General features: G+C 38.3%; 1 protein-coding gene across 3 annotated transcripts; it reads left to right on the plus strand.

Moving 5' to 3' along the window:
- The first annotated feature begins 19,270 nt into the window (after positions 1-19,270).
- On the plus strand, positions 19,271-118,728 carry UBE2E3 (ubiquitin conjugating enzyme E2 E3). Of its 3 annotated transcripts, none has more exons than XM_055120820.1 (6): positions 19,271-19,424; positions 20,557-20,775; positions 22,566-22,616; positions 108,751-108,883; positions 116,364-116,511; positions 118,092-118,728. In XM_055120820.1, exons 2-6 carry the CDS (start codon positions 20,582-20,584, stop codon positions 118,187-118,189), a joined length of 624 nt encoding a protein of 207 aa, XP_054976795.1. In that variant the 5' UTR covers positions 19,271-19,424; positions 20,557-20,581; the 3' UTR covers positions 118,190-118,728. The 3 variants fall into 3 exon arrangements, with proteins under 3 accessions (XP_054976795.1, XP_054976796.1, XP_054976798.1); XM_055120821.1 differs by lacking the exon at positions 19,271-19,424 and adding an exon at positions 19,713-19,848; XM_055120823.1 differs by lacking the exon at positions 19,271-19,424 and adding an exon at positions 20,033-20,278.
- Positions 118,729-144,179: the final 25,451 nt, after the last annotated feature.

Raw genomic sequence — 144,179 nt, forward strand, 5'->3', positions numbered from 1 at the left:
ACTATGTGCCAAGGCTCTGTCAACATTTCCCTATTTAATCACCCACAACTAACAGCCTCACACAAAAGATATAAAGTAACCCCTTTCATAGATGATGGGCCAGTCCTGAGTTATATGAATGTATTTCTAAAAACAGGGTTAAGAGTGGCTTAGTTAGGTTTTTAAGCCTGGCTTGACTGAATCTGATCACTGTACTATAATCTGTGCTCTGTTGATTATATTGATTATACCTAAACACATAAACTGAAGCTTCCAATTTACTGAAATAATTTTAAAGTTGGTGGAAATTTTCGAGTTCTACAATAATTCATCTTTAATTCTGATTAATGTTCATGCAGTGAACTGGAGCGATAGCACAGCGGGTAGGGCATTTGCCTTGCACGAGGCCAACCTAAGTTCGAATCCTCCATTCCTTTCGGAGAGCCCGGCAAGCTACCGAGAGTATCCCACCCACATGACAGAGCTACCCGTGGTGTTGTCAATATGCCAAAAACAATAACAACAAATCTCACAATGGAGACGTTACTCGTGCCAGCTCAAGCAAATCGATGAATAACAGGGACGACAGTGCTACAGACAGTGCTGATGTTCATGTAGCATCTCAGAGAAACATACTTTTAAAAATAAGCTTCAAAGAACAATAATGGGGGAAATAACAGTTTTTTCTAAACCTGAAAGGCTGGGGAACATTTCCCAGTGATATTTGTTGCTAGGACCAAAGATGTTATTCAGTGGTCAAGTATTTGCTTCTCATGTCGGAGGGTCTGGTATCAACCCTCAGCATCCCTACCTCCCTACACAGACAGACATACACACACACATACACATATACACACAAATTAACAAGGTCAGTGCTACTATGTCCAACTATCATTTGAAAGTTGTTCGTTCTGCATCACATATGCACAACTATATGTGCATTTAATATTTTTAATTAAAATATTTTGCTAAGTAGTCAAAAACACTTTAAAAAGAATTTTACAAATTAGAAATTATTATAGATTGAAATATAAGGGTGACATATCATTGGTGTCTTCAAATCTTAATAAATAGGTAAATACTAATATCAGAGAACCTGGCAAGGTACCGAGAGCATCCTGCCCTCATGACAGAGCCTGACAAGCTCTCTGTGGCATATTCGATATGCCAAATACAGTAACAATGATGGTCTCATTCCCCTTACCCTGAAAGAGCTTCCAATGCGGCACCACTGCGAAGAATGAGTAAAGAGAGGATGCTAAAATCTCAGGGATAGGACGAATGGAGATGTTACTGGCGCCTGCTCGAGCAAATCGATGATCAATGAGATGATAGTGATACAGTGATACTAATCTAGAAATGTAGTCTCTTATATCATCATCATCATCCAGTTGATCGTCGAATTTCTTGAGCGGTCTCAGTAACATCTCTATTCGTCCTAGCCCTGAGATTTTAGAAGCCTCTCTTTACTCATCCTTCACAATGAGGGAGGCTCTTTCAAGGACAGGGGAATGAGACTCACCTTTGTTGCTGTTTTTGGCATATGAATACACCGTGGGGAGTTTGTGAGGCTCTCCCATGTGAGCAGGAAACTCTTGGTAGTTTGCAAGATTCTCCCAAGGGAGAAGGCTATAAGATATCGAGTGGCCCCTTCTGGGAGCTTGGTTTTAAGTCTCTGGATGCTGGCCTTTGGTGGGAGTACACGGTGCCAGGGGCAGTCCCCTGGGTGTGATCGCCTAGCTACTGGAAAATGGGAAATTGGGTGGAAGAAGCCCAGTCCTGATCCAAGCAGGCTTAGAGGTATCAGTCTCATATATTAAATGTGTAACTAAATCTATGCTTTTCAAAGAAATAAAAATGCCTAATATTTTAACTTCATACATATATATATTTGTCTGTGGCGATTTGAATAATCACTGACATTTACTCTTAATTTAGTGAACAGATTTCTTTCTTATTATTTTTTCTAACTTACAGGTTTTCCCCTTCTCTACCTTAAATAAGCTCTCAATGTTCACTATATATTTAATATTAGGAAACAGTATTTTAAAACAACTAATTTCCCAATCTCTGAGTTTATGATGTATTTGATTGGGTCAGTTTAGCAGCTCCCCATATTCATCAGCATATCATTTTCATGTATGTCTAAAGTTAAGAAACATTAGACTGGAGTGATAGCACAGTATTTACCTTGTATGCGGCCGACCTGGGTTCATTTCCTCCATCCCTCTTGGAGAGCCCTGTAAACTACTGAGAGTATCCCGCACGGCAGAGCCTGGCAAGCTACCCCTGGCATATTCGATATGCCAAATACAGTAACAACAAGTCTCACAATGGAGACGTTACTGGTACCCACTCGAGCAAATTGATGAACAACGAGACGACAGTGCTACAGTGCTAATATAATGACTTAAATAATATAAAATATATCTATGAGTGTGAAAGATAAAAAAGGTTGATTCTAATGGTGTAAGAGTGATACTTTTGAATTATATACTGAATTAAATGTGTAATTATAACTCTTTCCGCATCCTAGATCATAGATTCTGATTGTTACCAAAAGCTCTACACATTTCAGGAATCTCTAGATATAACTAGTTCATTATCTCATTGTAACTCTTCTATTAAAGTTATCTTTTTTGTGTTCTGAAATTCTGTACAAATTTGTGTTTGGACCATAGCGACGAGAAATTCAATAGTATTACTGTCTTTGAAATAGGAAAATAGGACTGTGGGAGTAATATGGTTTAAAATTTATAAATTATCATCCTGGGCAGTAATCTTGGCCAAATTTCTAAAAAAAAAGGCAATTTGACACACTAATAAAATTTCTGCCAAAACAATCTTTTGCAGAGCCAAAGTAACTTTTAGCATGATAAACTGACCCCAATACATGAATTTTTGTAGCAAACAATGGTCACAGGCTATCTGTGTTTCTGATGTTGCTATTTTCTCTGTAATAAAGAAAGCAAGATTATGAGTAGCAAGCGGTAGAAATGTAGGTAGGCCCCAAATAATAATAATTTCTATACATGTGAGTTTTATAATTTTTGTAAAGATTTTCACAATCAAGTGCTTTACTTGGTTTCTATGGTGACTTAAAGTCACCTCACTTCTTGGTAATGTTCCCTTTTAAGTAAATGTTTTTAGAGCTAACTCAGTCTAGTAATAAGCTAATTTAAAAGAAAATTCATGATTGGTTGATAGGAAGCTATCATGGTGCTGTCAAGAAGAATAAGTAAGTCACTCTGATGCTTATATCTGGCATTATTGTTGCTTCTAATTAGCATATTTACCTCTGGTTCAGACTCTTCCTCATTATACATCAATACTCCATTTTATATTGCTCCTTAGTGTTGTGTCTTCTAAATAGACAATTGGCAACCGCAATAGTAAACACTCTGTAAGAGGAAAATATGACCTCTTAAGAGGAAAGTGTCATCTACTGAGACTTGATGTCAGAGAATGAATATTCATTCAAATAAACATCTGTTACATCTACAAGCCACCACAGTAAATCAGTTTTAAAAAGCGATACAGAGATGAATATCAGATCACTTTCCTTAACCCTAAACTAATCTTTTAAAAATGAGATCCCTTTTGTTATGTTTTCACACACCATAGTAAAACACATTGTTTTAAGCAATCCGGAGCCTATGCATATGTTCATGTCACTTCCTAATATTGGCTTTTAATTATTTCATATTTGCAGCGCTTATGTTCTATGGGTTCCCAAGTTATATGTTTGTGAATGTTGCAATATTGATCCTTGCTTTCGGTGTCTTTATCACATAATTTCTTATTTTAAAAATTGACTATGTATACATATGATACATACTGCAAAAGTATGTGCATAAGCTGTGTATATGTATATATATATATAACTAATTAGAGTAAGAAAACTCAGCTTAAATTATGAATTCATATGCTGTATCAACCAGCATGTATCATCTGGCAGTCCTTAAGAATTTTCTCTGGATAACTCCTATAAATGACTCACAATTATTTTTATATACTGAGTTAAAAGCACAAATATAGCTTCTTAGTGTTTTAGTGCTCTTTTCTGAAACCAGAAAAATGTCAACTTGTTTGCTTGTTTGGGGGTCTGAGTTGCACAGAGGCTACTCCCAGCAGTATGCTTGGGAGAACTATGCAGTGTTAGAGATCTGACTTGGGCTTCCATCATGCTACACAGGCATTCCTGCCCACTGAGCTATCTCCCAGACCTTAAATGTCAACATTTTATAGTTTTCCTTAACTGACATTAGGTACATGAGAATGTTTGTCTCTGTTATATAAAGGACAGTCTAATCAAGGTTAAAATATTCTGGTATCTAAATGTGTGGATCCATTTTAAGTGTAAAAGAAAATGTTAAATCTCAATTAGAAAAGATTTCTGTTTAAGATTGGGTAATCTTTCATAGTATTGGAGTAATGAGCTACCAAGATTTACTTTTAAATTTTCTTAACTTTTTTTTTTTTTTAAGAGTAGCCACCTCTGGTGAGCTCAGCCAGTGTTGCTTGGACAGAGTAGTACAAACCCAGTATTACATACTGGGATTGAATGCTAGTCTAAAACTTTATCTACTTGATCCATGATCTCTTACTTTTTTTTTAAGAATTGGATTAATTTGTGAGACTTTTCTTTTATGAACAGTTGCTGCCCTGCACGTCCCACTCCAAAAAGGCATACTTTGCAAATAATTGGAGTTGTTTCCTCTTTAATTCAAAGTAGAAAGAGTGGGGTAAATGTATGTTACATATACTTGATGTAGTAAATTCAGTCATTTAAAAATTAGGTCAACGTTAGAATAGGGTAAAGGGGATAGTCAAGGAAATGGACAAAGAAAGAAAATCACATAAAGAAGTGAATTAATTTCGAGTGATATTTGGTTGAAGGAGAAATCCTCAAAACGACCACAAATCTGATTTTCACAGGCACTTACAACTCTTTTTCACGGGCTGACTCTATTAACCTCAGCACCTACAGATTTGTCCAAAACAACCACATAGGGATACCGAAGGCATAGTGTTTTACCACACTTCATGGATTTTTTTTTTACCTTCTCCAGCTTGTCCCAAAGGTTCTAATTCTCTTCCTTCCGATTGTGGAGCTAGGGATGCCCTCTATCTCTCTCTCCCACCCCCCGCCCCCCTTTGGGATACCACTTATTTATTTAGAAGTTGCACTGTAGTCAGGAGTATGGGATTCCAGGCAGGAGTTCATTATTTACTAGTCTTGTGACCTTGGACAAGTTGGTTTAACTGTCTGTGTCTTAGTTTCCTCATCTGAAATACTAATATATGTTTACAATACCTGCCTCGTTAGGGCTTTTGACAGTGCTAAATTAGCCAATGTATATAAAATATAGTATAAAAGACAGTAAATGCTACAGAAGTGTTTGCTATATTTATTCAACAAAAGTATAACTTTCTATGGTGTAAAAATAATTTCAATTGCTGCTTTTTATACCATATAATTATCCTAAGATAGAATTTGTTTTCCATCTTCTCAACTGGTGCTTATTTCCTCAGAACCTGTTCTGTTCATGTGTATCCGCTAAAGGACATGCTATTTACCTTCAAAAATACAGTTTTCTCATTTGTTGAATAGGTGCTCAGTGTTTATTTGTTGAATAAGCATATAAATCTTTTACATCCTCTGGTTGCTGCTTTAATATGCTTGAAGGCAATAAAAGCTGATTCTAAGGAGCTGCTTTTTTTTTTTTATGGAAACCAGAAGGTGAACAAAATTCTGCCATTGTTGTCTAAGCAGAGAATTTTTGTTCTCATACTAGAAGACCCTCTCTCTTAGACTATAATCCTGCGAGATTATAGCACCGTTAGATCTGCAGTGCATTATTTGTATGCTTTTGTCACATTACTTCCAGAACTGTGCTTTGTCCTAATAAAAAAGATGTGATGCCTCTGTTAAATGAATAAATTAGGTCTCTGAAATGCAAGTAATTATTTCCTAAGGTCAATTTGGGAAGGTTTTGTGAATCTGTGTCAGAAATGGTACTGTGGAATTTTTTTTCTTCAATTTTATATTGAGACAATGACTTACAAAATTCTTAACAAGAGAGTTTCAGGCACGCTATATTCCAACAGTGTACCCATCACCAGAGTGTCAGTGGCCCTCCACCAATATCTCAGGGTTCTCTCCCATGGTGGGAGGAGACTCAGTTTTGTGCACCAGCTCTTGAGATCTTTTACCATGTTACAAATCTTTTAATAAATTTGTTTTAATTTGGTGGTCACACCTGGTAATACTTAGGCACTACTCTTTGTTCAGTACTTTCTCCTGACTTTATACTCAGCGATCACTTCTGGTGGGCTTGAAGGACGATATAGGGTGCTGGGGATTGAACCGAGAAGATAACTCTGTGCCATGACTCCAGCCCTCACTTTTCTTTCAAAATTTATATAATTTTTTATTTACTTAAGGAACTGTGATTTACAAAATTATCAATGATTGAATTCAAGGTGTATAATTTCACCACCAGTAATGAAACTTTTCTAAGGACAAGAAAATAAAACGTTTTGAATTAATTTAAACAAGAAACAGAACTCTCTGTATATATAAATATGCTTATTAATGATGGCTATGATTATTTTTATACAAATCCCAAACAATTTTAATTATTGGCATATTTTGCCCTTCTATCCCCATTTAAGCTGATAGCTTTTTTTTTGGATGTATCTATATTCATATAGCTAAAATAATGGGGGTCTGGATGTGGTGCGAATAGGGTGACTGATTATGTTAGCCTTTGTATAAGATAAATATTCAAAATTATTAAAAGCCAAATTAAAATTTAACAATTAATCAACTTAGTAGATATAGATGGCCGTAAATCACTGCTGGCGTAAGTCTTTCCATTAAGGACTGTTAGTAGTTTTTTTTTTAAAGCACTACCAGCCACGTTGGTTAATTTAGTTTGTTCAACAGCATTTACTTATGTGATAGCATAAATCAAAAGGATTCCAGAATTGAAAAGAACCTGCAGACTTTTTCATTCAGCTCCAGAGGAAATTGATATCCAGAAACTTGAAGCAATGTTATAAAAACTAGAAACTGAAGTGCTGAAATTCTCGGCCAATGACCACGATAATTCTAATTAAGAGCTAGAGAAAGGTAATAAAATTTAATAATTTTATTTTCCCATCAGTTCTTTTCAATACTTCTGTCAATTGGTCTGAGATTGGGTGAGATTGACTTTAATATTAATTTCGAGTTTTACAGAACACATAACTTGATCTCTTTCATGCAGTACTTTATTAAGCTGGTGAGGAAAATTTTACCTCCCTCCAGTATTTCCAGAAAAATATGTTACCACTATTAATTTTCTGATTATTATTCTTTAAGAAGTTTGATGAGAAAATGTGATCATAGTTCTCCTGACATCTGTTTCAGAGGTTAGGATGACATATCAAACACATTGAATTTATTTGACTGTGTAAACCACTTGTTCTTTAGAGAAATTAAATATTTTTGGATTCCTATATGCTTGGCCTATGCCACTATTTGTGAAAATAGTGATCATTTTTATATTAGCAACAGAAAATAAATTTCTTTTTTTTTTTTAATTTTATTGAATCACCATGTGGAGGGTTACATAGTTCTCAGGATTATGTCGGTTATACAATTCTCAAACACCCTTCCCTTCACCAGTGCCCATCTTACATCACCAACCCCCCCAGTATACCTGACGCCCCCTCCCACCTCCCCAGTCCCCACCCTTGTACTTGATAAGTTTCACTTCGTTTATGCCTTATCTCGATTACATTCCATGTTTCAACACACAACTCACTACCGTTGTTGGGGTTTCCCCCCAAAAAGAAAAGCAGTCCTATTGCCAAGGAGGCATTTGATAGTTCTCCACTACTAAGAATATAGAGATATTAAGTCCCGCTGTTTGTTACATAACTTTTCTTTTTCCCCCTTGCCCCGCGCCACCGAGTTCACGCCTGTTTAGTAATCGCCACGCTGCCTGACAAGGGAAAAAAAAAAACGAAAACAAAAAACGAAAAGGATGGTTATTTCCCGTCATCAGCAGACGTGGGGCTCTGGCTTAGTTGATAGACTAGTAGAGTGTCTGCAAGCAGTTTCTGGAACCGAAGGTCTTGCGCTGGTATCGGCTCCGGCTCGAGATTCCACCAGCGTCCTACTGTTCCATGTACATAATTTTTCCCCTTATATCCCATTCCCACGCCACCAGGTCTGTTTGCTTAATGGACATCACATTGTAGTTGACGACACGCCGCGTTTCTTCCCGAGAAAGAAGAAAATTTCTTCTCAGCTGGCGTGGGGATATAGCTTAGTTTAGTCTAGAGAGATGGCTACCGTTTTGATTGCCTTCAATATTTCAGCAACAGACTTACTATTCTTGTTAGGATCTCCCACAAAAGTCCGACCCATTAAAAGCGAACCATTACATATTGCTGATGCTAAGATGACATTAGGTCATCTAAGCTGCTGTGGCTGCGCGGTTTTGGGTTTCTGTATAAAGTCCAGGGAAAGTACAACCAGAAATAACATCACTACAAACTTTTACCCTTTTATGGTGCTCATAAGATGGAGAAGTCCTGCGCTGTGCTCAGGAGGGAGGAGTTGAGAGAGAGAGACAGGTTAAAAGAATTGGGGGATGCCCGGTTCCCACTGTTTCAGCGCACCGTGGGGTCTCTGGTCCCATGCCGGAATTAGTTCAGTGGGCTGCCTGGAGTCCAAGGGCGCTCCCTTGGGCTCTTCCATCATGCTCGCTCCGCAGCCGGATCCAAAGGGAGAAAATAAATTTCTTATTATTTATTTTATTGTATAACTTTCCCTACAATTGACTTTGAGTGTGAAGGTAACGTGGTAATTATTCATTTATTCATTAAAAATCATTATTTAGTAATATTATATAGCACTATAGCACTGTTGTCCCATTGTTCATCTATTTGCTCAAGTGGGCACCAGTAACATCTCCATTGTGAAACTTGTTACTGTTTTTGGCATTTTGAATACGCCATGGATAGCTTACCAGTTTCTGCCATGTGGATACTCTCAGTAGCTTGCCAGGTTCTCTGAGAGGGATGGAGGAATAGAACCCAGGTCGGCTGCTTGCAAGGCAAACACCCTACCTGCTGTCCTATTGCTCCAGCCCCTGTGCTACCGCTCCAGCCCAATATTATATATAATATATTATAATAATATAGTAATATAAAGTAAAATATAGTAATATAAAGTAAAAATATATACTAATATAACATTAATTATATATGCCAGTTACTGTATTAGGCACAAAAGCCTGATATGAGCCCAATCTTCATCTAGGATTACTAAATTTAAATCATCATCTTTAAATAAGACCTTTCTCATGCTCAGGAACAGAGGTGAGAAAAGATTAATACACCTATTAAACTTTCTGATGACATCTTTTGACAATTTCTACAGGAGCTGGCGACCTGGGAAACTGTGCTTGGTGTTTTGCTTAATACAACAAAGTATGATGGAAGGAGTCCAAATTCCAAAGTTTTCAAGTTCTGTCAAAATTATCTCTAATACTTTAAGAAAGTCATTTATGTCTCTAAGACTCAATTTCCTAGGTCAAAAGCATAGTATTTCAATTTTCCTTTTCTTGAATTGTAAGTACTGGGATTTGGTCCATCATTACATTATTTTATGAGTCCTAGTTGGGTATGTGCCAATCTCCCCTGGTAGAGTCTATATTCCTATTGAAAATGATTTATCACTGTTTTAACCTATTCATATCACTGATTTTTTATTATATATGAGTGATTCTGAGATATAATAATCCATAGAAGTTAAAATCATAGCACTCTGAAATTTTAATAGGCATGCCTTTGAGGTTTTTCATAAATCATGACAAACCTCCAGATTAATTACATATTAACTATGACCTAAAATAACTAAAACATAGCTCAACATATTTAGTATTACCATTTAATATAGTTTTACTTCTTAAGTTATAATAAGTGTAAGCTTATTTATATCACAAATGAAACTACTTTACTTATAGTCTCAAATTAAAACACATTGTTTCTTATAGAGTCTCTTTCAATTAGCTGTTTGTGCAATATTGAAAGAGTAGCCAGAATTATTAGTAAATAGGCCCTTACCTAAAAATGATTATGTTTGCATATTTCTTACAAATCTCTTTAAACATTTTTCATACAATCATATAGTGAATACAATTTTGTTTTCTGAAGCAGAAAGCATATACTTAATCTGATTTTACACATGAGCTATTGTAAAGCTCTCAAAACATAGGTACTAGAGGGACAAGCAAAACTATAAGCTAAAAGATTATGTACAAGGGCTAAAGTGCTTGTCTTGCATGTGGTCAGCCCAGTTGGATGCACTGTGTAGTCCCCCCCAAGCAATGCTCTTAAGTACCCAAGGTCTAGAGGCAGGTGGAGGAGGCCCCAGTGATAGTGGGCATGGTCCTTCAAGCCCAAATAATAATAATTTATTAATTTAAAAAATTATTTACAGCATCTTTCATTAGTCTTACTAACCAAGCAGACGCATTGTCAGTGAGCTGATCTCATTGAAAAGGATTTATCATAAGGAGGCATTGATGGTAGAAAGGATGTTTATAATACCATTGTGTATTTACATATATTCCAATGAGTGAATGGACCATAATTTACTAAAGCATAGTCTTTTTGTCAAACAGTGTGAGTGGTTTTCATTTTTATATAGTACAAATTACATGGGGATAAACATTGTCAGGCATATGGCATTTTTTAATATTTGGATTATTTCCTTAGGATAAATTCCCAGAAGTGGAATTACTAGGTTAAAGGCTATGAACATTTTTATGACTCTTAAAACACATTGCCAAATTACTTTCCAAAAATGGTCATATCAATTTACAATGGCACTAGAAATAAAGGCATGTACCCTTCTCATAACGTTCTCACAGGTATTTGGCATCGTACAGTTTTCAGGTCTGCACATTTTGTGAACAAGGATATAATACCTCATTTTAATATATATAATATTTAGACTTTTTTTTAAATTACACTCTGCAATGCTTTAGGGATTCTTTCAGTTCTGTGCTTAAAGATTACTCCAGGAACTGCTCCGAGGCCCATGTGGTGCAGGAGAGCCCAAACCTGGTGTGTGCAGAGCACCAGCTCAGCCCATTGAGCTATCTCTTCAGTTTCAATTATCCTAGATTTTTAAAGGAAAGAAAAAATTTAAAATCCTGATGATTTAAGGTATCTATAATGATTTGATATTTGCATAAGTCTACTCAAACTACATGTAATATATCACTGAATAACTGCATCCTGTTGTTCATCAATTTGCTCAAGCAGGCACCAGTAACATCTCCATTGTGAGACTTGTTACTGTTTCTGGCATATCGAATGCGCCACGAGTAGCTTGCCAGGCTCTGCCATGTGGGCGAAATACTCTCCGTAGCTTGCTGAGCTCTCTAAGAGGGGCAGAGGAATCAAACCTGGGTTGGCTGCATGCAAGGCAAACGCCACACCAATATATATTGCTATGTGATATATAGAAATCATTTTTCAAAAATCCTGTCTATTCTTGTCTATTTGTTGTTTCAGTTTGGTTTAAGTTTATGTGTGTCAGAAACTATATTGAGGATTCAAAACTTATATTTGGTCAGAAATTTTTTGTATGGCTTTTTAGTGAAGTACATTGTAACTCCTTTATACCTAAATTAAGCATTATTTTATTTTTAAATATTTTTAACACTATTTTTGTGAGACTTGTTGTTACTGTTTTTGGCATATCGAATATGCCACGGGTAGCTTGCCAGGCTCTGCCGTGCGGGCGAGATACTCTCGGTAGCTACAATGGAGACGCTACTGGTGCCCGCTCCAGCAAATCGATGAGCAACGAGTGATACAGTGAACATTATTTTAATTTTTCTAAGGAGTATAATTTATACTGATATATAATGTACTACCTGGTTATAAGTGGTCTCTTGCCTTATTGGTTACTAGTTATTTCAGTATTATTAATTGCTTAATGTTTTGATTTTTATGTTTTAGGGGATAATATCATTTATACAAAATGATACCAATTCTTGGTCACCTCTAGTGTCTTAGTTTTCTATCTGTACTCAGGCTAATATTATTGTTTTATTTTATGTAGATTCCCCTTTATCTGCTTTTCTAGGACTTTAAAAATGGTCCTGAGGTAAGGGATTAGCTCAGTGGTACAGCACTGAGCTGTGTGTGTGAAGTCCACATTGTATTCCCAGCACAGACATAAAGAGGTACTGCCTATTAATGCTGTTATCACATTTATAACTTTGACAAATTCTAAAACACTCTGCTCAAATTTTTATTCCTTTTATTTTTTGATAATTTTGTTTTAAAAAGTCTGCTAAAATAGTATTTTAAGGGTCAGAAAGATAGAGGATTTGGGGCACATGCTTTACATTTAGGATATCCAGATTCAGTCCTGGGCACCACAAAGTCACTAGGCACTGTCAGGAGTGATTACTCCCCACCCACTACCCCAGCACTAAACTGGGAGTATCTCCTGAGTGTGTCTCCCCAACAAAAATTGTACTTTGTACTTTGTTGTTACCAAATGTACATTTCTGTATTTATTGCCCTATTTTTCTCTGAATAAAAGTTGCATCTGTTTAATAAAAATTTAGAAATATAGCACCATTAACAATTCAAAGTATGTTCTTTTCAAGTATTTTTGTCTTCTAAAGATTTGGTGCATAATCATTTGCGGTGTTTATCGAATGCTTCTATTAGTGCCAAAATGTTTGCTAGGCTTTGGGTCTGACTCAATTGACAAAATAGACAATTCTTTCTCATAAACATTTTCATTGTATTTACTTTTCTATTATTGCATACTCTGCATGTGTATTATTTTAATAACTGCTAATTTTATTGCATAAGTAAATTAAGTTTGTGCAATATTTTCCAACATTTAGACCATTCCAATTTTTTTTTTGTTTGTTTTTTTGCTTTTTGGGTCACACCCAGCGATGCTCAGGGGTTACTCCTGGCTTTGCACTCAGGAATTACTCCTGGCAGTGCTTGGGGGACCATATGGGATGACGGGGATCGAACCCGGGTCGGCCGCGTGCAAGGCAAACGCCCTACCCGCTGTGCTATCGCTCCGGCCCCCCATTCCAATTTTTTAATGGTATTTTTTCCACATATAGAATATTTCCTTAAGATACATTTCTTGAAATGGAGAAATTTGGTCAAATATGAACATTTTAAGCTTTCAATTAAAACTTCCAAATTTTTTTCTGAAAGACAATTTTCTCAGACTAACACATGTCACCTTTTCATATAATTTTTTCAAAAGATAACTTCTCAAAAAAACTTTCACTGCCACTGGAATAAACAAGAAATTCTTTCCCTCCCTCCCTCCCTCCCTCCCTCCCTCCCTCCCTCCCTCCCTCCCTCTCCTTCCTTCCTTCCTTCCTTCCTTCCTTCCTTCCTTCCTTCCTTCCTTCCTTCCTTCCTTCCTTCCTTCCTTCCTTCCTTCCTTCCTCCCTCATTTTCTTTCTTTCCAGCTATCTAGCAGTGATTTCTATCACTAAAAATAGTTTTTATCATTTGGATAGATATTTTCTTCAATTTTACTGTTTTCTAGTTAGCAAGATTGGGTTTTCTTTTATAAGGTTAAATAAATATATTTTTCTTATTTTTTTCTGTTATGCCTTTTGTCCTGTCGATGTGCTCCTGTTTTCTTTTCATAAGTATGAACTGTTTATGGAGGAGTTCTTTTGGTATTTACCCTCCCTCAGAGTTATCTCAAAGGAGTTAAGCAGGAAATGCTTACTGAGTTTTGTGTACAGAGGTCCTTGAAGTCAAGAGGAGTCTCACACACTTTTCCATTCCCAGGACCCAGCCCAGGGTCTGGTAGCAACGGGGTTTCCACATGGGACACACAATTGTTAAGCAGTGCTTTGGACCTCCAGAGACGAAGGAGGGGTGCCAGAGCACCGGAGATTAATAGTTTCAGATATCATTTCTTACATTAAAGCTGTACCAAGAAATGATGTGCAAGTAAATCCTACTGTCATAGTTGGAAAATTTTATAGCCATAGAACAAGAGAATACAAGTAACTGGTTAACATCTGAAACAGTGCTACAAAAGATGAAGGGAAATCGAGAGGTTATTTACTAGAAGGAAACACATAAAAATAACCTGAAATCAATAAAAGAAATTAAGAAATATTTTAATATAGTGTGTGTGTGAGGTTTGTTGCTGCCAATGGTGGTGATTTAAAAATGATCAGTAACTTCACCATGGCTTGTAAAATCACTCAACTCAGAAACTTGTTAGGCAACTCAAGTGATGTATTACTACATGACTCTTTGTCATACACACATGTACTTACGTATATCTATAGCACAAAGGCCCTTGGGCAGGTAGTGAAAAAGCACGACCTAAACCAGGAAAGTTTGGCCTTGTTTATCTCTATAATGGTTGGTCCCTTCTGGTCACAACCTCTCAGGGGACCAGGAGGAGGTAATTGTGGCAATTTCTGCTGCAACTAGATTTAGCACCTTTCTTTTTTTTTTTTTTTGGAAGCAAACTCGTCTTATTTAGAGATATATGGAAAGAGAGAGAGAGAGAGAGAGAGAGAGAGAGAGAGAGAGAGAGAGAGAGAGAGAGAGAGAGAGAGAGAGAGAGAGAGAGAGAGAGGGACAGAGACAGAGACAGACAGAGAGAGACAGAGACAGAGACAGACAGAGAGAGACAGTGAGTTAGGGAGTTAGGTGCTCAGGAGAAATCCTGGGCCCGTCCAGAGAGGAGGGAACTGAGAACACACACTTCAGGTTGAGATGTGGGCAAATCCTCAAGATGAAGAATGTGCTGTATCTCTCCTCTTCCCACTCTGTCTGTCCGGGTTGAGAAGCTGGCAGGACCCCATACGAGTCAGTAGGAGATTAAGAGGAGATCAAGAGGGTACAAACTTGTGGTAGCTGCACAAAAGTGTATCTTTTATTCTTCTCTAGAGGATTCTTGAGAATTGTATGAAAGATTTTCACACAAAACTCAGAAGTTAGCTTAGGCTCATTCTTTAAGTCCATGGACAAATATCTTGCTGGCTTGTCTCTGTTCTTCTTTTTCCTTTTCCTTTTAAAAAAAAATTTTGGCTTTTTGGGTCATACCTAGGCATTCTCAGGGGTTATTTCAGGCTCTGCACTAAGAAATTATTCCTGGTGGTGCTCGGGGACCATATGGAATGCTAGTAATCAAATCTGGGTTTGGCCACGTGCAAGGCAAACAGCCTACCCTACCCGCTGTACTATCACTCTGGCCCCACTTGTCTCTATTTCTTTGCTGTCGACCTCAACTCTGGAGGAGCCTGTGTTCTCTCTTGAAACACACTTCTCCCTCACTCTCTCTCCTCACATCTTTCTAAATCTATCACTATCACTATCATCCCGTTGCTCATCTATTTGCTCAAGCGGGCACCGGTAATGTCTCCATTTTGAGACTTGTTACTGGAGCGATAGCACAGCGGTAGGGTGTTCACCTTACATGTGGCCGACCTGGGTTTGGACCCGGGTTCGATTCCTCCGCCCCTCTCGGAGAGCCCAGCAAGCTACCGGGAGTATCTCGCCCTCATGGCAGAGCCTGGCAAGCTACCCGTGGTGTATTCGATATGCCAAAAACAGTAACAAGTCTCTTTCTAAATAAGATACAATAAAAACTATCTTGGGGGAAAAAAAAAGAAGTCGAAGTTTATTATGCAGTTCAAAGAGATGGGTTCAGTTTCCTCATGTACAACATCAATCACCTTATCTCTCTCCCTGTCTGGTCCTGATTATTATGCTCTGGTCACCTCTAGTGTATGATGATTTGGTCTTAGCCTTTTCTTGTCTTCAGGTCTGGAATCTGTCTAGCTGAGAGCAATCCTGTCCCTAAATCTTGCTGGGGCTTGCTGCTACTGAAATTTCCAGCTATCCCTATTGTCCCAGCTTTCCATGGTGAGATTACTGGGCCATGTCTCTTGTTGCTGGGCACTACCCCAGTGTTTCCCTATTGTCCTAGCTTTCCCAGCCTAGGGCCACGGCCACATGCTCCTGGGTGAGAGATTCTGTGCTCTGTACTTTGTCCTTATGTGTAATTGTGCAATGGGCATCTTGCCTGATTCTTCTTTCTGTTTGAGCATAGGTGATAAAGGCAGAGACAAGTGAGACAGAGCGGGGGTGGGGGGCGGATGGGGGGTGGGAGACAGAGAGGGAGAGGGAGAGAGAGGGCGGGTGGGCCAGAGAAAGGGATTCTTTGGTTGTTCTTGTTGCTCCTGAGTGTTTTTCCTGACTGGGGCTTCTATTATCTGCTAACTTGCCACCCTAGTCATTCTGTCATCTGTTCTTGATTGAATACCTTTCCGGGTGGGTGAAATGAAAATGATTGGATTAGATTAGCTTTTGAGTAACTAGTTTATCTGGCACTCTACCCTTCCACTGACACTGACACACAAGTGTATCAGGACCACTTTAAGAAGGAATGTGAGCTAGAAGTAATCATCTGAAGAACATTTTTGTCAGGTGAACAAAGGTAGCTAGTCACCTAATATTGTGGGGACAGAAAACTAGCCTGAAGGAACCATTCATTCTCTTTATGATGACTTAATGATATGGCAAAGGACTATTCATTGAATATCTGTTAAGCCTCAGGTTCTTTGCCAAGAGCATTATCTACATAGTATCACCTATTGGACCCTACAGGCTCAGTTCATTGTTACCACTTTTGACCCCCCCCCACAACCCACAAGCCTAAACAAAGTTAATAATTTCATTACTAATTAAAAATGTTCTATTCATTCTCTTCACTCCTTCATCACAGTCCTCATCCTGTTGCATATACTCTGATTGCCAGTTAACTGGCTGAGCTCAGAGATCAGCCTCCGTGTTTCAATCTGATTCCTCAGCATTTGGTAGTTCTGAAGGATTTTGATTAATAAATGTTGAGTGGAACTCCATGACTTCAAATCCATGGAAGAACCATGGAATTTTTGACTAAGAGGATTTAGAACCTTTGATACAATCTTCTTTTACATATGGGAAAAATTAAGTTGGAACAAGTAACTTGCCTGAGGTCATATAAACTTGGTGGAATGAGATTAGAATCCAGTTCCCTGGGTTTTCAGCTGCCAATTATTTCCTTTAAAGAAGCAGCTACCAAACCCCATCAAAATGTCTTTATCTCTCAATCTCCTGACCCCACCCAAATTCGATCAGCATCTGGTCTTTGGGTCTTTGTGCTATTTCTATGCTATTACATTTCTTACAAGAATTCACTTTTATATATAGCTTTTGCTTCATAGCTCCCCATTCCAAAACAAAGTCAAAATTCCAAATTGACTTTTTCCCCCCTGCATAGTGTAAAGATGGGGGAACTGTCTGTCTATATTTTCACCATCAAACTTCCCACAAGTATGCTTTGGTCCAGTCTGCTCAAAATGCTGTCAACACTCACACCAGGCCTTCTTCACCATCTCTTTTGACATGCTGGTTCATTCTGACTAGAGTCCTTCAATCTGGTGTGCTTTCCTTATCTATTTCTCTTCTGTGCTAGGAGCCTCTGGCAGAAAATAGAGACCTAGAAAGAGCGGAAATATGGTTGTCCAGCACCTAGCAGCAAAGCCCTCCATCAAGTTGATTGGAATACTGTTTTGGGAAAATTACAGAAATGTAACTGCACTTTATGAAACACTGTGAGCAACGTTCCCCCCTAAAATTTCTCTATCGGGTGAGGTGAGATGGGAGAGTAAGAGGCTGTCACCGAGCCCCCCTCCCCTACCCTCATAACTCTAGTTCATCAGTTGTTGACTATTATTGTCTATGCTTGCCTTTGGACTTCACATTCTCCCAGGACTCTTGCCTCTGGGCACTTGTGGAAGAGAAATCCACAAATTCCTTGGGGGCACCACCTCTGCAGCAGCATCTCCCCTCAGCAGCTGCAGAAGCCTGCACTGCAAACAGGAATTTTTTTTTTTTGTGCTCCTTGGTGCCTGGGGCAAAACGTGCCAAGAACACCAGGTGACAGGGAGAACAGAACCTTCCCACTCTCCCGCAGAAGCTGCTGTGTGCGGCCTGCTGACCTGCTGTCACGCAGGTTCTCTTTTCAGCGTGGGCACTTGGCAAGCAGGGCACAAGAATCCATAGGAAAGTGGCAGGTGTGGATCCACTCCAGCCCCAGTCCGCTCGCTCTTTCACTTGAACAAAAAAAGTCATGAGCCCCAGGACATTAAGTTTCCAAAATATCCTGAGGGCTGTCCTCTTTGGCAGGTTGGAGGCCAAAGAAAAGCCAAAGGTCACTGTTAATCTTGAAATCCTTCCTGAAGTCGCTCATTGACCAGGATCCCTATCCCATCCCTTTGGGGGTCCAGGGGGCACGAGGCAGCATTCTACTGAGCCTGGCCTTGTCCCACCGGCCCCCTCCACCCAAGGTGTCCCGTCTCTCAGGCGCTGGGAGAAGGGGGGGTGCACACCACGCCGCTGGGGCCCCTCAGGCAGGAAAGGGGGACCCCTGGGGGTGCACAGCAGTCCAGATGCCGGCAGCGAGAAGGTGGCCAGCGTGCGGGATGTCCTGGAGCCGCGCGGCCCGGCCTCCCAGACCGGTCGTCTAATGGGCAGCTCGCCGGGAGGCAGGCACAGGCCGGAAGCCACCCCGCGGCCCAGCCGCCCCGCGAGACGGCGCCCGCGCCCCGGCCCTCTCCGGCACGGGCTCCCCGGCCCAGGGCGCCAGGGTCCAGGCCGCCCCCGGGTCCCCACCGCGCTCTTTGTCCGGGCCGCGCGCGGGCGGACGCGTGCGCCATCCCCCACCTTCCCCGCCTCCCCGGACCCCCGCCTCCCGCCCCCCCCAACCCCCTCCGCCCCGTCCCCCCTCCACAGGGTGACGGGAGGCACGGAGAGCGCGCGCGGACGCAGACGCGGACGCGGACGCGGGCACGCGCGCGCGCCGCTCGCCCCCGCGGGCCGCCCGCAGCGCGCGCCCCCAGCGCCAGGCACGCAGCGAGCGAGCACGCGCGCCGGCGCCGCGCCCGCCCCTCCCCCCGCGCTCGCCTCGGAACTTGCTGACTGCGCGGCCGGGAGGAGCCGAGCCGGGCGGCGGCGGCGGCGGCGGCGGCGGCGGCGGGAGGCCACAGCGCGTGGGGGTCTCCCGCGTCCCCTCCGCCTCGCCGGGAGCTCGCGCCCTCGCCCCGCCGAGTTCCCACCCCCCCTTTTTTTTTTTTTCCCGAAGGCGCTGGGCGGCGCCACCCTCCGGCCGGAGCCCGGCACTGCACCACCCCCTCCGACTTTCAATGTTCCACACTCCCCGGCCAGAGCCTCCTCGGCTTCTTTTTTTCCCTCCCCCCCCTTCCCCCCCCCCCAGCTGCCTCCATTTCCTTAAGGAAGGGGTTTTTGCTCTCGCCCTCCCCCACAGCGTAGCGGCGCGCGAGCGGGCCGGGCGGGCGGCCGAGGTAAGGCGGCGGGGCCGGGGGCCGCGTGGGGGGCGGCCGGGGCGGCGGCGGCGGTGGGGGAGGGGGCGGGGGCGGGCAGCTTTGTTCGCGCCGGGCGCCCGCGCCGGGGCCGCGGGGCTGCTCGCATCCCCCCCGGGCGCCCGGCGCGGCCCCGCACGGCCCCCGCACGGCCCTCCCCACAAAGGGCCGCGGAGCTGCGTGGTGGCCGCCGCCGCCGTCGCCGCCGCCGCCGCCGGCCGCCGCTCGCCTCCGCGGGGCGCGGAAATTTGTTGCACTTCTTGGGGGCTTTGTTTGTTTGTTTGTTTTCCCCCTCCGGGTCCCCCTCCCCTTACCCCCGCCACCCCCATTTATTTTGGACAAAATGTCGGTCCTTGATGTGAAAATTGAGCGAGGAACCTGGCCGGCGTCGGGAGCTTTGCAGAAGGTGCAGTTTGCGTCCTGCTCTCTTCCCCGGGTGGCAGCTCGGGCTTGGCCGGATGGATCTTCGCCGCCGGCCGTGCCAGGGGCCCCGGCAGCTGGTTCGGTTGATTTTTTTTTTTTTTAAATCCCCAAGTGTAGCCTGGAAGGGCTTTGCGTGCCCGCCGGAGGACCCGCCACCTTCCCTAAGCATAGGGGCGGGTAACTGGGCACGTTTTCCATGGTCTGGGAACCATGTCCTTCTGACCCGTGTCAGCATGTCAATATTTAGGCGTGATTAGCGACTTTTGAGCATTTTTTTTTTCCAGCGGGGTCTGTTATTTGCATCCAGTCGCCGGCTATTCGTGCTCGCCGCCCGACTTCCCTGGCCAATGTGTTGTTTCATGCCCTCCGAGAAAGTAGACAATTGATAGATTGTCCAAGGCATGGGAACAAATGTGAGCGGGTTTTCCAACTTGAGTTGGGTGAATCCCCGAACGCTGGCGTCGGGGGGCGCGGGGGGGGGTGGGGTGGGGGGGCACGGCACCGCCTCCTCTCCCTGCAACCCCGCCTGCCCTGCGATGAGATAAGCGTGAACACTGGGGAAGCTTTTCCATGAAAATAACGACTTTTAGATGGACCCGGAGAGAAAGAAGAAAATGCCATTGGCTTGGGCTTTTCTCTTTCCTTCCTTATGCCTGACATTGCCTGTCTTCTCCCCCTTTCTCCTGAAAAGTTTGCCCAGGAATAAGTCCAGCAAGATGTCCAGCGATCGGCAGAGGTCGGATGATGAGAGCCCCAGCACCAGCAGCGGCAGTTCGGACGCTGACCAGCGCGACCCCGCAGCCCCAGAGCCGGAGGAACAAGAAGAGAGGAAACCTTCTGCCACCCAGCAGAAGAAGAACACCAAACTCTCCAGCAAAACCACCGCGAAGCTCTCCACAAGCGCCAAAAGGTGAGGGGCGGCCAGGAGGATGCACACCTTGCCAGGGTGGGCTTCCAGAGGGACAAGCCTCCGCTGCTGCTGTCCCCCCTAAACCGGCCGTGTGTTCAGACACGCTGACCCAGCCGACCAGTTTTGTTTGTGCTGGAAGGAGTTGTCATGGTGCGGGTGGTATATATACAAGCAGCCCCCTTCCTGCAAATCCCACTTAGGGGCAAACTTTTAACTCTGTACCCGGGCAGCTTGTGCAAGCGTGTGTCCCTGGAGTGGAGATGGAACTGGCATTCTGACAGATTGTTGAAGGAGCTGGCAAGGGAAGATTTGGTGCACCCAAATGAGCTGGTGCATTGGAGGATGTTTCCCTTTTCTGAGTCACACTCTTCTTCATTGAAAGTGACACTTGTGGAGATTGGCAGTGCCTCTCCTTGGGAAACTTTATAATCAGAAATGATCGGGTTTGCTGGAAAACTGGTGCATCCAAGGCCTTGGCTATACGTGAAAATGTTTGAAATCGTGCTTCAAGTCTGCTCTCCGTCTTACAGATAATGTAATTGGAAATTGTGTGTCCCAAGTGTGACTTTTTTTTCCCTAGTGAAACTGTGGTTACCCAAATAAAACAGTTTAATTTTAGGTGGCCCATGATAATTGAAAACTTTCATTGTCCATGTGCCCCCTTCACTCTAAAACTTGTAGATACGCTTGATACATTATTACTCAACAGCAGGAGGGAGATATTTTGTTGGGTATAAGTGGAAGATCATTTGTTATCTCTTGATTTATATTATCTGTGATGGTGGGAAAAATATCTGTCAGTGGGAGTCCATCAGTTGTAGTATATTGGAATATTCGTGGTTTCTAGTAATTACACTGTATCTACAGCATTAGCTAATACTGACATTTTGTTGATTTTCATTGATCAAAACTAAGGCAAAAGAAAATTTAAAAACTGGTCAAATAGTGTTGTGTAGCAATTCAAAAGTATTCTGACCTAATAAAATTTTACCTCAGTTACATCTGTAAATCTTTACTAAATAGGTATCTTTGAAGTAATCCAAAATGCTTCTCAATTTATTGCAATCTTACTGAGGAATGAAAATAGAAAGACTTCCTAACTTTTAAAAGCTTTTAAGATGTGTCTTCAGAGAACTGCTTTGTACCACTTGTTCCCTTAACTGAAGGCTTTATACTATGTAGTGTTCTTCTCCCCTAACCCCCCCCACACCCACCCACACACATTTATTAAATTTTAGAGCTGTATTTAAAGACCAGGAAAAACAGACCTCTGACAGTGTTATTTGGAAGTTTTTCTCTAGTTAAGGTATTTGTGAATTCTAAACTTTTTCTGACAGTTAAAATATTGTCAGATCTGTTAATGTGCTCTTCTGTACCTGGTTAATTCTTACCTCGGTTCTATTGACTTGGAGTCATTGTCAAATATTCTAGTGCCTTCCCTCCTCCCTTCTGCCTCATTTGCATATAAGCTTGAAAAGAGAATTTCTTTGGTAAAAAGTATTTTAAAAAGGATTTTATATGCTTTACTGAGTACCAGTGGAAGACTAGTTCTCAAATCAGGTGTAAATGTTTCACTTATTTACAGTAGCAAGTGAGAAAAAAAGCTGCAAAGTTTCTGTTAAGGGATTTGGGTTATGCCTCTGAGAACAAAGAGGAAGCAGCCATGTTAGCATTACTGAAGGCAAAGCCAGCCTTGCATTTAACTGTATGGTGGTAGAGGGCAGTGTAATTCTCCGGTTATTCTGTAGACTATCGCAAATCCTTTTTGTCTGTTCTCATTTCACTCACAGAATTCAGAAGGAGCTAGCTGAAATAACCCTTGATCCTCCTCCTAACTGCAGGTAAGAAATAAATATTTTTTGATTTTGATTTCATATTGTAGAAACAGATCAAGAGATTAATGTCTTTTCCTGGATGTATGTGCTGCAGAAGAGGCAGAATTTGCTTCTCAGCTCTGTAAGTGGATTAAACAAAAATGATCTAAGGTGAATGAAATAAATTTTGGCAAAACATACTTCAGTATGTGTCATACCTTTTGAACTTGGGAGTATAGTGACTTTGTTGTTACTGAAATTAGTATGAATGGTGCTGATTCTTGTCCTATTGTATTTCAAAACAGTGTTTATTCAGAAGTGTATTGCGGAAACTTCTAAAATTTTGCTAAGCTTAAAAGTTACTGCTTAAGTGCAATGTGAACTGACTTCCAAATTTAGAAATTGCTGAATGTGGTGTTATAAAGTGTAAATGCAGTAAACAAGAGTATAGTTGTTTCTTTTTGATTTATTCAGTAACTTGCCTTAAGGATAAATTTTATGTGCTAAGCTAATGGGTTTAGTTGTTTTTTTAGGGAATGCATTGTGGGAATTATTTACACTTAAGTGTCCGTAAATTACTTGGGGAAATTCTTAGCAGTTTTGCTATTTGAAATACGTATATGAAAAACATCAAATGAGTTGGAATTCGTGGTGGCCAGAATGCATTTCACTGAAGCTCAAGTAGAATAAATTTTTTTTTGGAGGGGTAAGGTTAAATAAAAGTATGGTTGACACGTTTTCTCTGAAAAAAAAAATTGATTTATGTCACTTGATGCTGAAGACAGCATTGATCATACGAATTTCAAAATTAAAGTTTCACGGAAAATTTGCAGTTAGCTGCTAAAGGAATATGCTAGTGTTAGGCAGTGAAATGGTTGGTTTAAAAATGTTGCTGTGTATTTTTCTTTTTTCTATAAGCTGTGTTCACTTATGCTGTTTAAAGGCATCACCAAAGTCTACTCAAGATATATACTAAGCTGTAATCCCATTGTGTCTTATTTCAAATGCTCAGGTCGCATGGACTTGTCATGATTTAATGTCACGGATTGAAAGTTTGTCCATATTTGTAATCAGCCATCTCAGGTCAAAAAAGAAGCAAGAATGTCAAATAATTTTAAGCAAATAGTTGTATAGGGAGAGCTGCAGTGTGCAGTAGTGTTAGCCCCTGCTGAACCTTCTTAGTTGTTGCTATTTTGAATGAGATGTACTTTAAGTTTAAAATACACATCTTATTTTGGAAATTTGCTACTAAGAGACACCTCATTGTGTAAAACAGTGTAAATTTTATAATGAGTGTAAAGTATTACTTCATTAATTTTTGAGAATATTGTATTTTATATGATGCTTTTGGATTTATTAGATTGTGTATGTACATGGTGTTTTAAAATTAATGTCACTCTTATTTTTTTGTGTTGATGAGATTGTTAGGAAGCTTAAAATTATGTATGTGGTTTATGCTATATTTCCATTAATCGTGTTGCTTTAGGGATAAAATAAATCAAGGTATTTTTTTTTCCCTCAGCCTTCTAAATGGCATGTCAGATCTGTGGCCATTTAAGGGGGTCAAGTTAAATTTGCTCTTTTGGAAGAATCACTTAACGTTCAGTGTTTTCTGATTATTTGTTTGAAAGATGTAAAAATCTGTAAGTTTAAAACAAATATTTTTAAATTGCTTGTCAGGTGGAATTATTTTAAAGATTTCTGTTCATTTTTTTTTAATGACCCAAATTTCATTACATGCAAAAATCTAAAGCGCTCCATAGACATGTGCTGAGTGCTCTTAGAATAGTCGCTTAGTATTATCATTGCCGAAGAAATTGGTTTTATGTGTTTAACCCAGGAATGGTCCTACAAGGTCACTAAGGATTGTTTTAGAGCAAGAAGAATCTTTGAAAGAGATAAAAAGTTTAACTTTGTTTTTTTATACCAGATTTCATTTTACAGTTAGTTATTGGATTAGTAAAACAGGAAACCTTTAGGTTGCAACTTGGGATATCTGTAAAAGATTGCAAATGCTGTCTTTTCAGTTTAATTTTTTTGTAATGTATGTGTTTCTTTGCAATTAATGGAGAGAACAATAAATACGAGCCTTAGTAGGGAACTGCAAAAAGATTTTTCTTACTAATTCAGGAGCATTGTTTTTTCCATGTGCCCATCATATAAAATATCCAGATAATTTTGTGTATCTCACTGTGTCTTTATAATTTGGGGGACTAGCGGGTGGGTACTGAAGACCTGAAGACCTAGTCCTTGTCTCTTAGCATGAATTTGGAATATTGAGTATTTGGTCCAGGCATTTTATAATTTTAGGATTTAGACAAGACCCAGTTGTCACTGCATTTTACCATTATGTTAAATATGTGACAGATTGTATTGTTCTATAATTCACATGTACATCAGTGAGAATTTTAGTTATATGGTGGTAGTATAGTTTATGTTACAAAGATGGGGGTTCCATATTGATAAATTCTAAAATATGTGAATTTATATTACTTGAAGTCTATAAAACCTAATACTTTTCATGTGTAGCTAATCAGTATTAAAATATGATTCCTAATATGATTTTTCAAATATTATTTTTGAGTTAGCTTGTCAAAGTAGGTGACAGATTTAATTCTTCCTCAGGGAAGAAATACAATGTATATCTGTACCCATTGAGGAAAAGTTGAGTGAAATACAAGGTATTCAGAAAAACCAAATGTACTCAAACTAGGTTGATTTCTCTAGATTCCCTTTCTATATTTAATTAACATTTAAAATTTTTATATGGCCATCTCTATGTATATATGTATGTACACATATATAACGTACATACACATACCCACACCCAGGATGTAATAGGATTTGTGCTGCTTTAAACATGTCTGAATATACTTCCATGGTATTAAATTTCTTCAATTTTTTTGTTATAGTAGCAAAGTTTGGTAAAAAATTATTCCCAGTCAGCTGGTGCGGTTTCAGGTCTTAGGTATTGGAATGCTTTGGGGAGAAGTGTCTTAAACATACTTTGAAAACATTTATTTGGTGGCTTCAGTTTATATTCTTTACACACTTTAAATTAGTACACAATTGCTAATGAGAAATTGTGTTATAGGCATTTCACTATCTACTTTTAGAAGAAGTTACTTGGTAGAATTGTTGATTGAAGTGCTATTAAGACATTTACATTCTATTTATTTTTAGAATGTGTTTTTTCGTACTTGCTATTTGTATCAAAAATTTAGAAAACTACTTGATTTTAACTTCACATTTAATTCTCATGTATATATGGGAAAGTACAGTTATTTACTTATGTGTTTTTGTTTGTCCTGATTGAATAGTATATTGAGGTAGATGTTTTGAGTCATTTTTGAATAGGTTTTGAGTATAGGAAGGTCTTTTTGGAGAAAAGCGTTATAAAGTTATTTATATACTCTTTTATTTGTTTGTTTTGGGGCCACACCTGGACATATTCATGAGTTACTCCTGATTCTGCACTCAGGAATCACTCCTGGAATCATATGGAGTGCTTGGGATGGAACTTGGCCACATATATGGCAAACACCTCACTCATTGTGCTGTATCACTCGCCCCATGAGTTATAATATTATGTATTTTACTTCCAGACTCAGAAAATAGTATGATATAATGCATGCAATTTTTTTTAACCTTTCTTTTAGTGGAGGGTAGCTCCCAACTGGTGCTCAGGAAGATTGGGGACCCTACCTACAATTCTGAGCCAACCTGCATCGTCCTTTTGTTTATTTTTCTTTAGGGGCCACACCCTGTAGTTTTCAGGGGCCATACCAGACTCTGAGCTAAGGAGAAACTCCTGGTGGTGCTGTCGGGGGTGGGGCAGGGAAGGATCATAAGTCATGCCTGGGATGTGACCAGGCTCAGCGGCTCAGCTGTGACAAAAATGAATTAACACCTTTACTATCTTTTAGGCCGCATAATCTCCACCTGAAAATATATAAATATATATATATACATATTAATGAGAGATGTAATCAAGGTCTAAACTCAAAAGTTGGCAGCCTTCAATTTGCTTATATGTCTGTTAACTTTGGGTGAGCTGTATTTTCTTTTGAGGGTGGTAACCACTTTTCACTATTTTTCTAGAGTAGACTAGAACTTTGCTGCTCATAGGGTAATCTTTAGACTAGCAGTATCTGTGTTTCAGGTGAGGTTGTTAGACATGCAGTCTCTTGCTTCCTGCCAGCCTGTGCAGAAGTACTATTTCAGAATCTGGATTTCAGCAAGAGTTCTGGTGTATGTACATTAAGGTTTGAAAAGCACTGGTATTGACTCTAGACTATCTTCATATCTTTGCACTGCCACTTTTAAGCTATGTTACCTTATAGAAAATGGAATTTTTTTTTACAATTTCTTTAGCTGTCAGAGAGTAAAATAAAATGATAACCTGCCCTTTGTAGTTCTGTTGTGAGGATTAAATGAGTTTATGTGCTTTAAAGGTCTGTAACAGTGTAATTTGGGTCAGGAGAAACAGCTTAGCAGCATGCTATCACTCTTGCTGGCATTTTCTCCAGTGTATTTGGACCTATAGGAGTAATTTTATCTTAATTAGTACAGCACCTATTTATTTAGAGCACATCAAGCAACTGGTTTTTGATGTTAATAAAAGCATTTTCTTGAATCTTGAGTTAAAAGTAGCCTAAGAACATTGGACAAAGATGTTTAGTAGTACACAGTAGCATAAAATAGTATAAGAATGGTATATCTGGGCTGGAGAGATACAGTTGATATCATGCTTGCTTTGCAAAACCTTGCTTTGAATCTCTTTGTGCTGTGGTCTTTAACTGGTGCATTTGGGGGCACCTTCCAGCTCCATGTTGACCCAGTTTGATCCTTGATATCCCATGTGGTTCCCCCAAACCTCAGCAGGAGTCACTCTGAGCACCACCCTTTAAAGTACTCTATGAGGTTAATGGTAACTAGTTCAATAGTGAATGCTCTGACTTCAGTAATTCATAATGAAAACATTTAGAGTATTAGAATGGTTATGCTCTACTTCTAAACATAAAAATGTATAGTTTTACTGAGAATGAGATATCGATATTCTTTTTATTTTGAAGGAATTTTGCTTAGGGAGTGAGGAGAAAAGAGAACAGGGAAGGGGTGGGAGAGAGGAACTTGAATAAATGTTTCTGCGGGGGAAAGGAGAGCTTGCATCGATTTTTCTAAAATTTACAGCCTAAATTGATATTTTTATCATCTCAAAATAGATCCTTGTCTGCAATCTTGGAAATATTTAAGTTGTTTTTTCTAATTGGTGCATCAGGACTGCCAAAGATTGAAATAATTCGGTATCTGTATTGCTTTTCTGTTGCTTATATTGTAATTGATTTTTTAATTTCCATACATATACAGATATTTTTCTCTTATACTTGATTATTATTTATATTGCATATATATCTGATCTGAAAATACCTTATTTTATAAAATGAAGTTCTGCCTTAGTTATTAGGTCATTTTAATTATGACTATTTAAAATGAATTGTGGACTTGCTTATTTAGTTTGTGAATTTGCTTTTAGGCTTCTAGAGCAGTGCTCAGAAGGCCTGAGTACTTGGCCTGTGAGTACCTTAGCAATACTTGGCCTGGCATTGTGGGCCTTACTGTCTAGTGATGTGGCCCAGTGATGCCACAAGGGCCACCAGATTCAGATCCATGCAATACCTGCAGTGCTGGGAGTGAGGATGGCATTCATGCAGTGCTGGGGATTGAACTCAGGGCTTTGTCCATGCTGAGTATGCTGTCAGGGCCTCTGTCTCCCAACTTCAGACCTTTTTAAGTAATTTTAATTGTAAGATTTGTAAGCTCAGTTTTAAAAACATGAATATGGTACTAATCGTTTGAAGTTATTACCCATCTCCTCTTACTGTGGTCTTTTAACTAGTGAGTTGCTGGTTGCTTTTTCTGGCTTTTTTGCTTTTTGTTTTTGTTTTTTTTCTTTTTGGCTTTGGCTTACATACTGTGGTGAGTTAAGGGCTACTTCCAGCTCTGTGCTTGAAGGACAAAAGGTGCTGTGGTTGAATATGGGCCTTCCTTATGTTAAGTGTGCATTCAGCCTGTTTAGCTATCTCTCTGGCCCCTAACAAGTGGATAGTTATTATTAACTACTCTTGACATCACCAGCTTTCTCAAAAAATAAGAGACTTTCCTCAGAACTAGGGCATCATTGGTGATTTTAAAGGATGTTTTATTTTTCAGTAAACTAATAGTTCCTTCAGTGCCCCTTTAATACATAATGCTACAGTATGTTCATGCGGTGTATACTTTTACTACAAGTCTACCTCCTGCAAAAGTTAGTATTCCTTTATTCATTTTTGTACTCCAAGACTGATGCCAGTACTGACTTCTTAAGTTAATAAATTGAAGTCAGTCAACTTGACAGAAGTAAAGATTCTAGGCAAAATAGTGACTTAGAGAAATAGAGAAAAATCTGCTAAATATCCCATGTAATTTTTTCCTTTCTTCCAATATGACTGTTAAGTATGTAGCTAGAATTTTTATTGCAAGATAGAGTTGGTAATAATAGTAAGCCTAATCTGCTAGTGGAGCCGTGAATTAAGTGATATTGAGAGTAAAAACTTGTCCAGAGAATACCATGATTGACAGTATTCTCCATGAACGCCATACAGTTCATTGGGCTGAGTGCATATGTGGCATGTGGGGTGGAGGTAAGAGGCTCAGATTCAACACCTCATGTTCCCAACCTGAGCTGGGAGTAGCCCTGAACAATGCTGTATGTGACACAAAAACTCAGAAAACAACAACCCAAAACCAAGAAAAAAAATCACGCAGCTTTCTTCCTCTAAATACCACATTTTTATCAGGATGTCTATTATGTTCATTACTGATATATAGTAAGAAAGCGGGAGAAAATTTTGCATTTAAAAACTTCACAGCAGTATGCAATACTCCCAAATTGTTTTGTTCCTTTCTTTAGATAACCAGTTGGTGCCCTATTCCCTCCTTGAATGAGTTGCTGTAACAGCAGATGGATATGTTTAGTTATAAGAAAATCAACAAATCTTTCTTGCTTGAGTGCAAGGGCATTCACTTTGAGAATGGAGAATGTGATCTGCCATTCTGTCTTCCTAATAAAATGGAGATTAAAAACATACAACACCACTTGCATAGCTAGAGAAATGGAAATGATATTTTCTTTCCATACTTCTTTTGACAAGGAAGTGTATCTTATGTTGTATTAGAAGCTAGAAGAAGAAACATTTAAAATTTTAATCTTTTACCTTCAGACTAATGGTTCTCAAAGGTTGGAGAAACTTAGGAGGTTTTATAGGTTTAGGATAACAGTTTTTGCCTCTTACCCCCCTGCCCCCTGCCTCCCCGCCTAGGGTACTGTTGTCAATACCCTGCGAATATTTTTTGTTTATAATTTGTGGGAGAGGGGCTTTGATGACATTGAGTGAGTTGAAATCACGTTTGTGCTACATAATTCTACCTCATAGGACACACCTCCATAATGAATTTGGGGAACTAAAATGTTACTGGCATTTAAATTGACATTTTGCTATACACATATTGTTTTTGCAGCTTCCTTTTTGTCATTTACATTTGTTGTGATGCTTGCTTAATACTTTTACACCTCAGTTTCCCTACTGCACATTCATCCCATTCTTCTCATTCTGTAGTTTTATTTTATAGTGTAAATCAAGCATAAATCATTACTTTTTTATGTGAACCTTGCTGAAGCTAGAAATGCTTGACAGAAGTATTTTAATTTCTAATTTTTATTAAAAACACTGACTTACAAAGTTGTTCAGTTTATAGTTGTTTCAAACATTTAGTGTTCCAACACCACCAGTGTGACCTTCCTTCCATCAATATCCCAGTTTCCCGTCCGAATCCAAATCTCTGTCCTTTTGGGCACATAAAAAATCTACTTTATATTGCTTATTCCAACAAAACTTTTAAGATCTGGCAAACAAAATGACAGAAAGTAAATAAGGGCCAATTAGTGATTACTATATGATTTTGACCTATTTAAAGAAAATTAAAACCATTTAATACAATATAAAACTGCCTATTCTCATTTGCATATATGTTTTCAACTCTGATTGTAAAGTATATTACGTTGAATTTTATTTTATATTTGGATCTGATTATGGTAGTAATTATATCTTACCTGTCACTAATAACACCTTTAAAGTAATTTTATCTTAGTATATTTTGGAGTTTACATGGAATAGGTAAGGCCTACATATGTAAATTTTCCCCTTACACTTTATATAAACATTGCGGTTTACAGAGTTGTTCCTGATGATTTGTTACAGGCATTCAGTATTCTACACTAATCTCACCACTATTACATGTTCCCTCCACCATTGTCTCCAGTGTTCCCAACCACCTCTTAAACCTGCTCCGATATAGATCCTCAGTAATTTATTTTATATTGCTTTTAATCAAGAATTTGCTAACAGAATGAAAAAAGTATTTCCTTAGAAGAAATTTAGTGAAAATTGTATCTCATCATGGACCCTTGAAGCCATTAAGTCCTTGTATGAGAGATTATTAAGATGTTACAGGTTAAGCCATCTGTGTTTATGTTTGTTCATCAAAATTGGTTGTCTTCTATGTTACATCCCATTGATTCTGGTGGATTGCATCCCATCTATTACTGGTTTATCAGCATTGTAGAGTTTGAGATGTTGCTCTAGGAAGTCCAGAGTTTTTAACAGGTGATTCAGTTGGAATAAAATTTTTTACTGGGTGGAGACTTAGGGGCGAGTGTGTGACTGCTGGAGCTTCGGGAAGTACAGGGAGATGGGGAATAAAGCCCATCCCATTAATAAAGTGAATAAAGTCCACTCCATCGATGCCTGGAGATTTCAGTCACAAAACCCTCATACCTGAATTTTTGAGCAGATTAATTTTTTCTTCCGAGGCTTGTCCCAAGATAGTGGAGTAAGGTGATTGTGTAGTATGGGAGCTTTCAGCTGCCACATCTCTGTGTTGGCACTGGGCTGACCCGCCTCCTTGGAGGTGAAACTCTAGTTTGCTTTTTCTATGTTGGATTACTTTTCTAGTATTAAATAATATCTTTTAACTGTCACATTCATTGTGTCATTCATTGACACAATGAGGAAGGTACCCTTTAAGTAAACACAGGTCTTGCCATTTATATATATATATATATATATATATATATATATACATATATATTATTTTGCAGCAGTGAAATGTACTTCGGCTATAAAAATTACACACTAAGTTTTGCTAGCTGTTTTGCATTACCAACGAACCTAGAAGACTTATATAAATATAGGAAGGTTTGCTCATTTAAGTCTTTTTACGTCGTTGGGCTCTGCTGGATAGCAGAGTTGACTTGGATCTGTGCGGCTTGCATCTTGTAACTCTGCTATTTGAAACATGTGTCTATAGAAGAGAACTAGGGTTATATGCCAACTCTTAAATGCTTTGGTCTGAAGGTAAGGCATAAATTAATCATATGGCTTCATCCTAAGTGAAGATAACTGAGAAATGTTTTGGAGCAAATGGAATGAGTTTCCAGACTAACACTGTACTAGATTCCATAGAAGAGAATCTGTTTATACGGTATCTTATTTAATTTCCAGAACAGCCAGTAAAATAAGTCAGATTTCAAAACAGTCTTAAGTTTAGAGAATTATTAGTACACTGATTATTAATACATATATATATTAGTACATTGATTAGTACATATATATCTCAGATTCAGGGCAAAAATGTAGGTTTGCTTTTGACATGAAATAAGGACTTTTTAAGTAAAAAAAAAAAAAGCATTTTTATTTCTGTCCAATCCTGTTCAAGAAATCAGGTAAAAGCAATCAAAGTTGTTATGAGTCTATGGTTGCATGTTTTGTGTAAGTGTATCCCATTCATTTACTTACAGTTTCTTGAGAGTTCCAAAGTCCTTTCTCTAAGGTGTTTGAAACCTGTAAGTAGTGTCACCATGGCGAGCTGGAGGAAGAAGATCATTTCCTTCTTCAGCTCTGGGGTGCTAGCTCCTTTTCCTTTTGTAAAATACATCAGTTAGAAGCTTTTTTTTTTTTCTTTTCATTTTTCAAAAACATCAGTTAGAAGCTGTAACCCCCATCCCCCACCAAGTTAGCATTCCCCAAGTTGCCTTCTTTCTCTGTTCACTTTCCTTGTAAGGAAGAAGGTCAAGAATTGAATATGGTCATAACCAAAGCTGCAAATCTTGTTTTCTGCCTTGTAGTTCTTTGTGTGTGGCTTTCCTTGTGGACAAAGAAATAACTTTAAGCCTAACCCTACTTTTTTCTCTAGGGTATTGTGAAATCATCCCTGTTTAGGAATTGATTTTAAGTTAGAAAAGACTCCATAGATAAGAATTTATAGCTTATGAAGAAAAGATTCAAACAAATAATTCACGGAAATTTTAAGAATGATTTGGGTTTTTTTCAGCAACATGTGTACTGGTACTGGATCTGACTTTTTTCAGAAATTTATAGTAGAGCCATAATTTTTGTCTTGTTTAACATAGTTTCGTAATTGTATCTAGCGTGTTTTTTTCCCTTAAAGTTTTAAATCTAATAATAGTGATTTACATAGTATAGGAATTTTTTTCTTAATACTTTGCTTGTTGATTGATTGGGGCGGGGGTTGGGGTGCCTCGCAAGCAGTACTCAGGGAGCCTGTGGAGCATTCGGCCAATTGATATGGTAGGTCAGGATATGTTGCTGCTGGGACCACATGGTATTCTCTGTGCTCCAGTGCCTTCTGTACTACACCTCAAGATGCGTGGACATCAGGTGATGATGGAGATTGAATCTGGGTCTCATGCATGCAGGGCATAAACTAAACCTAAACTGGTCTTCAGCCACTGGCCCATGGTCTTCAGGTGTAGAAAGATTGAAAATCGGTGGTCTACTTTGGTGATTATTATACTGCTGATGATTGGGCGGTGTGTGCAGTTAGGTGCAGGTCTGCAGCTGTAAAAAGGATGAAGAATGTTGCTTTAAGCCCTGTAGTCTCTCCTGAACCACCAAGAGGTACAGAGTTATGAAGTTGTTCATAACTGGGTTTTAGCCATACAGTGTTCCAACACACTACATTTCCCATTACCAGTGTCCACAATTTCCCTCCTGCCACCCCACCCCCTATGGCAGATGCTTTTCATCTCTCTCTCTCTCTCTCTCTCTCTCCTCTCCTCTCCTCTCCCCCTCCCCTCTTCCTTCCCTCCTTTCCTTCCTCCCTCCTTCTCTCCTTCTCTCTCCTTTTAGGCATTGTGGTTTGCAGTACAAGTACTGAAAAGCTATCATGTACATCACATTGCCTCCTTTCACCATTCAATTCTTGTCCAGAAGATCATTTCCAACTATCATTGTCATAGTGGTCCCTTTTTCCTAACACCCCACTCCCCCCTCTTGTGGCAAACTTCCAACCATAGACCTCTTCTGGTCCTAGCCCTTGTTTCTGCTGTATTTGGGTATTAGTCATACTCTTAGTTTTTGTTTTTATAACCCGCAAATGAGAATAATAATCTGTTATGAGTCTTTCTTAAAGAGATGATGTTCCACTTAATAGTAATAGCACTCATGGTGTCATGGTGACCTGCCAGATGTGTATAATCTATCAGATAGATGAAATTGTGAGCTTCATGAATCAGGTATGTACCTTGCCTCTTCCCTGAACTCAGTATTAAAGTTAAATTCTAAAGGCTAAGAGCTGAAGGCCACTCACTCTTTCCAACTCTCCTGGGGCTTGGCTGTTTGGTTGAATGATGGAACGTGAGAATGCTGCTCCCCTCAGGTGCTGGTGCTTGGGGCTTCTGAGGCACAGCTGGGATGATGGGGAAATGAGGATGAGGAAGGAGCTGTATGGTGTTAGGAATTGAAATGGGTCCAATTCCTGCAAGGCATATGACCTAAACGCTGCTACATCCGTGGCCCTGGAATCTCCTTTGAGGGAAAAAATGTGTAGGTAAAATGAACAAAACGTGTCTATAGCACTTGTTTTGGATGTGATGTTCATTAGGAAAGTATTAGTAGTAAAAAGTAATACCAGTATGAAGGTCAAATTTTCCAGGATTATTAACTTTTTTTTAAAGTCCCATTTCCCCTTGACCTTTGATATATGAAATAATGTCTCTAATTTTTCTGGTTATTTGGAACAAAGCATTGAGGGAAAGTTCGTACTTCTCTAATGTATGTCAGTGTTCATTCATTTCTGAAGACAATTTGAAAGGATTTGGATTTGTTATACCATTCCTTTTTTTCGGAGGAGGGCTGCTTCATTGTCCCAGAGCAAATGTACTTTGTCATTTCACTCAACTCTCAAGTTGTCAGGGGAAAAGTAAAGACATCTTAGGTCAGAAATTGCTTTGGGGAGTGTAGCTCCACATGGTTTGGTCTGAATGGAAAGGCCTAGGGAAACATGAATTTTGTTAGCTTTTTATGTTATTTCCCTTTACTTATAAATCATCACGGTGATACTCTCCCTTTACATCATGTGTCTAACTTTGTTCAAACACTATTCATTTCCTTTCTGTGGCTGGATATTTGTAGTTCATTTTGCCATACACAGTCTTACAAGTCTTACAAATGGATCACTTTTTCACATTAAATTTTAGTGGGTTAGGAATTTATTCAGGATCCCCAAGAGAATCAATCTCAGAAGATTGTGGCTACGTATTTTTTTATGGCTTCCTATTGCTTTCCAGTAGTCTTCTCAATTTAAACAGTGGTAGCATCAAAATATAGAGGCTTTCACTTTATGGTTTTATTTTTGCTTCACACTTGTTCCTAAAGGTATTTGGCAATCTTTGTTGGATTTCTGATATATATTTTCAGAGTAGGTGTTACCTGCTATAATAATGTGGCATTTGAAGGGTTTGAAAACAAATTTGGATATAAGTCTGACTAAGAATTCAATGGAAGTTTTAATTTGGTGTACCTTTAGATTTTTTTTTTTATTTTACACCTCTGTATTTAAATTTTTAAGACATTTCTGGTTTATCTTCCCAAATGCTTAATAGCTTCATTAATGGACTATGCCAAGTATTCATTTTGTTCTTTAAAAAATTTTCATATTGCAAGTGGTGAGATTTTTTAATTTTTTAAAATTTACTGTTTGTTACGAAAATTTGAAACATTAAGGGATTAGTATAGTGAACACCTATGCAGCATTCTCTGCTTTCCAATTCGTGAACGGTCTTGTTTTAACTTATCCTGTTTCATCCTCTCATGTTATATCAAAACAAATAATTCCACTTGCAGTTTTAGACAACAAATATTTCAATGTTCATTTTTCAAAGATAACTTTTTTTTTTTAGCCACAATGAATTTAATGTGTTTTAATGGCATTTAGAACAGATTGACAAATGTCTCATGGATATTTTGATCATCCCACACCACCCCTGCCCCCAATTATTTACATCTATATTCAAATAAAGTAAATCCGTTAATGATAAATTGATAGGTTTTTTTTTATATTTCTTGTGATCTGAGTATCCTACATTTTGCGAATTCATTTTTGCAGTTAGTGTAAAAGCTGAAGTGTTTCTGAGCATCTAAATCTTGTCTATTGCATTCCTATGGTATAATTGAATATTTTTCTTTGCATTTAGTTTTCTTGAAAATTAAGTATTATTTATAATATTTTCTAACATAAAGTATGTTCCCTTTTTAGGATAAAACATAACAACTTTTGTACTTTGATAGGCCTATTCTGGATTTTTTTCCTTAAAATTTTCTTAATTCTCCTTTCCCCACTCTTACTAAATTGTATATTTGTAGTATTTATTTCATGTTAAATTAAAAATATATGTGTTAGTGTAGTTGTTCACTCTTATTTTTTTTTTAGATTTGTATATCTACAAAAAGAGAAAGATAGTTTTTGGAAAAATAAATTTAAGCTGATTATTGATTTGCAGTTTTTGTGGAATTTCAGGGGTTTCACTTTAACCATCAGAATTGAAAGTGTAGGCATCACCACCTCCACAATAAAATAAAAATTAAATTTCTCATGTGGAATATAAAGAATCATAATAAGAGAACAACAAAGGGCCAGTCATGGGAACTGGAGGTTTTGTCCGTAGAACTGAGCTTGCATGGGAGGGTGGCTGGCTGGGAGGGGCTGTTGGAACATTGGTGGAAACCTCAGGTGATGGCTGTGGTGTTGGGAGGAAGGGTGCATAAAAAGTGTATTTTATAGTACCGTAATTTACATTGTTGTACATCTCATATTCAAAACACCTTGAGGAATCTGGACGTTTGATTCAGGTTTCATTTTTTTGTTTTTTCTTCATAGATGGTGTACTTTTCTATTCTGTTGAGACACTTAAGATCTGAAACTTAAGCTCTTGATTTTCTCTTTGTGATATTGTCAGCCATTGAAATACAGAAAAATGTGCCTTCTTACTTGTTAACCAATCATTTAGGCAGTATGGTGATTGATTTTTAAATCCTTAAAGGCAGAGGTGAGAGGATAATGCAAAGGTACTTACCTTGCTGCTAAGACCCAGGCTCAATCTTGACCCCACTTACTTATTGTCTGTTTCTCCCACCTCCCTTGGCACCACCAGGAGTGATACCCGAACAGAGAACAAGGGGTAAGCCCAGAGGACAGTCAAGTATGACCAAAAAAAAAAAAAACCAAAGAAAGAAAGAAAGAAAAAACCCAAAAAGTAAAATAAAAGACAGTAAAGGTGATTAATTCTTCCTTGATTACCAGTTTCACTTTTGTTTTTCAGAATTGTGAGTTGGTTCCCTAGTATCTTTTAAGGAATCATTGTAAATTCATACTTGGTATATCAGTCCTTTGTGCCGTCTGTATATGCCTTATTTTCTTTATAGATTTTTTAAGTTTTAAGTAACTTAAATACAAATTGTTTTGCCTTAAGGAACTTGATGTGTAAAAATTGTTGGCATATTTGGTAATAAAATACTACAAACACACGCATTCAACTTAATCATTGCCTTAGGTATTTTAAAAACTGGATATTTATTGAAGCTGTTGTTTAAAACAGTATTCTCAGCCTCCTCTTCATCTTTTTGTCAAGGGGTAATTTGTCTTAGCATTAAGTTACTATATTCAAAATATCTATAGATTTTTTTTATATTTATTTAGTATATTTATCTGTTCTATAGATCAGTTTTTAAGTTTTTCTTTGGGGGTGAGAGGCTTTGTAGCAAGGCAGGTCCCCTACCTTCTGAGCTATCGCTTTGGCCCCCTAAGTTATGAAACCAAGACAATAGAGCTAGGTGGAATGCAGACTAATTTATCACGAGTTGAATTTAAGCATGAAATCTGTTAGAAAGCAAGCAGTTTTCTTTTAGTATTTCTCATCAGTGTTTTGAATTGGATTGTGCTTTTGCCTTAGAAATTGAAGTCCTTTGAGACCTTGAATTCTGCTGAGTAAATGCTAGTATGACTTCTCCCAGTACTGTGGCCACTTGAGCCTTCTCTCCCCACCTCTGCTTCACCCTTACTACCTAATATCCAAGTGTCCTGAGCGGAAGAGTTGTGATAAAGATTTTTTTGTATAGCCTTGCTTCAATTAATGCGTATACACCACATTGTGTCATAATTTGTGATAGATATCTTACATGATATAACATTAAAATCTAATATGACCAAATGTGTCATTTTTAATGCAAAACAAATATTTCATTTTAATTTTTATCCATTCCTTTAAAATCTCTCAGTAAATATAAACTTCGGGTGTGAATTGTACGTACATGGTTTCTTGCAAGTGTGTATCTTTGCAATTCCTTACTATTTTCATGAGCAAATGTGTGTCATTTTTAATGCAATACAAACCACAAATATTTTAGCTTTTTACTTTTTATGTATTCCCCTGACTCTAAAATCTCACAGTGAATATAAACTTTGTGCATGAATTGTACATATAAAATCTCTTGCAAGTATGTATCTTTGCATATTCCATGTCATTTATTATTCATGAATTTTATTAATGAGAAAAATCTGTTTTTAACAGGATTTTCCTGCTAATCCATTGCCACAAATTGAACTTATACTTTAAAAAAACCTCTGATCTCTAATTAACCTCTTCCTGTTTCTGAGGTTTTTTTGGCTTTTGCTTTTTAAGACCTTTAATTTTGTGCTCTTTTCTTTAATAGTCACTATCTAGCTTCCCATTTATCTTTGGTTTATAGAGCCATATGTATTGCCACTTCTCCACTTTTCTGTCCTCAGTTTTATCTTTTTGTAATTTGACTTTTGACTTTATTAAAAAAGGCATTTGGGAATTTTAGCTGTCAGTGTTTTTATTATGTGACACTTTCATGTCTCTGTCTCAATGTCTCTCTGTCTCTGTCTCTCTGTCTCTCTTTTCATTTTGGATACCACCTTGTGTCAGGTTCCTCTAAATTTTTTTGGACAATTTTGAAATTCTCTTTACGATTTATTTTGTCTTACAACTGATACCTATTTCCTCTTGTATGTGAATCACATTGTGTCACCGTTGCATTTTTTGTTGTTTTGGAATCAAACCTGGAGGTGCTCAGAACTTACTCCTAAGTCTGCACTCAGGGATCACTCCTGGTAAACCTGGATTACCATATGGGGTGCCAAGGATTGAAACTGGGTCAGCTGCCAGGCAAGTGCCCTACCTGCTATACAATCATTCTGGCACCAGCTCAACTGCTTTTTCGTTATGGAATTTGCATAGATATTAATAATGGCTCATCAATAATATTTTGCATTTGACTCATTTTTTTTTCTTTATGGAAAAGCTCTGGAGCGATAGCACAGTGGTAGGGCATTTGCCTTGCATGAGGCTGATCCATGTTCGATTCCTCCGCTCCTCTTGGAGAGTCCGGCAAGCTACCAAGAGTATCTCACCCGCATGGCAGAGCCTGGCAAGCTACCCGTGGTATATTCCATATGCCAAAAACAGTAACAACAAGTCTCACGATGGAGATGTTACTGGTGCCTGCTCCAGCAAATCGATGAGCAACGGGATGACAGTGACAGTGACATGGAAAAGCTCTAGTAATGGTGATTTGTTCACCAGACTCCATGGAGCAGGAGTTGTGGAGTCTGAGATAGGCACTTCTTGCTTACTTTCTTTTCTCTCATTAATTTGAATGTTTTTTATTCTCTTGACAGCAGGTATTCCTTAAGGTTCATTTGAAGCCCTAAATCTTCTTGTGAAACTATCTTGCATATCTGTCTCTTTTGAAAGGCTTATATGTTGTTTATTCTCTGCTACTTAATATTGTCATATTTCTTTCTTCCCAACTTGACTGATCATCAAGATCTTACATTCTATTTTCAGTTCTTCATATAATGACTTTGTGTTACTCTTGGAATAATAATTGTTTTGGAATAGGGGCAACGTTTGGCAGTATTCATGACTTCCTCCAGGCACTTTGCTTGGGGGTCACTCATGGAAGTGATGGTTGAAGTGTGGTATTAGGGATTGAAATGGGTCAGCTATTTGCAAAGCACGTGTCTTACCTGCTGTACTATCTCTTTGGCCCATTCTAGTAAATTTTTGAAAACTAATGCCCTGAGACTTAACATCTTAGTTAGGAAAAGGAGAGTAAAAAATGGGCAGGTGAGGTAATAAAATGCTATTTATTCTCTGATGAAAGAGAAAGATATTTAAGAATATGTTTCTTGGTAGTCTCGCTGTTATCTTCAGCACCGCTTACACTTTGATGGACTTTGGCATAACTGCTGTGTGAGGGGGGTGTGTGTGTGACTAATGGTTTAGTGAGGATGTAAAATCTTAGTGCACACTAAGTATAATTTAGTAAATTTAGTAAATTTCAGAATTCAGCAAAATGCTCTTTGAGGGAAGGTGATCTCACAGTATATGTTTTTGTTTGAAAAAAAATTGTCAGCAGTATTCTCTTACCAACATTACTGATAATGATGTTTCAAGTGTTGACTCTCATTTACTGTATCATATAGAAAAATATAGGAAATGACCTTAGATATGGTTTATGTTCTGTTTTTGTTTGGGGGTCACACCTGGACTGGTGCTCAGGGTTGTTACTGGAGGGGCTCAGAGGACCATATAGTGCTGGGGTTTCAATCTAGGCCTCCTACTTGTGTAATTATATCCTTTGGTTTTGTTTTGGGCCACACCCAGCTGTGATCAGTACTTACTTCACAACTGTGCTCAGGATCACTCCTGGTGTGTTTTGGGTGACCATTTGAGGTACCAGGGATTATACTTGGTCACCCTGTGCAAGCACTCTTTACCTGTTATACTATGTCACTGGTTCACATTTCAGCCCTTTAAGCTGTTTCCCAACCTTTAAACATATTTTGAGATGCTTAATCCCAAGTATAATAGCAATACTACTGAAGTTACAATTGTCTAATCTCTTCTGTGGATAAGAGTATTAAGATTGCAACAGTAAAATTTACTCATTAGAAGAAAATAACTCTCTGACAAAGGAAATTTCATTTTTAACAAGGCTGCCAAAAATGGTAGTTCCCAGTTCTCTAAAGATGAAAATCTACTTAACCTTTTTAGAAGTAGACAGTCAAAGGAAAGCTTTGTGCTGTAGTACTGTAGCACCATCATCCCGTTCTCCCATTGTTCATCGATTTGCTCTAGCGGGCACCAGTAACATCTCCATTGTGAGACTTGTTACTGTTTTTGGCGTATCTAATATACCATGGGTAGCTTGCCAGGTTCTGCCATGGGAGCGGGCTACTCTTGGTAGCTTGTCAGGCTCTCCGAGAGGGACAGAGGAATCAAACCTGGGTTGGCCGTGTGCAAGGCAAATGCCCTACCCGCTGTGCTGTCGCTTCAGTCCAAGGAAAGTATTAGTTATATTTATAATTTTATTATGAAACTTTGGGTTGTTTCTACTTTCTCAGTATTGTGAATAGTGCTTTTAGAAATATTGATGTATAAAGATTAATTTGAACACCTGGTTTAGGTTCTTTGGAGTACAGTTTTAGGTTCTTTGGAGTACAGTTTTAGGAGTAGAATTGCATTATAGTAATTCTTTTTAAACACTTTAAGAACTCTTTATCTGCTTTCACGAAGGTTGTATACTATTTTACTTTTCCACCAACAGTATAAGATGTTTCAATTTTTGCACATTCTCACTTCACTTTGTTTTTTAATTATTATAGCCTAATAGATGTGAAGTTGTATGTCTGTATTTTGAATTTGGATTTCCCTAACCAAGGGAAAGATGTTGAACACCACTTGTGATATTTTATCTGTCTCTCAGTTTAAACATAGGAGTAGAATTCTTCCTCAAAATAATAACAATATACGTCTCTTTAAAAAAAAAATCCAGTATATTGAAATTACTTGGAATACTTTCTTAACATTGTATGGCACCTTTTTAAAATTTCTGGAATTGGGGTAACCAGGAATTGTTCCCTTTGTAATTATATTATGGCCGTGACTATAATATAAACTATAAAAAAGGAAAATCATAAACATTCCCACTTACATAATAGTATAGGAAGTAAAATAGGGATGGCAGAGACAGATCTAAGTTTCTTTTTTTTTTTTTGATACCGGCCAAACTTTCTACACATCTAGGAAGTCCAAATGACTCAGATAAATGACTTTTGAGTTAAAGATGCAAGTTCAGATTCTAGCTCCACATTTTTAATTAGTTGTTTATTATCTGGATCTTTTTGAAATGTGGATAATAATTGTTCCTTCTTTTAAGTATATTATATGTGGACTATATTAATCCCTGGGTCTATAGAAATGTGGATAATTTAGTTTTTGTTCGTGGATTGGATATTACATATCTGCAGTACGTAAAAGCAATTGTTGCATGGAAAGACATTTTGAAAAGTTAGACACTTAAACCAGTTGAGTTATTTATGAAAAGGAAATTGTAAGGTTAAGACTTTTTTTTAACACTCTTGTGAGCCTCTTTCCCTGGCATGCATGATCCCCCAAGCACAGCTAAGAACTGCCAAGCACTGTAAAAATTCAAAGGATGATAATAATAATAAGCTGACCCCCAGTCAATCCCTGGTACCATACATATGAGGGTCCTTGGGAGTTTGTCTCAAAAAACAAAAGACACCTACACAAATGGCACTGATGAGTGGCAACACAGCGGGTAGGGCGTTCACTTTGCACGTGGCCGACCTGGGTTTGATTCTTCCGTCCCTCTCGGAGAGCCCAGCAAGCTACTGAGCGTATCCTACCCGCACGGCAGAGCCTGGCAAGCTACCTGTGGTGTATTTGATATGCCAGAAACAGTAATAACAAGTCTCACGATGGAGATGTTACTGGTGCCCGCTTGAGCAAATTGATGAACAACGGGACAACAGTGCTACAGTGCATCTATTAGTGATAATTAATTTTTCTCAGGACTGTGTTCAGCTCCTCTTTTTTTTTTTTTGGCATTTTTTGTTATTAGCATTTGGTCTAGTTTCTAAACACATCCTTTAAAAAAAGGATTTTTGTAGAATTGGACGTTTAGGTCAAGATTAAATACACTCAACCTAAACCAGGGCTTCAAACTTTTTCTACTTGTAGCTCCTTTTTACCCAAGACATTTTTATGTGATTCCAGGTATATAGGTATATAAAATAGGCATACAAAGCAAATACTTACTGATAATAAATTGAAGTGGTTCAACTTAATTTCCGTGGCAAAAATCCCACGGTCTGTTTCAGTTTGTGTCATAGAAATACTTTAACATTCTGAGAAATGCCTTTTACTTTCCAACCATTGTCCTCTTTTTTAACTGACTCTGTACCTATATTCCCCACCTGCATTTACTCACATCCCACTAAACTCACTCACTGCTAGTCCCTAGGGTTGCCAGTTAAAAAAAAAAAAAGCTGAATGCCTTTCCCCAGCCTTCCGACCTAAATACCCTCAGGGGAGCACTTAGAAAAGATTAAAAGCTCTCCAAAGCTATACTAGGGAGACCTTCCTCTTTCCTCTTTACTGGATGGTTTCCACTGTTTCTTTGACCACTGTACTCTTCCATAAATTCTTAACCTCTGCTCTTGCTGAACATCTCACTATTTATTAAATTCTCTTACTAGCCCACTGCTCAACTCCCTTGGGGTCCAGTTTTGAGTAACCCCCTTTGTAAGTCATACATTTGTTTATTTAAAACTTTTAAGTACAACTACCTGTTAATATATTCTTAAATAAATTTCTTTTTAAAGAAAATAAAAATAGCGACCAGAGAGGTGGTACAGTCAACCAAGAGCTTGCCTTATATACAGCAGACCTGGGTTTGATCCCTGGCATCCCATGTGGTCTCTGAGTGCTGCCTGGAGTAAGCCCTGGCTGCTGCTAAATGTGGTCCTAAAACAAAATTTAAATTAAAAAAAAAGTGAAAGTAATTTTAAAAAGCAAGTTTTAAGTGAAATAGGAGTAAATGAATAGTGGTATAAAAATAGCAAATCAAAGCTTGTACAGTATCCAGATAGATCACTGTTGATTATTGATTTGCCAGTGGGTGCCAGTAACATCTCCATTCGTCCTATTCCTGAGATTTTAGCAGCCTCTCTTTACTCGTTCCTCCCAGTAGTGCCGCATTGGAGGCTTTTTCAGGGTAAGGGGAATGAGACCCATTACTGTTACTGTATTTGGCATATCAAATGTGCCACGAAGAGCTTGCCAGGCTCTGCCGTGTGGGCAGGATGCACTCGGTACCTTGCCAGGTATGAAAATCTTAAGTATATTACAAAAAGTTGTTGGTCAAGTCTGGGAAATGGGCATACGTATTGTTAGTTGATCTCAAAAATCAACATAGCATGAATCCATGGCATGCTACTTATCTTGTACTCTGTGTTCACCACAGAGAATGTTGTACATTAAGGAGTTGTGCTGTATGGTGGTCATGATTAGACCCCAAGGAATACCATTAATTTTGCGTTCCTGAGTAAAGTCATAAAGGAGATGATTGAAATTCCAGTATGTAAGGTACGAACAAAGAGCTCTTGTGCTGTGGAAAGCAAGCAACAAGACTAAATAGACAAGGAAAATGTGTGATTCCACAAGGAGTGTGTATTACACAAAGAGTTGGCCTATATGAATAATAATGATTCCAAGATCATGATTAGATATAGGATATGAATTTTTAAAAATTGAAAAATAAAATAGAAAACTAGAAACATTGGAAGGATTGCTCTTAGGCTGTGTCAGAGACCTGTTGGAAGTTACGAACAAACTAATCTGAATAATGTGTATGTGTAAAAAAGATTTGCAGATAGCTAGATGAAAAATTTTGGCTTACACCTCAGTTCCTTCCAAGCTCTAGAAGTTTTTAAATAATTAGTAACATTAAAATTAATGAATTAAAATCACTTAATTAGGAAGATGTATAGGTAGGTAGATTATGTAGAAATACCTATATAACCTCCAGTAGGTTGGAAGTTTACTACTATGTTTTTATTCAATCATATAAGTTTTGTACTGTGAAAAGAGAAGGGAACAAGAGGTGGGAATAGTAGCAAAAGTGATTTGGAGAGGGGGGTTGGTAGACTGCTCTTAGATGAATAGATTTACTCAAGTACAGTGGAAGAAACAAAAGTGGAGAAGAAAGAAGTGGTTACCTCTGAGTGGCCTAATGAGATCTCTTAAAAACTACAGATAAGGATTCTGATATATAAGGGAAATGGGAAATCTCTGCAGGTTATTGAAAAGAGAGGAGTGGAGATTATATGTAACAGATTAACCTGTAATACAAATTGTGGATAAAGAGTCTGGGGTAGACATTCTGGAGGGAAATGATCTCTACTTTTAAAATATTTACTGTTTTTAAATATAAGTGGCCTCTTACATTTTATTTTTTAGTCTTTTAATAAGATGATGTTACTTTTAGTATTAACTATTTGGTGACTGAACAGAGTTTTTCTCTTTGTATTTTACTAATAATTTGCAAGGAACTCATACTTGACAGCAGTTTTAAATACGACACCTACTACAGTATCATAAAAGTCTTTGTACATGCAGACTCAGGAACTTAATTTAAGTAAAGAAACAGACAATATAGTATCATAAAAGCAGCTTGAGCATTAGATAGAAGTTACCTTCTTCACCTAGATGCAAAATGATATTCTAGAGACTAAGTTGACATTGGGACTGGAGCGATAGCACAGCGGTAAGACGTTTGCCTTTCACTCGGCCAACACAGGTTTGATTCCTCCACCCCTCTTGGAGAGCCTGGCAAGCTACCAAGAGTATCGTGCCCACACAGCAGAGCCTGGCAAGCTACCTGTGGCATATTGGATATGCCAAAAACAGTAGCAAGTAAGTCTCACAAAGAGAGACGTTACTGGTGCCTGCTCGAGCAAATTGATGAGCAATGGGATGACTGACAGTGATGGTGACAAGTTGACATTGTGGTTAACCTATCAACTGCTTTGTGGGATGGATTTGTTTTATTGAAGATGTTTATCAATTGTTGGCTACATGATTAAAAAAACTGAAAACATTAGACATAAGTTTGTTGTGTGATCTATTTTAAGTTATATATTGTTTAATAACACACTTATTTTTATTATTCATTGCTGTTAACAGGTATTCTATGATGTTGTGTGGAAATGTATAGAATAGAAATGGGAAATGCAGATACTTTTTATTATAGTGCATGTTTAGCCCACTACTTTTGTATAAAGACTAATGTAGAGTGAGAGTTACTTTCTCCCCACATCCTCGCCAGCACTGATTATTCTTTCTTTCTTTCTTTCTTTCTTTCTTTCTTTCTTTCTTTCTTTCTTTCTTTCTTTCTTTCTTTCTTTCTTTCTTTCTTTCTTCCTTCCTTCCTTCCTTCCTTCCTTCCTTCCTTCCTTCTTTCCTTCCTTCCTTCCTTCCTTCCTTCCTTCCTTCCTTTCTTCCTTTCTTGATATGTGCCAATCTCTGGTGTGAGATGACACCTCGTTGTTGTTTTGATTTGCATCTTCCTGATGATTAGTGATGTAGAGTATTTTTTTCATATGCCTTTTTGCCATTTATATCTTTTTTTGAGAAAGTTTTTGTTCATTTCATCTCCCCATTTTTTGATGGGGTTGGAGATTTTTTTCTTGTACAGTTCTATTAATGTCTTGTATATCCTGGACACTAACTCCTTATCTGATGTGTATTGGGTAAATAATTTTTCCTATTCAGTGGGCTCTCTGTATCTTGGTCACTGTTTCTTTTGTGGTGCAGAAACTTTTTAGAAGTTTAATGTAGTCCCATGTGTTTATGTTTGTTTCCACTTGCTTGGTCAGTGGTGTTTCATCTTTGAAGATGCCTTGAGCTTCAATGTCTTGGAGGATTCTGCCTTCATTTTCCTCCATGTACCTAGTGGATTCAGGTCTGATATTGAGATCTTGAATCCATTTTGATCTGACTTTTGTGTTAAAAAGACGTCTGAATTCATGTTTTTGCATGTAGCTGCCCAGTTTTCCCAGCACCACTTGTTGTAGAGGCTTCGCTTGCTCCACTTTATATTTCTTGCTCCTTTATCAAAAAATGAAGCGGTCATACCTACTTTTAGTGAAAATGCTGACTGGTCCAGCCTTTTTCTGAAAACTATATGAACATTCCTCAAAAAATTAGAAATTGAACTCTAATTTGACCCAGCAATACCACTTCTGGGAGTATATCTTGGAGATCGAAAAACAGACAGCAGAAACTCCCTCTGCACTTCTATCTTCTTTGTAGCATTATTCATTAAACAACTTGAGTGCCCAAGAACAGACAACTGCATAAAGACACAGTGCATAGCATGGAATATTATGCAGCCAGTAGGAGAAATAAAGTCATGAAATTTGCTTATAAATGGATGGAAATGGAGAATATCATGCTGAGTGAAGTGAATAAAAGAAGAGGGACAGACAGAAGGACTGCACTCATTTGTGTGATATTAAAAAAAACATAGTATGAGACTAATTTCAAGGACAGAAAAAAACCGTATGGCCCACAGTTAGAAGCTTGCTACATATATGTTGTGGGTTGGGATAGAGAAGGGATCATGATGACAAGAGTTGGAAGTGATCGCTCTGGACAGTAAATGAGTGTTGAAAGTAAGGTAAATGACTATATATATATATGTATATGCGCATATGTATATAACCTTTCAATATCTTTTGCAAACCATAATGCCTAATAGAAGGATGGAGGGAGAAGGGAAGAGAAAGGGAGGGAGGAATGGAGAGAGGGATGAGAGATTTGAATAATTTTATCTTATTTGTTTTACTCCCAAGAGTCATTCTCACTTAAAAAGTAAATCAATTAAGATATTTTTAAAAAATGATATCTAGATTAGACCAGAATCCATAACAGTATTAAAGAAAATATAGGGAAAACATTACAGGGTCTGGGCCTTGGAGGCATTTTCAGTGATTTGATTAAAAAAAGAAGAAGACTGAAATAAGAATGATTAAAAATGAAGGACATTCTTTCAACTCATTTTAATTCATGAATTAGAATGGTATTGTCCAATGATTTTTAGTTTCCAGAATGCTCATCAAAGTAAATTTAATTTGTCCTATTAAATCAATTAATCAAATACTCAAATTATTTCAACAAACTGTAAAATTACAAATATCTGCTTTTGGCTTTTTTTTTTTGCATGATGGTACATTTGAAACTGGTCTATATTTTGCAATTAACACTTTTATTCAGGCTACATGATATAATGAATGATAATCTAGTGGGTATTGAATTGGACAAAATGGATTTAGGACATTTGCCCTATGTCCTTCCACTTACCATGGACTAGTTTATCATTTCCTCATTTTTTTTTTTTTATTTTGTTTTTGGGCTTACCTGGTGGTGCTCAGGGTTACTCCTGGCTCTGCATTTAGGAATTCTTCCTGGTGTGCTCAGGAGACCATATATAATGCCAGGGGTTGAACCCTGGTCGGCTGCATGTGGCTAGCACTCTAGTCACTGTACTATCGCTCCAGCAACTATCTTTTACTCTTTTTAGTTAACCCATAGGGTTTTAAAACTGGGGCAAACTCCAGTTGTATAAGAAAGATTGATAGCTCTGCTTAGATAGAGGCAGTTTAATGTCAAAGATTCAAAAGAAAGCTTCAACACCCAATACCAAAATGCATTTGTTTTTCCAAAGATTTTGTTTTGAGATGGCTTTCTGCCTATATTTCCTTATAGTACATGTGTGGTATTTTTCTTGCAGAAGTTGCTCTATTCTTAGAGAGTGGGAAAAGAATATATGTTGAATATCACTTTTTGTAAGAGGAAGTTTATTTGGCAATTTAGTTTGGCTCTTTATTTGAATTTAAAGATACATATATTTTTTGGTTTTCTAACTAAAATGTCATTTGTTAGGCTTTTAACTTTCTTATATTAACACCTTTCAAACAAATGTATTTATAACAGTCTTTTTTGTGGATAATCTTGTCGTTCATTAGCACTTTGTTTGTTTTAAACAACCTTTAGTGAGCAAATCCTGGTTTCTCACTCTGGACATTGATAGTTTTGTAAATAGCTTTAATTCTAATAATTTATGTCTATGAAATACAGGACAGATAATACTGTCTCAAGATGTAAAATTGACTTAATAAGTTACAGCTGAACTTTTTTCTGGATACAATCTTTGAATAAGATTTGATTTAGTGTCTTGTTTTTTGGATTTACGATTTTAACTCATCTGTCCAATTGTTATAGGTCAATTTGCTGTTTTTGAACACTAATTCTGAATCTTAAAACAATTTATTGAACAAAATTTATATGTTTGCATTCAATGCATATAGAATCATTGCATTTTATCACTCTAGTCTTAAACATTTTTATTGCCACTTTTTTCTAATATAATTTGAATGTCAGAATTCATTACTTTTGAAGCAGTAGCTATTATTTACTATATAAATTTAAAAGAGTTTGAAAATGTTTAACTCATTTTAGTAGTATCATATCTCAAGGTGTATTACTCAGTAATCACTGTTCTCTGATACCCTAATGGATTTCTAACTTACATTTTGTATCTGTAAAATTTTGTTTTGAGACCTTAAAATGAAAAGATTTGGAAAGGACTGCAGGTCTAGGTAGAGATATATAGAGAGTGACCTCTCTGAATTGTTTCTTACAACTGCTTATAATCTTGAATTATCTCAGAATTAAAAATTTAATTAAAGAAAAAAGATGCCTAGTTAAATTTGAATTTCAAATTAAGAAGTAATGTTTAATGCAGGTATGTCTATCCCACGTATATTTGGGGACTTACATACAAACTTACATGCATGACTCAAATGCGTACATATTTGTTGTGTATTTGCAGTTTGGATTTAATTATGCCCCTATGTTTTATCTGGCTACTTCATGAAATCTGGAAAGGCAGAGTGGTCAAAAAAATGGAAAATGACGATCTATGTGGAGAGAGTAAAGAGAGGTGCTGGACAGGTGCTTTTTAAAGCAAGTAACGAAATGCTCCGAGCCTTTTGAGTTTACAATAGTTGTGCTCAATTCTAGTTTTCCTTCACTTTTGTCCTTTTGACATGAGGCTCAAATAGTGCAACTAGCAAGGTTTTCTGGAAGTAATCTGATTCTGCTTGTGCAGAAAGAATAGACTTGGAGCATCTAGATTTAGGATAGCCACTTAGTCCTTAGTACATTTGTTAGTGCTTAGATCAGTTAACTCTTTTTTTTTTCTTTTTGGGTCACACCCGGCGATGCACAGGGAATCACCCCTGGCGGTGCTCAGCGGACCATATGGGATGCTGGGATTCGAACCTGGGTCGGCCGCGTGCAAGGCAAACAAACACCCTACCCGCTGTGCTATTGCTCCAGCCCCAGATCAGTTAACTCTTGATTTAGCTATAACTATATACACAGGTCAAAATCTTGACTATAGGCTCATGTAAAAATGTTTAGCTGAGTTACCAACAAGTATTTATTTTGATTTACTCATTAAAAAAAGATTTTTTGTGTGGTGGTATAAGATTGCTAATACCACCCCCATTTCAAAAATAGAGCAACTGCTTAGTCATATAGACGTAGTATTTCATTCCTCCTACACTGTCTGCACTATGACTAGTTCAGTAACAAACCCAAGTAGTTTAATGAGACTTTTTGATAAAGATACTGGGGACATGTTTTACATTACATCTGAGGCTGTGAGGTACTCAGTTATTTTATAAATAAAAAGTATCTAATATGGAGTAGATTTAGATGAAGTGAAGTGATGTTGAAATTAGATGTTGGTGTCTAAGGTCAAGTGGCGTGTCTGAAATCAAGTATAGAGGACTGGAGAGATAGTAGAGGGGTTATGATGTTTGCAGTGCATGGGCATCACAGTTTGATCTTGAATGCCACCAGGAGTGACCCCTGGACACAGCCAGGAGTAGCATGTTGGTATCACCAAGTATGTTCCGACCCTTCCTTCCCTGATAAATAAAAGATCTGTCCCAAATATTTTAGTTACATGAGCAAACAGTTTTATGTTTTTCTTAAGCTGGTTTGATTTGAACTTGTTTCTGTAGCAAGCAGAGGAGTCCTGGTATGGCATTGAAAACAAAGTTTAAAAAAATAACTTGCACACAAATGTGCAGTGCTGAGTTTGACTTACAAGCTGCCAGAATGCAAATATATGCAAACAGAAAAACTGGATTTTACTTTAAAAGTATTTTCTTTACTTTGAAAATAGATAGTACAGATAGACTACTTTAAGATTTAATGTTGTTTAATAACAATTAAATCATTGAATAGTTACTCACTTTAGAAGCTATGTGAAATATTGATTATTTAATAATGTGTGAGAATGCATTTAAAATGTTATGAAATGAACTGTGAACTTAATTTAGCTGAGGCTTCTGTGAGTGGGTAGTATTTTTGAGCCAGGTCTGTTATTCTTTGATTCTTCAAAGTTCTTCAGTTCTGATGAACCAGGTTTAGCAAGATGTTTAAAATCTTATGTCCTGTAGCAGTTTACGGTAACTTTATTAGTGGTTTTAAATTCTTAATTATAATTTGGACCAGTCAGATCATGTACACTCACTGTCTTTGATAAGATGAAAAATAAAAAAGAATTGATCCTCAGGTTGAGAGTTCTTTTTGTTTGTTTGTTTTGCTTTTTGGGTCACACCTGGGTTACTTCTGGCTTTGCACTCAGGAATTACTCCTGACGGTGCTTTGGGGGGCCATATGGGATGCTGGGAATTGAACCCTGGTCAGCCGAGTGCAAGGCAAACAACCTACCCGCTGTACTATCGCTCCAGCCCCAAAGATTGAGAGTTCCTAAGACTAATTATAACAACTTGGTTCCTGACCCTTCTGGACAGTAAGTGGTATGGCTTAAGGAGAAGGATGTTGAGCTTGCTTCCGGCACAACTTAGTCACTGCTGCTCTCCATTGCTAAACTAACCATATTACTATTACTGCATTTTAAAAAATAGTATGGATTGGGGGAAAGGAGACAAAAGTGGAAATAAGTAAAAAAAAAAAATACTCATCTCTTTGCTGTAGAAAGATTGTTGTGAAGCATTCATTAATGAAATGGAAATCAGAGTTGAAGTTAAGGTCATTAGCATTGGTGTTTCCTTTGACTGCTTTGGTCTCTTCTTTTATCTAAAGAAACACAGGATTCACATTCTTTCCTGCCAACAGCTCCTCCAAGGAACTAGAGGGTCGGTGGTATTGCTGCAGGGCTCTGTCTACTCTGTCTACTCTAGGGTTCTTTCAAAGCACTTGATCCACTGGGGAAGATGTTTGATTTCTGCTGTATGTGAGCATTGAACACTTCAGATGTGGGTAGTATGAATGAGGAACTGAATTTGTAATTTAATGTTACATATTTAAAATTTTCATTTTAATGAGTAATGATGGTATATGGTGTATATGTCAGTTTGCATTTATCCTTTGAGTATGCTTTGAAAATAAAACCAAGCATATTGTATTTTATATTTTCAGTAGTCTAACTTGCAAAAGTAAGACTTATCAGTATTAATATTTGTCAGTATTAACTTTGGTTTTAGAGATAAAATTACCAACTGTGACATTATGGCTGGAGCGATAGCACAGCGGTTGGGCATTCGCCTTTCACGCGGCCGACCGGAGTTCGATTCCTCTGCCTCTCTCGGTGAGCCTGGCAAGCTACTGAGAGTATCGAGCCCGCGCGGCAGAGCCTGGCAAGCTACCCATGCGTATTGGATATGCCATAAACAGTAACAATAAGTCTCACAATGAGAGACGTTACTGGTGCCCGCTTGAACAAATCTATGAGCAGCAGGGTGACAGTGACAGTGACATTATGGCGGCCAACGTGGAGAGGGGTGTCTATAGTAGGTAAATATGGTAGGGCAGCTAGGTAGTTACTAAAGGGTTTTTTTTTTTTTTCCCTGTGAGGTTTGTCTGGAAGTTTTGTACATCATTTTGTTAATATTTATTGAACAGTTGCTCTCTGCTAGGCATTATTCTATGTGTGGTGAGTGTTTTCTGTTTGGGTTTTTTTTTTGGTTTATTTTTTGTTTTGTTTTGTTTTGTTTTTGGTGTATGTGGAGGAGTCACGGTGGTGCTCAGGGCTTACTCCTGGCTCTACACTCAGGGATCACTCCTGACGAGTTCAGGGGACCATGTAGGTCCCCATATGGATCAAACTATGTTCAGCCACGTGCAAGACAACTGCCCTACCTGATATACTATAATCCCACCCTGTGTTTTGTCATTTTTGAGTGAGAAAACTAAGGGATAGAGAATCATTAATTAGGATCACACATTTGGTAAAAGGTTATAACCAAGATTTGAATTCAGTCAGTCCAACTCCAGAATTTATGGTCTTACTTGCTACACTGCATTGGTCTTATAGGCCTTTAAAGTGGCAGTAGACATTTTGTTTGTAGCTCAGTGGAAATATATTCTGAAGTTTCAGTGGTGTCTGGGGTGTGTACTGACAGCCTTAGTTATGTGAAGAAAGGTTTCCCAATTCCAAACCACTCATGAGGGCTTCTCCAAAGTCTGGTGAGATGTGGGTAGGATAGAGGAGAGAGCTAAACACTAATGTTTCTGAGAGTTTGTGGTATAATTTCATGAGATTACTGAAAATAATTGATGACATCATTTTCTTTTATTTTTCTTACTGGTCTAGGTTATAGTTCGCCAATGGGAATGTATACATTTCTTGTTATTATCTGGGTAGCCTTTGTTTCTTAATCATATTTGAGTAATTTTGCATGGAGATTTTCCTAGCCTGGAAGTTTTTGTCCTCAGGATTGTAATTAATGGCTTTCCACATTCCCCTATGGATGGAGTTTTTGTTGAGATTCCTTTATAACTGCTCCCTACACCTCCTACCAGCCTTTCAGTGTTTTTTCTTAATTGTTAACTTTTGATTATTTATCATAATTTATCTTGGTGTGTGTCATTTTGCACCTAGAAGTTTGAGTGTTTGTCCACTTAGATCTCTTAGATTTCAGAAGTTCTCATAAGGAAATGTCTGTCTCTGTATTCTCTCACTCTTCACCTTTTAATCGACCTACTATGCTTTTTTGTTTCCTCTTCTAATGCAGTCTGATGGTTTTACAAGGATTTCTTGATTGTTTTCTAAATCTTTTTTTCTCATTTTCCACTGCAATCATTGCTTAATTTATCTTTACTTTCAACTGTTCTTTCCTTTGCAGGGTTGACTCTTATTAGACTTTGCATGAAGATTCTAATTTCATTCATTGCATTTTCATAGCTTCGGCCCCTTTGGTGAAACATTACCCCTGCTCCTACATATCCTTTTATTTTTTGATACTTTGTTCTGTTAGTGTGCACTTGTATCACTGATTTTCTTCATAGTTATTACATTAATTGCTAATTGGATCCTCATTTCTGTGTTGTAAAATTGACTTCTGAGGGATTTTCTTTTTCAGTCTATTGGATAATTATTATTTTAAATATTAGCTTCATTTTCCAAAAGGAATCTCTTGGTTTGAATGTTCTGCTTTCAGGACCATAAGTACATTGGGAGACTGGGGTCAATCTGTTGGGAGTTTCCTGCCAATAGTTGCTTTATAATGTGAAGGACAAGCCTGGGTATGAAACTTCCTCATTGTCGTGTCTTATGTCAATGTCTATTTTCTGATCTTCATAACTGTGGTTCTCCGTCCTTTCTCTTGAACCAGCTGTTTTGCTGCCTTGGTAGTTTGTGCTGGACACACACTTACATGGATTTTGAATGAAGGAAGGAGGAGGTTTTAGCTTTACCAGCTGTGCCAGTTCTCCCTCTTCTGAACCTGAGCAGCAGGGCAGGTTTTTTGTAGCCCTAGGCCCTGACCTCTTTGATGGCTTAACCCTACTAGTAAGGAGGGTGTCAGGAGGTGGGCACTTACCCTGCCACACTTTCCACCAAAAGTACCGTCCCCTTGTCTATTCACAGCTTCTCAATCTGGTCTACTTTGTGGATCGTTCCCTTTCTCTAGTAAAGGATTTTGATTGTAATCCTTGTTGTCCTGCTTAACATCTGCTGGGCTGAACTCTGTAGTGGATTAACTCTTTTTTTTTTTTTTCAAATTTTATTGAATCAGTGTGAGATAGTTACAAGCTTTCATGTTTGGGTTACAGTCTCACAATGATCAAACAACCATCCCTCCACCAGTGCACATTCCCCACCACTAATATCCCCGGTATTTCCCCCCTTTCCCACCCTGCCCCTGCCTCCATGGCAGACAATATTCACCATACTCTCTCTTTACTTTTGGGCATTATGGCTTCCAACACAGACACTGAGAGGCCATCATGTTTATCTACTTTATCTACTTTATCCATTATCTACTTTCGGCATGCATCTCCCATCCCAACTGGTTCCTCTAGCCATCATTTTCTTAGTGGATCCCTTCTCTATTCCATCTGCCTTCTCCCCTTCACTCGTGAAGCAGTCTTCCAGCTATGGGGCAATTCTCCTGGCCCTTGTATCTACTGTCCTTGGGTGTCAGCCTCATGTGATGTTATTCAGTATCCACAAATGAGTGCAGTCCTTCTATGTCTGTCCCTCTCTTTCTGACTCATTTCACTTAGGATGATACTCTCCATGTCTATCCATTTTTAAGCAAATTTCATGACTTATCTCTCCTAACAGCTGCATAGTATTCCATTGTGTAGATGTACTAAAGTTTCTTTAACCAGTCATCTGTTTTAGGGCACTTGGGTTGTTTCCAGTTTTTGGTTATTGTGAATAGTGCTGCAATGAATAGGTACAGATGTCATTTCTACTGTACCTTTTTGGTGACTTAACTCTATCTGTGCAGGAAACCTGCTCTGAGGTTTGCTAAAACTGCAGGGGCAGAGAGTCTTCAGCATTCATTTACAGGAAGCCAGGTTCTTCCTTGCCTTCTTTTTGGTGTCTTGGACAATTGAGTGCTGTCATTATTCTACATTCCCTTTTCTGTTTTCCTCAACGCCATTGACATTTAGCCTTCTGCTTCAAGTAACACAGGTACTTTTATTGGGTGTTCACTGATAACCCAGTGCAGGTTGTACAAGTTGTGTTTAGGGGATTTTTCACTGATAGGATCTAATCTAAGAGCCATATTCTGATTTTATTTTTTAATTAAAGAGGAGAGAGGGAACCCTTAGTGCTTGGGGGGAAGCACACACTAGTACACCCTGCTGTTCTGGGAGGCTGAGTGTAAGACTTGGGATCATACACATACACATACACACACACACACACATATACATGCACACACATTGTATATAGCATTGGCTTCTCCCCTTTGAGTTCTTGCCCCATCCTTGTCCTGATTTTTTGTTTGTTTTGTGTCACAACCTGTTGTGCTTGGGGAGCTTCTACTGGCTTTGTGTTCAGAACCCCTCTGGGATTCCTGCCTGCAGAACATTCACTCAGGATTCGAGCTCTCTCTCTGTCTGTCTCTGTCTTCTTCCCCCCAACCAGAAGTAAAAGAGATATCCATGTATTTTAGGTTTAGTCTCTCTGCCTTAATTTTGTAGTTTGCTCTCTGCTATAAGGCAGAAACTGCAGGGTTTTTTTAATACTTATTTCAGATTGAATTTTTTTTTGTTATACTCATGTAAACAGTCTAGCAAAATCGGCACTGCTTAAGTTAGATTTTGATATTTGAAATCAGAAATTACTTGACCTTTGTTTCACAGAGATGTAAGAAATATTGTAGCTAGTAGAATTTTTCTGTTTTAGCAAATAGTATTGTTTAGAGTGGGACTTCAGAATAACAAACTGTTTTTGACTGATAAGATCTATGTAGGGGGTGTTATCCTTTCTGATAAAAGAGAGATGATGTTACTACCATTGTTCAAATTTCCCTCAGGCTTTTATGTGTATTTTGAATACCTATGCAAAGGTGAATTTTCTTGCTTTATTAGTGAGTACCTTAAGTTAAAACTTTACTGGGGCCTTATCAGCTACAGCCACACATCATCATAATAAGGACCTTTATAGTACATACTAGTGAGGGGAGACATGGGCACGCGTGCACAGACACACACACACACACACACACACACACACACACAGTAGATTCATGCAGCAATTTAGTGACAAGGTCTTGACTCACTTTTTATTGATCCAGAACAGAATCCAGATTTCTAGAGTCTAGTCCTCTGTTCTGTTTGTGTGCTTCAAGCAAGACTTTCTTTTAGAAAGATAACCTAGTGGCTATTTAAATATATATATATATATATATATATATATATATATAAGCTAGAAATGCCATTTTAAACTGTATTAGTTGCCAGGTGATGTTCTTCTATTCTTCAGCTTTCACCATAATGCCAGCTTTGTGTGAGCTATAATAGTTTAATCACTGAAACTCCCTGGCAAGCTGCACTATAAAGATTGAACATACTGTTATTTGTTGTTTTTATTTTTGCTTTTGAAAGGAATGACTAGTGTTCTTTTTAAAATTGCTTGTAAGGAGAAAAATTTGATGAAAGATTGGCTATAACATTTTTCTAATTATTTAATTTTGCATGTGGACAATGATTTCTTTTAATTTTCTTAAGTTCCTTGAGTAAAGTTTATTAGACTTAGTGGGCACCATAGAATTAATAGTTGTCACTTGAGTGTTTTTAGAATAAAAGTTAACAGTGAGTGTGGGAGGGCAGCTCTGTTTGGCTTCACTGCAATGTCGTTAATTGGTGAGACGCAGTCAGATAATTACTGCCTTTGAGAGAAAGCAGTATGACTGGTCACTAGCTATAGATTTATATTGCTTCACGCCAAGAATGATGTTTTTGGATGATAAGTCTATTTTTCTATGTAACAATCCTAGTTAGATCAGCAGTGCTGATTAGATTTTTTAAAAATTGGATCACTGTGAATTACAAAGTTATTCATGATTGAATTTCAGGCAGACAGTATTCGAGCACCAATCTCTTTGTCACTGTCCATTCTCCCCCATCAGTATTCCCAGTTTCTTTCCCACCCAGAGCCTTAACCTCTATGTGAGGCACTTTTTTCTCTTTTCTTTTTTTCCCTTTTAGGCACTGTGGCTTGTAACAGTTACTGAAAGGGCAATTAGTTATTCCCCTACTATGTTTCTTTACATCCTGCAAATAAGTGACATCCTGTGTTCCTTTTCCTCTGATTTATTTCACTCAGCACAATACTCTCCAGATCCATCCATTTATCAGCAAATTTCATGACTTAATCTTTTCTGACAGCCACATAGTATTGCATTCTGTGCATGTGTATGTGTATGTATATGCTTCTTTATCCAGTAGTCTGTTCTTGGATTGTGTCTAGATTTTTGGCTATTGTGAACAGTGCTCCAGTAAACATGAGTGCAGATGACTTTTCTGCATTGTGTTTTTGGAACTTCAGTGTATATTCCCAGGAGTGGACTTGCTGGGTCATATGGAGCTCAATATTTAGGAATAAGAACATTCAGTAATATTTAGGAATTCAGGAGCTCAATGAGGAATGTCCATTGTTTTCCAATAAATCTATACCAGTCAACATTCCCAACCAGCACTAAATGAGGGTCCTGCACCCATCACACATATTGATACTGCTTGTTGTTTTTTCTTCATATGAATGCCCAGGTTTTTGGTGTGAGATATTTCATTGTTGTTTTGGCTTGCAGTTCCCTGATGATTAGTGATATAGAGTATTTTCCATATGTCTTTTGGCCATTTGTATCTCCTTCTTTGATATATTTTCTTCCATTTTTTGATGGGATTGAATTTTTTATCTTGTAAAGTTCTACCAGGGACTGGTAGCACTGATTAAATTTGTTTTAACAGTATCTATTGATTGTAAAAGTATGTTCTGTGAATTTTCGAATAGCTCAAATATTTTGTCATACTCAAATAGAGTAATGTTTGTCAGTTGGAGTTGATATATGAAGGAATATTGTTTTATGATTCCTGTTAATTCTTAGGTGTTTTTTTGTATGTCTCAGGTACCTTGTGAGCTCTTTAGAAAACATTTGTGGGAAGTCATGAGTATGTATGTATTCTCGTGAATTCATGATTGTGTGATCAATAACACAGTGGGTAGAGCATTAGCCTTGCACACAGCCGACCTGGGCTGACCCGGGTTCGATTTTTCCACCCCTCTCGGAGAGCCCGGCAAGTTACCGAGAGTAACTGCCTGCCTGGCAGAGCCTTGCAAGCTACCTGTGGAGTATTCAATGTGCCAAAAACAGTAACAACAAGTCTCACAATGGAGACGTTACTGGTGCCCGCTCAAGCAAATCAGTCAGCAATGGTATAACAGTGATACAGTGTATATAAATGATTTAAAATTATTTATTTGGCAACCAGACATTGTTATATAAAACACAAAGCTTTAACATTTAATTGTATGTAGCGTTCTTTTTGTTATGCTTGAAGCCAACTCTGAATCTCTGGTCAGTATTGTTAGCATGAAGTATATTTTAAGTATATTAGTAGCTTTGTACACAAATCCGCAACTGCTATTTGATGGCCCCATTCATTAGTTTTACATTACATTATGTATTAACACATTTTTAGTCATGAATTTAGAAATAGTGTACAGAATGGCACTTCTCTTGAATATGTGTTAATCATTAACTGCTCTTAAGAATATGTTGGTGAAAAAATCAGGAAGACATAGACATTTCTTTTAAAAATACAAGTATTGGAACCAGAGTGATAGTACAGAGGATAGGAAAACCTGTCTTCTACCCACAGCACTTTATATCATCACTAGAGCCCAATGGTGATCCCTAAGTGAAGAACCAGGAGTTAGCCTTAAGCACTGTTGTGTGTGGCCTCAAATGAAGCAAACAAAATTGCAAATGTTAAATGTAAGAAAGGCAAAATACATGTTGTGATGCTAGTGTTCTGGGGGGTTGTGTTCGTTATCTGGTATTAATAAGTTATCCCACCACTTAGTAGCAGACGCCATTATCTAATACTTTCATGTGAATCAAGACTTTGGGGGGAGGATCAACTGAGCAGTCTTGTGAAGTTGCAGTGAGGGTATTATCAGGCCATAGTTTCCTGCAGACTTGATTAGACTGGTGGATCCAGTTTTCAAGATGGCTCACTGAGATAGTTGTTGGCAGGAGGTTCTCAGTTCTCCACAGGCTGTTGGTCGGAGGCCTTAATTCCGCCCCAAGTAAGCATCTCCATAGGCCGCTTAATGTTCTCATAACTGCAATTAACTTCCTCCAAAGTAAGCAACAGTATGAGGGAGAATCCTCACCTTGAGGGAAATGAGGACTGAGAAAGGAAAGAGAAAAGAGACAGATGGAAGCTGCATTGCCTTTTCTGACCTAGCCTTGAAAGTCATTCCACCATTACTTTTGCTGGATTCTGGTAATCGAGGGAGTCAGAAAGCCCATTGAAATTCAGGAGAGGAGAAAAAGGCCTCCTCTTACGTGGGAGTGGCAAGGTTCTCAGGGACTATTTGAGTATTTGAACCACAAGTGATTGATGTCATTTTTAAAAATAAAGCCTGCTGCAGAAAGGCGAGCAGTGAAATGTTGGCAGATCAGTTGACATGCTTCGAGTAGCCCAGGAAGATCACCACCCTCACAGCTGAGGTGGGGAAAAGGAGATACAGCATGAGAAGTTTGCCAGGTGATGGGCAGTGAGCAGCATTTCAGAGAGTGACTGAGAGGTGTTGATGGTGAAGGAGATGGAGATATTAGGGATGAGTCCGTTTGTTTATCATCATTTAGGTAATGTGGTTACAATAATATTAATGTTTATGGTGTTGATATACAACGTTTTTGTTCCCCACCATCATCAAATTGCCCAAGACTAAGACTCTTGTATTTTTGACATAAATGTTTAAATATACATGGTGTTAAATTCTGGGACATTTAATTAATACAAAAACCAAAGTGGAGATGGAACTTCAGCTATTTTCTTGTATGTTTGCTTGATCAGTTGGGATTTGTTTTTTTGTTTGTTTTAATGGTTATAGTTGTTGAACCGAGTTGGGGAAGGACCTAAATTCATTTCTTGGATGCATAACTTTTAATTACATTCAGGACATTCCCTAGAAATAGAATGAATGGTGCTTGTCTAGCTTTGGAAATGAAACATCTAAGTCAGAAATAATTGAGGATTTGGGGTGTATGGATGATAGTAAATGTAGAGAATTTATTTGGATAAATATTAAGCTGAGATGATAAGAAAGGTGGTGGTGCATACTCTGAAGAATTTCACAATTGAATGGAGGCAGTTAAGCCAGTCACCAAATAAGATCAGAGGTGATAAGTCTGAGAGGTAGGAAGAAAACAATATATATCTATGTCCATTTCTATATTTGTGCCTACCTGTGCCTGTATCTTTGTCTTTATTTATGTTTATGTCTATTTATGTCTATATGTATTCCTAAGAAACAGAAAGATAATTTTCCAAGGATATATTAAGTTAAGGATTGAGTATTTTTTGGACTTGGCCCCTTGGAAGTGGCTTCAGCAAAATGGTGTTTGCGGAGGGATAGGAGTGAAGATGTGCTAATACGGTGTGCTAATGAGTAAGAAGGAAGGGAGTCAAGGTACCTGGTGAGCCAGTTCTTAAGAAGTTGAGTTAAAGATTGGTGGAGGGAAGTGGGTACTGGTGAAGAGGTTGGAGCTGACACATTGTATACCTGAAACCCAGTCATAAATAACTTTCATGATTCATAGTAACTAACATTTTTAAAGAAGAAAGAAGTAGGCTTCTCAACAAGCCTCCCCATGACTCTGCACCCCCTTCTCCCCCCATGGTTTGTTTAAAGAGGAAAGAAGAGGATCAAGGCCAGTGCACGTAAGGGAGTTTTAAAAAGTTGAAAGAAGTTGTTTATGCCCAGTATTTTCTAAGATACAGAACACTACAAAGTTCTTTACTTTTTAATGTAGCGCATATGTATTTGCATATGTATTTATATATAAGAAACTTTATTGCATATAAAGTAATAATTTGAATTAATAACAAATATTTGAATTTTGAATTTGTAATATTGAGAATATCTGCTGGTAATTACAGTATTGAAAAAAAGCCTAAGTTGTGAACTAAATTATTATTTATACTCTTGAAGAAATAATAGAGGTAATGTTAGAAACAATGTCAGCATTTTTGGCTAAATAAATCATTTCCACTAATTGGTAAAAGTAAGACTTTTTTATTTGAATTTATCTTTTTAACAGATAAGAGTGATGGTTCAAGGAAACATATATTTTCCCATTTTGGCATTATGTGCTCCCCCAAATACCGTCTTCCAGAAGTACTGAGTCAAAAGTAGATCTGAGCACCTCTGTATATGCCTGCCCCCCCGCAATATAGCTGACGAAAAACTAATTAGAAAGTTCCCAGTAACAGATAGAAATCTTAAAAACAGGTGCTAAAATTTTGACAGGATAATAGAAATTTAGGTTATACTCAATCTGGAATAAACTTGGTTCTGTCTCATATAATAGAGATGAATTACAACTAATTGAGTCACTAGCTGAGTTATTCACAACCAGCAGCCCTAGAAGAGCCTGTCTAGAAGTTGGGTTCTCTCTTCGCCGTGCAGAGTTGTTTCTGTTCTGTGACACAGCGCCCCACTTACTCGTGGAGAACAGGTGCCAGGACTCCCACTGAATGCCGGGAACCACAGCTTGTATCAAACACTATACTACGATTTTTTTCCCCTACACCTATATCATCATGATAAAGTCTTATTTATAAATTATTTGGCAGAGCAAGATATTGATAACAGTAACTATTAATAAAGCATAAATAAAATAACTGTATCACTGTCATCCCATTGCTCATCGATTTACTTGAGCGGGTGCCAGTAACGTCTCCATTCATCCCAGCTCTGAAATTTTAGCAGCCTCTCCTCACTCATCTTTTCCAACAATTGGAGGCTCTTTCAGGGTCAGGGGAATGAGATATGTTATTGTTACTGTTTTTGGCATATTGAGTATGCCACAGGGAGCTTGCCAGTCTCTTCTGTGCAGGTGGGATACTCTCGGGAGCTTGCCGGGCTCTCCAAGAGGTGTGTGTATATATATATATATATATATATACATATATATATGTATGTATGTATATAAAATATATATATTTCCTTCTGTGATAAATATATTTCTAAAAAAAACTGTAGCATTGTGACATTTTTTATGTCCATGTCATATAAACTATTCCAATTAGCTTTAAAATTAAAAAAGTCAAACTTCTTTCCACAGAAATGATAGCCCCCGCTCTCTTTGGAGGGGGTTCGGTGTGGGGGCAAGGTTGGGGTCACACCCAGTGGTGCTCAGGGACAATCTGAGCTCTGTGACTCCTGGAACCCTATGCAATGCTTAGGGAACCAAACTGGGGTGGGCTGCATGCAAGGAAAGTGCCTTAAGCCCTGTAATATCTGTGTACCCTTCTCCCGCCTCCCTTTAAGAAAGCATTAGTCGGGGGGCGGGGGGGGGTGGTGGCAGAACACTACCTTGCATGTACAGGGCTCTGGATTTGATCCCCAGCACCCCAAGAAGAGAATAAATAAAATCATAATTAAATAACTAGTAATAAAGTTATGTGAATGTTTCAGGATAGCTTATTGTGCTTACTGTTTTCTGATTGTGGTTGGCTGTAAGTAACAAAATGGGGAAGTTAAACAGATACGGGGATGACCTTTTCTTGGGATACTTTAGAGATGTAAGGTTTGAGGTTGGAGTAACTGCCAGTGAGGACTAAACTTTTGTCCAGTTGAAACTAGTTTTATAAAGTTATAGAAATGATTGGGAACTTTAGTGTTCACATTCTACGTCTGATACTAATTTGGCAGGCTAAAATAAAATGAACAATGTAATTAAAAATGAGTTTTAATCCTAAATCAGCCATCAATTTTGCAGCACAAACATAAGAAACATTCTCTTTAAGTCTTTTTGTCTTTATCAATAGAAATAATGGAATTACAGGCAGCACTGTGGAAAAAACACGTAAGTGAATAGAGCCAATTCAAAAATACTTGCTCCTTTCCTCCTTAGAACCATTCTTTGGGCCCCTCCTGTTAGCCCTGTTTTGTAGATTTCCTACGAAACTGGTAAGATTACCTGTCTCAGTTGGGAGAGGCCAAGTCCCAGCACAAGCCTGTTGTTGACCCATTAACAAATGCTGTTGACACAGTATTACTGTCTCAAACTTCTTTCACTTCTAACATGAAGTGTTAGAGGAAAGATCAGGAGATTTTTATTTTATAGAGGAACATAAAAAAAAAAACCTCACTGAAATAAACATCTCTTTAGGTTAGAGGTCAGAGACTAGCAGAACATTTCAGAGAAAAGGGTTTGGGACTGGCGCTTTGGTTCCCATTTGAGAACTGATTTGGAGACAATTCACTAAGGGTGAACAGTAGCTGTATCTGGCTTCAAAGAGCCGGGGCTGGGCAGAAATAGCTGAGCCAGAAACGGAACCTGTGTTGTAGGGTCAGTGAGTGGGAATGAAATACTCCCTGGGAGAGAGCGAGGAGGAGGAGAGAAGGAAGGGCATAGGAAGTAGGAAGTCTGGAGATAAAAAAAGAAAAAAAATCATGGGAGCTAAAATTATAAAGCAGGACAGTCCGTGACGAAGATTATCTAGAGATTGAAGAAGTGATTCAAGTGAAGGCTGAGGGCCAAGGGGGAAGCCCAGGACTCATGGACACAGGCCAAGAAGGGCGGCACTGCTGTGAGAGCTTGGCAGGATCAGCATCTTAAGAACTGACAGGAGTTTAGAACCCTACGGACTGAATTTAGGAATATAGGGTGGGGAACCAGGCATGCTATCTAAAACGAATTACTTTTCCAAGAAGATTGAACCATAAATGCTGCAGTTTTGTGTCATATTCTCCAAGGAGGACAATTTCTATGTATACTATCTAAAATCATCTCTTGTACAGGCAGTCGTCTGTACACCTCTCTTAAAAATAAATGTGACTGCTTCTGGACTTCATTTGCTTTCCTACTTTGGGCTCCGCTTTTATGTATTTAAATTTTAGAAAGGTTAAAAGTTGTTCTTTAATTAATCTTTTAGATTTAGAACAGAGGTTTTCAAACTTATTTGATCTACTGTTCCCTTTTCAGAGGGATTGAACCTGGCTGGGTCAGTCACATTCAAGGCAAATGCCCTACTTGCTATATTGTCTCTCCAGTCCCAAAAAACATAGTTTGTATCCTAAATATCTTCACATAATATAAAAAACAAGCACACAACAGAAAAAAAACCCTAGAAGAAGCAAAAATATTTTTTAAAATATCTTACAGCGTGTGTACAATACATGTATACATCTTTCAGTCAGTGAAGACAGTTCATCAGGAGCTTTTGATATCGATATATAGGAGCCATTGGAATGAAGGAAGGTTAAAACTGCCTTACTTATTATGAATATATTTTATATCAGTTTCTAATGCTTTTACTCTTTGGTGGATGGAAGTTTTTGGACCACATCTGGCTATGCTCAGGACTTACTTGACTTTCTTAATTTTGTGCTCAGGTATCACACCTGGTGGTACTTGGAACCTTATATGATGCCAGAAGATCAAACCTAGTTCAGCCATGTGCAAGGCAAGCACTTAAACTCCTGTACTGTCTTTGTGGCCCCTGTAATGCTTATTTTATAGACCTTTCACTGTGCATGTTGTGAAGGATGTAATTTTAGTTGCTGGTATTAGTTTTCTTTTCCATTCTTACTGAACTCTTTGTTGTTGTTTTACTTTTTTTTTTTCTTTTTGGGTCACACCCAGTGATGCTCAGGGGTTACTCCTGGCTTTGCACTCAGGAATTAATCCTGGCGGTACTTGGGGGACCATATGGGATGTCAGGGATCCAACCCAGGTCGGCTGTGTGCAAGGCAAAAGCCCTACCCACTGTACTACCGCTCCAGCACCTCTGCTGAACTCTTTGATTTGATACGATGGTAATGTATAAATAAGTGGCCATAGTGTAATAGCATTAACTGTTTTGTCTATTTTTGTTGTTTGCTTGTGTTTTCTAGATTCAAAGGATCTAGAATAAGTAGTATCTTTTGTACAGGGGAAGTGGGATGAGAGGAAGAATTACTTTCCTGATAAGCAAATAACTGGGTTAAGGGTCAGGAGGAATTTGGGGGTTTTGTGTCCAATTTATTGTTGTTGTTATTGTTATTATACTTCCGAATTAGGAAGTTGTAAATTCTAAAATTTGGAACGTGCCTCATAACTCTAAAATTTAAGATAATAGGGGTACCTAAAATTACTAAAGTGAGACATTAAATTATCAGAACTTAATGGTAATTTAATTTCTAATTTTTAAAATCTAAGTTCTAAAATTTTTCTCTTCATAAATGTCATTTATGAGCATATAGACTTTGACTTAATCTCTCCCTCTCTGCCACTGTAAACCTTAAGACCATCAAAAAAGACAAGAGTGCCTGTGGCAAGCACTCAAAGATTAGGATCTTTATTTTTAATTGTACAAAATAATTTTTTGGGAGGTCAAAATGTAGCAAGAATGTTTTTAAGTTAATTTTTTTGTTTGGTAATTGCTTGGGTTTTTATTTCAGTGGAGCTGATAAACTTGCTTTGTGGTCTTCTATAATAAGTTACTATAAAATGGACAATTTTATCTGTAAATTTGTTGGCCATAGATATACTGCAGGGAGTTAAGGTGTATGCCTTGTGTATGTCCGACCCTGTTCTATCTGCCCAGTACCACGTGTTCCTGGGCATCGCTGTGTGTAGCTCTGGAGGCCTTCAGGCACTGCCAGGGTGGTTGGGTAATCCCAGACATTTTAAGGGGGTTGGTGGGCAGGAGTTCGGTTGTGGGGCACTTGTTTTGAAATGCAGACCCTTTTGGTAGAAATTGCTGGGAGGGGCTTGGGGAAGACTCCATTCCTCCCAAGAATTATGCATATATTTTTATGTAGCTTTGGATGTTACACTTTTATGGAGGCTAATTTAGATCAGTTTCTTGCTAGCAAGGTGCAGGTAAGGCCATGCTCCATCAAAAAACTGTAGGGTAGAATATTGCCCCTTATGGTGTCTGGCATTTGTGAGTAGTCCTTGGGATTCTTTCCTTGGTTGTGTCATCATCCCATTCTCTTGTCTACATTGGCACATGTTGTTTTCCATCTACATGTCTGTTACTTCACTTTATAGAAAAACCATCTTGAATTAAAGACTCACAATACTGACTGTATGGCCTTAATTTGTTTGTAATGACTTTTTTTGTTTTCTAGTGATGGCCACAGTTTGAACCACTGTAGTTTAGGAATTCAAGTTATGTTTAGAAAGGGGTTCAATTTTACCCCTAACAGTTCATAAGATTCTGGTTCTTAGTATAAGTGTGCTAATATCACATTATTATTCTCTTATTCTTTATTTCCTAATTCTTTTCAACACTGTTACCTTTCTGTCTCTTGAACAGATATTTTATAAACCTGTTTATTTTTTCTGTTAGTATGAGCCTGGCAAGCTACCCGTGGTGTATTCGATATGCCAAAAACGGTAACAACAAGTCTCACAATAGAGACATTACTGGTGCCTGCTTGAGCAAATCAATGAACAACAGGACAACAGTAATACAGTAATAGTTAAAAAATCTTAAAAGCCTTATGTTAGATTCACAAGAAATGCTCAAACTAGTCTAACCATGAAGTTAAAGTGAAGAGCAAAAAATGAGGTCTCTACTAATAAGAAGAAATAATTGGGTTTTCATAGGAAATAAAAAACTTAATATTCACCACGATCCAGGAACTTCTAGAAAGTATCTGCATTCAAAGCAAATGAAAGGGTAATTTCCTACTTTATCAATAGATTTTTAGACTACGTTGCATTAAAAGCAGTAATTATTTAAGGAAAGGTGGTTTAATGGATTCAGAAGTAAGATGTATGTGATTATTTAGGGCAGTATACCCAGATTTGTGTACTTGCATATGTATAACATAGTTGCAACTGAAAACCAGAATTATAATTTTAGTTAGCAGATAATGTTAATGTGAATGGAATATTGTTTTGCCTCTTAGAATTAATTATTCTTCAAAAATAGATTTTTTCCCCACTGTATCACTGTCATCTCATTGTTCATCGATTGCTGAAGTGGGCACCAGTAACGTCTCCATTCATCCCTGTTGCATGCTAGTGTGCTTCGATGGTGGTGTATTGGGGGCTTTCTCAGGATCAGGGGAATGAGGACCGTCCTTGTTACAGTTTTTAGCATATTGAGTACGCCACAGGTACCTTGCAGGCTCTGCTGTGTGGGCGGGATACTCTCAGTAGCTTGCCGGGCTCTCTGAGAGGGACGGAGGCTTTTGGGGTGGAGCAGGACCCTATCTCGGGGGGTCTGTGCCAGTTCGAACACCTGCGCCGAGTCCCAGGTCACCTGGTGGTTGACTGACAGCACCCCACAGTGGATGAGCCACTGCACCACTCCTGCCACGGCTCTATGTCCGATAGCGCTGCAACTTGGCCTGGCTGGGTCAGGTGGTGATGCTGCGGCCACCGCCATGGTTTCTCTATGCCCCACCGACACCATTCTGTCCGAAACTTGCAAAAACAGCCAGTCATGTCCATCAGGAATCACTCGTAGAGTTCCATGCCTGGCATGCTGAGCCGCGTGTTTTCTGAGGTGAGGTGGTGAACCGGGTTCAGGAGAGTGCAAGAGGTTCAGGTGGCACCATCTTGCCTCCAATCAAATATGATGTGGTATCGCTGTATCACTGTCAGCCCATTGTTCATTGATTTGCTCGACGGGCACCAGTAACATCTCCATTCATTCCTGTCGAGTGCTAGTGTAGCCTGATGGAATATTGGGGGCTGTTTCAGGATCAGGGGAATGAGGATCATCCTTGTTACTGTTTTTCGCATACAAGTACACCACGAGTAGCTTGCCAGGCTCTGCCGTGTTGGCAGGATACTCTCGGTAGCTTGCTGCTCTCCGAGAGGGACGGAAGCTTTTGGGGCGGCCTCTAATCACCTTTTCAGGTGTTCCCAGTCTACCAAATGTAAACTTTTGGTCAACTGGCATGTTGTGACCATCTGCACACTGACAAACATGCACCTTGGTGTGGTAATTATGGAAAATGAGCAGGGAGTGTTTTATGATGTGTAGGTTTAGGAATATGCTCAGTCATGCGTGCGGCTTGGCCCAAACGTGTGGAAAGCAGCCTGGAGTATGGCAGCGGTTGGTTTGTGGAGGTCAGCTGCAGGGACTGGGTCGCTTGGGGCAGGGAGGACTCTTCCCCCCCAACCCTCCCGCCCCGGGCACCCTGAGTGAAAACAGCCTTGCGTGGAGTATGGTGGCTTGGTTATGGGGGCCTCATTCTATGCTCCATTCCAGGAGAAGCAGCCATGCGTTCTGGACAGTGGCCGATGAGAAGATTATCTGGCTCCGGCAGGAGGTGGCTTATGGGCATGACCCCTGGGCCACTGGAGACTGGGGGAAGTAGGCAGAGGATCTCTGCTCTCAGTCCCATTGAGCCCAGAGTCCAAGGTCACAAAGTTCCACATTATCTGGGTTCCGTGGGACTTCACTCATGTATGAGGCTTGGCCCGAGCATGTGGAAAGTGGCCTGAAAAAATTAGTTTCAAAGATAATTGTATAAGTCTTCCAAACTTTACATTTTATAGTTTTTATTAGGTGTGCTTTATCTGTATCTGGTCATAAAGTGAAATAAAATAATTTGGTAATGGTATTTAAAAGGATTTCTTTTTTCCTTTTTGGGTCACACCTGGTAATGCTCAGGGGTTACTACTCGCTCTGCTCTGTACTCAGGAATTACTTCTGGTGGTGCTTGCAGGACCATATGGGATGCTGGGAATGGAACCCAGGTCGACCGTGTGCAAGGCAAACGACACACCCGCTATACTCTGGCTCCAGCCCCGCAAAGGATAGATTTCTTAATTTCTTATCAACCTAACTTGCTAGATATCTATCGGGGAGGAGTGAGCCACACCGACAATGCCTGGCTGCTACTCCTGGTGATCCCGAGGGGCTAGTCCTGCCTCTTTGCTCAGGGGTCTTTCTTTGGGATGCTGTTGTGTCATTGAGGTGCTGGGGATTGAGCCGCAGTTGACTGCATGCAAGGCAAAGCACCTTAACTCCTACTCTATCTCTCTTGTCCTTGGATCTTGTAATTTATTATGAATAAAGTGTCTACTTCTGTTAATGCCTAACCTTTTAAAGGATCATATGTACATCGGAAAGCATATCTGGGTCTTGCTTTCTAAATTTAAATGACTTCTAAGTGAACCTAGAATGCTGAGAATCCATGGCCTTTGTCTTCCTCATGTGTGAATTTACCAGGCTTTCTTTTTTGATTAGCCTTTTGTTTAGAGTAAAAACTGCCCTGCCTGTTCACAACTTTTGTGAAGATAATATACTAAAGTGTGTATTATTTTGAAGTCTGTAAAATGCAACACTGCTGTAGTAGAACCAAAATGGAAAAGTGTGTTGATTTCCTCTGTTGTTTGTTATGGTTTATGTACAGTAACTCTCGAAGTTGTGGTCTGGGTCTGCTTTATTATTTTTTTAATCATTGCTTAATAGCAGATAATTAGGAAAATTAATCTTTTCGTATGACTGTCTTGAAAGTTAGATTTATTTTGCTGGCTTCCATTTTAGAAAGATTTATCAGGCAGTTGGAAGAAGATTCAGTTGATGCTCATTATTTAAAGTGGTTATATTCAGTGTCTGTAAACTCTGAATTAGTAAATACCAAACCATTGATCAGGGGGGAAACACTGAGTCAGTTCTGCAAGCTCTGATCACAGCATCTTCTTCACTTGAGCAATACATAACTGTCTGCATTTCAGTTTGGAGACAGCCTTATTTTAATTATATTGGAATTCATCAACATTGAACCATGGTCAGAAACACTCTTAAGTCATGCCTTAATGAAGCTTATCTAATAGTACATTTTTTTGAAAGGGCGTGTCAGGGCCTTCTTTCACTGGGGGACATTTATATACTCCCAGCAGGCCAGCTTTTCAGACAATCCTCAGGGACCGTTTCAGAGGAGTCCATATATATGATTATACTGTAAAGATGTAATTATGGTTTACTCTTTATGTGGATATTCAGTATTTTAATAATCTATTCTTTTCTCAATATTTTGTTACAAAATTTTAAAATAAAGAGAAAAGCTGAAACTGTAACACCAAGACACAAACATGCAAATTTAAAAAGATACGAAGTAAACTGCTGAGAGAACTAATTACAGTATTAGAACTGTTACAAGAAGTCTAGTTCTATCACAGGTAAAACTCATATAGGGACCACATTGAATTCGTGTAATGCTTTGAGGACTATCACCATTTTGGCCATGTTAATGCTCCCAATCTATGAGCAGGGGAAGTGTCTTCATTTTGTTTCATCTTCCTTTATTTTTTAAAGTAGTGTTTTGATTTTTGGCCCTTTGTTGGGGAGGGAGTCGTCACACCCAGCGATGCGCTGGGGTTACTCCTGGCTTTGCACTCAGGAATTATTCCTGGCGGTGCTCAGGGGACCATATGGGATGCTGGGAATTTAACCCGGGTTGGCCGAGTGCAAGGCAAACACCCTACCCACTGTGCTGTCGCTCCAGCCCCTAAAGTAGCATTTTGAAGTTTTCTTTGTACAGGTCCTTTAGCCTCCTTAGTTAAGCTGATTCCTAGATAATTGATTTTCTGAGGCGTGATTGTGAACGGGATTATTTTTCTCAATCACTTTCTTTTTCGTTATTTGCATATAGACAAGCCATGGACTTTTGGGTATTGATTTTGTAGCCTGCCACTTTATGATACAAATCTATTGTTTCTAGGAGCTTCTTGGTAGAGCCTTTAGGGTTCTCTATAGTATCATATCATCTGCAACTAATGAGAACTTGACTTCTTTCTTTCTTATCTGGATGCCCTTAATATCTTTTCTTCCCTAACTGCTATGGCAAGTACTTCCAATACTATATTGAATTGAAGTGGAGAAAGTCGGCATCCTTATGTTATCCCTGATCCCTGAGGGAAGGCTTATAGTTTTTCCCCTTTGAGGATAATGCTTGCCATGGGCTTGTGGTAGATGGCTTTGACTATATTGAGGAAGGTTCCTTCAGTTCCCATTTTGCTCAGAGTTTTCATCATAAAGGGGTGCTAGATCTTGTCAAATACTTTGTCTGCATCTATTGATATGATCATATGGTTTTTATATTTTCTTTTATTAATATGACGTATTATGTTGATAGACTTGCCAATGTTAAACCATACTTGCATCCCTGGGGTGATTTCCACTTGCTCATGATGCATGATCTTTTTCATGAGTCGTTGGGTTCTATTTGCTAACATTTTGTTGAGAATCGTTGCATCTGTGTTCATCAGGAATATTTTTTGTGGTATCTCTCTGCTTTTGGTGTCAGGGTGATATGTGCTTCATATAAACTGTTTAAGAGTGTTTCTGTTTTTTCAATTTCCTGGAAAAGCTTGAAAAGGACTGGCAATAAGTCCTCTTTAAAGATTTGGAAGAATTCACTAGTGAATGTATCTGGATCTAGTCTTTTGTTTTGGGGAAGTCTTTTGATTACTGTTTCAATTTCCTTGATAGTGATAGGAATCCAAGAATTTGCCCATTTCTTTTAGGTTCTCTTGTTTCGTGGCTTGCAGACTGTTAATCTCTGATAATCTTTTGAATTTCTTTGGTTTCTGTTGTGATGCCCCTCCTTTTCATTTCTGATTCGGTTTATTGGATTCTCTCTTTTTCTTTGTGAGTCTTGCTAGTGGTTTATCAATCTTGTTTATTTTTTCCAAGAACCAGCTCTTGTTTTCATTGATCTTTTGGACTTTTTTTTTTTGGTAATCCAGGTTGTTGACTTCTGCTTGACTTTTATTATTTCTAACTCTTGCTTGATTTAGGCTCCTTTTGTTGGTCATTTTCTAAGATCTTAAGCTGTGAAATTAAGTTATTTATGTGGTCCCTTTCTTCCTTCCTGATAAATGCTTGCAGAACTATAAACTTCACCCTTAACACTGCTCTAGCTGTGTCCCACAAGTTCTGGTAGCTCGTGTCCTCCTCATTTGTTTCAGGAATCTTTTGATTTCTTTCTTGATTTTCTCTAATCCACTTGTTCAACATTGAGCTGTTTAATTTCCAGATGTTTGATTTGGCTCTCCTTTTCTGTGTGTGATTAACTTATATCTTCACTGGGTTGTAGTCTGAAAAAATAGTTGATACAGTTTCTATCTTTTTTATTCTGTTGATGTTTTGTAGCCCAACATGTGTTTTATCTTGGAAAATGTTCTATGTGCACTGGAGAAGAATGTGTATTTGGGTTTTTGGAGATGAAAAACCCAGTATACATGTTAGCCCCCTCTCTTCCATTTCTTTTGGAGCCAGTACTTCCTGGCTGAGTTTTAGTCTTGCTAATCTATCCAGAGGTGATAAGGCAGTGCTGAAGTCTCTGACTACTATTGTGTTGCTACCAGTGTCCTCCTTGAAGTCTATTAGCAGTTGTTTTAAGTATTTTGCTGGCCCCTCATTGAGTGCGTATATGTTACTTCCTGATGTACATAGCCTTTGATTATTAAAAAGAATGGTCTTCACTGTCCTTCTAATATTTTCAACCTGAAAAAAACCCAGCTTTTTTGATTGAGTTCTTTGCTTGCAGGATTGTTTTTCATCCTTTGACTTGTTGTCTGAATTTGCTTGGACTGTTCAAATGTGTTTTGAAGGCAGCAGAAGCGGGGGTGGGAGGGTCACTTTTAATATGTTTTACCACTCTGTGTTTCTGAATTGGTATGTTTAGACCATTGACATTGATAGATATTATTGTCATGGGGTTTTGTGTCATCTTTCTGTAGAGGTTTGTTGTGCATGTGGAGTTTTTCTTGTCTTACAGTTGCCCTTTCTTCTTTTCTTTTCTTTTATTTTTTGGTTTTTGGGTCACACCCGGCGAAGCACAGGGGCCACTCCTGGCTCTTCACTCAGGAATCACCCCTGGCTGTGCTCAGGGGACCATATGGGACGCTGGGATTAGAACCCAGGTCGGCCGCGTGCAAGGCAAACGCCCTACCCGCTGTTTCATCGCTCCAGCCCCACCCTTTCTTCTTTTAAGGTTGGTTTTAAGTCTATGAAGTTCCTGATGCTTTCTGTATCTCATCTTTGACTTCACTGATTCTGTCTTAAGCTGTTGTCATTCTACAGTTGAGGGAACCCACTGAGTTTTTAATTTCATCTACTGAATTTTTTCCTGGTGATGTTTTATTTGTAGCTTTATTATTTCTGCCCTTATTTTTTTCCTGTATTTTATTGGATATCCATTCCACTGTTTCTTCAGACCCTCCCGTATTTTATTGGATGTCTGTTTCACTGTTTCTTTGAGCTAATTGAACATTCTTACGATTTCATCTCCGAATTCTTTATCAGAGATTGTATATGTGGGTATTACTTGTTGCGACTTTAGGACTCTTCTTTATCCACTTCTCGTGGCGGGGATCTGCACTGTTTCCCCATGTTGCTGTAGTAGTATGAAGGTGGATCCCTCCAATTCACTATCACTGTCCCCCTCTCACTTCAGGACAGATTCTGGACTAGCTCGGTTGATGGTGTTCTCTTCTTCCCAAGCCCTTCATGGATATTACCTTCCTATTTTGTGCTCCAGTGTGACTTAATGCAGGGCTCTAGCGCCGATTCAGGAGCGTGTTCTTTTGATTAAGTTTATACAGATTCCTATGTTAAATGTTATTTTGGTGAGTCTTGAGAGTATTTTGATTGGAATAGGCTAGTGGACTATTGGCCTAATGTGGTTGTGGTAGCCAGGCTGCCCTTGTAAGAGTTAGGTAACAGAGGCTGAGATATGAGTCCAATGCACTATGAAAGGGGAAATTAACTGGGGGCCTGATGAGCAGCTGCTACCCTGGAGGTCACACCCCTTACCCACACCCCTACCCACCACTGTACCGGTGGCAGAGGCCCCCTGGTTGGTGCAGGTCCTGGGTTACAGTTCTAATTTCGGCACATTTCTAAGAGTGCAGGTGTCCCCTCTCGCCTAGATGCTCATTTGGGCACCTTAGCTGAGGGTGCCTTCCAGTCCACTGTTGTTGATCCATCTGCACACTGCCCTGAAGGCCGGCTGTTCAATGTTTTAAGAGGTATTGAGGAAAGGTGAGTAGATTGAGTAATAGAGAAAATCAGAATTTGAATTTAAACACAACTTTATCATTGTTGTGGATGTAGTTTCCTAAAATTAACTTATTTAAAGAATATGGAGTAATTTCTTTCAGGATGAAGTTGAATGAGACTTTTAATATACAGAAGTCATGGAAAGGAAGGTCAAGGTACTGACATTTTAAGTATGTAATTCCAGGTAGATAAGTTTTAACTAAATGACAGAATTCGCGTTGGAAGATTATGTCATATGCATACTATCCAAATCAGTCAAAACTGTTTTTACTAGTTAAGTATATTAAGATTACTTTTAATTTATATATTGCAAAGAACCATTTTGTTAATATGTTGAAAAGCACTTTTCAGTGGTAAAAATGAAAGCTGTAAGTAAATATTTCTAAGTACCTAGTCTATGATTTGTCTGATAAGAAGATATATAGATACAGATAGATACCTAATTGTTAAGTATGAATGCATAAGGATAGATATAAGGATCACTGTGTCACTGTATCACTGTCATCCTGTTGCTCATCAGTTTGCTCAAATGGGCACCAGTGACTCTCCATTGTGAGACTGGTTGTTACTATTTTTGGCATATCGAATATGCTATGGGTAGCTTGCCAGGCTCTCTGAGAGGGGCGGAGGAATCGAACCCAGGTTGGCCCCGTGCAAGGCAAATGCCTTACCTGCAGTGCTATCGCTCCAGCCCAGATATAAGGATATATGAAAATATATTAAAATGGCATATAATTCTGTTGTTTTATATATTCTTCTTAGGTGTTCTTTTTGTGGTTGCAATTAAATTTATAGCTGTTTTTTAAAAATGTGAAGTTTCATTTTATTGATTTTGTTAAATGTGGTCCTAAAGAATATGAGTAAATTTTGTGGAATTATTTGGGATGAATATAAAGGGGCTCTTCTGCAGTGCCAAAAAGTATAGGGGCCACCCAAGTATTGCTCAGGTTGGCTAGTTCTTGATTAGGCTAGTACTGCAGTGCTATGTGGATTTACAGGTGCTGGAGATGTATCGATTGGACCAGACCTGTCTACTCAAAGGACTGTACTGTGCAGTGGACTGGATGTGGGGCCTTTGCATACTAGGTCCCACAAATTTTCTTAATCCTTTAGCCATCTTAGGGTTCAAGTGTTTTGAGTTCTAAAGGTATGTATTAAAGTAGAAGGCAGTATCAGAAGGTGCATTCTTCAAGCAACAGACATAATCCTCATGTAATTGAGTAAATTCTTTGAAATAAACTATTTAAGATGTGCCATGATAGAGAGATCTGCATGTTCCCTTGATAGCACGGTAGAATCATCTTAGATACTTGGAAATAAACAACCAATTTTGGGGGAATTCTGTTATTTGATTTAAGATGCACTAAGTTGGGGGGAATTCTATTACCTGATTTAAGATGCACTGTTGAAAGCTACAGTTATGTAGATGGTGTACTACTAACGTGGGCATGAACACATAAATCAGTAGAATGGGAGATCCAAAAAGTAGAGCCACATATAAATGGTCAGTTAATCTTTAAGATAATTTAGTAGGGAAAAGAAGTCAGCAGATGGTGCTAGGATAAGTGAATATTCATATGCAAATTAATGGATATCCAACTTTGCTTCGCATATATTAAAAATTGCACAGGTTTTATATCAGCGTAGATGCTAAATGATGAAACTTCAAGAGTAAAGCAAAGTAAGTTTTCACTCTTTGTTTTTCTTAGGTAACAGCAGGAAATAAATGGGGGGAAATGGTTAATTTGATGCCCTCAAAGAAAACATGCAGAAAAAATAAAAGTCAGAGACGAGAAGACCTGTATAAAATTTGTTTTAAAAATCATCATACCAAGGGATAATGACGAAGATGTGTGGAGAGCACATAGTGCTGGCAAGAATGCCAGTGTTATAGACACTTTGAATAATAGTTTGGCAGGTTTGTTATAAACATACCCGTATATGGTATAGCAGTATGGGTTGAAATTTGCCCCTTTAATCCAGTTGAAAACGTGTGTGTAAATCCTGTACCTCAGTACCTGAGATTCTGGCCCTAAAAAAAACAGAGTCATTACAGCTTTCTAGAGAAGGTTATGCTGAAATAAGAAGTGCTTATATATTAAGACTTTCACAAGAAGGAGAGGCCGCTGGGAGAGAAAACTAAGTAAAGATTGAGACATAAGGGACTCACAGTTTGAAGGTGGAAGCGATGGATGATTGGGATTATACAAACCAACAACTGCCAAAGATTACTGAGAAAAAGGCTTCTTAGAGGTGTCATCAGTGCATGACCCTACTAACACCTTGATTTCACACTTCTAACCTCTGTGACTGTAAGAGAATGAATTTCTGTTTTGAGCCACCCAGTTTGTGATACTTTGTAATGGCAGCGTTAAGAACACAGTGCACACACAATGCCATTTACATGCCTTTACTTAAGAGAAATAAGAAGATTTTTATATCATGTATTTGATATACTTGAATACTTAAAATAGATGTATTTCTAAATTTCTGATAGCAAGACTGTGTAATCTGTCCAATATCTGACAACAAGGTGAATAAACAAATTATGATTAGCAAATTGTCATTTATCCATATATAATAACCACATACATGAATGGTTAACTATGTATATATATAGTTTTATATATGTGTATATATATATATATCACAATATGAATGAGTCAAGAGGGGTTATGTTATTTTTAAACAAGCCCAGTTAATAGTGTTTTAAATTCAATGTGCTTCTCCTGGCATGTATTATAGAAAAGGCTAAACTGACAGAGGAGAAAACAGATCAGTAGTTGCAGAGAGAGGTGAGTAGAGATGTTCTGCAGACTGAACACAGTGGTAGTAGAAATGCCCAATGCTATAATTTTGATATTACAGGGTTGTATACATTTATCAAAAAAATTTCTTTTCACTTGGGCCAGAGCTATAGTGTGGCTAGAGCTTTTGCCATGTACACAGCTGACCCAGGTTCAATCCCTGGCATCTCATATGGTCCCCAGAGCACTGCCAGGAGTGATTCCTGAGCACAGAACCAGGTTTAAGTCCTGAGCACTGTCAGGTGCACCTACACACACGCGATCGCACAAGCTCCAGCACGCACAAACACACAGAGTTTGCTTCCGGGACTGGGGAGATGGTTCAAATGGCCAAGAGCATGCTTTTCAAGTAGGAGGCCTGGGCTTCAATCCCAACACCTTCAGCACTGCCAGGAGCGTAGCCCAGTTCCAGTTCCAGGGGTATTTAGAGCTCCATAAGTTGTGCCCCCAGATTACTTACTTCTAGATGTTGGATAGTTTGTTATGAATAAATAATTATAAATTGCTGTTATGATGCTGATTAAATATTATATATCTACAGTTAATTTAATTTTTGTTCCTGTTTGTGTTTGATTTTTAACTTCTGGTATTTACACCTCACTGGCTATGCTTAGGAACTCCTGGCAAGTTACTGGGAGTTGTTCTGTTGGTCCTCCTGTGTGCAAAGCATGCATTCTCTTTTTTTGAGTTTTCTCTCCAGTCCTAATTAAAATGTTTTAAGTGGAATATAGTAGTTGTTTACATTTAGTAGGTAGTAAATATACTTTCACATTTGAATGAAAAAAATTGTCCTAAAATTGTAGAAGTGTCTTTTGGCAATGACAAAACTCATGCTAACACCAGCAATTGCAGAATAAAAATGTTGCATCTCAGAATATCAAATAATTTTGATGTGAATATCATAATCTCTAGAATAGGATTCTTTTCAAATAGATGTTGGATAATCTAGAATAAGTAATTATAAATTATTCTTTTCGATTGTTAAAATGTAAAAGAGGAAAATAGTGCCTAAAGTGAAGGTGGGCAGGGGGGCTTTTTTCCCTTTTTGCTGAGAAACTGAGGAATTGATTTATATTTAAGCATGCATAGATCCTTATCTGCAATTAAGCAAAACTGACAATTTCTCCTCCATCTTTGGACATTAAACTGTTAGTTTGCACATGTCACACTCTTGGGCTTATTATTGTATCTGAAAATTCAACAGAATAACATTTTAACCCTTTAATATCTACCACAGTCTGCTGTATCTGAGTTTTGTTTTGATTTTGCTTATATTTTTGAACCACTTTGGTGGTGCTAAGGGGCTTCCCCTGGCAATGCTCAGCAGATTCCTTAATGCCCGGCATCAGACACAGGACTCTTGCATGCAAAGCCTGCACTGCCAACATCTTGAGTTATCTCAACTACATGTGCCTGACTTCTGATGTTCATAAAATTAAAAATTATACATGGCCATTTTAAAAAGTGCTTATAAAGAGTTAATCTTTTCAATGATACAATACCTTTTATTCTGCTTGACATTTATTCAACATGTGTTTGAGTGTTATTTAGAAAACACCATACTGGATGCCTTGGGATAAATAAAAAATGCTATAATATATAACCTTGTAATGCTAAAGTAACGTGTAAAATTTTTAGTATTAAATGTAATATGAAGAATAATGATGGGTAAATTATAGCATAGTCTAAAAATACTGGGGGAAACCTGTTTAGTCTAATGACAATGCATAATACTTCAGCAGTTTTAATAATCAAAATAATCATAGTGTAAATGTCATTTAACAAAACAGTTTCTGGAATATTTAGAAAGTCAGTTTTCTTAGTGGCTCATTGTTAGTTGATCAAAAGAGTTGGATAGTGCATATAATGAGATACTCTTTACAAGAGCAGAAACTTGAATTTTCTTAAGTAGTCTCTCAAAATTTTGTTCTGATGCTTTGAGCACATTTTCTTTTCTGTAAAACACGTGAAGAGTAATTCTTCAAAGATGTACTGGCTTAAGAGGAAAAAATAAAAGACAAAGGTGCACTGGCGTGTGTGTGTATGTGTGTATGTGTGCGTGTGTGTATGTGTGTTTTCTTAAAGTACATTTTAGTCCCTACATGGAATGTCAAATGGTACTTGAGACAAAGCCCTTCACTCGTCTCCTGGGGTCACTGAACAGTGATAGCTTAGTCAGAAGTATCTTTTCTATAAATGATCAGTCTAGCTTAATGCTATTTGTTGCTGTCAGTTGGCTGTGAGTGCTGTGCAACATAAGAATTCTTCGTTACTGTAAACTGAGATAGGGTTTTGTCAAATAGACTTCTCTTCATTCACTGCTGCTTTTATTCTTTTTCTTGATTGACAACCATGCCATAGCATTGTGATATAAAAGAGCATTGCGGTATGAGGCAGAAGACCTTGTTTGTGCCTTCACAAAGCAGAGGACTATCTGGGCATGCTCTTTCCGTACTTTTTGTGCTATATCGGTGCCCATCCCTTATGAAACATTTTATTAAATTTATCAAAAGAATGGGCTGGAGCAATAGGACAGCAGGTAAGGCATTTGCCTTACACACGGCCGACCCAGGTCCAGTTCCTCCATCCCTCTTGTAGAGCCCACAAGCTACCGAGAGTATCCCGCCCAAACGGCAGAGCCTGACAAGCTACCCGTGGCATATTGGATATGCCAAAAACAGTAACAAGAAGTCTCACAATGGAGATGTTACTGGTGCCCGCTCGGGCAAATCAATGAACAACAGGACGACAGTGACAGTGCTCTAATATCAATAAATTACTGAGTAAATTGTTCGAATTTTATCAGTCACTAATATCAGTGGTATTATTTGGTTTCAGGATCCATTCTAGATTACTTAAGTGCATGTAGCTGCACTTAAGTATCATATATCAGGCTGGTATTATAAGCCTGGCTAACATATACATTTTCAAGTATGTTTTAAGTTTTCCAGGAGTTGGAAAAAAAATCAATATTTTACTACCTTAGGAACAGAATAGTAACAGAATATTCTTCTTTTTTTATTTTTTTCTTATGAACTCAAGACTGTTACTATGAAACAGCATTATCTGCCTTCAGGAATTGTTGATGATTTGTGATTATTGCTTAATGTCAAGCTGCTGACTTCTTGTTGACCCTCCATCATTGTGGCCTATCCATAAAACTGAGTTCAAAAGGAGGAAGAAGTCATTTTTAGGAGAAGAGTGAGCCATTTATGTATTTAGACAGCAGTACTGTAATGTAGGCTGGCTCCTGGAATAATAAGGGAGATGGGGGGAAATGTTAGGAGCTGAGAGACCAAGAATTTTCCCAAGGATTCTGAGGAGTTTCCAAACCTTTACAGATTAGATTTTCTTCTTATTTTCTTAGAGTTTTGAAGCGATTGCCTAATGATAGACTGTGGGGACTAAGGCAGGAAGGAGGCTTAATCTCAAGTTTTGTCTATGCACAGCTGGAGCAATCAAATTATTAAGATATGCCAATTTTTATGATAATGTTAACTTTCTGATTATACCAGTATAATTATTGTAGAATATTTGTTACAACACAGCAAAAAATATTCCACTGTGATTTTTTTTTAAATATATCTCCTGCAAATATTTTCATCTGTCTCTTCAGAATATTGTACACATACTGTATTTTTGTTTTGGGACCACACTTGGTTGTGCTCAGGGATCACTCCTGACAATTTTCAGGATCCATATTTGGGTCTGGGATTAAACTGGTGCAAAGCAAGCACCTTACCCTTTATCCCCTCTACTCTCTTTCCATTCCCAATACCTGTACTTTTTGTTTTGTTTTGCTTTGTTTGGGGGCCACACCCAGCAGTTCTCAGAGCTTACTTCTGGATCTGTAACACTGTCGTCTTGTTCATCGATTTGCTTAAGCAGGCACCAGTAACGTCTCATAGTGAGACTTGTTACTGTTTTTGGCATATCGAATACGCCAAAGGTAGCTTGCCAGGCTCTGACCAAAAAAAGCTACCACGGGTAGCTTGCCAGGCTCCAATCCCCCCCCAAAAAAAATTAAAAATCCAGGAAGGGATTTTGTAAACAAAACTTATCTGTGATTTCTTTTTTTTAAAAAAAATTTTTTATTGAGTCACCACGTGGAAAGTTACAAAGTTTTCAGGTTTAAATCTCAGTTATACAATGTTCGAATACCCATCCCTTCACCAGTGCACATATTCCACCACCAAGAATCCCAGTATAGCTACACCCCGCACCCCCACACCCCTAACCCCCCCATGCCACTAGCCCCCCCACCCTTAGCCCCCCCCGCCTGTGTAACTAATAAATTTCACTTTACTTTCACTTTGATTGCATTCAATATTTCAACAAAACTTACTATTATTGTTTGGAGAGTCTCTCCCCTAAAGTCAGGCCTGCTGAAAAGGAAGCATTAGATAATTTGTTTTCCATTGCTGAGGATGGAGAGGTATGAGGTCGAGTGACCACACTTAACGGCCTCTCGGTTTTGGGTTTCTGTATTTTAGTATTTTAGTAACTAAGTCCAGAGAGATATCTGCCAGAGTTGCATCATTGCCAACTTGTACTTCTCAGTTACATTATATTCCACATATGAGTGCAATCTTTCTATATCTGTCTCTTTCTTTCTGACTCATTTCACTCAACATGATACTTTCCATGTTGATCCATTTATATGCAAATTTCATGACTTCATGTTTTCTGACGGCTACATAGTATTCCGTTGTGTACATGTACCAGAGTTTCTTTAACCAGTCATCTGTTTTGGGGCACTCTGTTTTTTTCCAGATCCTGGCTATTGTAAACAGTGCTGCAATGAACATAGAAATACATATGCCATCTCTACTATACCTTTTTGCCTCTCCGGGATATATTCCCAGGAGTGGTATTGCTGGGTCAAATGGAAGCTCAATTTCTAATTTTTTGAGAATCGTCCATATTGTTTTCCAAAAGGGCTGAACCAGTCGGCATTCCCACCAGCAGTGAAGAAGAGTCCCTTTCTCCCCGCATCCACGCCAACACCGGTTGTTTTTGTTTTTTGATTGTGGGCCAGTCTCTGTGGTGTGAGATGATATCTCATGGTTGTTTTGATCTGCATTTCCCTGATGATTAGTGATGTGGAACATTTTCTCATGTGCCTCTGAGCCATTCGGATTTCTTCTTTGGGAAAGTTTCTGTTCATTTCATCACCCCATTTTTTGATCGGGTTGGCAGTTTTCTTCTTGTGGAGTTCAACCAGTGCATTGTATATCCTTGTTATCAACCCTTTATTGGATGGGTACTGAGTAAATATCCTTTCCCATTCTGTAGATTGTCTTTGTACTTTGGTCACTGTTTCTCTTGAGGTGCAGAAGCTTCTTAGTTTGAGATAGTCCCATTTGTTTATCTCTGTTTTCACTTGCTTGGCCAGTGGCTTGTCAGCTTTGAAGATACCTTTGGCTTCAATGTCGTGGAGGGTTTTGCCGACCTTGTCTTCAATGTACCTTAGGGATTCTGGTCTGATGTTGAGGTCCTTAATCCATTTTGATCTGACATTTGTACATGGTGATAGGTGGAGGTCTAAGCCCATTTTTTTGCATGTAGCTGTCCAGTTTTGCCAGCACAATTTGTTAAACATGATTTCCTTGCTCCACTTCACCTTTCTTGCTCCCTTATCAAAGATTAGATGGTCATATATTTGGGGGGATGTGTCAGAGTATTCAACCCTGTTCCATTGGTCTGCGGCTCTGCCTTTGTTCCAGTACCAAGCTGTTTTAATGACTACCGCTTTGTAGTAGAGTTGGAAGTTGGGGAGCTTGATTCCTCCCATTTTCTTTTTCCCAAGAATTGCTTTAGCTATTCGTGGGGGCTTATTGTTCCACATGAATTTCAGGAGCGCTTGCTCCATTTCTTTGAAGAATGAAAAGGGTATCCCTATAGGGATCGCATTGAATTTGTACAATGCTTTGGGGAGAATTGCCATTTTGACAATATTAATTCTTCCAATCCATGAGCAGGGGATATTTTTTCATTTCCTCGTGTCTTCTTTTATTTCCTGAAGTAGCGTTTTGTAGTTTTCATTATACAAGTCCTTTACCTCCTTAGTTAAGCTGATTCCGAGGTATTTGATTTTTTGAGGCACAATTGTGAACAGGATAGCTTTTATCACGTTGCTTTCTTCTCTCTCACTATTTGCATATAAGAAAGCCATGGACTTTTGGGTATTGATTCTATAGCCTGCAACTTTACTATACGAGTCTATTGTTTCTAGGAGTTTCTTGGTAGAGGTTTTAGGGTTTTCTAAGTATAATATCGTATCATCAGCGAATAGTGAGAGCTTGATTTCTTCCTTTCCTACCTGAATGCCCTTAATATCTTTTTCTTGCCTTATCTGTGATTTCTGACTGGAGCGATAGCACAATTGGGAGGGCATTTGCCTTGCACGTGGCTGACCGGGTTTGGTTTCTCCGTCCCTCTTGGAGAGCCCGGCAAGCTACCAACAGTATCCTGCCCGCATGGCAGAGTCTGGCAAGCTATCCGTGGCGTATTCGATATGCCAAAAACAGTAACAACAAAGTCTCACAATGGAGACATTACTGGTGCCCACTCGAGCAAATCGATGAACAACAGGACGACAGTGTACAGTGCAGTGCAGTTGAAAATGAGGAGTAGTTTAACTATTTCCATTTCCTGAGGCATTTCAGTTTTCAGTTGTCTTTCTGTGTTTTTTAAAATAAATTTTATCTTTAGGCCATACTAGTTTGCCAGTATTAACCCAGGTTGGCTGTGTGCAAGCAAAGCAACTTATCCACTGTACTATCAGTTTTGAGTCTTACTGTTGCTTGTGTTGAGTCTCCCTACTTAAGCAAAACAGTTGTGTCCACATCTCTGTTTTCTTAAGACAGATTCTTGGAAATGGAATTTCTTGATCAAATGACTGGCACATGTAGCTAAGGTACCTCTAAATAGTAGCACCCCTTTTTCTATCCACCATTAGTATGTGAATGAGACTAGTTGCTAAACTATTTGCCACTAACACTACAAATTTTAGTTATAATAACTTAATGTTAATAGTTTCATAGTTTAGTTTTAATACTTTAATATCACTAAAGTGCCATCAATGCTGCAACTTTAGTGTTCAAATGGTGTAGATCTTTTGTTGGGATTGAGTTGACATTTGGACTAGCAGGTATTATGCTTAGTAAGTACTTGAAAACAGCAGGGTAGTATAAAATGTTACAACTAAATATTTTGAAGTACTAGTTTATGTGAAGCAGGACAATACCTGTATGCAGAAATTCATGTAGTATATCTTATAGTGAGGGTTTTACAAATATCAAACTATGTAGCACTCAGAACAACTTTAGTATAATCCAGGTTATGGGCAGAAAGGATATTAACAGATTTTCTAGATAATAGGGAATAATTTCAGTGATTGGGAATGTTTGTGTCAAATGTTGTGTTTTCTATAGGGCTTGTACTAAGTACTCAAATGTTTATTGTATAGCAACTATCCTTGTAATTTTGAATTTTCTAGCCTAACTTTAGTATTTCAATATTACCGTAACACCAGAACTGTTTAATATCAGAGGATTGGTATATTCTTTTTTTTTTTTTTTTTTTTTTTTTTTTTGCTTTTTTGGGTCACACCTGGCGATGCACAGGGGTTACTCCTGGCTCTGCACTCAGGAATTACTTCTGGCGGTGCTCAGTGGACCATATGGAATGCTGGGAATCGAACCCGAGTCGGCTGCATGCAAGGCAAACGCCCTACCCGCTGTGCTATCTTTCCAGCCCCTTGTTTTTTTTTAATTTTATTTTTTTAGGATTGGTATATTCTTAACATTTGATAAGCCTTTTATTTCCTGACTATTAGATACAGGTCTCAAACTTTTCAGTTCTGATTTGAAAGTATTTTATATTGCAGTGGTTGTGTAGTATCCAATAGTGTTACTGATTATTACTAGATTTCATAGCAACGAATTTGATCCCAATGGATTTGAAGATCCTTTAAGTCTAATTTTAGTCTTCAAATATACAGTTAATCCTTGAGGCCTAAACATTTGAAAAGCTGCGCTTCTTTTCTCTTAACATTAATAAATGTTAACCAACATTTGGTGTTAGGAGTAAAGCTTCTGGGTAACAGGAGACTATTAGTTGTAGCTTAGCGTGTGGGGAATCAAAAGTTACATACAGATTTCTGCCTGCATACAAGGGGGATTGGGTCAGTAGGATTTTACTTTTCTCTAATAGCGATACCTTATGTTTATACTTTAAAATTTAATTCTACTTTATCAGCAGAGAGAGAGAAAAGGCAAGAAAAACAATATAACAGAGCAAGGATGATGATGAGGATGAGGATGAGGATGATGATTTAAAGACTATGGCTAGGTTTACTCCCAGTCTCACAGTTAGATACTGTGGGTTCAGGAATAGGGCTGTAACCGATGATATCTGTAGGGGTGGAAGGCAGTGAGGGACTAAGGATTGAATTGGGCCATGCTCTATCACTTATAATCTCTCCCAGCCTTAAGTCTAGGAGACGGTCTTAAAGGGTTAGGGATGGTGTGGAGGGGAGTGGGCCATACCTATTGCTCAGGGATCTCTCATGGTGATGCTCTGGAGATCGTATGTGTTGCTGGGCGTCAAACCAGAATCAGCTGCATGCAAGGGGAACACTTTTCCCACTGTAATATCTCACCAGTCCTAATTCCAAGAATTTTAAATTTAGCAATATTTCACTTTAGTGGGGCTTGGGGAAGACACTGGGCTTACTCAGAGCTTACTCCTGGCTCTAAGCTGAGAGATCTGTCAGTTCTCAGGGGATCAAAATGTAGCTTGTGATCAAACCCAGGTCGGCCTGTTGTGTAGTCATTACACTCAGTATTTTACTTTTTAAAGCCATAGATCCCATCAAAATTACTCATGTGTTGTTCAGCAATATTTTTTTAAACATATCTTCTCATTTGACCAATTAAAAATGTTATTTTACTGTTTACCATTTTAACTTTTTTTTCTTTTTTACATCTTTAGCTTTATTTGTTTAGCGGGATTTTGGATCACACATGGTGGTGCTGAGGGGCTATTCCAAGTTCAGTGTTCAGGGGACTGTGAGAAGTTGGGGATTGAACCAAGTCTCCAGTATGCAAAATATACATTTAACCCATTGAAACATCTGACCCATTTTTAAATTGTGATTAAAATCTTACCAACATTGAAAAAGAGAAGGATGGAAAGAAATAGGAAACCTGTTTTGAAGGTTGTTTTTTGTTTTTTAATTTTTAAAATTTTTTATTTTTTATTAATTCACCCTGAAGTACACTAACAAAAATTTCATGTTTGAACTTCGATCATACGATCATCAAACACCCATCTCTTCACCAGTGCACGTTTTCCAGCACCAAAATCCCCAGTATCCCTCCCACCCCCCTATTCCACACCTCGCCCTGCATGTGTGGCAGACAGTTTGCAAAATATTCTTTCTCTACTTTAGTTATCTTAGATATTTTGAGACTAGTTCTACCTGTCCTCATACCTGCCGAAAATGCAATGCTAGACAGTGTGTTTTGTATTGCTTGTTATGGATATAATATAATGTCACGTAGCCGCGAGAGGGGGGCCACAGCGCTCTAGGAATTCAAAGGAGGAGTATCCACTCCTCCCTGTCCTTGAGATTTGGGATATGCCATCACCATGACTTGTACCTGGTGCTTCTTGCTGGCTTTTAGAAAATGGCGACCGCTGGAGCTCTTAAAGGACAGTCGAGGGACAACACCTGACCCGTCTGCAGCAGCCCAGTGGAGACGGCCTATTGCAGAGTCGCGGGTCATCTCTGCCACAAGTTACTCGGGTCTGAGATTCGTTTGTGTGTCTCTCATATTAACTTTTTGAGGTAATGAAAAGGAAGTTGACTTGGGAGACTGGCATGTCCATTACTGAGTCTTGGTAAATCCACTGTGATTCTAGAGGCCAGAGAATAGTACAGCGGGTAGGGGGGTAGGACCCTGTGTGGAATCCCTGGCACCCACAATATGTTGCCCAAGCCTGCCTGGAGTGATTCTTGAGTGCAGAGCAGAAGTAAGTCCTGAGTATTACTGGGTGCAGCCCAAAAACCAAAAAAAGAAAGAAAGTACTGAGTCAAAACTAATCCTAAGCATGGACAAAAGTGTACTGTAGCCTTTTATATCTGTCCACACAATATACAGAATGATTACAAAAACACAGGTTATTTTTCATATCATACCTAATTGGTAAATGTTGTTACCTTTATGTCATTCTTGTTTCTTCCTGACATCACACAGTTCCACAGCACCCCCACCAGGTGAGACCCAGAAATCAAAAGAAAACTCCCCCCCCACCCCAAAGATTTCTTCCTCATGTGTCTCTCTCGGACTAGAGCGATAGCACGCGGCCTACCTGGGTTCGATTCCTCTGTCCTTCTCTGAGAGCCCGGCAAGCTACCGAGAGTATCCCGCCCATACGGCAGAGCCTGGCAAGCTCCTCGTGGTGTATTCGATATGCCAAAAACAGTAACAAGTCTCACAATGGAGACGTTACTGGGTGCCTACTCGAGCGAATCGATGAAAAACGGGACAGTAGTGCCACAGTGCTACAGTCTCTCTCTTCCTCATTTTGTTTGAATCTTGATTGCATATTTATTACACTGCATGATGAATTTTCAGACCTAAGTTCAGATCATACCTCCCATTTAAATACTCTGGATTTTCTGGAGTGCAGGGCTGCATCTCCAAGTGTTACTTACATCCCAGTAGTAGGAGCACACCAGATTGGATGGGAATGTAGCATAGAAGCCAACTTACCTCAGTTAACAAAAACATTAATACAAGGCTCAGCTAGCAGCGGTAGCATAGTAAGCACTTAGAACTTAGTGTCCCCATGGTGAGATATAACAATTTTCACAAATGTTCTTTTACTGAAGCATTTTTTGATAATTCTATCAGTCATTTAGTGTAACAAGCAATATAAAATTATATTTTATAATAATTTATATATAAATATTATATATAATTAGGGGCAGGCTTGAGGGGTGATTGGGAAAATGGGGACAGTGGTGGAGGAAAGGACACAGGGCTGGTGGGATTGATGTTGGAATATTGAATACTTGTAACAAATGCATCATGGACAACTTTGTCAAGTATGGTGTTTAAATAAAGTGGGAGGAGAAAGCTAAAATAAAATCAGTTGGGGTAGAGGGATTAGGTTTGGAAATAATTTTTAAAACTACATAGATGATCCAGTTGCCAACCAAGTGGAAATGTGTCATTTCAGGTGTTCATTAGAACCTTCAATTAGGAGTTAAGATTTTTGCCCTGTTGTTTCTTCACTCTCTTTTCCCCTTATTACTTGGATGAACCAGTGTTGACTGATGGGAGGAAAGTCCTGTGTTTCTCAACCTGTTTTCACCTTAGCGCCCTTCCAACTTGGTCTCCTTCCTATGGTTCCCTTGTTCTAATAGTTGGTCCCTTAGTCTCATGCCATGCCCCTCCTGTAGTTTTCTTTCATTTGTGGGCCCCTCTCAGTATCTTGGTGACCATATGGATCCTTAAGTCTGGAGATTGAGGATAAGAATGAAAATCACTCTGACTTATTCTGTTTAAAGTCCCTGTGGTTTAGATTTCCTTCTGCATTGCCTGCTCAACCCTCTTGGTACTTCAGCTGTTTAAAATTTACGCTCCCTTTTAAATTGGGGATTTGGGCAGCCACTCTTTTTTTTCTTTTGGTACATAGTATAATTCAAAATAGAAGAATACGTGGTTAAGAAGTAGACCTTCTGGGGCTGGAGCGATAGCACAGCAGGTAGGGAGTTTTCTTACACTCGGCGGACCTGGGTTTGATTCCCAGCATCCCATATGATCCCCCGAGCACCGCCAGGATAAATTCCTGAGTGAAGAACCAGGAGTAACCCCTGTGCAAACCCAGGTGTGACCCCACCCCCCAAAAAAAAGTAGACCTTCTTCCTATTCGAGTTCCAGATCCTTTTTATAGTAAGTCACTATTAACATTTTCTTATGTCTCATCTGTGTCAGTTCAAAGTGTCAACATGCACATGTATATGGATTTTGTAGAGAATATCAATTTCAAAATCATGCGTATCCCCTGCGCTGTACCTTCTTTTTTGGCGATCATCGCAATTTTTGTTTGCGCTTTCTCACTATAAACTAGTATGACCCTCATAATCCTTCCAGATGAATTGTTATATGATCTAACTTTTTTTTCAAACCCAGCATATCTCTTTGTAATTTATCTCTTCTTTGTTTTTCCCCATTTATTTTGCTTGTCTTATATGTGCTTGTCACAGATCTTCTCTAAAGTATTATGAAGTAGTTGTCACCCCCTTATATCAAGTGTCATCTCCACACCTCATTCCGCGCTCTTGGGCATTTCTTTCTTGCGAAGGTTTCCAAAGCCAGCTCCTTTCCAACATAGCCTATTTTAGTAAAAGGCAAATGCATCTCAGACCAAAATACCAAAAACCATTCTTAATGCTTTCTTCTCCTTGACTGCTCATGTTTAAGACTATAATTGATTGGTTACCAGTTACCTCCTGTCACCCAAATCTATCCTGTAATGATCTCTGCCTAATGCCCATCCTAATCTGTGTACCACCATTTCCACCTGGTTTTACCCTATCTTCTTTTAGTCCATCCTTGACATATCAAATGAAGAAACTTTTAAAATGTCCGTAGAAGTATTCTTAACCCTTTAAAATATTTTGATGACTTTCTGTTGCTTTTAGGACATCAAATATCTTTAATATGACAAGGTCTTGTACTCCCATTTATTTCTATTTTCCTCATCAGTTTTATCTCTTTTTCTTTTTTTTTTTTTTTACACATGGCCTTATGTTCTCTTAGCTTATGCCACAGTAACCTTACTTTCAAGGCACTTACCATGCTCATTATTGCCCCAAGGCATTTGCGGGTACTATCCCATCTTCCCTCCAGCCCTCTAGTTTCCTCCCACTGGGTGTTTCAGATATCATAGCGAGTATTGATTCCTCTGAATTTTCTCTCGTTTTCCTAACTAGGTCACTTGGCCCTGGGATGAGCAAAGGTATGTGTTTTGCATCATTTGTTACATTTTTCTTTCCCCTCCACTCCCCTCCACTCCCTATCCATGCATTTGGGCAATATGTATATCCTTAGCAAGTCATCCATATCCCCGGAAGCAGTGACCATTATCTTTAGTTTCCTAACACAAAGTAATGGAGTACAGATTTTGAGTGAATAAATTTCTTTGCTTCTCCTTGAATCTCCTGGGGGGTGTATGCAAAATACTATACCCTTTGTAAAAGCTCAAAGTGAATCTTCTAGATTCAAATTAAATTAAATATAATTAAATATAATCAAAAGACACAGTATGAGTAAGTAAGCAGTACTTGTTCATCAGATGTCAAAAGTTCTTAAGTTTTCCACAAGAGGGGTCATTCTGGGGGATGGAGGGATTAAATAACTTATTACACACCACTAAAGATAATTTTGAGATAACTTTCTCAGTAGAATTAGTTTTCTATATTGTTTGCTAAGTCATCTCCCTCCCACCACTGTCTTATTTCTGTCTAGTAAATGGTCAACTCCTAAGTATTTACAGCCTTTTGAAATAGGACGTTTTCCAAAGCACGCAGAATGCACCTGTTTACTTACAAAATAACTGGAGTTTTAAAAGAAATGGATACGATTATAATTGAATTCCCTTTACTGAGACCCACATTATCTGCTTTTATAGTAGATGTATGCCATTAAGGAAACAACATTTTAAGTGCTGTGAGCCTTGGTTTTTTTCATATGGTACTGAGATAGTAATGCCTGTCTGATATAGTGCCTGTTACATCATGGTGTTGGTTAAACGAGATATACAGCATTCAGCATAGTTATTCCTGTCAGAATGCAAGTGCTCAGTCAGTGCAGATGGTTACTGTAGTTTCAATGGCTGTTTTTACTGTAATACATTTTTCTAATTACTAGGGTTGCTTTCATTTCTCATCTAGTTCACTTATGTCCATGCAGCATTTGAGGTCACTGTCACTGTTATCCCGTTGTTCATCGATCTGTTCGAGCATGCATCAGTAACGTCTCTCATTGTGAGACTTATTGTTACTGCATTTGGCATATCCAGTATGCCACGGGTAGCTTGCCAGGCTCTCCGAGAGGGGCGGAGGAATCGAACACAGGTCAGCCTTGTGAAAGGCGAATGCCCTACCACTGTGCTATCGCTCCAGGTGCTTAATATAATTAAATATATTCAAGAGTATTCCAAAACCATGCCATCATTAATAACCTTGTTTAAAAAAAAACTTTTTTGAATGCTGATTATTTCTGTCCTGTTTCCTGTGTTCTAGGAAATAACAGAACTCTGTAGGCTGCAGTTGAGAATAGAGATTGATAGGAGGAGAAAGTGTAATTAATAGGTGCTTGAGTTAGCAATTTGAAGTGAAGGATAGGCATTGTTGATACCATATCACTGTGTTTGTTTGTCAGGAGCCAGGAATTTCCTGGAAAGAATAACTTCTTCTAAAGAGAAGTAAACATTAAAAGTTTACTGAATTGTTGTTGTTGTTGTTAAAGTAATACTGGCTTATAACATATAGGTTTCATGCTTATGTTCTTTTAAATCAAGTTTGGAATGTGCTGCCATCTCATATAAAGCAACTTTCTAGGTTTTGTCCAGTATAGCATTGTTTGTGTTTATTTAATTTATCCACTTCCTTCCCTTTGTTGTAACCACTATTTTGTTCTTACAGTATTTTATTTCTTTCATTTTTGTTAAGTTTACTGCATGTGAGTAAAATCTAATGATGTTATTTCTTCTTCTAACTTCATTAAGCATATAATACCTTCTAGTTCCTTTCATATTATTGTAAATGGCTGGATTTTACTTATACATATATATTCATTCATATATGTATATTTCATTGTGCCTGTGTGTGGGTATATGTGTGCATGTGTGTGTATATATACATGTATATGTGGAGGGGGCCTTGTATAGGCAAGTGGTGATTTTTACAGTGAATTCTTCTGATCCCTGAATACAGGATTTATTTATTTATTTATTTTTAATAAGTGAATCACCATGAGGGTACAGTTACAGATTTATACATTTTTGTGCTCATGTTTCCCTCATACAAAGTTCAAGAACCCATCCCTTCACCAGTGCCCATTCTCCACCACAAATAAACCCAGCATCCCTCCCACCCTCCCTAATCCCATCTCCCCCTCACCCCACCCTGTCACTGTGGCAAGGTATTCCCTTTTGTTCTCTCTCTCTAATTAGGTGTTGTGGTTTGTAATAAAGATGTTGAGTGGCCATTGTGTTCAGTCTCTAGTCTGCATTCAGCACGCATCACCCTTCCCCCACATGGCTTCGAACCACATTTTACTTGGTGTTCCCTTCTCTATCTGAGTTGCCCTCTCCCCAGACTGTGAGACCAGCTTCCAAGCCATGGAGTCAACCTCCTGGTACTTATTTCTACTATTCTTGGGTGTTAGTCTCCTACTCTGTTATTCTATATTCCACAGATGAGTGCAATCTTTCTATGTCTGTCTCTCTCTGACTCATTTCACTTAGCATGATACTTTCCATGTTGATCCACTTATATGCAAACGTCATGACCTCATTTTTTCTAACAGCTGCATAGTATTCCATTGTATAGATGTACCAAAGTTTCTTCAACCAGTCATCTGTTCTAGAACACTCGGGTTTTTTCCAGATTCTGGCTAATCTGTAAACAGTGCTGCAGTGAACATATAAGTGCAGATGTCGTTTTGACTATACTTTTTTGCTTCTCTGGGATATATTCCCAGCAGTGGTATTGCTGGGTCAAATGGGAGCTCAATTTCTAATTTTTTGAGAATCGTCCATATTGTTTTACAAAAGGGCTGAACCAGTTGGCATTCCCACCAGCAGTGTAGAAGGGTCCCTTTCTCCCTACATCCTCTCCAACGAGTGGTTGCTTTTGTTCTTTTGGATGTATGCTAATCTCTGTGGTGTGAGGTGGTATCTCATGGTTGTTTTGATCTGCATCTCCCTGATGATTAGTGATGTAGAACACTTTTTCATGTGCCTTTTGGCCATTCATATCTCTTCCTTGGGAAAGTTTCTGTTCATTTCTTCGCCCCATTTTCTGATGGGGTTGGATGTTTTCTTCTTGTAGAGTTCAACCAGTGCTTTATATACCATTGATATCAACCCCTTATCTGATGGGTATTATGTAAATATCCTTTCCCATTCTGTAGATAGTCTTTGTATTCTGGTCACTGTATCTTTTGTGATGCAGAAGCTTTTTAGTTTAATGTAGTCCCATTTGTTTATCTCTGTTTTCACTTGGTTGGCCAGTTGCATGTCATCTTTGAAGATAACTTTATCTTCAATATCATAGACGGTTTTGCCGACCTTGTCTTCAATGTACCTTATGGTTTGTGGTCTGAGAATACAGGATATTTTTAAGTATTTTCAAATAGTAGCAGTATTATTATTAATCTGATTAATAATAATTAGATTGTTGTGACTAGGACTTCTAGTACTGTCTTGAATAAAAGTCCTAATAGTGTGCATCCTCAACTGCTTCAGAGGAAATGGTTTTCAGTTTTCCGTCTGTGAGTATGATGCTTGTAGTGGATTTATCATTATCACTTTCCTTGTGTCCATTGTATCTCTCTTCTGCCAGGCTTGTGTGGCCACTGTTTCCCTTGCTCTGGCTATGCCATCTTCATGAGCCTCTCTCTTCCCACCTTTGTGGTGCTTTTGAGACTCTGCTATGATGAGTAGGGAGCTAGATTTCTGTTGTAAATATTCTCTTGGTTTTGGTTTAGGGGGGTGGAATTAAGGAAATCCCTTACTCTGCCTGCTATTGACTACTCCAGACCAGTTTTTTGAGTGTATTTTAGTGAAGTCAGTTACTATAGTCCACAGTGAATGTGGATATTAAAAAAAAATTTTTTTTTTTAAAAAACTAAATGTGAGCTCATCATCATGAGCTAGTATAGAAATAGCTAGGAACAGTATGCTTGTAGGTCTTGGTGTTTAATTTCATCATAAGCATCCTCACAGTTTATGCATCCTTGAGGTGTAGTAGTTGCTCAAAGTGCTCTTGAGTTATTTGAACAGGCATCACTGTACCACTGTTAACCTGTTGCTCATCAATTTGCTTGAGCAGGCACCAGTAATGTCTCTATTCTGAGACTTGTTGTTACTGTTTGTGGCATATCGAATACATCACGGTAGCTTGCCAGGCTCTGCTGTGAGGGCGAGATACTCTCGGTAGCTTGCCGGACTCTCCGAGAGGGACGGAGGAATCGAACCCAGGTCGGCCTCATGCAGGGCAAACGCCCTACCCATTGTGCTATCGCTCCAGCCCATTGAACAGGCATAATTTCTTTTTTAAAAAGATGTCACCTTGTATAGTTATAATTTTTGAAATGTTTCATTTATATTTTAACGTGATTCATACTGAAGAATATTAGGACTAGATTTTGTCATGATTGTACACAATATACTTCACTGCATTTGGATAGCATTATATGGACAAAGTGCAAGCTTTATAGTAGTGGCTACACATTTACTTATTATTTATTCTCCTTTCCTCCTCCTTTATGTTTGCTTTGCACCAATCCATGGTGACACATACTTGGTTGCTGTGCTTTGCACCTGCTTACCACAAGTCATATGTTTTTAGCTGTGGTATTTGTGCAGATTTTGGTTTCAGTACTTCACAGGGCTCCTAACATTGCTCACACACCTTTTTGTGTTGTGAAAGAGGTCGTATATTTTGTTGCAGTGCCAGGTTGAAAGATGGCAGTGCTATGCTGGGGATCAAATTCATGACCTCCTGCTTCCACTGGTGCTTTACCACTGAGCTATCTGTTTGTTTGTGTGTGTGTGTGTGTGTTTGTGTGTGTGTATGTTTTGGTTTGTTTGTTTTTGGGTCACACCCAGCAATGCACAGGGGTTACTCCTGGCTGTATGCTCAGGAATTACTCCTGATGGTGCTCAGGGGACCATATGGAATGCTGGGAATCCAACCCTGGTTGGCCTTATGCAAGGCAAATGCCCTACCCACTGTGCTATTGCTCCAGCCCTTGAGGCATGCTTAATAGTAATTTTTAACATGATAATGGTGATGGATCAAGAAAGCATTATGGTATTTATATTGAGAGAAGACTGGTTATTTAAATACTTTTTTTTTTATCAGTTTGTTGGTTTTTTTAATAGCACAGCATGTAGCATGCAGCTGACTTGGGTTCTATTTCACCGTGCCTTTCGGACACCCTAGCAAGCTACCGAGAGTATCTCGCCCACACGGCAGAGCCTGGCAAGCTACCTGTGGTGTATTGGATATGCCAAAAACAGTAATAAGTTTCACAATGGAGACGTTACTGGTGCCCGCTGGAGCAAATCGATGAACAACACCGCAACAGTGCTACAGTGCGTGCTACAACTGATTACCAGAAATAGTAATTCTTTTAATGATTATTGTTTCTCACAAGCTGCAAGCTTATTTACAGTTTAATTGGATGGTACATAATGCTTTCTCACGAGTATGTTCAACGTAATTGATTTCAGCAAAAATTTAAGTAGAAGGTCTTTTAGAAAGTGGCAGGATTATCAAGACTGGGGAGAAATAGAAAGTCACTTTATATGTCACCTCCGATATGCAGAAAGAAGAGAAGATTTAAAAATTACAGTTTTAGAAGTCAGTATGACCTGTAAAAGGACCAAAGAACTTACACAAGCACTTGCAGCTATTTGTTTATATAAAGATGGTAAACTGGTAAGGGGTGATTCCTATATATAATAGACTGAGTGTGAGTATGTGTAGGAATCTCCTCTACATCTTGTATGAAAAGAATCCATTTCTTTATAGGAAAGCCCTGTAATCACAGTTTTCTGAGGAATTTCTGAATCATGGGGTGTTTTTACTCATGTAGACTTTAAAATGTAGTATTTATTCTTTAAGTGATTCCTTATGTATTTCTTAAACACCTCTTTTTAGAACTTGCATTTAGTGTCATTTATGTTTCCCCTCCTGTCGGTGTCATGTAAGTGATGTGATCTCCAGTGGTGTAATGTGAACTAAATGATTGTTATATAATGAAATGAGTTTAAAGTTCATCTCATCTATCACCTGCTATCTTTTTCAGGAGAGTTCCCTTCAGAAACATCCAAAGTTAGGGAGGGGTTACTGTATAATGTACACAACAGCTGGAGCAAAAAACTTAATACAAATTATATGAGGCATATATGCCATTTTTAAGTATTTACTATTAGAAGCTATTACCGAATCAGTCACCTTTAATGACATGAAATACCTAATGGATTTGGTAATGTTTTGCATTTTTATTTTGGAGAACCTAGAGATTAATATATTTATGTGGATTCATGGCTTTAAAATTCATTTGGAAGAGTCAGTAAATTGATTTCTCTTAATAAATGCTTACTTAAATGGTATCTGTACACAATTCAGTCTTTTCATTTAGCATTATATTTGATATTTATCTTGTGCTGAAAATAGAATTACTTAAGTGTGATATATTTATTATTATCTTCTGTACATTAAAACTGTCATTTTTCACTATCTTAACACTAAGTTGAATGTTTTTTTTAAATCTTCGTTGGGAACCTGAAGACCTATTGATTAACTTTTATTTTAGAGGCGCCTAAGAAAATCGCTCAACAGGCTAGAGTGTATGTTTATATAAAGGAGTCTCATGTTTGATCTCTGGCATTGCATGATCCCCTGCACACTGCTAGGAGTGAGCACAAAACCATGAGTACACCCTGAGCACCACTAGATGTGGCCCCCAAACTAAACTAATACTACTCTAGTATTTGAAATGTACACTAAAACAGAGATTATAGTGAACTGTCTCAATTGTCTAAGTCACTGTATTCTTTTTTTTTATTTATTTATTTTATTGAAACACCCTGTGGAATGTTACAAAGCTTTCAGGATTGTGTCTGTTATACAATGCTCGAACACCCGTCCCTTCACCAATGCACATATTCCACCATCAGAAACCCCAGTATACCTCCCACCTCCCACCCCCCGCCCCCGCCTGCATTGCTGATAAATTTCAGTTCACTTTCTCTTTACCTTGATTACATTCCATATTTCAACACAAAACTCACTATTGTAGTTTCCCCCAAAAAAGCAGCCCTGCTGAAAAGAAAGCATTTGATAATTAGTTTTCCATTGTTGAGAATGAAGAGATATGAAGTTGCGCGGCTGCAATAGCGGCCATGCAGTTTAGGATTTCTGTATTTTAGTATTTAGTAGCTAAGTCTAGGGAGATTTATATTAGAAATTGCATCATTTCCCTTCTTGGGGCAGCATGGGGCTATGGCTTAGTTCACAGTCTAGAGACATTGCTGCAAGCAGCTGCTGTTACCAAAAGTAGTCTTGCTGGCCTCTGGATCTGGTCGATCAGCCGCAGGGCGGCCCCACAAACATGTGGCCACCCGGGTCTCGGCAGAGAGCGCACCCATATCGCCCCCGTCCCGAGATCACACACGCCTCTCACTGTTGCAAGTTCATATCATATTTTCTTTCTGTGCCTCCAAGTTCATACCTCCTTAATGGTCCTTATAAAATGGCGGATGCCACGCCGTCTTTCCCTGAAAAGGGGGGCGGAAAGCCGAGAAAGAAAGACCTTTCCTCTCCTCGGCAGCTTGGGGCTGTGGCTTAGTTCACAGTCTAGAGACATTGCTGCAAGCAGCTGCTGGGTACCAGAAGTAGTCTAGCTGGCCTCTGGATCGTGGTCAATCAGCCGCAGAGCGGCTACACAAACGTGTGGCCACCTGGGTCGCATCTCGGTGGAGCTAAGTCACTGCATTCTTTCCTAAAGATATGTTTAAATTTGAGGGCCTTGCTTTTTCTCCATTTTCTACTAAATACTAAATACTCATGTCTAAGATGCTGAGATGAAAATCTCTTATGTCAGAAAATCCACATAAGCAGTAAGGTCCAGTTATTCTTTATTTAGTTTTAGACTGAATTATTTGTATTAATTCTAGTAGCCATTGACCACATTGTCCAGTATAGCATCAGGCATTTATAAATAGGTCTTCAGTGAAATTATGTTAGTTTTGAAAATAAGATGTGTATAGACATAAGTCCATTGAACCAGTGACAAATTTAAGACCGTGATTAAGAGTTAATGCCATACATTCTAATTCCCAAGTTCTCTTTAAGGAGTCTAGCCTTCTGACATTACCTTTAAAGTGTTTAGTGGATGAGCAATTCTAATACTAAAAATAAACTGTACATTTTGTGAATTGACTGTGTCTCTGGTTTGTGCTACATGTCTAAACTCAGTTGCATGTGTTACAGATAACCGAATATTGGGCAACACCAATTTCTTGATTCGTTTTTCGTTCTACATCCGTATGGAGTTGGTTTATTGGTAGCACGTGCCCCAAGAGAAGTTGTATTCTCTTGGTGCCCCTTGACCATAATAATAGATATGAACGTACAGACATGAGATTCTGTTGAACAGTGATGCTTGCCTTGTATTAATAATGATTGGTTTTGATTTCCAGTATTAACTACTTTAAAGTAAAATTATCATTCCGAGGCATTCCTTCTGTAGCCAGAAATGTACAATATCTAATTCAATATTTAATCTAATATAGTAGAACGCTCTATTATGTAGAGTTGAAATAGAGAACAGATTTATATAGTTTGTATAGCAGTTCTTTGTTGCCTGCATGGCTGCTTTTTTGTGTTTAATATTACCTTGTCTAAAATTTCGCTTACCTATTTTCAAGTTTAAAAATGTATTTTCCAAATAAAATGATTTTGTGTTCAGGCTTTAAATATAAATCATTGAGCTATTGCATATAGTTTGCACAGTGTAAATATTGTGTAATTAATTGTGACTAATTTCAACAGTGCTTGAAATGTTATTTCCAGCTATTTTTTTATTTGATTGAATCCAGCTGGTAAGTTGTAGAAGAGAAAGGTGACCTCTGCAGCCACATTTTATAAGAAAATGAGTGTATGGATTACCTTGTAAAAATACCTTGTATAACATAACAATTGGGACCAAAGTGATGTCAAAAGGCAATTAAAACATTTTAATTTAAGTGTGGCTTTTAAATATTTTAAACCATTTTGAGTGTGACTTTTTGACCTTAACTGTATAGGATATATGCTAATTGTTTTTTTAACATCTGAATTTTAAAAACACTTGGAAATAGCTTGAATGCTGTAAGATAATATTGTTGGTATTCATCAATAATGTTGAATTTTTAAACATTGTTAAGGGAAAAAACAAACAGCAGAATTGATCAGTTAGGTTTTTATTATTGGTTGTTTTGGGTTACTTAAAATAATAGGTACTTAATTGTTCCATAGTTTGAGACCCAGCTGTAGTGTCAGTGGGATTGGTTTCTTTTGAGGCTGAGGAGAATCTGCTCCAAATCTCCCATGATTTTCTGGAAATCTTTGGTGTTCCTTGGCTTATCTTTTTGGTGTTCCCTGGCTTATCGCTGGATTATGTCTTTCTCTGCATTCATCTTCACAGTCTTCCTTTTCACTTGCTAACCATCACAAGAATTCCCTGTCCTTGTTTATCTCCCTGTTTTCTGTTTTTAATCATAGCCACTCCTCTTCCTTAATACTGTTGACCAGTGGGCCTGTCCTCTTCAGGATTCCTGTCCATGTGCCTACCTGTTGTGCATATATGGTCTTCATTTTCACAGTGTTGGTTGCTCTTTATTCTCTCTTTGACTCATTTCATTCTCTTGAACAAGACTCTCTTTATTTTGGCTCCTCTGCTTGCCTTGATTTTGAGGGTGTGTTTGAAAAATTAGTCAAAAATTAAACCTGGATGAACAGCTGCTAAATTTGTCTGAATAGTTAAGCTGAGAACATTGTGGGTTATGTATTCTTTAAATGTTGAACCTGCTCCACAGCATTTCTTTTCAGTAGTTTTTAATTGCATAAATATACAGTACTTCCTTTAACATTAAGGGGAAATGATTGTGACTTTTGTGAGCTAGATTTGAAACCAGCATTTATATTTTTGAAGTTAAAATGTGTTCCAAATTTCCAGATTTTAAAAGAAATTTTCTTTCCTTTTTTTTTTTTAATATTGACTGACTGTGAGAACAGTTACAAAGCTTTCAGGTTTAAGTCTCAGTCATACAATGATCAAACACCCATCCCTTCACCAGTGCACATGTTCCACCACCAAGAACCCCAGTATATCCTCCATCCCACCCCTCCCCCGCCTGTGTGGCAGATGATTTTCACTTTATTCTCTCTTTACTTTGATTACATTCAGTTTTCAACAGAAAACCCACTATTATTATTTGGAATTTTCCCCCAGCAATCAGACCTGTCGGAAAGGCATCATTAGATCATATGTTTTCTATTGCTGATAGTGAAGAGCGTATGATGTCTCATGGCCGTGACAGCAGCCTCACAGTTTTGGAATTCTGGTATTTTAGTAATTAAGTCCAGAGGTATTTCTGCCAGCAGCCTCTGTGTTCCGAGATTGGTTTGTGTGCCTCTGGGATCGTGGCTGGTCAGGAGTGGAGGAGCCATTTGTGGGCGGCCACTCAGGGTCTCATCTGGGCAGGGAGCAGGGCCAGTTCCGTCCCCCCATCGTGAGATTTCCCACACACCCCATCACTGCAAGCTCCTACCTCCCTGTCCAATTGGCTCTGAAAGGTGGCGGTCGCCATGCTGCCACAAAGGGGAACTTAAGGCCAAGGGACAAAACCCTTCCCCTCCCATGGCAGCACCGGGTTGTAGCTTAGTTCACAATCCAAGAAGCAACCTCTCCTTTTGTCAGCAGCCTCTGCGTTCCGAAATTGGTCTGTGTGCCTCTGGGATCATGGCCGTTCTGGTTCAGAGGAGTCATTGCTGAGTGCTTTTTTTGTATATTGGCAAAGGTCAAATGGCCGCAAAAGCGGCCACACAGTTTAGAGAAATAGTCCTGGTCCCCACATACTGGAGCCATGTTTGTAGAAGCTCATAGTTGCTGGGATTCCTTCTGGAGAAGACAGACTGCACCTGCTCAGTCTGGGGCACCCTGGTGTTATTGGCTCAGTTTGGGGTCCAGAGCATTCTCTGATGTTGTGGTGACTGCCAGCCAGGATTCTTCACTGCTGAGTGCAGCAGGATGGCGCCAAAAGAAATTTTTCTAATACATCTCTTTCTATAATTGAAATTGTTTAATGTAGAAACATGCATTTGCTTTATCTGTTGTATTTTTTCTAATCAGTGAACTTTTTTTTGAGTGCAAGTTTAGGTTCACAGAACTTGTTGCCCCTCACATGGTGTTTTTCTAATTACTAGTATTCCCCATTCTCACCCATTCAGTAGTGTGCATATTAAAGCTGATGGGCCTCCATTGACATACCATGATTAAAGTTCGCAAATTAAAGTTTCTCTCTTCGTATTCTATGGGTCTTGACAGGTGTTTAAGTTTTCACCATTATTGTTTCACACAGAATACACTATCCTAAAGACCCTCTGTGCTCTGCCTAGTCAATTCTTCCTCCCTGTGTAATTCTGGCAACCACAGGTCTTTTATAGATCTTTTATATGTTTAAATATAAACATAGGTTTATGTTTATGAGATGGCATGTAAAATTAAAATTAAACAATATATGGCTCTTTCCAGATTGACTTATTTCACTTATTAATATTGTTTATTTTTTTCCATGTCTTTTCATGACTTGATAACTCCTTTCTTTGCTGATGAACTACAGTTTATCCATAAATTATAAAGCAATTTTTATTGTTTCTTAGTTTGCCTTGCACGCGGCCTACCCGGGTTTGATTCCTTCATCTCTCTCAGAGAGCCCAGCAAGCTACCGAGAGTATCCCACCCGCATGACAGAGCTTGGCAAGCTACTCATGGCATATTTGATGCCAAAAACATAATAAGAAGTCTCACAGTGAGACGTTACTTGTGCCCGCTTGAGCAAATCGATGAACAGTGCTACAGTGCAGTGCAGTTTAGGCCATTATAAACAAAGCTGCTATAAACTTTCATGTACAGTTTTTATCTGGATATATTTTTCTACCAGCAGTAAAAGAGTTCTTTAGCTCTGCAGTCTCACCAGCACTTGTCCACCTTTTGGATTTTGAAATCCTAATAGGTATACGGGTAGTGTCTCATTTTAGTTTTTGCAGTTCTCTGGCAACATAACTGCGTTAGATTGATTAGCCTATAAATACCAGAAATTTGTTGCCGTTCTGAAGTTGGGAGCTCATAAGTATTAGTCTGGTGAGAACTCAATGGTTTTTGGTTGCCTGTTGTATGCCTGTGTCCTTCCATGGTAGAAGAGGCAAGGATGCTCTGAGATTCTTTGAGAAGAGAGCTTATCCTGTCCTTGAAGGCTACATCCTCAGGAACTAAACACTTCCCAAAGACCCATTTCCTAATGCACTGTGGGATTAAACTTCAACATGAATATTTTTGGGAAACACAAGCATCAATCCATAAAGTACATGATACTGGATATTTTTTCATATATTTACCATTTGTCACTTTGGTGGTATTCAGGTTTTCAGTCCATTTTTTAATTGGCTTTTGGGCCACACCTGGCAGTGCTCATTGCTTATTCCTGATTTTCTGCTCTGGGATCACTCCTGGTGGTTGCTTGGGGACCATCTACTGGAGATTGAGCCCAGGTTGGACATGTGCAAGGCAAGTGCCTGTCCTCTGTACTGTGCAGCCCCTCTATTTTTAAATCCCCTTGACTATTTGCTATTGCAGTTTTCAGTTTCTTTGTCTGTATCGTGAATAACGATTCTTTGTCAGATGTGTCTTTTGCAAATACTTTCGTCTAGTATTAACTGTTCCATTCTTTTGGCATTTTTTGTAGAAGACTTTAAATTTAATAATTTTATGGATTTTTTTAATCGCATCATTGTGCCTTTAGTGTTGCATTATAGCCATATCCAGGGTCTAGGTTTTGTTATATTCTAGTTTTATAATTTTTCATTTTATGTAAGTTTGTGGCCTATTTTAGTTCTTGTTTGTAAAAGAAAATAGTTTTTGTTTATTTTGTATTATTTGGGTAGTTTTGTTTATTTCTAGGCTATGATCTATTTGATGCAAATTTTGGATCTGGGAAATACTGATTGGAATTATATTGAAGCTATAGACCAAGTTATAGATCAACTTGAAAAGAAAAAGCGTTTTCACCAGTGAATATAGAGTTTTCATGTATTTAGTTTTCTCTTAATATTTTGTCTTAGTATTTGTATTTTACAGATTTGGGGGAGGGACGGTGGATGGGCTGTTACCCTATGGTGCTATGACAGAGGTGGATAGAGTATTGAAGTTGCACCAAATGACTTCTTGGTTCAAGCTCTTTAACTTTTGTAACCATACATTAAAATAGAGGTTTAATAAGAAATTTTCATTCCAAATCCATACAAAATAGAAATATTTATTTGAACAATTTGACGATTAAGAATGGAGTGGTCTCTCTTATGTCATAGACTTCGTATTTTAGCAGGTATTTAAGCTATTGTTTTTTGCCCTTGAAATTACTTCATTTTTAGGGACCAGAGAAATAGTTAAGTGGGTAGGTTATTTGCCTTGCATTCTCTCAGTCTAAAATCCCTGACATTACAAATCTGCAGTCCCCCTGAGCACTGCTGTGAGTGATCCTTGAGCACGGGGCCAGCAGTAAGCCCTGAGCACTGCTTGTTGTTGACAAACTCCACCCCCCCACACACATATTACTTCATTTTTAAAGGATTTTTTTTTGCCATAGGGATAAAAAGGAAATGAAATATATTTTAAACTTTACCATATGACAGTAGCAGAGAATTTAAAACTATTGTTTAAAAAAATGTAGTGGCTGCATTATTGAAATCAGCATTTGAAACAGTCCACAGCATTGTTTCCTAGAGTAGGTAATGCTCTCTCCTGAGATACACCAGTAAGATCCAAGGGTGTGTGGTAGTTTCTGTCTGTTAGGGTAGTGCTAAGCAACTTTTATTTTATTTTATTTTTGAAAAGAGGTAATAGACCGTATAAATTTGGGAGCTTGTGCTCTAGAGGATAACTACAGTGCTTGTAAAGGGTAGTCATTATGACCCTTGTAATAACAGTAGTTATTGAGTAAATATTGAAGAGAATGATTTTGCTATGATAGGAATCCTTGTGCTGCTCTTAACTAAAATAATTTTAGTTGTGAAAAATAAAAACCAGTTGGCTAGAGAGATGAGAAAGTATGTAGGGAGCCTGCCCTGCCTGCAGCAGACCCAGGCTCAATCCCCAGTCCCCTCCAAGAGTGAGCCCTGAGCTCAACTGGTTGTGGACTGAAAACAAACAGACCCTCCCCCCCCCAATTTTTTAAGCAACTGCTTATAGAGAATTTATCACAGATAGATAAACCTATTGTTTTTGTAAATAGTTTTTAGGTCTAATCACTTATCAGAAATGGAAGTATGATTTTTAATATAGGAACTATTGCTTGCAGGGCGGAAACCAAATAAAAGTTATCCTTATTTTCTCAATTGCTTTTAAGAAAATTCTCTTAGGGAATGTACCTGATTCTCAAATAATAACAGGATGAGCTGTTTCTATAATTCATTTCTGTCACTATCACATGTAAAGTATTTGTTTTCAAAAATATTTTCCTATAATGTCAAAATAGTAAGAATTTGTTGTGCATATGTATCTGCTTTAAAAATTATCAGAGACATAAACATTTGGATTTTACCATTCAGTTTCTACACCATTGTGTAAAATTTTTATTTTAACTTTATTTGAGCACTGTCATTTACAGAGTCTTTCATTCTTTAATACAGTTGTTTGAGGCATTCAGTGTTCCAACACCAATCTCATGACTAGTGTAAACTTGCATCCTCTATTTTCCCCATTTCCAACCCATCCAACCATAATCCTGCCCCCTTAGCAGGCACAAAATAATTTATGTTGTTGCTTATTATAGCAAAATGACTATTGAAAAATGCTTCAGTCAAAAAAAATTGCTGAAAATTGTATATCTACAGTGGGGTTATTAAGGTCATTGAGGGCTGTTTGTTGAGCCTTCTGTTTTTGTTTACTGAGTTCAGTTGGTTTTGTGCTACTTTCCCATCAAATGTGGTGTGCTCCTACTGATCGATCTGTCAGCATTGTGAATTGTGGAATTTGGAGGTGTGACGCGGTCATGTGCTTCGGGAACTCCATGATCTGTAGAACTGGGCTTATGGGTCTCAGAGGCTTGGCTTGTATCTCTCAAGATCTGTCATGTAGTTGAGCCGAAGCCGTTGTTTATGGTGGCTGCTGTGAAATGTGGATATGGGTGCTGGAGCTTCTGGTGGTAGGCGTGAGAGGAAGGCTGCCTGACCTTTCTCTGGAAAAAAAAACTCAGAGTTTTCAGCCGGAAAACCAGTGTACCTGGAATTTTTGTCAGCTTGACATCTGTAGAGATTAGTCATGAAGGAGTGGAGTTGGGCCATTTGCATGTCTGTGGGGTGTGAGCTAGCTGGCTTTGGGGGGCTTCAGCAGAGGCAGCACTTGGGCTGTTCCCTTCCCAAGGGCACCCCAAATTTTCAGTCTGAAGACTGGTGTGCCCGTGAGTTTTAGCAGTTTGGCTTTTATCTCTCCTGAGATAGTTGTGAGGTTAGGCCAGTGTTCACATGGCAGCTGTGGGATGTGAGTCTACACCCTTTCTTATGTCAACTGATTTTAGAGCATGTATTTACAGTTCACAGTGTATTGTTCACAGAATAAATAAAATACAGTTTCATCATCATAACCATGCCCGAATAACCAACTAATATGGTTGATTGACCTGAGCTTTATTTGTTCAGGGACTGCTTCTGGTGAGTTGCTCAGAAATTGTTCTTGTGGAGCTCAGTGGATCACTTAGTGCCTGGGACCCAACCTGGCCTGCTCCATGCAAATCACACACTCCAGCCTCTTGTTATCCCTACAGTCTCTGCACTTATCTTAAATCAAACAGACCATTTATTCCTACACTGATGATCACTTAAAAGAAAAAGCTTTATATTTCTATTTGTTCAGAAAATCAGGATAACTTATGATGTAAAAGAGAAGTGGAAGTGTATCAGGTACATTTGAAGAGTGTTTAAGGAATACTGGCTATGCCTTGCCAATAAATAATAAGATTTGGGTTTTTTTGGAATTATCTTGGGGAGGCAGGGGGCAGTTACGGGGTGCTCCTAACTTGTATATATGGTGCCTGAGGCCAACACATCTATTACGGGGTTTGGAATGGTGGCTTACATACTTGGGGTGGTACAGTTCAGGCCCTGGTGTGGTAGGGTCTGCCAGGGCCACCTCAGTAGTATTTGGGAACCTGAAAAGCTTTCCTAGTGGCATTGAGGGGACCTCCATGGCTACACCCTGAGTTGCTGGGGAAGGGACCGTGAGGTGCCTGGGATCAGAAATCTGCAGGGCATGCACTCTAACACGCTTAGTGTTCACTGAGCCCTCAGATCGTAGTTTGTAAACATTCCCTCGTAAAGGAGCCAGGTCTTGAAGGAATGACTGATTTCCATTGCTAGGTGCCTGAAACATCTCATTATGTCATAAGTAAGAAAGTGCTTCTTAAAAAGATGATAGCCTTTCATAGTGTTCATTGTGTAGGGCCTCCTTCTAATCAAATTGGGATGACTTGAGCTTCAAAACAGAGACAGGAATGAATTACAGATCTGTGGGGACTAGGGGGACCTCGGAATCCTTAGTGCATTACTGATATACATAGAAGAAGGAGTAGAGAGGGTACCGGGACAGTTCTTAAATGTGGAGGACATACTAGAATTGAAAATTACATTTTGGGCACTGGAGAGGTAGTACAGCAGTTATGGCACTTGATTTGCAGGTCGCCGGCAGGGTTTGAGCCCCTGTAACCCATGGTTCACTGAGGGCAGCCAGAAGTAAGCCCTGAGCACAGCCAGATAATACCCCAACCCCTCCCCCCCAAAAAAAAAAACAAGAAAATTACCATTTTTCCATGAGTATAAAAAAGTTTGGTTGACCTATGAATCACAAGTAGATTTTTAAATCTGGGAGTGATCTTGATTAAGAATAATATATCTGCATGATCTTAAAGTGACTTACAAGTTGTAGGGTAAAGAGAGTAAGCAATAGGGAAATTGGACAGAACTTTGACTAATGAATATTAGCAGCACTAGTTTGGGAGTAGTGAATTACATGTGCTATCAAATGTGATGCCCTGAGAAGAACACAGCATCACATGTATCCTATACCTTATTTGCATATCATATTGGGGAACATCTGGCAAGTTTAAAAACGGTGAGCATTTAAATAGAAGAGAAAACTATATGTGTGACTGACCTTGTTTTAATCCCTGACACCCTATATAGTTCCCCAGTACTGCCAGGAGTGACCCCTAGGCGTTGTCGGGTATGGCCTCCAAATTTTAAAAAGCAAAAAGAAGAGAACTCTATTTTTCAGAAAAGCCCCAAAAGCTGCTGGTTAAAGGAGAGTGGACACAGAACACAGATAAACCTAAGATTGGATCATGTATCTAGAGAAAAATTAAACATTTTAACTATGTTAATGGTGTGGGTTGATGATGTTACATTGCAAACTAGGTTAAAGTTTTGCATTTACTTATCCAAAGAAGTTGGAGTTGTATCTATTGAGGGTTGTTTTAGGGAATGTACCCTCAGGCATTTGCAGGGTTCCGGTGTTATGTATTGAAATTGCTCTCAGTGGCTCAATAAAAGTCCTTTGTGGTGGAAGAAGAAGTGTAAGAAAATGCAGCAAAATGCTAACAGAAGTACATTCTGGATAAAGTTGCATATGTGTTCTTTGTTCCTGTAATTTTTTTGTGAGAAATGAAGTTGAGATATTTTCAAAGCACCTTATATAAACTTGAAGACAGACCTTGGGGTTTATTTCTTTTATGCTTACCTCTTACTCTGGTTTGCTGATTTTCCTTTTAAGTTTTGGTTGGTTTAAAATGTTAACATGAGTTACTTACAAATATTTCTTTTAAATAGTGCTGGGCCTAAAGGAGATAACATTTATGAATGGAGATCAACTATACTTGGTCCACCTGGTTCTGTATATGAAGGTGGTGTGTTTTTTCTGGATATCACATTTTCATCTGATTATCCGTTCAAGCCACCAAAGGTAAGAATCTACTTTTTTTGTTTTTTAGACATTTTTCTCCTCCAAGATTAGTATAGAAATTAAATGTTTTAATAAGATTATTTTTAACTGATTTTCATGGAACTGATGTATGAAAACTCATAAACAATAAAAAAATGAATGCAGGGCTTTTTCCAGATTGATTTTGAAGAGAGGTTGTTAATTGTAAATATAAGCTTGTTACTTTGCATATTTTGTGAAAGCCATATCAATTTGATTTATTGAATGGGTTAAGTATCCTAATGGCTTTCCTAAAAGTAAATGCCATTGGGCCTGGAGAGACAGTACAGCAGTGAGATTCTTGCTTTTCATGTGGTGGACTCCTGTTGGATCCCTGACCCACCTTTTGTCCCCCAGTCCTCCCAAGAGTGATCCCTGAGCACAGAGCCAGCACACTGCCTGTTGTGACTCTAAAGCAAAATTAAAAGAATCATTTTATAGCTTTTGGAAATAAGGTTAACAAACTTTAATTCTATTCTACATACTTAATCAAATGGGGAGAATTTTAGAAAACCACTGTAAAGAAAAGGAGAATGCAGTTAGTGGGAACTGAAAGTGCCTCTTTATCTCTGAATATGAATTAGATGAACAACAAAAGGGGTGAGTTGTGCCTGGCAATTACTTTGCAAAACTTAAGCACAACAGTTATTTGAATAGTTTTCTCCTTCGAATAGTCTAGTCCACTTTTCCCTCAATCGGGGCCATTTTTCTTCAGGGCATTTCAGGATGTGGGGTGGGATGCATCTAGAGGTCCATTACTTGAGACTAGGGTCCAGCTGGTAGGATGGGGAGATCATAGAAAACAGTACCAGTAGGGGACTAACTACAGTTAGATAAAGGTTGAGAAACACTGCTGTCATCAACAGGTGAAGCCATGAAACCTGAACATAAGTAGGCTCCAGTTGCAGAAACTTGACTTAGCAGGAGAAAGTATGTCCTCATAGTGAATGTTTTTCTTTTCAGTAGAGTTTTGTACCATTTAAAATGTATGGGGCTGGTCACGCGGGGGAAGGGTGATGCATGCTGAATGTAGACTAGAGTCTGAGCACAATGGCCACTCAACACCTTTATTGCAAACCACAACACCTAATTAGAGAGAGAACAAAAGGAAATACCCTGCCACAGTGGCAGGGTGGGGTGGAAGGAGATGGGATTGGGGGGGGTGGGAGAGATGCTGGGTTTATTTGTGGTGGAGAATGGGCACTGGTGAAGGGATGGGTTCTTGAACTTTGTATGAGGGAAACATGAGCACAAAAATGGATAAATCTGTAACTGTACCCTCACGGTGATTCACTAATTAAAAAATAAATAAATAAAATGTATGGGGCTGGAGTAATCGTACAGCAGGTAGGGCGTTTGTCTTGCACGCGGCTGACCCTGGTTTGATTCCCAGCATCCCATATGGTCCCCCGAGCACTGTCAGTAGTGATTCCTGAGTGCAGAGCCAGGAGTCAGCCCTGAGCATCGCCAGGTGTGACCCAAAAAGCCAAAAAAAAATAAAAGTATGAAATGACTAAGTGCCTATACTAGCACTTGGGGGGGGTTGTAGGAGCTATGGGTTCATTTTGTTAGAGACGGGATTGTGTATTCACAGAAGGGCAGCCCCGCGTTCTTTCTCTCCCACTTCTGCCCTGCCTGCATTCGGTAGTCTTATGCCACTTCCCCCACCCCGGGGAAGTCAATGGCATAGGCAGGCAAAGGAAGGAACAGAGGGCCAGGCTGGTTGGTATCAATTGCAGTTTATTTCAGTCTCCATTCCCCTTCTGCTTTTCTCTCTCTCGCCAGCCCTTCTGCTTCTCTCTCCTGAGCCCCTCTCGCTCTTACTTCTGACTGTCTGTTACTTCTGACTCTGCCTCACTTGCTTTGTGCTCTTTCTTTCCCCTGCTTCTGGCTCCAATGACTTCCCAATTCTCTTTCGCCTTGTGCTCTGCTTCTGTGTCTTTACCTCTTACTTCTCCTACAGTCTTCATTTTTTATAGCAATCACATAGGATGGTGACACAAAGATGGGTTGAGCATTAACAAATCAGCAAAGAGGGATAAGACCACTCCCCCAGGAGATTAACAAAATCTCATCTAAGGAGATTACTCCAGATTACTAGGATTCACTCAAGGGTAGGATCCAAAAGGTGTGTCGCTTTCTTCTTTCCTCAACTAGTAATCCACTTAAATAGTTGTAGTAAATCTACTTCTAATATTTCTAGCAATGTCATTATGTATGAGCACAGTAAGAGATACAAACTTAAAGTTTGGTTCTTCCTGGGGACATCTCACTATATATTCCAGACCACAGTCCTCAGGCCAGGTTAATCTTCCTGACCCCAGCAGGGTCCTAATTTCATCCTTACTTTTGGATCGTGACAGCATTTGTCCATGACCATGCTCTCAACTTACAGTTGAGTATTGTGGCGCTTTGGCCTGGCCCATTTTGATGCCACAGTAGCTCACAGCTTGCGCTGGGTCCATTCCGTCCCTTGTCAGGACCCTGCTTTGGGGATGCTAGGAACTAAGAGCACCTGAGTCGAGAAAACAGATGCCCAGGAGTAAATATTATTTGGAGTCAATCAACTCCCAAGTTACAAGAGCACAACATTAACTTTCTTCCTGTGTCTATACAGAAAAGACATTGCTTTAAAGTTAACTATGCAAAAGACAGAGAAAGGCAATGTTTAACTTAAAGTTAACTATGCAAAAGACAGAGAAAAGCAATGTTTAACTTACAGTACAAGTTCAATGTCCTAGAAAGATCTGATCTTACAAGTTAACAGAATCTGATTAGGGGAAAAGGTGATTAACTGGTTGGGGAGGAGAGCACAGAGAAGAGTTTACAGATAAACAGAGGAATGGGAGTGACTCAGGAGCACTGTGATGAGTGTAACCAGATAAGCCTAAATTCCCTGCAGCAAGGCTGAAAGGACAAACCCAATGTTATCCTACAGGATCACTAAATCAGTGATGGTTGGAGGGATCATTTGGGATGGGAGATGTGTGCTGAAAGTACCAAATGTGAGAGCCTCTCAGTATCTATATTGCAAACCATAATGCCCAAAAGTAGAGAGAGAGTATGGGGGAAATTGTCTGCCATAGAGGCAGGGAGAGGGTTGGAAGTGGGGGTTAATATTGGGAACATTGGTGGTGGAAAATGTGCACTGGTGCAGGAATGGGTGTTTGATCATTTTATGACTGAAACTCAAACATGAAAGTTTTGTGACTGTATTTCACAGTGACTCAATTAAAAAAAAAAAAACAGGAGTTGTATTAATTTAGTAAGTTAGCAATAGTTCCCCCTAGTGTTACTTACCTTGAATTACAGATACTGAAGTTTCTCACCTCAGAGGTGTACATTCTTCATCCTCAGCAGTTTGCTGTGTAGTCCCATGAGAAGGATCTCTGCACTTAAAAGTTTGTCTTGTTTAATGCCTCCAGATATGTGTGAGGCTCTCTCATTAGATCAATGAAAGGGACAAATCCTTAGGCAGATCCTTACATTAATAAAACCACTAATTTTATTCACATTCAAAAGGACACTGTGTTCATTTTGCATTCAGTAGTAATCTGTATTTTAGAAAATAACAGCAAAATGGACTGGAGTGATAGCACAGCAGGTAGGGCATTTGCCTTGCACGCAGCCGACCCGGGTTAGATTTCTCCATCCCTATCAGAGAGCCTGGCAAGTTGCCAAGAGTATCCCTCCCACTCGGCAGAGCCTGGCAAGCTACCCGTGGCATACTCTATGTGCCAAAAACAGTAACAAGTCTCATAATGCAGACGTTACTCTTGCCCGCTCGAGCAAATTGATGAACAACAGGACAACAGTGCTACAACAGCAAAATAGTTTGTGGCTGTAATTTTTAACAGTGGCACTTATTTCTAAGTACCCTATTTTGTATATTGGAAATAGGTTCTAACAGGGGAGCAAAATAAGCAACCAGAAAGTATGCAAGGTTTATTTTGTTCAGGACTTACTCCCAGCTCTGCTCAGGATCACTCCTGACGGAGCTCAGGGAAACCTATGGGGTGCCCAGGATTGAACCCAGATCAGTCACATGCAGGGCAAGCACCCTACCTACAGAACTACATCTCCAACCCTTCTTACTGTCTTTTAATGGAAGATAATACCTAACAGTTTCAAACTACAAGTATTAGATTCGCCAGAAATATTTGGACAAATATACTGTATCATATTTGGGGTGGCGCACACCTGGAGGTGGTGGTATTCAGGATTTAGTCCTGGCTCTGCATTCAAAGGTCACTCCTGGTGGGCTCAGGGGACGTTAGTGACCGGGATTGAATCTGCATCAGCTGCATGCAAGGCATATGCTGTACTAGATGTACTATGTTTTTGACCTGTGTATATTAATTTGTTGCTGAAATCTCAGTATTTTATTTTTTTACTAATTTTGTTGATCGCCCTCCTTCCCTCCTTTCTTACTTCCTGAACCGAGATCTACTTCCTGCAAAATCTAGATTGGTGATACAGTGTGTAGGTCCCACAGATGTGGTGGTCAGGTGCCCACAGAGCTGCACCCACAGTGCTTATGAAGTCAGGTTGTCCAGGGGATCAAAGCTAATCCCTGGATTATCTTCTCAGCCCTCAATTCATTCTTACCTGAGAGATCTTTAGTATAGTGAAAAATAAGTTTTCTGTTACTATCTTGGTGTTTAACACATTTATCTATTGTACTGACTTCTTTTTTGATGTTTAGATAATATATTGAACTTATTGAAGAATTAAATATAATTTTCTTTTGTTCTTGATACCACTGATAAATTTGTATGTTCTAGAACACTACTGTCTGCTAGGAAAATTATACAAGGTTTGCATTTAACTTATTATTTTTAATATTCTATAAAACATTTAGGAAGGTAGGAGGAAATACTGACACTTTTTTTTTTGCCTTTTGGGTCACACCCGGCAATTCTCTCTTTTTTTTTAATTTTTTAAAATTTTATTGAATCAACGTGAAATAGTTACAAGCTTTCATATTTGTAACTATCTCACAGTGATCAAACACCCATCCCTCCACCAGTGCACATTCCCCACCACCAACCACCAATATCCCGGGTATACCCCCTCTATCCCACCCTCCCCCTGCCTCCATGGCAGACAATATTCCCCATACTCTCTACTTTTCGGCATTATAATTTGCAACACAGACACTGAGAGGTCATCATGTTTGGTCCATTATCTATTTTCGGCATGCATCTTCCATCCCAACTGGTTCCTCCAGCCATCATTTTCTTAGTGATCCCTTCTCTATTCCATCTGCCTTCTCTCCTCTGCTCATGAAGCAGTCTTCCAGCTATGGGGCAATCCCCCTGGCCCTTGTATCTACCGTCCTTGGGTGTCAGCCTCATGCGATGCTACCCTACACTCCACAAATGAGTGCAGTCCTTCTATGTCTGTCCCTCTCTTTCTGACTAATTTCACTTAGCATGATACTCTCCATGTTTATTCATTTATAAGCAAATTTCATGACTTCATCTCTCCTAACAGCTGCATAGTATTCCATTGTGTAGATGTACCAAAGTTTCTTTAACCAGTCATCTGTTTTAGGGCACTCGGGTTGTTTCCAGATTTTGGCTATTGTGAGCAGTGCTGCAATGTAGGTATATATAGGTACAGATATAATATATAGGTACAGATGTCATTTCTACTGTCCTCTTTTGCATTCTCGGGATATATTCCCAGAAGTGGTATTGCGGGGTCATATGGAAGCTCAATTTCTAGTTTTTGAAGGACCGTCCATATTGTTTTCCAGAAAGGTTGGACCAGTCGGCATTCCCACCAACAGTGAAGGAGCATCCCTTTTTCCCCACATCCACGCCAGCATTGGTTGCTTTTGTTCTTTTGGATGTGTGCCAGTCTCTGTGGTGTGAGATGATATCTCATTGTTGTTTTGATTTGCATCTCCCTGATGACTAGTGATGTGGAACATTTTTTCATGGGCCTTTTGGCCATTTGTATTTATTTTTTAAGGAATCTTCTGTTCATTTCTTCTCCCCATTTTTTGGTACACCCAGCAATTCTCAGGGGTTTCTCCTGGCTCTGCACTCAGGAATCACTTCAATTCACGCCCTACCTGCTGTACTATTGCTCCAGCCCAAATACTGACACTTTTAATGAATACATTTAATTTAACCTAATATGCAATATATTTTCATATCAACTTGTAAGCAATATGAGCTACATTTTTTATGGTAGTTGAAATCTAGTAAGCATTTCTAGATTCCTAAATCTAGTATGTACTTTTAACCCATTTTAGTTGAACTAGCCACATTTTTTTATTCCTGTATTCATATATACCGTGTGTATATTGGTATGGAAAGAGATGTTCTACAGGTGATAGTTTTTCTCTCCTGTCACTACAAAACCAGTGATTTATTTCTTGTTTTTAACCATGCATCCTTATTAGGAATATGCTATTGAGGGCTTTTAAATAAACTTTCTGGACTCAACTTAGGAAATCATTGTATATTTCTACTTAGTTTTGAGAGATCAGTAATTGTCTTTTTTTTCCCTTTGTAGTGTAGTTTCACATTAAGAGCCAACCATCCAATGAACATTAGTGATACTTAACCACTATTTATTCCTGTGACTTATTCTTGTTTTTCAAACATCTTAGGCATATATCAATATTCTTGATAGTTTGAGTTACTTGTTTTGTTTTGATGCTTTAGTCTAAGATAGTAAGCCAGTTGTGAAAATAAAAGACTGAAAAATTGAAAGACAATAAATGGTTTTACCAGCCTTATTCTAAGTGTTTCTTAGAATAAGTGTTTCTTAGAATTTATTTCTAAGTGTTTTCTGACACCTGGCAAGAACTTAATAGCATTAATCACTCTATCACTGTCATCCCATTGCTCATCAATTTGCTCAAGCAGGCACTAGTAATGTCTCCATTGTAAGACTTGCTGTTACTGTTTTTGGCTTATCGAACAGGACATGGGTAGTTTGCCAGGCTCTGCCGTGCAGGCGAGATACTCTCGGTAGCTTGCTGGGCTCTCCAAGAGGGGCGTAGGAATCGAACCCGGGTCAGCCGCGTGCATGGCAAATGCCCTACCCACTGTGCTATCACTCCAGCCCAATAGCATTAATACTGATGTCTATTGATAAAGAACTAATGTAATTTTTTCTTCATGTTTTAAAAAATTCTACACCAGTTCTTCTACCTTTGGCGTAATCTGGTAATGTTCTTCCCCTTTTTATATGACTTAATGTGTCTTTTTGTATACATGGTATAAATATAGCTGTACATATAACTGTACACTGATAAAAGTAAACATTTAGTGGAATCAAATGAAACATTTCATTGTGTTATTTAAATCAACATAAGACTTCAATTTCAGTTACAGTTTGCTGTTTTATATCATCTGTCACAGATTACCTTTCATTTTTGCTGGTAAGAGATTTAGTTAGTAATGAAACATCATTTTGTCTATTTCTGATGTGACTGCCTTAGGTTACTTTCCGCACCAGAATCTATCACTGCAATATCAACAGTCAGGGAGTCATCTGTCTGGACATCCTTAAAGACAACTGGAGTCCTGCTTTGACTATTTCAAAGGTTTTGCTCTCGATTTGTTCTCTTTTGACAGACTGCAACCCTGGTAAGCAAATTTTATTTGATATATACAGTAAGGCTGAAAACTAAAAAACCGTAGTTTTTCTTGGTTAGATTAATGTAGCTTGAGAAGTAAATGTTGCAGAAAAAAAGAGTTCTATTATTATTGTTAATGGACTTACTGTAGTAAAAATATGCGACTGGATAGACCACTTACGAAAGGAATAAAGGAATGTCTAGAATTTCTTTCTCTCCCTCCCTCTGTCTCCTCCCTCCCTCCCTCCCTCCCTCCCTCCCTCCCTCCCTCCCTCCTTCCCTTCCTTCCTTCCTTCCTTCCTTCCTTCCTTCCTTCCTTCCTTCCTTCCTTCCTTCCTTCCTTCCTTCCTTCCTTCCTTCCTTCCTTCCTTCCTTCCATACTTGGCAACACTCAGGAGTTACTCTTGGCTCTGTGCTCAGGAATTACTTCCTGTGGGAAATGGGGGACCAGATGTGATGCCAGGGATCGAACCCGTATGCAAGGCAAGTGCCTTATCGAGTGTATTATCACTCGAGGCCCTTAGAACGCCCCTTTCTTGTTCCTATCATGTTAGTATGTGCTTTAATGCAGTAATGTAGTGATGAAGGTTACTAAGTAATTCGCTTAAAGAGAATGAGGCAACTCCCATAGGAAAAGACCTCTTAGTTAGGTATTATAAGTAAAAAATGAAACATACTGGGAAAAAATTCATGTTCTGGGGTTGGAGATATAATCCAGCAGGTAAGGCACACTACCTTGCATGTGGCCATCAACCCAGCTTTGATCCCTGGTATCCCATACGGTTTCCTTAGCACTCCCAGGAGTGATCCGTGAGCACAGAACCAGGAGTGATCCCTGAGCATTGCCGGGTGGACCCAAAAGCATAGTAATCTAAAAACTTGTAAATTATTTAATTTCTCTGGTTAGAAAGACCATAAATTGTTAAGTACCCTTTGCCAAGGAGAGAAACTGCTGAGTAGTTAGAATCACAAAATAAAAGGGCTTTACTTTTTTTCTGGTTCAATGTTATTGTGTGTGTACATGTTTTTTACCTTTATGGAAAAAAATTCAAAAGTTAATGAAAATAAGAATTTTTTTTAATTGTTTCTATTTTTTATTGAATCACCATGTGAAAAGTTACAAAGCTTTCAGGCTTAAGTCTCAGTTACACAATGCTCAAACACCCAAAAAATAAGAATAATTTTTAATGATTAGAGTCATATAAAATGAAGACCACTTCATTCTATGTTACATCATAATTATAAAACGTGCCATTATTTAAAAATTACACATTTTAGTTATATCCTTAAGAAGACAAATGTAATAGACCAGCTCACTTTCATTGTTGAATGGAATACAAAAAGAAAATGTAGTTTTGGTACACTATAAGCACACATCCTTTATAAAAATTAAATGTATAACATTTGGATTTTTTAGTGAGTTTTCCTAGTCTGGATATTAAAACTATCAGAAGATTATGTCATTTTAAACTATTTTCTTTAGAAAATAGTTAATATCAAGGCACTATAAACTCAGCATTTCAGTGTAATAAGATATAAAAACTATCTCTAAGACATGTAATATTTTTTAATATCTTTCCATTTTTGCAGCGGATCCTCTGGTTGGAAGCATAGCCACTCAGTATTTGACCAACAGAGCAGAACATGACAGGATAGCCAGACAGTGGACCAAGAGATACGCAACATAATTCACATAATTTGTATACAGTGTGAAGGAGCAGAAGACATCTTCTCACTGTGCTGCAAATCTTTATAGCCTTTACAATACGGACTTCTGTGTATATGTTATACTGATTCTACTCTCTGCTTTTATCCTTTGGAGACTGGGAGAGTCCCCCCAAAAGGTAAATGGCTACCAAGAGTAGAACTTTGTAGCTGTAGATTAGTTATGTTTAAAATGCCTACTTGCAAGTCTTGCTTCTTTGGGATATCAAAATGTATTTTGTGATGTACTAAGGATACTGGTCCTGAAGTCTACCAAATATTATAGTGCATTTAGCCTAATTCATTATCTGTATGAAGTTATAAAAGTAGCTGTAGATGGCTAGGAATTATGTCATTTGTATTAAACCCAGATCTATTTCTGAGTATGTGGTTCATGCTGTTGTGAAAAATGTTCTACCTTTTACCTTTGTCAGTTTGTAATGAGAGGATTTCCTTTACCCTTTGTAGCTCAGAGAGCACCTGATGTATCATCTCAAACACAATAAACATGCTCCTGAAGGCATAGTTTCCTGTCGTAATATTTTAAGTCAGTCTTGTTAGAAAGTGTGTCTGAGATGATTGTTGATGAAATAAGATGGATATGGAGATTGACTACTAAGGACTAGTACAAATAAATGAAGTATTAAATTGAAACATTTAAAATCCTTTTAAATGTGTTTTTTTTTTCTTTAAGCAGTGAGTTTAAATATGTAAAACTGGATTTTAAAACCATTGGTCTCAAAAACACAAAGATTTATTATGATAAGATAATAAGATTTCTTCATATTACTAACAGTAATGTGAAAGTCTAGCTTGTTCAGGAATCTGGTGTTTTATGAATCATTTATAAATTTGTGGTTTCTGCCCTGCATAGGACAATATTATCTAGTACTTTCATCTGGTAGCTAGTGTATGTCTTTGGTGCATTTTTAACTTCTAATCCTGGTTTTGAACTTTCAGTGGTGTGCCATTCTTATTACAGCATTTGGCTAGTAGATACTGCTGGAGGCAGAATTAAACATGCAAATTCTTGTCTGCCCTGAAGCTGCAATGTTACTTATGCTTAGTGTGCAGATGTGTTATTCGTGAATTGAAAAAATATACCAGACTGTAAATGTTTTGTTGGCTGAATTTTTTTAATAATTATTTAAAATAATTATTAATACAGTTTAGAATCTTTGCAATATTCAGATTTGGTAAATAGTATAAATATGTGCTTCTCCCATTTACACTTCCATCCCTATGACTTTCTAGTTGTTGAGATAATTCTTGGGTCATGTAATCAAGGTTGTGGAATATGGGACAGCTCTTGTCTATAGTTCCAAATATGGAAATGGAGTATCATCTTAAAATTTACATGATGGGATAATTAACACAAAATATGTTGCTTCAAGATGATATAGTAGAGCATGTATGGTTGCATCTTTAGTCATTAAGAAAGAATAATGAATTCCTGTTCTTTGTCAATCTAGGTTTTAAATGAGGATGAAAATATGAAACTGCACTTCTAGATCCATTTTTCACTTAATCCTTCCTCCCTAACACCAACTTACCATAATAGAACATCAAACCAAAAGGTAGTATTTTGAAGAATTCAGGTTCAGGTTTATGAGAAGCTGAGCCTTAACTATTTTAGCAAGACTAAATCTCTTAAAGGACTTCAATTTGCTGTGATGAGACTGGGGACCTTTTATGTAATTTATCGTGATTTCTATGTAGGTGAGTTGTAGAAAGTTGTCTTTCCCCACCTCCAACATTATAGTCTATCCCATGCAGTGAAACTTCTCTTGGTGCTAGAAAAGCTTTCATCACACTGAGTAGCAGGATTTTAGGGGATGCTGTGTCCCTTCTACAAACTACCTGTGTGGCCTTGTATTAGACACCTTAACAGCTTTGAATTACAGATTATGCATATATAAAAGGAGAGTTAAATATGAGTATTTCCCAGTTGTCAAACTCAAGAAACTTGAATGTTGTAAAACATATTTTATGCTTATTCTGCTTTCTCTTTTCAGGGAACAGGCTACAGTTTCAGATGGACTGAAAAATAGCAATCATCATTTTATTTCCTAATACTAAGTTCCTTTAACATTTTGACTTTTAAAAGTCTCATTCTCTATTTCTGAAAAACTGTACAGCTTCCCAGTTTTCATAGGTAACTGATCTATGAATACTATTAGTAGGGTTTTTATTCTTTCATGAAATTTTACTGTAGATGTAAATTGCGATATTTTAGAAGCCTGACCCATTACATGTGAAGTCCAAATGTAACTTTTTAAGTATTCTAGAGTGGTAGTCACCATGCAGCGCTCTTAAGTTCTGATTGAACTTAGAGTATCTGATTATGATCCTGTGCCCTCAGAGGATCTATGCAGTGCACCAGTACATGTCAGGCACCATTTAGTCACTGATGTGCCTTATCTCATTTAATATCCCCTAAAGATCTTAGGAGAGGAGATATTCTGAGCACTCTCAGTTGACAGGGTGAACTGATACAGAGAGAGGTTAACTTGCCCCAGAATACATAGCCTATGCAGTATGGTTATGTAGTCCAGTTGTTTTACCATTTGGCTGAGTTTTTGGTTGTAACATAGACAGTTAACATTGAATATATTTGTATATATGTAAAAATGGATATGATAAATTCTGAAGATTACTCTATAAGCTATAGTACACATTTAAATTTTAATAAATCCTTTATTTTGACATTTCAAATGGTACCTTGCAAAATACAAGGCTGTTAATGCCAGTAGATGTGAGGTACGCTTATTTATCTTTCTTAGTTAACAAGACTTCTTTTAACATCCACTGGTTTCCTTTTTTTTTCTTTTAATTTAGAAAATGAAATTAAATGATGCTATTTTAAATTTGTTTTACCACAAATAGTACAACCACACAGAAAATTGGTAAGTGTGCCATGTATTTAATAGCTATCTTTTTTTAAAACAATAAAATGTATTGGATATCTAGATCAGTGTCAATCTGTTTTTTTGGCCATGGTCCCCTTTTTCAATCCGTTAATTGGCTCTCTAATACCATGCCATGACCTCTTGCTCCCCTCCACCCCATTTGTCACTATTTAGAAATATTCTGCTGGCCCTCGGGCCATATGACCCCTGATGAGAAACATTGGGAGCAGTGATTTTCAGTGTTGTATACCTGCAAACAAGTACTGGTGTTCGTCAGACCAGAGGCTGAAAACACTTAGTTAAGTGACAGTAACTTTGCACATTGGCAGCAGATTCTGCAAAGTGCAACAGTCTGAACTCGCAGTTGAAAACCACTGATCTAGTAAGACATAAAGTTTTTCAGAATTTTTTTCTTATCCAGGAAGTCTTAAATAATCACAAGATTCTGCTGACACTTATAGTTTGAACTGATTCATTTATATACTCTTTCTAATAAAAACTTGGGTGGCGTGTTTATTCAGAATCAGCTGTGCACTAATTTGTCAAATTACATTCCTAGAACAATGAAAGGATGGTTGTAGTATAAAATTTAAGTTCATTTCGGTCCTGTGAGTACAGATATTAACTTATATTGTCATGGTAATGCTGCATATTAACAAAATTTCAGTTAATGTTCACATTGTGGTCTGGATAATTAGGGCTTAATATCAAGCTTCAGTGGTGTTACGAAACCAGTTGAAAATAATGTGGAGGCTGAGATGATTCTATGATAGTTAAATTATTCAGTGATATTTTAATACTCTTTGGAAATGGAAAATATCAATCTATTTCAGATTGGTACATTTTTCAAGTAGCATCTGAAGTTCTTAAACTTTAGATGAGACATATTTGAAACAATTTTTGTAAGCATTTTGTCATTTTATTTGTAAAATTCTTCAGTGACTTAAATGTATGCCCCAGTAGTGTGTAATGGATTGTTTCTATGCAGTAAACTCATAATTCTTCAAAAAAAAATGTTACTAAGTGTTATATGGGCAATAGTTTTTAGACTGCATTTCTTCCATTGATAGTCTTAAACCTTTTTAATTAGATATGGACTCTATCTATCTTTTTAATTAGAATCTACCTTTTTAATTAGAAAGAGAGTAACCCTCATATTGTCAAGCTTAGCCTCACTTTCCCTTTTTCACTGATACCCATAAAAGTCAGAAACTCTGGAGGAATACTCCAGTTTTCAGCAGCATCTTCTTTCTTATTTTAGTGTGCCACATCTCTACCACTTACTTGGTTCCATTAGCTCATAAACTAAAAGCCCAAAATTATATAAGTGACAGTATTCTATTAAGTAAGACCAAACATGAAAAACCTAAATTTTGAAGCTGGAAGGGAGAGATGAAGGATTAGATTACCTGTTCTGAAGCATAAAAGCTGTGTAAACATCTTTTAATAGTATTAAGTGTGAGAAAGTGATTTGATTAGGATTAGGCAACTGTGCTCTTGTGCCTAACCCTGGATGTGTTCAGAAATAATAGAAATGTGGATTAGCCAAAAGAATTGTTCAACAACTCTAGATATGGCCAACGAGGTAGAGTTAGCGTATTAGAATCATTTTCAGTCTTCCGTATGTATAGGTGAAGTTGTTAAAATGTGAGATTGAAGATATTTATACTAGTCTGCCTACATAGACTATTAAAAGCTATTCCAAATCATCCAGTCCCTCAAGTTTATCTCAAGCCTGTTTCTTTGGTGAAACTTCTCTACTTGTCTTCTTTTTTTATGAGCCTTTTGGTCTTTGAGTTTTCTCTGAGAGAGCACCGACTTCAGAAATAAATTCAGGCATGAGTGTATTTCCATGTGCCGACAGCAAGCCATGTGCCCTTTTTAGGTCCTTCTCTCCTCCTTCCTGTTACTTTATTGGAGAGGAACTAGAGGATTGTTGAGCTATATAACCTTTTAATTGATGTCTTTTGCAAGTTTACAAATTATAAGTGCTTTAATTGGAAGATTATTTCAAGCACTGTACATAGATGAATACATTGTCACATCCTTAAATACTATTTTCTTGTCCAAATAGATTTTTCCCCTCTTAGCAAAAGAGAGCACATCTTTATTAATATATATTCATTTCCTTTGAGAAATTGAACAGATGTCCCTACTGATTTAGTTTTGAAAATGTTAAAATTTGTTGAGTTGTATCAATCTCTATCATATTAAACATGTTATTAATGCTTTTAAAATAATTATACTTTGTTTCTCATATTAACCTTAGTACATGATACTTGTAGTCTACATTTTGCCATTTTATAATATGCAATTTAAAACCTTACATATTTTTAAGTAGTGTGCTTTTGGAAGATAATATATATACTTGTCACTCTGTCTGATCCCATTTCTGACACTATGCATGTTTGCAGGATGACTTACATCATAGATGTAAGTCTTCCCCATTACTTTATCCAGAGCTCATGTGTCTTTAGTTCCCTATCATACTGATACACTGCATTGTATATAGTAGGTGCTAGGTCTTTCTTTCCTGTTAACTTGAAATATGAGAGGTAGCAATGGGCTGTTTGTACAATCTACTTACTGTCTACTTGTTTAAATTGGAGAATGGATTGTAACTTTGAAATTCCCTAACTAAACCAAAATGCTTTCTCACATACAGTATTTGCATAATTTCCCACTATCATTATTACCTTATTTAGTTGATTTTTTTTCTGTTTTCTGTACTGGTTGAAAAATAAGCACTGGATTAAATATCTTGGTATAACTTACAACATGATGGCTATAGCTAACACTTGTGTACGGTATGTAGGTTAACTGAAGAGATTTAATCCCAAGAATAATTACAAAAGAAATATTTTCCCTTTTTTCTTTTCTTTTTATTGTATGTGTATGAAAAGATAGAGTGTTAGCTAAATCTGTTGTGGTAATCATAGCATTTGTAAATCAAACTGTTATGCTGTATGCCTTAAACTTACACAGTGATGTATGTTAATTATTTCTCAATAAAACTGGAAAAGAAAAGATAAAAAGACAAACATTAATCTAGTTACAATACTCTTAGGAAAATTTTAATCGAAAAGTGTGATGACTTAAAAATTTTGACAAATACTCTAGGGAAAATGAACTGGTATAGTAATAAGGGGAGCAGTTCTTGAGAACTGGAAGTTACTTAATAAAATATGTTCTAAACCTTCTTATTTTTTCCCACTTATAGTTTCCACGAGAAAGGAAAATGACATGAGATTTTAAAAGCTTAAAAAGTTTGTTTATTGCTTCATGTTGTTCTGTGGAATGGGTATGATTGACAGGTGACTGACAAAAAGTTCCCTAATTTCAATAGCTTCTCCGATTTTACTCACTGGAAGTACTTGAGTATTTTGTGTGTCAGCTGAGCAGGCCCAGGTGTGTTTTCTGCTTGTTGCTCCCGAGTCCAGTCCAGACTATAGTTTTCGAAAAGGGGAAATCTGTACAAAAATATGTAGGACATTGAGAGATGCTGGGGACCATGAGAAATCCTGACTCTTCCAAGACTAAGTATGCAAGGAGGTTTTTTTTTTTAAAAAAAAAAATCCTAGTAGCTGAGATGATAGTATTTATAACTAACCTTTACCTAACCATTTATAATTTCATCTTCAAAGCAAAGAGGAGGATTAATGATTTATTAGAAAAGGAGAATGAGGGATTAGGCTCCATGTAAATGTATCCTTGGCTCCCTTACCTGAAGTGTCATTTGTTTAGCCTTCTGCTGCACTGTTTCCTTGAGTATTTAACTCTCAGATGGTAAAGGTCATGCAAAACAATGTATTTCCTTTTTAATTTTTTAAAATAATTTGTTTTGTTGTTATCTTTTAAAATTGATCACAAATCCCTAGAAATCAGGGCTTCCTTTTGTTTCATTTACTGAATAAGTTAGTTGTGAATTGTGGCAAACACTATCTTATGTATTCAACAGTGGACAAGGTATGGGAAAATTCATGTCCTTATAATACTGGTTTTACAGAGCAAGGAGAGAAAAAGAAAAAAGATTAAAATGGTAGAAAGAAAGTATGTGCTAAAGATGGTGAGGAATAATTTACACGGGGGAATGATAGTCTAAGCGGAAACAATAGTCAGTGTAATGATCTGGTAAGAGTATACTTGAAACATGCAGCAAACAAAGGCCCAGGAAAGTTAGAGTGAACAACTAAAAGACAGGGTGTAGGGGAAAGCCAAGGATGAGACAGCCGGACAGATCTAATGGGGTCTGGTAGTCTTTTGTAAGGTGTTTGCATGATACCTTGATTAAGAATGGAAGCTATTGGAGGATTATTATGTCCAAAGATCAATAGCATATGACTTACAAATTTATTAGAATTTTATTGCTGGGAAAAGTAACTTTAAGTGAGGCAGGAAAGTAGGGATATAACAGATTAGGAAGTGAATACAGGTGACTTCAACCTAGATGGCATTAGTATAGTTATAAGACAGTATAAGACTCCAGTTAAGGCTTGCTGATGACTGTGTGATATGAAAAAATAAAACTTGACACATAAGCAAACTAGAAAATAATTGTACTTAACGGAATGAAAAATCTAGTAGTGGAACAGAGTTGGACAAAGATTAAATAAAAACTTAGTTTCCTACAATTTAGGTTTGAGCTACCTATTAAATAGAGGTATGTATGCAGGTCTTAAGTCCAAGAGTTGTAGGCCAGCCAGCTGCATTTTGAGAATGGTGAACGTGTCATTGATATTTGAAGTATGCCAAACTATGAGTATCAAAAAATGAGTTCTGCTAGATGAGAATGTATCAGCATCTCTAACATTTAAAACCCAAAAGAGGGTTGTAGAGATAGTACAGCTGGCAGGGTAGGATGTTTGCCTCATATGCAGCTGACCCAGGTTTGATCCCTGGCACCCCATATTGTCTTGGCACCTCTAAGAAGTGATCCATAAACACAGACCAGAATAAGCTGGTTATGACCCAAAAACAAAACAAAACTTTTTTTCTTTTAAAGCATCCCAAAAGAGGGGGAATTAGCAAAGAAATTCAGGAAGGAGTGGTCAGAGAAGTGGGAAAGAAGAAAAGAATTCCATGGTTTTTCCGTGTCATATACTACCAATGCAAGGATAAGAATTGTCTTATTCATTTTTGTTGGCAACTTATGGCTAATGGTCCCTGGTGACTTTAAATAAGAAGGTTTGGGGCAAGATAAGGAGTAGGCAACAAGAATAATAAAATATTTCTAAAATGTTGTAAAGAAATGGAATGTAGTTGAAACTTTTTTTTAATAGAAATGTGTTTATTGTGCTTATTTGTTGATGGAAAAAATTTAAGTACAGAGGGGTTATTGGGTAATGTAACACAGGGAGGAGTGTCCTAGAGAAAACTCATCTACTACACCATTTTTCTCAAAAAATGTGTTTTCTCAAAAAAGGTGTTTCCAAAGCTCTTTACTGCACTTGACAACTAACTAGATTAGGAACTCCAAGAAAATGTATCTAACTCTTAAAAGTATGCTTGAATTTTCCTCAGTAGGCAGGAATGGATAACATCTTGCATCGAAGTGGTGGTTATTCTTTGCTGGAAACTCAAGGTGCAAGAAAGTGGTTACACTTTTCTGGGAACTCTATAGTTATCAAGAAAGCAGGCAGGGAATAATGGGACTGTCCAGGGTACATGTGGTCTGAGATGCACTGTCTGCTTCTCTTGTATAAAATAGAAAATAGTTACTGTCTAAAAGGAATGAGGGGGCACTAGACCTTGAATCTTCTGTGCTCAGGAGAGTAGTCATTTATTATTGAGGAAAATGACGAATGAGTAAGTGAATTATCTATTTAGATAAGCTTTTAGTTTCATGATGAGCAAGTAACTAAAATTCCCATAACATCTGGAATAGTTCCGTTCTGTATCAATTTAGCAATTGTTCAAATCTTGATGACCTTAATATTTTCTTAAAGAAAACATTTGTTTTCTTATACTGGAGAATTTACTCAGACTTTTAAGTTTACATAGGAGAATTTGTTTCTTGCAAGTTTAAGTGCTTGAAATAAAAGAATTTAGGTGTCCTGTGGGACTCATAGCTATTTGAGGACATTAGATTCTAAGCAGATGATACAGTTCTTTCACTGGCTAGAGGAGGGTTCTTGTCAAGTTTCTGGCCCATTCTGATAATTTTCAAAAATTGAGTATTTACACCAGGTTTAACTTTATGGTCCCAGAGAAGGATATAGTGACACGGTTCCTGTTGTGACTTTTGTCACCCTTTTGATCATAGGACTCCAGTGCCGGGCCTCTGTTCTCTGGGCCACCCACACATTATAGGAAGTGTTCAGGAAAATTGAAACCAGGTTTTTTTTTCCCAGAGAACTCATAGAACAATCAATTTTTCTTTCACAGCTCACATCTTCTGTGGCGCTTCCCTTTCCCTTCCTTTATCTCACTAAGCGTCTCACTTTCCAAGGCTTATAGGAATGATTGGGACATAGCTTCTTTGGCTTATAATCAAGAAAACTTAGTTAGGCCAACTCTGACACTACTTAATTTTGCCTTAAGAGTCAAAAGTTCAATAATAACTTTTATCTTGATTGAGTTGCTGATTTGTGTCTTTGCCATCATTATGGCACATTAAATCACATTGATATTTAAATTGTGTGAACATTAAGAAATAGGGGATGACTCTTTAATTATAACAATAGTTTTTAGAATTCTGACACAGACAGTTTGTCTTTTATTTTCACTTTGAAGGATTTCATGTTTTGATTTAGTTCTTTTTTACCCAGTCTTGATTTATTCTAGCCCTTGTTTGCCCTTATCTGGGTGTCTATGGGGGCGGAAGGGTGGGGTGCTTCTCAATTACCTTCCATTCCTTATAAGACCAGTAGACCAGTCTCTCTTTCACACCACTGTAATGTTCTCAGAGTAAACTATCGGCACTCACCTTGCTTGTGAGTGGTTGCCTGCCATTTGTGGAATAAAAGCCAAGTTCATCGATGCCTAGCTTTCTCTCGTGACATCCATTTTCCCCCATGTTGAAGCAGCATCTATTACGGTAGCAGCTTCAGATGCGTTTGTTTCATAGTGAAATACCAGTCTTTCTTGCCAATGGCAGCAGTTCCATCTATCACTTAAAAATATTTTCTCTGAGATGTAGTGATAGTAATTCAATGAGAACACTTCCTTAATCCTGACTTACTCAATACTTTGACTCATAGGTCTACAACTCTTTGGTGCTCTCACGTTTTAATAATTTCTTTTACTAGCAACAGTTCAAAATATTGATGCATGTTACCTTGTAGCTAACCATGTTGAGTTTCAAGCATCAGGAAATGGATTGCTTAAGATACTTGACTAAACTCACCAGTATTTTAAATCCGATTTGATATACTTGGTACTCCAAAACAGATGGTGCATTGCTTCTATGCCTAAGAACATTTGGCAATGCTGAAACTGAGCCTTCTGTTCAGTCCAGAATAATTCAGTGATGAGTGGGCAACTTTCTACTTCTTTTTTGTGTGTGTGCTAGATTTGAATATTTGGAAATGTTTTAGCTTATGTATTAACCATATGTAAGGACCTTCATAAAACTGCATTGCAGGCATAGGCAGATACATAGTCACTAGATAAGCACTATACATCATTGGCATATGGCACTGCTTGTTTGTATTTTCATTATAGTGATATGTTTCTAGTAAGATTAACAAGTATTTGGCTGCATTTAAACATAGGCAGAAAACTTGGGGTTTAATGTTCTAAGAGTAAAAAGGAGGCTTTTCAAAATGTGTTTAAAGGAGCCAAACATTTTTGTCACAGGTTGGTTTTTCTTGCCCACTTTTATTTTCCTGGTTAATATTTCTTTTTCAGGTACTTTGCTAAAATTGCCTTTTTTTTTTTGTATTAAGACCTGCTTAGAAGATTGCATTGAACAGCATCTCTAAAGCCTATATTTTGTTGTTTAAAATTAGTTGTTCTGTATTCTTGACTTGCAACTTGTTAGAACCTTCTTTGTGATTAACTAGAAAATTATTTTTTTTTCTGTATCTTGAAGGTAGGAATTTTGTAACTTTATGGTTGTTATTTTTGGGAACACAAATTGTTAAATAGGATGCCAAAAGCCCTCAAGAAGACAAGAAAGCTCCAGGGAGATGTATGAAGAGAAAGGGCAAAAGCACCTTCATTCTGCACTTGATTGTGATGAGAAGAATGATGATTAATATAGAGGAGTGTACAATGCAGACAAAGCGTCTCCTTTTAATCTTTGGGAAGAGGTTACTCCTTTGAGCTTGGTTTAAAAATACTGTATTGCCTGCTCTGATAATTCTGGAAGAATAAAGAGATCAATAAAGTTTCCTTGGATTCTGTAAGTCAGACTTGTCTTTGTGTTTTGTGTATTTCCAGGGAAACCCAAGAACACAAAAGCTGATGGCTTCCTATGATGGGCATATTAGTATTGATTATTAACATTGCTTCTGTAAAAAATGGTTTTTAGATTCTTTTTATGATACGAAATCAGCTATAGGTTCTCTGAACACATCTGAAGAAGTGTTCCATAAGGCATACCCATGGGCTGATACTTGTAAGAGTTGCTTCTAATTATCATCCACAGCTTGGCACATACCTGGAAGACTCAGTTCCTGCTTCCTATATGATTGATATTTGTCTTAATGAAACCAGAAGTATTTTGGAAGGATTGATGCCCGGACATATAACCACAGTGACCGTTATCTTTTCTGAACATCAGTGGAATCTGCTTATGATGCAAAATCAGAATAGTTAACCTTTACTCTAAAGTAAGAGTCAGGCCCTGGAATCTTTAAAATCATCACTTCCAATTGTGTATCATCAAGTAACATACATATTATACACACATGAAAAATAATTATGAGGATTTACTCTGACATTCAAATATTTTCTTTTGAAAGAAATGAAGATGATAGCTTTTAATTTTTTTATCACTTAGAGTAATTTAGAATCATAGAGATCAGTAGTGTTTTGTAATTGCTGTAATTTATATTTCAGCTGGCTTACGGGTTTTTATGATTCTGAACTCTAGAGTCAAAGTAGTTTGATTTGACCACTTGCCTGTAAAATTATCTTTCAATTTCATATTTATTGTCTTGCTCTGTAAGTGGGATTTTTTTTCTTTCTCTGGGCCTGAATTTTCTCAATTATATAATTGAACAAAACAACACTACAGAAATGTAGTGTTGGGGAAAATTAGTGGCAAAACATTGGTCGATGTGGTGTCTGAACGGACTTTTTAAAGCAGTTAAGACATAATGCAGTTGCTATTATGTGGATAATGATATGTTTGAGTGCAGCATGAAGCTTCACTTTCAGAACATTGTTTTTGCTTGTGCTAATAAGTTGTGTTGCATATTTTGTTCTTGGTATTTGTTTATTAGCTCTGTGCTCTGAGAGTTGAAGTTTAGTATCAGAAAAGGATATAAGTACATTTATTCTTTCAAATTTGGCACCACCACCACCATTGAATAAGATACATTTTTAAGCTTGTTTGGTTGTAATTAAGCATTGTTGTTTCCATGAGACTCTTCTAGGATTTTATATTGAAGAGCTGGCTTGTTCTGACCATTTGAGACAAACCATATTATTCCCAGATACAAATGAAAGGGTGAATGAGTTGAGTTAGAAGTCTCTTGGAGGTGGTGGTGGGAATGAACTCATACATTATTTGTGAGGGAAAAAAAAATCAGTGTTTCCTAATCCTTATTTCTTTCATTTGTTTACAGTAAGATATTTTCACCTTTTTCTTTTTCTATTGTTCCTTCTAGAATGGTCTTCCCAAGCCAGAGGCTACAGCACAAAGTGGTATAAATTTTTCTTTTAAAAAAATTTTATTGGGTGGGCTGGAGAAATAGCACAGTGGGTAGGGCATTTGCCTTGCACATGGCTGACCTGGGTTCAGTTCCCAGCATCCCATATGGTCCCCCGAGCACCGCCAGGAGTAATTCCTGTGCATTGCTAGCTGTGGCCCAAAAAGCAAAAAAAAAAAAAAAGTTATTGTATAATTTTGCAGTGGATAGTTTTCATTTTAAAAGCATGTTCAAGTGGAACCAGTGACATAGTACAGTGGGTAAGAGGCTTGCCTGGTGTGCAGGTGACTGGTTCAATCCAGCACCCCCTATGGTCTCCTGAGCACCAGCAGGAGTCAGCAGGAGTGAGTGGTCCAAAACAACCACAACAAGAACAACAACAACAACAACAAAATGTTCTAGTATACAGGTGTCAAAAGTGACTTTCACAGACCCAAACTGCGTTTTTTTCTTAGAGCCATTGAAGAAATGGAAAGAGAACAGCTACACTTACTGGTGATTCTGGCCATATATGAAAACCCAGGCTAGTAGATTTCATATTTTTTATTTCAAAGTATAGTGTATTTATTAAGTGAGAAGTTTTTGATAAATGCTGAGTGATATTTTAAAAAATAGCTTACATATATTCCAAGCAGTTTCAAGGATCTTTCCCTCTGGATTTAATAAGGTTCTAAACACACACACACACACACACACAAATACAAAAGTTCATTTGAGGGATGTAGTGAAAATCTGAATAACTTAAGCTCTGTTCTTCCCTTATCTACCTCCTTTGCTTCTCCCCTTTTCCAAGATCACAGGCTTTCACAGTAGAAATCAGAGTATATGAGCCCTAATAATTCTTGCTCCTTTAAATTCCAAATTGTCTTTGTGGTTGTGGGGCCTTTCACAATCACAACATTAGAACTGACCCCCACACCCATCGACACAATTCCTTATCATTTTACTTAATATCCTGAGAATGGGAGTTTTAATATACAAAATATGTATTAGTTGCTTCTTTGCACAATGACCAATAGATCCTTTTGCTTTGTAGAGCCATTTAGAGTGGATGGTGTCCATAGTACACCATAAATCTCCACTAGATGTCAGTGTGTCACTAAATAAAGCCAGTTAGCACTCACCAAACCTGTGCTTGGAACACTTACTGGAAAGGTAAACTTGTTTATAAAATTTAACCAGAATCCTACAGGGAATTTTTAATAGTACTATTTGTAGTTATATCTATATTAATATTAAAAACTTTAAAATCAAATCATTACCTTGGAACCTTGAAGGATTTCAAAATACTTGCTTGACTTGCTATAATTTGCCCAAAGAATTTGCAAACAAATACTTACTTACAGTTTAATACTAGAATAATCTGAAGTGCAAAGGGCACAAATGGGCCAAGATGACTCCGTTAATAGCTGATGAACCCATATAGAGCCCAATACTTGTACTGTTTCCCTTTTGCTGTCCTTTGTGTATTTATTCAGATTCCCTTTTGTCATTCATTATAACTACTTTGTCTAGACAACAAGCTTACGAAAATGGAGTGATAAATTTAAAGGACTGAATGGGTTGTTTTAAAATTTAAAGCAATTTGAGATTTTATAAAGATTGTTAAATAACAATGTACTAATCAAGTTGGTTACAACTGTATTTTACCTATGCTGCTTTGGAGATTAAAAATTCAGGCAGACACAAGCCTCATCTTGGTTCATGTGTACAAGTGCAGAGCAAAGAAAGGCCCTTGTAATTTAGTCAGATCACTGAAAGATCTGCTGTAGTTGGAGATTATAGGGTATATTATATGCTGTTGTTTTACACTCAATTTCCTTAAGGAGGAATCTATGTAATGCTGTATATTAGGATTTAAATAGTGATTTTCTCTAACTTGTGCAAATACACAGGTTAAAACTATATAAAGCTGTACTTGTGTATACAGATGAAAAGCATACACAAAAAGTTGAGGGCAATAAGATTATAAATTTGAATATTCTTTTAATGCAACATTGCTTTTATAATAAGTTTCTTCTTTATTATCTTATAAAATTTTGCCACAATCACAAACTGAGAAACAGATTTCCAAAAATTTTATCAATATGTGCATAATAAACAACTGAAGGACACTTGCTTTGTTTACTTCAAAAGTTTTATTTAAAATATGGAAATCTCCTACCCAAAATAAAAATATAGAAATCAAAGTTAAACTGTGAAAGTATAGGGTCATATTTTAATACTTTACTGTGTATTTTAAGTGAAAATGAATGACTTTCTAAATTCAGAAAACCACTTGTGGTTTTTAGTGCATTTCCATGTTAAGTAAATATTGAAGAGATATTTAATATGTCACTTCAATTTGTGTTTTCATTTTAAGTGGTGAAGATAAATAATTGCCAGCAAAATTCAAGAGATTTTCTAAGTTCAAAAAGTAAAACAGCTGTTGATTTTGCAATTACATGGTTGGACCTGTTTTGCTTTAAAACTTCTATGTATCATGTTTAGCAAAATTGAGGTGTAAAATCACATTACACAGGTGAAAAATATTCATACTTTAGTAATGTCTTATTTCAATTAATCTAAGTACCATTGAATTATGTGTGAAAACTTTGTGGAACTCTCTTAATTTAAATAGCTGCTTGGGAGTTATTAGTCAGAGAAGTTGGGCACATTTGTTAGAATCGCCTGTATAACTTGTTTTAAAGTGACAAGGTTTCATTGCCACTATCCCATGCTATAAGTATGGTATTTAGAAACCTGCAGTTACAGATTTGACCATGGGGTAGTTGGATGGAAGAGGTAGAATGTACAATTCCAGGACTTTTTAGAATGCTACAAAGTGCTGGTGCATGTAGAAGCTTCAAATAAATTCACCCCCACCCCAAGGTGGATACTCACTTTAAGCTAAATTTTTTGGACTCCTGGCCCTATTTAAATGTTGCTGATTGAGCACACTTTGATTTACAGTGGTTGCAGATGTACCTGAACTTATTTGGCCTACTATTCCATTTTCAGAAAAACAAGGTCTGCTCCCTGAAATCTTCCTACTTACAATGAACAAATAGAAATTTGCACTTGAAAGTATCTGCCTGGATGATTCCAGCCCACCCCACAGAGCTTGGTTATACCACAAGATTATACTTGTAGTTAGAACAAATCTGGGTCATAGATCTGTGGCAGTGATTAGACTCTGTTGGGAAGTGGTTTGTTTGTTTAAATGATTTTATTAAACATAAAAAAAAAGGAATTTAAAGTAGAAAATCAAGAGCAGCTCAGTTTTCCTCTTGTCTGATTTTTTGGCAAATCAAAAACTACAGCTCCAGGGGCTGGAGCAATAGCACAGCAGGTAGGGCGTTTGCCTTGCATGTGGCCAACCCGGGTTCGATTCCCAGCATCCCATATGGTCCCCTGAGCACTGCCAGGAGTGGTTCCTGAGTGCAGAGCCAAGAGTAACCCCTGTGCATCACCAGGTGTGATCCAAAAATAAAAATGATAAAAATAACCTACAGCTCCAACAAAATCTTTATTATGACTAAATTTCAAACTACCTACAACCCTCCTATTAAACATCCATTGTTTGGCTTAATAACGAAATCACCTCCAGAACACTGGCACTACAGAAACCAGTAACATATTGACATTTTTCATTGTCTACCTGCTGAAGTTCATTAGCTTAGCTCTCCTTTCCCACCTTCGCCACCAACCTAAAGCAAGTTGCTAGATAAACAGGGATTTTGACAGGAAAGAGAGTGAAAAGAAACCAAATAGAAGGTTCTGATCACTCCTTGAGAGATAAAGCAGGAGGGGCAGAAACTGGCCCCTCCTCTCCAGAAAAGCAGTTCAGTTTTTACTTACAATAGCCTCTGAGTCTATAGGGCTGGTGGAGGGAGATTGTGCATTTCTACCGAGCAGCTAGGTGATGGCTACACCTGGGAGGAGCTGAATCTCTATGTCAAGTCCTAGAATACAATAAACAGAGATTTATTAAACCTTACACTGAGTCCAGAAAATAGGATCACCTGGAGAGCTTGTTGAAAGACTGCCAGACTCTTGTCTTAAAGATCTGATTCAGAGGGTGAATGCCATGAATTTCCATTTCTACTTGTTGATATCTGAAAGACCCTTTGGGAATACCTCAGGAGTGCACACCTCCAAGGCCACAGCAATAACCTGAGTACCTAATACTGCCACAGATTCTCGAGTTCTAATTTGGCGCTTCCTGACATGCTGCAAAGATGTGTTTTGCAGTCCCATTTTTACCAAAAAAGAGCAAATTTTTGATTCCGTGAACTCATGATGTTGTGCTTTCTGTTTAGCCTCACACTAGGAGGCTGAAATTTTGTTCTGATGAATTGAATGTTAAGTTATCAGGAGGATAAAGTATAGAAATTCCGTTGGTATGAGACAAAGTCATTAACAATTAACTTTCCTGGTCATGATAGGCTTAGTTGCTTGAAATTGCTTGAAACTGGCTTTAAACTTTAAAGTTTGAAACTGGCAAGAGTTAGGAATGACATACTACTTTTAAATGCTGGCAGCATTTTTCGCAGCAAAATCTCTTAAGAACTGAGAAATATTTTAAGATCTTGAAAACTTTTTTGAATTTAATAATTCAATACATTAAAAATTTAGCACTGTAGTAGCACTGTCCTCCCGTTGTTCATCTGTTTGCTCAAGCGAACACCAGTAAGGTCTCCATTGTGAGACTTGTTACTGTTTTTGGCATATCAAATATGCCACGGGTAGCTTGCCAGGTTCTGCCATGCGGGCGGAATACTCTTAGTAGCTTGCCGGGCTTTCCGAGAGGGATGGAGGAATTGAACCCCGGTCAGCCATTTACAAGGCTAACGCCTTACCCACTGTGCTCCAGTCCACATTAAAAATATTGGGAAAAATGCCTATAGACAGCAGGTAGAATCTTGTTAAAATTCTTACCTCCTTAGAGTGATGTTTGTTTTGTCATTGTTAAGTTGAAAGATAAATAATGAGCTAAATATGAAGTATCTTGACTTTAAGTTAACTTGAAACAAATTCCAGTCTTACTGCAACAGCTTAAAATATAAAACTTATTCAATTTTTTGTTTCCAATTTGTCATTCCATATCCATTTTAACCAGTTCTTTGTTTCAATGTTTTTCAGTATTTGTGGAATATTACTACTGTGAAAAATATGCTTTTCCTTGTATTCACGTATTGTTTTTGATAATAGTTAACTACTGCTTAAGGATTTTCAAATTTCAATTGGTCTCAAAGACGTCAGATGTTATGCTTGATATATTGTAAAGCTTATTAAAATGTGTAGGTTTTTTAATTTTAAAATCACTTTTACTTCTTTTATTAACATAGTTAATACTATTTAAGCTGTAGGGTTTTGTGATTCGTAAAATTTAGCACAGTGTACAAGCATTTAAGAATGTTAACTTCCATATAGAGAGTACTAAAATAATAAAGCTCTCATGTCATAGCTATTATTACATTAGAAATAACTAAGACCTCTTGGTTTTGTGCAGAAACATATAGTAAATGAAAACTACAATAATACAAAACTGTTCATTAAATAGTGTCAAAGGTTGCTCTGTTTAACAATGCTAATCCGAAAAGATCGAGAAAAGCACATTTCTTTTTCTTCATACTCAGAGAAACATCCAGGACATCCTCTGTAGTGATTTGATTTCTTAGGTAATTTTCAACGTTAACTTACTCTTTTACCACAGTAAAGAATGCTTAAATGGGAATTCTACCCCATTCCCACCCCCCAATTCACATAGGCCAGTTTTCTTTATTGAACGCTCTCACACACCCAGACTTTTTAGTAAAAATCATTTCAAACTGGGGTGGGGGCAGATACAGTACAGTTTGTAGGGCATCTGCGGGGCTGACGTGCTGACCTGAGTTCAATCCTTCGCACCCCATATAATGGAAACACCCTGCTTCTGAGCCTACCAGGGCATTTCCTGGGTGCTTATTTGTGTTTCTTCCCCTCCTCTGAAAGTCTGGACTTCTGTAGTACCTGGGCACACAGACCATTGCTACAGTTGTTCCAAATATTCTTTGGGGGGGTGCCCTGTCTCTTGTTTCCTGCCATTTCCTGACAGGATTTTTCAAGAGGACTGCTAGATGCCACAACAAGGAAAGCTACAGAAACAAATGTTTTGCACCAAATTTATTCCTGCTTCTAGTATTGTTGCTATGGTGGTATAAATGAAATGTCTTAAGAATTTTGTGAGTTAGAATAAAGAGATGTTAATTGGTCTTGCATGCATATTATCTTAGGCAATCTGTATGGTTTCTATTTTTTGTTTTTAAAAGTATAACTTTATTTTAGACCTTAAGAACTTTGTTGATTTTCTCCCCCTTGTTTTTGTCATGACAGCACTTACTCCCTTACTCTAATTTCTATGCTGTATTTTTTTTAACAATGTAATGTGTTTAATGGTATTAACTTCATTTTCAGTTTTATGCTTGATAGAATGGAAAGATGATTCGATAGTTATCTTAAAGTTTTAAACGAATATTTTTCAGTTTATGAGAATAAGGATTGATTAGGTAAGATTTTCAATGTACCATCATAACAGTAGACACATAAAGTGTGAATTAATGGTTAGGGCTTGCTGCCCTTGTTAGCATTTAAGCTTGGGAAAGTCACTTAACCCAATGGTTCTCAGGTGTTTTTATGCCTGCACACTGACACCCATTGAGTTTAACTCTTTGTGGTTTAAGTTTTTCATCTGCAAAGTATAAATAATAATCATACTTATTTAGTAGGGTTATTAAAAGAATTGTCTAAGATGTGGCTTGAAAAAGTATATTCGAATGTTAGTCAGGAGTCCAGAGATTAGTGTATAATCTCCGGGCTGCTAGGGGAAGCCCCAGCAGCTCTCCTTGCCGCCCACAATCAGTGGGCTCTGGCCACTCCCCCTCCTGAGGTGGCCCATTCCATGGGGGCGGGTGAAGGAAGAAAGGAAAGCCAAGCCAGTTGATGATCAGTTGCCATTTATTCCATTCTCCCCATGCACCTGTTCCAGTCTCACTAAACTTTCCATTCTAGTCTCACACTGGCCCTCATTCCCGTCTTCTCCTGTCTCTCCCACTCATCTCTTCATGCTCCATCTCACAGCCGCGTCTGTCCTCTCTCCACGCACCTGCTCCTGCATTCTTCCCCTACATTCTTCTCCCTCTGTCCCCACTGCTAGTCTCTCTGCACTCCATCTTGCTGCCCTGGTCTCTCTCCTCTCCAACTCCCTGTATTAGAGGTAGTCACCACACCCCTCTGGCAGCAAAATCAACATGAGAAAGCCCTTCCTTTGCTCAGGGGCAAAATACCACTTAAGGTGTGTTCCTCCTTTTCTCAGTAACTTAATTAATACCTTAATTCTACTTCTTAATATTAGTTATTTTGTATGGACACAGTAAGAGATGAATTGAGCTTGTAGGGTAGCTCTCCTGGTGACATCTCACCACACACTCAGACTACAGTGTTTAGGCTGGATTAATCTTTCCCAACCCTAGCAGGAACCACATCTAGTTACTGCTTTTTGGATCATGACAGCATTTGTCCATGACCAAGCTCTTAACTTATAGTTAAGCATTATGGCACTTTGGCCAGGCCCATTTCTATGCCAGGGTAGCTCACAGTTTGCCCTGGGTCCATTCAGTCCCTCATAGGGACCCTGCTTTTGCAGTGCTAGGAAGTAAGGGCAACTGAGGCTTAGGTTGAGAGAACAAATGCCCCAGGGGCAATATTATCTGGAATCAATTAACTCCCATGTTACAAAAGCATAACATTAACTGTCTTCTTGTGCCCATACAAAAAGACATTGCTCTGAATAAACTATGCAAAGGACTTAAGGAGAAGAGAAAAACAATATTTACAAGTTAACAGAGCACAAAAAAAGAGGTTACAAATAAACACAGAGGAATGAGAGTACTATGTATGATGGGAGTAACCCAGTAAACCTAAGCACCTTGTGCCAAGGTTGAAAGGACAAGCGAATGTTATCCTACAACTTATGACTTTTTTTTTAGTCTATCAATACCATCTCCATAGTCTTTATTTTCAAAAAGGGAGCCCTATTTCTTAGACAGTAGGACTAATCTGTTGCTTTCAGCATCATAATGATTAGCTTCACCTACTTCACCCTCTCCTAGTGTCTTTCTAATATGGCGTGTTTCCAACTATGGTGGCATTTTGTTAAGACATGGTGAATAGGAACAAAACCACACTATCTTATGAGTCAAGATGATGCTCATGCTTCAAACAGTGTTCCAATTTTCTGAGTGTTTTTATTCACTAAAGTTATCAGTGCCTCTCAAATAACTAATTTTATAAGGACTTAATTTGTATCAAATGCTGATTGTTAAAGAGAAACTTATCCATATAATTTGATCTCCAAAAATATAGTACTGAAGTAGTTTTCTTGTCTTGATCATTATATTTAATTGTTTTGAAGAGTATAGATTTGCACAGGCCTTAAAACCAAATATCCAATATCGCTGTACTAAACTAATTTCTAGCCATAAGTTTATGTTATCTTGAACCTTTCATATTGAAAATTATTTTATTAGACGGCTAGTCTACAGCCTGTTTCACACATCATTAACTCCCTCAGAGTCCAGATTGATTTGGGTGCCAAACAATTCTGGGATAGGAAAGGTCAAGACCATTCAACACTTGAAAAGACTGTTCAGTCAATGATGTTGAAGTCCAAAGTAATTTGCTTAAAATAGCACTGTTGTCCTGTTGTTCATTGATTTGTTCAAGCGGGCACCAGTAATATCTCCATTGTGAGACTTGCTACTGTTTTTGGCATATCGAATATGCCACGGGTAGCTTGCCAGGCTTTGTTGTGCAGGCGGGATACTCTCAGTAGCTTGCTGGGCTTTCCAAAAGGGATGGAGAAATTGAACCTGGGTCAGCCGCATGCAAGGCAAATGCCCTACCCACTGTGCTATTGTTCCACCAAAATTCATTGTTTGGGTTGATAGTTAAAAGATGTGCTCCTGGGGCTGGAGTGATAGCACAGCCAGTAGGGCATTTGCTTTGCATGTGGCTGACCCGGGTTCAATTCCCAACATCCCATATGGTGCCCCAAACATTGTCAGGAGTGATTCCTGAGCACAGAGCCAGGAATAACCTCTGTGCAACACCAGGTGTGACCCAAAAAGGAAAAAAAAGTGCTCCTGGTTCTCATTCCAAATCTCTAACAGAAATTGCTGCAAAAGATCAATATGACTTTTCCATGTTAGATATTTGTAGCAAGTCGTAGTTGCAACAAAATCATTGACAGTATTCCCTAGATCAGCAGTTTGGAAAGGATTTAGTTCATATTTTTCTATAATTATATGTGGTTATATGCATATATACATATGTATACACACACGACACAACAAGAAAAGTCATTTTGTTTTATTTTGGAGCCAGTCTAGCTGTGCTCATTGCTTAACACCTGACTCAGCACTTAGGGATCACTCATGGTGGGTTTGGGGTACCATATGGGGTGATGGGGATTAAATCTGGGTTAGCCATGTGTTCTGCTGGCGGGGGGGAGGGGGGAGGAAAACTCAAGCAGAGCCCCGGCAGTTGAAGACCTCCAGAACCCAGCCACAGCTATGCTCAAGGCCACTCTCCACACGTTCGGATGAGCCTCACACATGAAGGAAAGGGCAGAGGAACCCAGGTGTGCGGGAACCGAGGCTGAAAGGGACTGGGCCTACTCCACCCAGATTCCCCATTTTCCAGTAGCTAGGCAGTCACACCCAGAAACTGCCCCATCAGTGGCCAACATCCAGAGACTAGAAAATCAAGCTCTTGGAAGCACGTGGCCACGCGACATCTGATAGTCTAGTTCTCCCTCTTAGAGAACCTGGCAAGCTACCAAGAGTTTACTGCCCACATGGGGGAGAACCTGGCAAGCTCCCTCTGGCGTATTCATATGCCAAATACAGTAACAAAGATGGGTCTCATTCTCCAGACCCTGAAGAGCCTCTAATGTGGCACCACTGGGAAGGACGAGTAAAGAGAGGCTGCTAAAATCTCAGGGCTAAGATGAATGGAGACATTACTGGACCCGCTTGAGCAAATTGATGATCAACAGGATGACAGTGATACAGTGATACAGTGATATCCATGTGCAAAGCAAATGTTCTATCTGCTGTACTATCTCTCTGGCTCTGAAAAGGTGACTTGCTCTGAAAAGGTGACTTTCTGAAAACTTTATTAGTGAATCACTGTGAGGTACAGTTACAAATTTACGAACGTTCGTGTTTGCATTTCAGTCATACAGTGATCATTTACCCATCCCTCCACCAGTGCTCATTCTCCTCCATCAATGTTCCCAGTATCCCTCCCACCACCTCCACCTCATCCTCCACCACCCCACCCTGATTCTGTTGCAGAGAGTGTTAGGGTTTGCAATAGAGGTATTGAGTGGTCATTGTATTCAGTCTATAGTCGACTTTCAGCATGCATTTTTCAACCTGAAGGGGTCCTCCCAACATCCTTTATTTGGTGTTCCTTTCTCTATCTGAGCTGGCTTTTCCCCAGCATGTGGGGCCAGATTCCAAGCCGTGGAGCAGACCTCCTGATCTTTATCTCTACTACTTTTGGGTGTTAGTCTCCCATTCTGTTATTTTATATTCCACAGATGAGTGTAATCTTTCTATGTCTATCCTTCTCTTTCTGACTCATTTCACTTAACATGATACTTTACATGTTGATCCACTTGTATGCAAATTTCATGCATATCATGAAATTTATGCATGAAATTTGCATAAATTCATTCATCTTTTCTAACAGCTGCATAGTATTCCATTGTGTAGATGTACCAAAGTTCCTTTAACCAGTCATCTGTTCTTGGGCACTCGGGTTTTTTCCAGATTTTGGCTATTGTAAACAGTGCTGTAGTGAACATACAAGTGTAAATATCATTTCTTCTATACTGAAAAGTCACTTTTAATACTTTATGATCACTGCTCAAGTCAAGACACCTGCATTACATTATAGCTTTCTAAAAGTTACTTTTTGCTGATTAGCAGTTTTTGTACTGTTGTTATGAGGGATCTTTCATATATTACAAAGTGTTGGTATCATTTTTTTTTTACTTTTCTGGTTTTGGGGCCACACTAGACAGTATTTATGGATTACTACTGGTTCTTCTTTTAGGGATCACTCCTTGCAGTGTTCAGGGAGCCATATGGCGTGCCAGGGATTGAACCCAGCAAGACAAGTGCATTCCCCGCTGTACTATCTCTCTGTTCCCTGGTGTTCAACTTTAAGGCATTTTTCATTTTGAGTTTATATAGTTGTAGTCCGCTGAGATTTTTCTTTTTGCTTTTTTGGGCCACACCCAGCATTGCACAGGGGTTACTCCTGGCTCATGCACTCAGGAATTACTCCTAGCGGTGTTCAGGGGACCATATGGGATGCTGGGATTCAAACTCGGGTTGGCCGCGTGCAAGGCAAACAACCTACCCGCTGTGCTATCACTCCAGCCCTGAGAGATTTTTGTTGAAGGCAGCCAATAATAGTTTTCTTCCTAGCAATATTAAAATATTGCACAGTGATCCCCTCCATGCAATGCCCAATTAAAATGGAAGCAAAAGTATGTCCCATAGGAAGTGCAGGCTGTCAACATGACTGAATTCATGAGAAGTAGTATCATTTGCAGCCAAAAGTGAACAAGAAAATGTGAAAGTTTCCGTGGAAAACGTTAGGGCTCAAAAATTCTATTATTTTTCATTTATAGAATGGTCAATAAAATCATTCAAATTGATGTACCTATCATATTGTTAAAGGTATTAGATATCAACTGAAGACTGCCAGTCCAAGATATATTGTATCAAAAAAACTAAACTTAGTGTTTCTCAAGAGGTACTTCACTGAATATATTTGAAAACTAACAAGCACAATAGATGTGTTACTGTGCAAGCACAATAGATGTGTTACTGTGAGAAACTAGATGTGAGTACTGTGGAACCAAATCCTACTCTCCCAAGATAAATAGTTTAATATATTACAATTAATTTAGCAGTGTTAACCAAAGCACCAGGACATGCAAGTAGTATAATATATCACAGAAATTAGAATTGCATTTTATCTTATTGTGAATCTGCTTAAAAAATTTAGCTGGAAACTTGAAAGCATTTAGAAAACATTTGAAAATATTATCTCTATAATATCATTATCTCTATATCAAATATCATGACCTCTATACTATCAAACAATGAAATTTTCTTATATTTCAGTTAACTTCTACTGAATTGACTGGCCCATTCCCCATAGTGGTTATAGAGTTTCCTTTGCGAATCAAAGTACCTTTGTCTCTTGAACAACATGGGTCTGAAGTGAATCAAATGTAACATGGGTCAATCTTCTTTCCTTCTATACCCTACTCTATACACTAGTATGACATATTCCTGAATATTGTTCTCTTCCTATTTGTGAATTTTTCTTCATTTTCATTGTTTCTCATTAATGAATCCAACCAACCACAGAATCTGGATGTTTGAGGATGAAACTAAAATAGATGACCCACCTGAGCTTCCTTGAAAATGAATGTGGGAGCATGACCTGAAGTCAGTCTCCTCCTTTATGAAAAGATCACTGTAGTTAATGTAGGTAACTGAAGTTAGAGGTGAGTTTTTTTCTGTGTTGTGTATTGTCCCACTTTGTCCTTCCACTCTTGTCAAAGGGTCAATTGTGTAAGCATTTGAAGACATAAGGCATAATCATCAAATTGAAACAACCCTCCTCCCCGCCCCCCATGTGTATACACCTGTACCATTCTAAAGTTAGTTAAAGGAGATAGGCAGAGAGATAGTACACCGGGTAAGGAATTTCCCTTATAAGTGACTGACCCGGGTTCAATTCCAGCACCACATGATTCCCCAAACCCCACCAGAAGTGATCCTTGAGCATAGATTCAGGATTAAGCCCCTGAACATCCCTGGATGTGTCCCCAAGCACCTAAATTATAATTTTTTTTTAAAGTATTACTGTAAGTTTCAGTAACCAGGAAGAGGCTATTAAAAAAGACACTTTGCAGAGACACACACACATGAATCTCAGAACCGAGCAGCTCGCTTGCAGAGATGCTTCCGGACTTTGTGATAGGCCACTTTCACCAGGCCACTCCAGACGGGAGCAAGTGCTGTCCCTCCACCTGCCCCCTAGGAATCTCGGCGGCCACCATCCTTCAGAACTCAACAAAAAGCCCAGGCATGCGGGAGCAGAAGCGGCAAACACCAGGCCTCACAGGAACAGGG

The sequence above is a fragment of the Sorex araneus genome, chromosome X, assembly GCF_027595985.1.
Source record: "Sorex araneus isolate mSorAra2 chromosome X, mSorAra2.pri, whole genome shotgun sequence".
NCBI classification, from domain to species: domain Eukaryota; kingdom Metazoa; phylum Chordata; class Mammalia; order Eulipotyphla; family Soricidae; genus Sorex; species Sorex araneus.

Coding starts and splice junctions, on each gene's coding strand:
- UBE2E3 (XM_055120820.1), top strand. CDS start 20,582: ATGTCCAGCGATCGGCAGAGGTCGGATGATGAGAGCCCCAGCACCAGC. Junction 108,884..116,363: donor ATCCGTTCAAGCCACCAAAG/GTAAGAATCTAC, acceptor TGACTGCCTTAG/GTTACTTTCCGCACCAGAAT. Junction 116,512..118,091: donor TTTGACAGACTGCAACCCTG/GTAAGCAAATTT, acceptor CCATTTTTGCAG/CGGATCCTCTGGTTGGAAGC.